At 36.8% G+C, this 135,214-nt stretch overlaps 1 protein-coding gene across 14 annotated transcripts; it reads left to right on the top strand.

Annotated features, from left to right (window-relative positions):
- Window positions 1-38,725: 38,725 nt before the first annotated feature.
- Window positions 38,726-130,994, top strand: MEF2A (myocyte enhancer factor 2A; the record flags this gene model as incomplete). Of its 14 annotated transcripts, none has more annotated exons than XM_079700076.1 (10): window positions 38,726-38,779; window positions 60,468-60,671; window positions 88,059-88,196; window positions 90,353-90,572; window positions 91,313-91,372; window positions 104,610-104,797; window positions 121,575-121,598; window positions 125,327-125,453; window positions 129,151-129,277; window positions 130,573-130,994. In XM_079700076.1, the coding sequence occupies 10 exons, from the start codon at window positions 38,726-38,728 to the stop codon at window positions 130,940-130,942; spliced, it is 1,512 nt and encodes a 503-aa protein (XP_079556202.1). In that variant the 3' UTR covers window positions 130,943-130,994. The 14 variants fall into 14 exon arrangements, with proteins under 14 accessions (XP_079556202.1, XP_079556200.1, XP_079556204.1 ...); XM_079700074.1 differs by having other exon boundaries at window positions 88,059-88,208; XM_079700078.1 differs by lacking the exon at window positions 88,059-88,196 and adding an exon at window positions 87,862-87,993.
- Window positions 130,995-135,214: the final 4,220 nt, after the last annotated feature.

Genomic DNA, 135,214 nt, shown 5'->3' with positions numbered 1-135,214 from the left:
GGAGGTGGATTTTGGGAGCAAGATATATTATTTTTTCCCCTTTTCCTCTTTTTGTGAGTGTGTATGTGTATGCTTCTGTGGGAGATTATGTCTGTATAGCTTTGCTTTCACCATTTGTCCTAGGGTTCTGTCCGTATGTTTTTTTTTTTTCTTTTACCTTAAAAATTTTTTTCCTTAATAATTATTTTTTATTTTTTATTTTAATAACTTTATTTTATTTTATCTTACTTTATTTTATTTTACCCTCTTTCTTTCTCCCTTCCTTCCTTCCTTCCTTCCTTCCTTTCCTTTCCTTTCCTTTCCTTTCTATCTTTTTCTTACTTACTTACTTATTTTTTCTCCCTTTTATTCTGAGCCATGTGGATGAAAGGCTCTTGGTGCTCCAGCCAGGTGTCAGGGCTGTGCCACTGAGGTGGGAGAGCTAACTTCAGGACACTGGTCCACAAGAGACCTCCCAGTTCCACGTAATATCAAAAGGTGAAAATCTACGAGAGATCTCCATCTCAACGCCAAGACCCAACTCCACTCAACGAGCAGCAAGCTACAGTGCAGGACACCCTGTGCCACACAGCTAGCAAGACAGGAACACAGCCCCATCCATTAGCAGAGTGGCTGCCTAAAATCATAATAAGGCCACAGACACCCCAAAACACACCATCAGACATGGACCTGGCCACCAGAAAGACAAGATCCAGCCTCATCCACCAGAACACAGGCACTAGTCTCCACCAGGAAGCCTACACAACCCACTGAAACAACCTTAGCCACTGGGGATAGACACCAAAAACAACGGGAACTACAAACCTGCAGCCTGCAAAAAGGAGACCCCAAACACAGTAAGATAAGCAAAATGAGAAGACAGAAAAACACACAGCGGGTGAAGGAGCAAGGTAAAAACCCACCAGACCTAACAAATGAAGAGGAAATGGGCAGTCTACCTGGTAAAGAATTCAGAATAATGATAGTAAAGATGATCCAAAATCTTGGAAATAGAATAGAGAAAATGCAAGAAACATTTAACAAGGACCAAGAAGAACTAAAGAGGAAACAAGCAACGATGAACAACAAAATAAATGAAATTAAAAATTTCTAAAATTTCTAGAATAGAGAAAATGCAAAAAACATTTAACAAGGACCAAGAAGAACTAAAGAGGAAACAAGCAACGATGAACAACAAAATAAATGAAATTAAAAATTTCTAGAAGGGATCAGTAGCAGAATAACTGAGGCACAAGAACAGATAAGTGACCTGGAAGATAAAATAGTGGAAATAACTACTGCAGAGCAGAATAAAGAAAAAAGAATGAAAAGAACTGAGGACAGTCTCAAGAGACCTCTGGGACAACATTAAACGCACCAACATTCAAATTATAGGGGTCCCAGGGCTTCCCTGGTGGCGCAGTGGTTGAGAGTCTGCCTGCCGATTCAGGGGACATGGGTTCGTGCCCAGGTCCGGGAAGATCCCACATGCTGTGGAGCGGCTGGGCCCGTGAGCCATGGCCGCTGAGCCTGTGCGTCCAGAGGCTGTGTTCCGCAACGGGAGAGGCCACAGCAGTGAGAGGCCCGCGTACCAAAAAAAAAATAATAATAAATAAAAACAAAGTATAGGGGTCCCAGAAGAAGAAGAGAAAAAGAAAAGGAGTGAGAAAATATTTGAAGAGATTATAGTTGAAAACTTCCCTTATATGGGAAAGGAAATAGTTAATCAAGTCCAGGAAGCACAGAGAGTCCCATACAGGATAAATCCAAGGAGAAACACGCCAAGACACATATTAATCAAACTATCAAAAATTAAATACAAAGAAAACATATTAAAAGCAGCAAGGGAAAAATAACACACAAGGGAATCCCCATAAGGTTAACAGCTGATCTTTCAGCTGATCTTTCAGAAGAAACTCTGCAAGCTACAAGGGAGTGGCAGGACATATTTAAAGTGATGAAGGAGAAGGACCTGCAACGAAGATTACTCTACCCAGCAAGGATCTCATTCAGATTTGATGGAGAAGTTAAAACCTTTACAGACAAGCAAAAGCTGAGAGAGTTCAGCACCACCAAACCAGCTTTACAACAAATGCTAAAGGAACTACTCTAGGCAAGAAACAAAAGAGAAGGAAAATACCTACAATAACAAACCCAAAACAATTAAGAAAATGGGAAAAGGAACATACATATTGATAATTACCATAATGTAAATGGATTATATGCTCCTACCAAAAGACACAGACTGGCTGAATGGATACAAAAACAAGACCCATATACATGCTGTCTACAAGAGACCCACTTCAGACCTAGGGACACATACAGACTGAAAGTGAGGGGATGGAAAAAGATATTCCATGCAAATGGAAATCAAAAGAAAGCTGGAGTAGCAATTCTCATATCAGACAAAAGAGACTTTAAAATAAAGACTATTAGAAGAGACAAAGAAGGACACTACATAATGATCAAGGGATCGATTCAAGAATAAGATATAACAGTTGTAAATATTTATGCGCCCAACATAGGAGCACCTCAATGCATAAGGCAAATACTAACAGCCATAAAAGGGGAGATCGACAGTAACACAATCATAATAGGGGACTTTAACACCGCATTTTCACCAATGGACAGATCATCCAAAATGAAAATAAATAAAGGAAACACAAGCTTTAAATGATACATTAAACAAGATGGACTTAACTGATATGTATAGGACATTCCGTCCAAAAACAGAATACACATTTTTCTCAAGTGCTCATGGAACATTCTCCAGGAGAGATCATATCTTGGGTCACAAATTTAGCCTTGGGTAAATTTAAGAAAATTGGAATCGTATGAAGCATCTTTTCCGACCACAACGCTATGAGACTACATATCAATTACAGGGAAAAATCTGTAGAAAATACACATGGAGGCTAAACAATACACTACTTAATAACGAAGTGATCACTGAATAAATCAAAGAGGAAATCAAAAAATACCTAGAAACAAATGACAGTGGAGACACGATGACCCAAGACGTATAGGATGCAGCAAGGGCAGTTCTAAGACGGAAGTTTATAGCAATACAATCCTACCTTAAGAAATAAGAAACATCTCAAATAAACAACCTGACCTTACACCTAAAGCAATTAGAGAAAGAAGAGCAAAATAGCCCCAAAGGTAGCAGAAGGAAAGAAATCATAAAGATCAGATCAGAAATAAATGAAAAAGAAATGAAGTATATGTTAGCAAAGATCAGTAAAACTAAAAGCTGGTTCTTTGAGAAGATAAACAAAATTGATAAACCATTAGCCAGACTCATCAAAAAAAAAAGAGAGAAGACTCAGTAGAATTAGAAATGGAAAAGGCGAAGTAACAACTCACACTGCAGAAATACAAAGGATCATGAGAGATTACTACAAGCATTCTATGCCAATAAAATGGACAACCTGGAAGAAATGGACAATTTCCTACAAATGCACAACCTGCCGAGACTGAACCAGGAAGAAATAGAAAATATGAACAGACCAATCACAAGCTCTGAAATTGAAACTGTGATTAAAAATCTTCCAACAAACAAAAGCCCAGGACCAGATGGCTTCACAGGCGAATTCTATCAAACATTTAGAGAAGAGCTAACACCTATCCTTCTCAAACTCTTCCAAAATATAGCAGAGGGAGGAACACTCCTAAACTCATTCTACGAGGCCACCATCACTGATACCAAAACCAGACAAAGATGTCACAAAGAAAGAAAACTACAGGCCAATATCACTGATGAACATTGATGCAAAAATCCTCAACAAAATACTAGCAAACAGAATCCAACAGTACATTTAAAGGATCACACACCATGATCAAGTGGGGTTTATTCCAGGAATGCAAGGATTCTTCAATATACGCAAATCAATCAACGTGATACACCATATTAACAAATTGAAGGAGAAAAACCATATGATCATCTCAATAGATGCAGAGAAAGCTTTCGACAAAATTCAACACCCATTTATGATAAAAACCCTCCAGAAAGTAGGCATGGAGGGAACTTTCCTCAACATAAAAAGGCCATATGTGACAAACCCACAGCCAACATCGTCCTCAGTGGTGAAAACTGAAACCATTTCCACTAAGATCAGGAACAAGACAAGGTTGCCCACTCTCTCCACTCTTATTCAACATAGTTATGGAAGTTTTAACCACAGCAGTCAGAGAAGAAAAAGAAATAAAAGGAATCCAAATCAGAAAGGAAGAAGTAAAGCTGTCACTGTTTGCAGATCACATGATACTATACATAGAGAATCCTAAAGATGCTACCAGAAAACTACTAGAGCTAATCAATGAATTTGGTAAAGTAGCAAGATACAAAAGTAATGCACAGGGGCTTCCCTGGTGGCACAGTGGTTGAGAGTCTGCCTGCCGATGCAGGGGACACGGGTTCGTGCCCCGGTCCGGGAAGATCCCACATGCCGCGGAGCGGCTGGGCCTGCGCGTCCGGAGCCTGTGCTCTGCAACGGGAGGGGCCACAACAGGGAGAGGCCCGCGTGCCGCAAAAAAAAAAAAGTAATGCACAGAAATCTCTGCCACTCTTATACCCTAATGATGAAAAATCTGAAAGTGAAATTAAGAAAACACTCCCATTTACCATCGCAACAAAAAGAATAAAATATCTAGGAATTAAACCGACCTAAGGAGACAAAAGACCTGTATGCAGAAAATTATAAGACATTGATGAAAGAAATTAAAGATGATACAAATAGGTGGAGAGATATACCATGTTCTTGGATTGGAAGAATCAACATTGTGAAAATGACTCTACTATCCAAAGCAATCTACAGATTCAATGCAATCCCTATCAAACTACCCCTGGCATTTTTCACAGAACTAGAACAAAAAATTTCACAATGTGTATGGAAACACAAAAGACCACGAATAGCCAAAGCAATCTTGAGAACGAAAAATGGAGCTGGAGGAATCAGGCTCCCTGACTTCAGACTATACTACAAAGCTACAGTAATAAAGACAGTATGGTACTGGCACAAAAACAGAAATATAGATCAATGGAACAGGATGGAAAACCCAGAGATAAACCCACGCACATATGGTCACCTTATCTTTGATAAAGGAGGCAAGAATATATAGTGGAGAAAAGACAGCCTCTTCAGTAAGTGGTGCTGGGAAAACTGGACAGGTACATGTAAAAGTATGAAATTAGAATACTCCCTAACACCATACACAAAAACTAACTCAAAATGGATTAAAGACCTAAATGTAAGGCCAGACACTGTCAAACTCTTATAGGAAAACATAGGCAGCACACCCTATGACATAAATCACAGCAAGATCCTTTTTGACCCACTTCCTAGAGGAATGGAAATAAAAATAAAAATAAACAAATGGGACCTAATGAAACTTCAAAGCTTTTGCACAGCAAAGGAAACCATAAACAAGACCAAAAGGCAACCCTCAGAATGGGAAAAAATATTTGCAAATGAAACTGACAAAGGATTAATCTCCAAAATTTACAAGCAGATCATGCAGCTCAATAACCAAAAAAACAAACAACCCAATCCAAAAATGGGCAGAAGACTTAAATAGGCATTTCTGCAAAGAAGATATACAGACTGCCAACAAACACATGAAAGAATGCTCAACATCATTAATCATTAGAAAAATTCAAATCAAAACTACAATGAGATATCATCTCACACCAGTCAGAATGGCCATCATCAAAAAATCTAGAAACAATACATGCTGGAGAGGGTGTGGAGAAAAGGGAACACTCTTGCACTGTTGGTGGGAATGTAAATTGATACAGCCACTATTGAGAACAGCATGGAGGTTCCTTAAAAAACTATAAATAGAGCTAGCATACGACCCAGCAATCCCAGTACTGGGTATATACCCTGAGAAAACCATAATTCAAAACAGTCATGTACCAAAATGTTCATTGCAGCTCTATTTACAATAGCCAGGACATGGAAGCAACCTAAGTTTCCATCAACAGATGAATGGATAAAGAAGATGTGTCGGGGCTTCCCTGGTGGCGCAGTGGTTGAGAGTCCGCCTGCCGATGCAGGGGACACGGGTTCGTGCCCCGGTCCGGGAGGATCCCACATGCCGCGGAGCGGCTGGGCCCGTGAGCCATGGCTGCTGGGCCTGCACGTCCGGAGTCTGTGCTCCGCAACGGGAGAGGCCACAAGAATGAGAGGCCCACGTACCACCAAAAAAAAAAAAAAAAAAAAAAAAAAAGAAGATGTGTCACATATATACAATGGAATTTACTCAGCCATAAAAAGAAATGAAATTGAGTTATTTGTAGTGAGGTGGATGGACCTAGAGTCTGTCATACAGAGTGAAGTAAGTCAGAAAGAGAAAAATAAATACCATATGCTAACACATATATATGGAATCTAAGGGAAAAAAATGTAATGAAGAACCTAGGGGTAAGACGGGAATAAAGACACAGACCTACTAGAGAATGGACTTGAGGATATGGGGAGGTGGAAGGGTAAGCTGTGACCAAGTGAGAGAGTGGCATGGACATATATACACTACCAAACTTAAAATAGATAGCTAGTGGGAAGTAGCCACATAGCACAGGTAGATAAGCTAGGTGGTTTGTGACCACCTAGAGGGGTGGGATAGGGAGGGTGGGAGGGAGGGACACACAAGAGGGAAGAGGTATGGGAACATATATATATATATAACTGATTCACTTTGTTATAAAGCAGAAAGTAACACACCATTGTAAAGCAATTATACTCCAATAAAGATGTTAAATAGAAAAAAGTTTCTTTTTAAAACCAGAAATACAAGTGAATGTTGTATAAGTAAATGATTCAAGCTCTGTGCTCCCAGAATTCTGTGGGAATGGGGCTTTGAATAGGATAACTGAGCATTCCCTGTTACTATTTAATTTTCACAAATTCCTTAGCATTGGCAGTCATTTACATGTTCATTTCATCTTTTTGCGCTTAGTAAAGAGCTGTTTAGCTTTCATGTCGTACTTTTAGAAGTAATAATAATAAAAAAAAAAAAAAAACGAGAGACGTACCATGTGCTCTGAAAGTGTGTTCCAGCATAGTTTGGAACATTTCTCGGAGGAAATAATGGTAATACTGAGACATAAAGGATGTGTACGACTCTTCGTAAGAGAAGTTGTTTGGGATGAGACCTAGCAAGAGATAGCAAGCTGGTAGTATGTATAAAGGCCCTGTAGCGGAAAGGAGTTAGCTTTCTAAGCATGGAAAGGCCTGTGCTCAGAAGTTTACTGGGCAAGAGAAAGAGTGGCAGGGAGGAGGGTGGTGGGTAGAGTCAGAGCGAAGATTAGATAGGGCTTTCTAGGCCATGTTATGGGCTTAGACTTTAAGAACAGTGGCAGGTGACATTGCTGCATTTTAAAATCGATCCAATGAAAATGGGGAAATTGGATTGGAGAGAAATAAGAATGCCTGCTGAGACCTGGTAGTGGGCTATTGCACGAACTAGGCTAGAGTGGTTAGTGGCTGTTCCTGGAAATGGAGTACTGTGCTGTGACTTGAGACATGAGTTGGAACCAGATCTTGTAATGGCTTTAATCTTGTAGGCAGTGTGGAGTCAGTGGAGATTTTATAAATGGGAATGATTTGGCTAGATAAGATGTTTAAAAAACATTACAGATAGCAGTGTAACCATTGGATTGGAGCACAGCAGGAAAGAGGTGAATACAGAAAAGAAATAGACTTGATGTGTTTGGTTTTAAATAACGTTGGATTTCAAGATACCTGTAGGACACCCAGGTTGAGTAGTTGAGAATGTGGTTGGGAATAGAGGACCCATAGGACAGCCATGTGGTTGTGGTGTTCAGGTGGTGGTTTAGGCCTTTGTAGTAGGTTGATAATCTGAGTTCCTGGTATTTGTCTTTTATGCATATTTCACAACAGTTTGAATGCATTTGTTATGATTTTCTTAACATTTGTAAACTTGTTTGTGCTGCATACTAAGGTATTATATATTATATATATTATTATATATATTATAATATATATACAATATATATTATATAATATATAATATATATTATAATATATAATATATATATTATAATAACATATTATATATATAAAATATATATTATATATATATAAACATATATGTTATCTCTTAATTCTTACACGTGTATGAGCATTATTATTATTCTGATATTTTTAAGATGTGGCACTTGAAGCTTAGAGAAGTTGAATAACTTCCTCGAGGTTACACATGTAGTAAGTGGTGGAGCTGAGGTTTGAATCCAGGTGGGCTCACTGCGGAACCTGTCCTCTTAACCAGTACCATAAGCTACTCCTCTTTGATTTTTGAACCAAACGAATAAACAGAACTGAGAATGACTGAATGAGAAAGCATTTATTGAACTTTTATGGAAGACCTGTGTATATGATACATTGATTGTGCTATAGATGCTTTAATATACTTCCTCATTTACGTTAACATTCACATGCTCTGTGAAGTATTTGGTATCTGCTCCATTTTAAAAATGAACAAACTGTGGCCCAGAGAGATTAAGTGACTTTCTCAAGATCATTAGTTAATGGCAGGGCCAGGGTTTAAAATTGGCTCTTTTGACTCCAAGGCTAGTATATTTGCTATTTTACTACTTAAAAATAAGAACTGTGTTGACTTAAAAAATGAGAATTTTTCCCTTGGGGAACATGATTGAATTTAATGGTTATGTATCAAACTACAGTCTTGTTCTTACAAATAAATTATAGATCTTCAATGTTTAAAATTATGTGTTGAACTTAGAGGATAAACAGCTGAGAAAATTAAAATACTTAAAAATAAATAATAACTTTTACTTGAAAGTGAAGTAAAGCCTTTTTCTTCATTAAAATTATTTTAGAAGAGATAGAATGGGAAAATACTATCTAGCAAATTCATGTCCATTTTATAATGTCTCTGAAGAAATCAGACAAAATTACAATACTGATATCTTGACTAGCTTTTCATAGTCAGTAGATAATTGTTAGCATTTGTAAAGGCCTACATCTTGATCTTAATTCAGTCATTTAATTTCATTCTTTTTGTTTTTCCCTTAGTTTTGAGAGGACAAATGAACATTGAGGTAATGAGGTGACACAGTATAAATGCATCTTAAATATTGGCTTCTCTTAACACCAGAGTTCAAGACTTTTATTTTACCAGTAGTTGTTACTGCCTACTAAAAATCAGTGAAAGGCAATTAAAATAAGTATTAACCGTTTCACTGCTTCTTCAGGATCTAGGTTTGGAATAAATATTCTTTTTCAGTAAGCCTTTTTCAAAAAAGCTTAGTCTGAGGCACATACATTCTAAAAAATAAAAAAAAAAATCACCTGTCAGCTGCCTCACTTTTATGCTGTCAGTTGATGATGTAGAATGTCTTTTGGGTACTGAATGCCAGTAAAATAATGCTATATTCATGTTTCTTTTGGTTCATGGATACTCTAATGAGAGCTGTAGCCATGGGGTTTCTTACTACAGTGAAGAACAAACCTATCTCACTATGCTGGCAGAACCGTTCTGAAACAGATACTGAATTTTGATTGGTTGGCTGGATGTGAGTGAATTTTGAAGCAGTCTTTTAAGGTACTTTTGAATTTTAGAAAGCAATGAGTAGCTAAATCAACAAGCTTACTGTTCCACTATCTCTATCTTTGTTACAGTCATTTATTAATCTGCCTTTAAATTTGCATATGATTATGATCTATGTATATTACAAGAGTTGATTGCTCATCTTTTTTTTTTAATAAATTAATTTTTTAAATTTATTTTTGGTTGCATTGGGTCTTCATTGCTGCGCACAGGCTTTCTCTAGTTGCGGCGAGTGGGAGCTACTCTTCGTTGCAGTGTGCGGCCTTCTCATTGTGGTGGCTTCTGTTGTTGCAGAGCACGGCTCTAGGTGCCTGGGCCTCAGTAGTTGCGGCACGCGGGCATAGCAGTTGTGGCTTGCGGGCTCTAGAGCGCAGGCTCAGTAGTTGTGGTGCACGGGCTTAGTTGCTCCGTGGCATGTAGGATCCTCCCAGACCAGGGCTCGAACCTGTGTCCCCTGCATTGTCAGGCGGATTCTTAACCACTGCGCCACCAGGAAGTCCCTGATTGCTCATCTTTGAATGCTGCCTCTGTCACCCAATACTACTGTTGTTTAGCAGTCTTTAATTGTGTGCGCAACTCACATCATTTCTTGTAAGGACTGCTATACTGGGTGCCTGTAGATACCAGAAACAGTGAACTTTCTTTAGACTGCATAGGAAAATCTTTCATTTTTTTAAGCTATATATGTGTTTTGTTGTATGGTCTATATTTGTTTACAAGGTATTTTTGTTTTCTGTTTTTAGCTTTCTGTATTATCTGGTATGTTGACTTAGAAGGTTTTGGCCTTACGAGCATTTGCACATCTTTTTTATGTCTAGAATAAAAATTATAAAATGAAGCAATAGATCGAAAGAATATTTATGATTTGATGTGAAAATAACCTAACTGAAATATTTTTAAGTGATCTATAATTTACTTGTCTTTTTGGGAGCAGATTATAATCAGCTCTTAAACTGTCAGCATTTATGCATCAGGTAGGATGCTTTCTGTTCCAAGTAACAGGCTAATCAAAACAGTAAGGATTTTATCATCTCATCTAACAAGAAGTTCAGAGTTAGGGTGGTTCCAGGATTGGTTAACCTAGGTCCCTCTTCTATCTTTTCTGTGCAGTTTTCATGTTCTACTGTTTCATTCTGAATTTCTTGATTTAGTTGTCCTTCCCTACTAGTATAGTCCCTAGGCAGTGTGTGGTTGACCTAGACTGTGTTTATTCCCATGGGGAGAAAAAATTGCTCTGGATTGCTTCTAAATATCCTAGTTTATTTTTGCTTTCATCTTTTATTTTCATCATTGAAACTAAAAGAATATGAATCTTCTTCTAAATACCTAATGATGTTTATTTATCAATTACATATATAATTAAGGAAAATGAACATCTAAAAAAAGCATAGAGAATAACAGGTGTTTCTCTGTAGTCAGAAGCCCCTCAGACAATAAAGAATGCTGTCAGTAAATCCAGTTTACTCATTGTGATGTCTGTGGTATAAAATTAAAATGCGTTAAAGAGAGTAAATGCTCATGATGAAAGTACAGTGTATGTACATCATGAACTTTCAATCCAGGTAAATTAAAAGATAATTCTTCCTTTCATAAAAGAGAATCACCGTTTTCTTCCAGATAATTACCTTTTCCTCTCATTGTAAGTTTTTTATAGGTTTACGATATCTGACGCATTTCTCTAAATAGTAAATTAGCAGAATTTAAAATTGATCTTTTGTTTGCTTATGTACTTCTGTTTTGGGGCTCCTTTGCCATTTAGATGTTCCCTAGGAGGCAGCCAAGCCTATGCTGCCCTCATTAATTTTATGATCAACAAATGGGTACTTGGAGTTGGAATATTGAATAATGACTATAAATTTTTAAGCACCTGATATTTGCCAAGTGCTAAACAGGTACTTTATCTTGATGAATCCTCACAAAACCCTATGTGAAATATATTATTCCCATTTTACAGATTTGCAAACGAAGGGTAAGAGAAATTTACTTGACTGTAGTCCAGAGTCATGTATCTAGTAGACAGCTCTGATATCTGGTAAGTAGACAGGAATTTGTATTTGGGTGTCACCAGGGGGGCCTCTCTCACATATTTTGTACTGTCCCCCAATCTTTCTTGTGGGCACATAGAAAAGAGCACTAACACCCCTTTGTTTGGGGTTTCCAGAGATTCTAAACTGTCACACTAGCCCACTTAGCCTTTAAGGAAACATTAAAATATCAGCTGATTTCTTTTTTATTGGCATATAGTTGCTTGTAGTAATCTCTCATGATCCTTTGTATTTCTGCAGTGTCAGCTGATTTCTTCCTTTTTTCTTTTTCAGCTCAACACCTGATTCATCAAGTGGTTTATTTAATTAATATTTACTAAATAGGTGCCAAGTCCCTAGGGTGTGTCAGACTCTGTTCTGGGAATACAGTGATGTCTAAAATCAGACATGGTCTCTGCCCTCCTGAAGATCACATTATAGTGGGTCAGGCGGGGGTAGGGGGCAGAGGTGATCAATATATATATATATTTTATGATCATTTAAAAAAATTTTATTGGCATATAATTGATATACAATATTGTGTTAGTTTCAGTTGTACAGCAAAGTGAATCAGTTACACATATACACACATCCACTCCCTTTTTTTTTTTAGATTCTTTTCCCATATAGGTCATCACAGAGTATTGGGTAGTGTTCCCTGTGCTATACAACAGGTTCTTATTAATTACTTATTTTATATATAAAGTAGATATATATTGTGTATATGTAATGGCCTATATGGGAAAAGAATATACAAAAAGAGAGGATGTATGTGTATGCACAACCGACCCACAAACCCCTATAGCCCTTTTTTTTTAAACATCTTTATTGGAGTATAATTGCTTTATAATAGTGTGTTAGTTTCTGCTTTATAACAAAGAGAATCAGTTATACATATACATATACATATGTTCCCATATCTCTTCCTTCCTGCGTCTCCCTCCCTCCCACCCTCCCTATCCCACCCCTCTAGGTGGTCACAAAGCACCGAGCTGATCTCCCTGTGCTATGCGGCTGCTTCCCACTAGCTATCTACTTTATGTTTGGTAGTGTATATATGTCCATGCCACTCTCTCACTTTGTCACAGCTTACCCTTCCCGCTCCCCATATCCTCAAGTCCATTCTCTAGTAGGTCTGTGTCTTTATTTCCGTCTTACCCCTAGGTTCTTCATGACCTTTTTTTTTTCTTAGATTCCATATATATGCGTTGGCATACAGTACTTGTTTTCCCTTTCTGACTTACTTCACTCCGTATGACAGACTCTAGGTCCATCCACCTCACTACAAATAACTCAATTTCGTTTCTTTTTATTGCTGAGTAATATTCCATTGTATATATGTGCCACATCTTCTTTATCCATTCATCCGATAATGGACACTTAGGTTGCTTCCATGTCCTGGCTATTGTAAATAGAGCTGCAGTGAACATTTTGGTACATGACTCTTTTTGAATTATGGTTTTCTCAGGGTATATGCCCAGTAGTGGGATTGCTGGGTCATATGGTAGTTCTATTTGTAGTTTTTTAAGGAACCTCCATACTGTTCTCAATAGTGGCTGTATCAGTTTACATTCCCACCAGCCGTGCAAGAGTGTTCCCTTACTCCACACCCTCTCCAGCATTTATTGTTTCTAGATTTTTTGATGATGGCCATTCTGACTGGTGTGAGATGATATCTCATTGTAGTTTTGATTTGAACTTCTCTAGTGATTAATGATGTTGAGCATTCTTTCATGTGTTTGTTGCAATCTGTATATCTTCTTTGGAGAAATGTCTATGTAGCTCTTCAGCCCATTTTTGGATTGAGTTGTTTGTTTTTTTGTTATTGAGCTGCATGAGCTGCTTGTAAAGTTTGGAGATTAATCCTTTGTCAGTTGCTTCATTTGCAAATATTTTTTCCCATTCTGAGGGTTGTCTTTTGGTCTTGTTTATGGTTTCCTTTGCTGTGCAAAAGATTTTAAGTTTCATTAGGTCCCATTTGTTTATTTTTGTTTTTATTTCCATTTCTCTAGGAGGTGGGTCAAAAAGGATCTTGCTGTGATTTATGTCATAGAGTGTGTTGCCTATGTTTTCCTCTAAGAGTTTGACAGTGTCTGGCCTTACATTTAGGTCTTTAATCCATTTTGAGCTTATTTTTGTGTATGGTGTTAGGGAGCGTTCTAATCTCATACTTTTACATGTCCCTGTCCAGTTTTCCCAGCACCACTTATTGAAGAGGCTGTCTTTTCTCCACTGTATATCCTTGCCTCCTTTATCAAAGATAAGGTGACCATATGTGCGTGGGTTTATCTCTGGGCATTCTATCCTGTTCCATTGATCTGTATTTCTGTTTTTGTGCCAGTACCATACTGTCTTGATTACTGTGTCTTTATAGTATAGTCTGAAGTCACGGAGTATGATTCCTCCAGCTCCATTTTTCGTTCTCAAGAATGCTTTGGCCATTTGGGGTCTTTTGTGTTTCCATACAGACTTTGAAATTTTTTGTTCTACTAGCTGTGAAAAATGCCAGTGGTAGTTTGATAGGGATTGCATTGAATCTGTAGATTGCTTTGGATAGTAGAGTCATTTTCACAATGTTGATTCTTCAAATCTAAGAACATGGTATATCTCTCCACCTATTTGAATCATCTTTAATTTCTTTCGTCAGTGTCTTATAGTTTTCTGCATACAGGTCCTTTGTCTCCTTAGGTAGGTTTATTCCTAAATATTTTATTCTTTTTGTTGCAGTGGTAAATGGGAGTGTTTTCTTAATTTCACTTTCAGATTCTTCATCATTAGTGTATAGAAATGGCAGAGATTTCTGTGCATTACTTTTGTATCCTGCTACTTTACCAAATTCATTGATTAGCTCTAGTAGTTTTCTGGTAGCATCTTTGGGATTCTCTATGTATAGTATCATGTCATCTGCAAACAGTGACAGCTTTACTTCTTTTCCGATTTGGATCCATTTAATTTCTTTTTCTTCTCTGATTGCTGAGGCTAAAACTTCCAAAACTATGTTGAATAAGAGTGGAGAGAGTGGGCAACCTTGTCTTGTTCCTGATCTTAGCGGAAATGGTTTCAGTTTTTCACCATTGAGGACGATATTGGCTGTGGGTTTGTCATATATGGCCTTTATTATGTTGAGGAAAGTTCCCCCTATGCCTACTTTCTGGAGGGTTTTTATCATAAATGGGTGTTGAATTTTGTCGAAAGCTTTCTCTGCATCTATTGAGATGACCATATGGTTTTTCTCCTTCAGTTTGTTAATATGGTGTATCACGTTGATTGATTTGCGTATATTGAAGAATCCTTGCATTCCTGGAATAAACCCCACTTGATCATGGTGTATGATCCTTTTAATGTGCTGTTGGATTCTGTTTGCTAGTATTTTGTTGTGGATTTTTGCATCTGTGTTCATCAGCGATATTGGTCTGTAGTTTCCTTTCTTTGTGACATCTTTGTCTGGTTTTGGTATCAGGGTGATGGTGGCCTCGTAGAATGAGTTTGGGAGTGTTCCTCCCTATGCTATATTTTGGAAGAGTTTGAGAAGGATAGGTGTTAGCTCTTCTCTAAATGTTTGATAGAATTCACCTGTGAAGCCATCTGGTCGTGGGCTTTTGTTTGTTGGATGATTTTTTATCACAGTTTCAATTTCAGTGCTTGTGATTGGTCTGTTCATATTTTCTGTTTCTTCCTGGTTCAGTCTCGGCAGGTTGTACGTTTCTAAGAATTTGTCCGTTTCTTCCAGGTTGTCCATTTTATTGGCATAGAGTTGCTTGTAGTAATCTCTCAAGATCTTTTGTATTTCTGCAGTGTCAGTTGTTACTTCTTCTTTTTCATTTCTAATTCTGTTGATTTGAGTCTTCTCCCTTTTTTCTTGATGAGTCTGGCTAATGCTTTATCAATTTTGTTAATCTTCTCAAAGAACCAGCTTTTAGTTTTATTGATCTTTGCTATTGTTTCCTTCATTTCTTTTTCATTTATTTCTGATCTGATCTTTATGATTTCTTTCCTTCTGCTAACTTTGGGGGTTTTTTGTTCTTCTTTTTCTAATCGCTTTAGGTGCAAGGTTAGGTTATTTATTCGAGATGTTTCCTGTTTCTTAAGGTAGGATTGTATTACTGTAAACTTCCCTCTTAGAACTGCTTTTGCTGCATCCCATAGGTTTTGGGTTGTCGTGTCTCCATTGTTATTTGTTTTTAGGTATTTTTTGATTTTCTCTTTGATTTCTTCAGTGATCACTTCGTTATTAAGTAGTGTATTGTTTAGCCTCCATGTGTTTGTATTTTTTGCAGATCTTTTCCTGTAATTGCTATCTAGTCTCATAGCGTTATGGTCGGAAAAGATACTTGATACGATTTCAATTTTCTTAAATTTACCAAGGCTTGATTTGTGACCCAAGATATGATCTATCCTGGAGAATGTTCCATGAGCACTTGAGAAAAATGTGTATTCTGTTGTTTATGGATGGAATGTCCTATACGTATCAATTAAGTCCATCTTGTTTAATGTATCATTTAAAGCTTGTGTTTCCTTATTTATTTTCATTTTGGATGATCCGTCCATTGGTGAAAGTGGGTTGTTAAAAGTCCCCTACTATGATTGTGTTACTGTCGATTTCCCCTTTTATAGCTGTTAGTATTTGCCTTATGCATTGACATGCTCCTATGTTGGGTGCATAAATATTTACAACTGTTATATCTTCTTCTTGATTGATCCCTTGATCATTATGTAGTGTCCTTCCTTGTCTCTTGTAATTTTCTTTACTTTAAAGTCTATTTTATCTGATATGAGTATTGCTACTCCTGCTTTCTTTTGATTTCCATTTGCATGGAATATCTTTTTCCATCCCCTCACTTTCAGTCTGTATGTGTCCCTAGGTCTGAAGTGGGTCTCTTGTAGACAGTATGTATATGGGTCTTGTTTTTGTATCCACTCAGCCAGTCTGTGTCTTTTGCTGGGAGCATTTAATCCATTTTCATTTAAGGTAATTATTGATATGTATGATCCTATTCCCTTTTTCTTAATTGTTTTGGGTTTGTTATTGTAGGTCTTTTCCTTCTGTTGTGTTTCTTGCCTGGAGAAGTTCCTTTAGCCTTTGTTGTAAAGCTGGGTTGGTGGTGCTGAACTCTCTCAGCTTTTGCTTGTCTGTAAAGGTTTTAATTTCTCCATCAAATCTGAATGAGATCCTTGCTGGGTAGAGTAATCTTGGTTGTAGGTTTTTCTCCTTCATCACTTTAAATATGTGCTGCCCCTCCCTTGGGGCTAGCAGAGTTTCTGCTGAAAGATCAGCTGTTAACCTTATGGGGATTCCCTTGTGTGTTATTTGTTATTTTTCCCTTGCTGCTTTTAATATGTTTTCTTTGTATTTAGTTTTTGATAGTTTGATTAATATGTGTATTGGCATGTTTCTCCTTGGATTTATCCTGTATGGGACTCTCTGTGCTTCCTAGACTTGATTAACTATTTCCTTTCCAATGTTAGGGAAGTTTTCAACTATAATCTCTTCAAATATTTTCTCAGTCCCTTTCTTTTTCTCTTCTTCTTCTGGGACCCCTGTAATTCTAATGTTGGTGCGTTTAATGTTGTCCCAGAGGTCTGTGAGACTGTCCTCCGGTCATTTCATTCTTTTTTCTTTATTCTGCTCTGCAGTAATTATTTCCACTATTTTATCTTCCAGGTCACTTATCTGTTCTTGTGCCTCAGTTACTCTGCTATTGATCCCTTCTAGAGTATTTTTAAGTTCATTTATTGTGTTGTTCATCGTTGCTCATTTTCTCTTTAGTTCTCTAGGTCCTTGTTGAATGTTTCTTGCATTTTCTCTATTCTATTTCCAAGATTTTGGATCATCTTTACTATCATTATTCTGAATTCTTTTTCAGGTCGACTGCTTGTTTCCTCTTCATTTGTTAGATCTGGTGGGTTTTTACCTTGCTCCTTCATCTGCTGTGTGTTTTTCTGTCTTCTCATTTTGCTTATCTTACTGTGTTTGTGGTCTCCTTTTTGCAGGCTGCAGGTTCATAGTTCCCATTGTTTTTGGTGTCTATCCCCAGTGGCTAAGGTTGTTTCAGTGGGTTGTGTAGGCTTCCTGGTCGAGGAGACTAGTGCCTGTGTTCTGGTGGATGCGGCTGGATCTTATCTTTCTGGTGGGCAGTTCCACATCTGGTGGTGTGTTTTGGGGTGTCTGTGGCCTTATTATGGTTATAGGCAGCCTCTGCTAACGGATGGGGATGTGTTCCTGTCTTGCTAGTTGTTTGGATAGGGTGTCCAGCACTGTAGCTTGCTGGTCGTTGAGTGATGCTGGGTCTTGGCGTTGAGATGGAGATGTCTGGTAGATTTTCGCTGTTTGATATTACGTAGAGCTGGGAGGTCTCTTGTGGACCAGTGTCCTGAAGTTGGCTCTCCCATGTGAGAGGCACAGCACTGACTACTGGCTGGAGCACCAAGAGCCTTTCATCCACATGGCTGAGAACAAAAGGGAGAAAAAATAGAGAGAGAGAGAGAGAGAGAGAGAGAGAGAGAGAGAGAGAGAGAGAGAGAATAAAATAAAATTAAGATAAAAAAGTATTATTATTAAAATAAAAAATAATTATTAAGAAAAAAATTTTTTTACAGACAAAATCTCACAGAGAAGCATACACATACTCACAAAAAGAGAAAAAGGGGAAAAAATAATATATCTTGCTCTCAAAGTCCACTTCCTCAATTTGGGATGATTCGTTGTCTATTCAGGTATTCTACAGATGCAGGGTACAGCAAGTTGATTGTGGAGATTTAATCCGCTGTTTCTGACCCTGCTGGGAGAAATTTCCCTTTCTCTTCTTTTTTCGCACAGCTCCTGGGGCTCAGCTTTGGATTTGGCCGCGCCTCTCCGTGTAGGTCGCCTGAGGGCATCTGTTCTTAGCTCAGACTGGACGGGGTTAAAGGAGCAGCTTATTCAGGGGCTCTGGCTCACTCACGCCCGCGGAGGGAGGGGTACGGGGCAAGCCTGCAGCAGCAGAGGCCGGCGTGATGTTGCACCAGCCTGAGGCGTACCGTGCGTTCTCCTGGGGAAGTTGTCCCTGGATCAAGGGACTCTGGCAGTGGTGGGCTGCACAGGCTTCCGGGAGGAGAGGTGTGGATAGTGACCTGTGCTCGCACACAGGCTTTTTGGTGGTGGCAGCAGCAGCCTTAGCGTCTCATTCCAGTCTCTGGGGTCCGCGCTCTTAGCCACGGCTATTGCCCGTCTCTGGAGCACCTTTAAGCAGTGCTTTTAATCCCCTCTCCTCGTGCACCAGGAAACAAAGAGGGAAGAAAAAGTCTCTTGCCTCTTCAGCTGGTCCAGACTTTTCCCTGGACTCCCTCCTGGCTAGCCGTGGTGCACTGACCCCTTCAGGCTGTGTTCCCACTGCCTGTCCTCTCCCTGCGATCCTACCAAAGCCTGAGCCTCAGCTCCCAGCCCCCGCCCGTCCTGGCGGGTGAGCAGACAAGCCTCTTGGGCTGGTGAGTCCCGGTCGACACTGATCCTCTGTGCGGGAATCTCTCCACTCTGCCCTCCGCACCCCTGTTGCTGCGCTCTCCTTCGTGGCTCTGAAGCTTCCCCCTCCTGCAGTCTCCGCCTGCGAAGGGGCTTCCTAGTGTGTGTTTCCTCCTTCACAGCTCCCTCCCACTGGTGCAGGTCCCATCCCTATTCTTTTTTCTCTGTTTTTTCTTTCTTGTTTTGCCCTACCCAAGTACATGGGAGTTTCTTGCCGTTTGGGAGGTCTGAGGTCTTCTGCCAGCGTTCCCACATCTTCTTTTTCCATTCGTCTGTTGATGGGCATTTAGGTTGCTTCCATGACCTGGTTGTTGTAAATAGTGCTGCAATGAACATTGGGGTGCATTGTCTTTTTTTTTTTTTAACATCTTTATTGGAGTATATTTGCTTTGCAGTGGTTCCTTAGTTTCTGCTTTGTAACAAAGTGAATCAGTCATACTTATACGTATATCCCCATATCTCTTCCCTCTTGCGTCTCCCTCCCTCCCACCCTCCCTATCCCACCCCTCTAGGTGGTCACAAAGCACCGAGCTGATGCATGTGTCTTTTTGAATTATGGTTTTCTCTGGGTATATGCCCAGTAGTGGGATTGCTGGGTCATATGGTAATTCTATTTTTAGTTCTTTAAGGAACCTCCATACTCTTTGCCATAGTGGCTATACCAATTTACATTCGCACCAGCAGTGCAAGAGGGTTCCCTTTTCTCCACACCGTCTCCAGCATTTCTTGTTTGTAGATTTTCTGATGATGCCCATTCTAACAGGTGTGAGGTGATACCTCAGTGTAGTTTTGATTTGGCATTTCTCTAATAATTAGTCATGCTGAGCAGCTTTTCATGTGCCTCTTGGCCATATGTATGTCTTCTTTGGAGAAATGTTTATTTAGGTCTTTCCCCCATTTTTGGATTGGGTTGTTTGTTTTTTTAATATTGAGCTGCATGAGCTGCTTGTAAAGTTTGGAGATTAATCCTTTGTCGGATGATTCATTTGCAAATATTTTCTCCCATTCTGAGGGTTGTCTTTTGGTCTTGTTTATGGTTTCCTTTGCTGTGCAAAAACTTTGAAGTTTCATTAGGTCCCATTTGTTTATTTTTCTTTTAATTTGCATTACTCTAGGAGGTGGATCAAAAAAAATCTTGCTGTGAATTATGTCAAAGAGTGTTCTTCCTATGTTTTTCTCTAAGGGTTTTATAGTGTCTGGTCTTACATTTAGGTCTCTAATACATTTTTTTTTTTTGGAGGTATGTGGGCCTCTCACTGTTGTGGCCTCTCCCATTGTGGAGCACAGGCTCCGGATGCGCAGGCCCAACGGCCATGGCTCACGGGCCCAGCCGCTCCGTGGCATGTGGGATCTTCCCGGACCGGGGCAAGAACCCATGTCCCCTGCATTGGCAGGCAGACTCTCAACCACTGCACCACCAGGGAAGCCCTCTAATACATTTTGAGTTTATTTTAGTGTTTGGTGTTAGGGAGTGTTCTAATTTCATTCTTTTACATGTAGCTGTCCAATGTTCCCTTATTGAAGAGACTGTCTTTTCTCCATTGTATATCCTTGCCTCCTTTGTCATAGATTAGTTGACCATACGTGCATGGGTTTATCTCTGGGCTTTCTGTTCCATAGATCTATATTTCTGTTTTTGTGCCAGTACCATATTGTCTTGATTTCTGTAGCTTTTATGTATAGTCTGAAGTCAGGGAGTCTGATTCCTCCAGCTCCATTTTTTCCGTCAAGACTGCTTTGGCTATTCGGGGTCTTTTGTGTCTCCATACAAATTTTAAGAGTTTTTGTTCTAGTTCTGTAAACATTGCTATTGGTAATTTGATAGGGGTGGCATTGAATCTGTAGATTGCTTTGGGTCATAAAGTGATTTTCACAATATTGATTCTTCCAATCCAAGAACATGGTATATCTTTCCATCTGTTAGTATCATCTTTAATTTCTTTCATCAGGGTCTTACAGTTTTCTGCATACAGGTCTTTGTCTCCCTAGGTAGGTTAATTCCTAGGTATTTTATTCTTTTTGTTGCAGTGGTAAGTGGGAGTTTTTCCTTAATTTCTCTTTCAGATTTTTCGTCATTAGTTATAGGAATGCCATAGATTTCTGTGCATTAATTTTGCATCCTGCAACTTTACCAAATTCATTGATTAGCTCTAGTAGTTTTCTGGTGGCATCTTTAGGATTCTTTATAGTATCAGGTCATCTGGAAACAGTGAAAGTTTTACTTCTTCTTTTCCAGTTTGTATTCCTTTTATTTCTTTTTCTTCCCTGATTCTCGTGGCTAGGACTTCCAAAAGTATGTTGAATAATAGTGGTGAGAGTGGACATCCTTGTCTTGTTCCTGATCTTAGAGGAAATGCTTTCAGTTTTTTACCATTGAGAATGATGTTTGCTGTGGGTTTGTCATATATGGCCTTTATTATGTTGAAGTAGGTTCCCTCTGTGCCCATTTCTGAAGAGTTTTTATCATAAATGTGTGTTGAATTTTGTCAGTAGCTTGTTCTGCATCTATTGAGATGATCATATGGTTTTTATTGTTCAATTTGTTCATATGGTGTATCACACTGATTAATTTGCATATACTGAAGAATCCTTGCATCCCTGGGATAAATCCCACTTGATCAGGGTGTATGATCCTTTTAATGTGTTGTTGGATTCTGTTTGCTAGTATTTTGTTGAGGATTTTTGCATCTATATTCATCAGTGATATTGGTTTGTAATTTTCCTTTTTTGTAGTATCTTTGTCTGGTTTTGGTATCAGGGTGATGGTGACCTCATCGAATTAGTTTGGGAGTGTTCCTTCCTCTGCCATTTTTTGGAAGAGTGAGAAAGATGGGTGTTAGCTTTTCTCTAAATGTTGATAGAATTCACCTGTGAAGCCATCTGGTCCTGGACTTCTGTTTGTTGGAAGATTTTTGTTGTTGTTGTTGTGGTACGCGGGCCTCTCACTGCTGTGGCCTCTCCCGTTGCGGAGCACAGGCTCCGGACACGCAGGCCCAGCGGCCATGGCTGATGGGCCCAGCTGCCCCGTGGCTCGCGGGATCCTCCCGGACCGGGGCATGAACCCATGTCACCCACGTCGGCAGGCGGACTCCCAACCATTGCGCCACCAGGGAAGCCCTGTTGGAAGATTTTTAATCACAGTTTCAATTTCATTACTTGTGATTTGTGTGTTCATATTTTCTATTGCTTCCTGGTTCAGTCTTGGAAGGTTATATATACATTTCTAAGAATTTGTCCATTTCTTCCAGATTTAATTGCTATTTATAGGACATTCCATCCAAAAACAGCAGATTAAACTTTCTTCTCAAATGCGCAAGGAACATTCTCCAGGATGGATCACATCTTGGGTCACAAATGAAGCCTCTGTAAACTTAAGGAAACTGCAATCATATCAAGCATCTTTTCTGACCACAATGCGGTGAGATTAGAAATCAATTACAGGGAAAAAACCATAAAAAACACAAACACATGGAGGCTAAACAATACATTACTAAATAACCAAGAGATCACTGAAGAAAATAAAGAGGAAATCAAAAAATACATAGAGACAAATGACAATGAAAATATGACGATCCAAAACGTATGGGATGCAGCAAAAGCAGTTCTAAGAGGGAGGTTTATAGCAATAGAAGCGTATCTCAAAAAATAAGAAATATCTCAAATAAACAGTCTAAACTTACACCTAAAGGGACTAGAGAAAGAAGAACCAGTAAAACCCAAAGTTAGCAGAAGAAAAGAAATCATAAAGATCAGAGCACAAACAAATGAAATAGAAACAAAGAAAGCAACAGCAAAGATGAATAAAACTAAAAGCTGGTTCTTTGAGAAGATACACAAAATTGATAAAACCATTAGCCAGACTCATCAAGAAAAAGAGGGAGAGACCCAAATCAATAAAATTAGAAATGAAAAAGAAGAAGTTACAACACACACCGCAGAAATACAAAGCATCCTAAGAGACTATGACAAGCAACTCTACGCCAATAAAATGGACAACCTGTCTTGTCTATTTTATCAATTAAAGCTTCTTTTTCCTTATTTATTTTCATTTTGGATGATCTGTCCATTTGTGTAAGTGAGGTGTTAAAGTCCTGCACTATTATTGTGTTACTGTCGATTTCCTCTTTTATAGCTGTTAGCAGTTGTCTTATGTATTGAGGTGTTCCTGTGTTGGATGCATATATGTTTATAATTGTTGTATCTTATTCTTGGATGGATCCCTTGATCATTATGTAGTGTCCTTCCTTGTCTCTTGTAATTTTCTTTATTTTAAAGTCTATTTTATCTGATATGAGTATTGCCACTCCTGCTTTCGTTTGATTTCCATTTGCATGGAATATCTTTTTCCATCCCCTCACTTTCAGTCTGTATGTGTCCCTAGGTCTGAAGTGGGTCTCTTGTAGACAGCATATATATGAATCTCGTTTTTGTATACGTTCAGCAAGCCTGTGTCTTTTGGTTGGGGCATTTAATCCATTCACGTTTAAGGTAATTATTGGTATGTATGTTCTATGACCATTTTCTTAATTGTTTTGGGGTTTTTTTTGTAGGTCCTTTTCTTCTCTTGTGTTTCCCACTTAGAGAAGTTCTTTTAGCCTGTGTTGTAGAGGTGGTTTTGTGGTGCTGAATTCTGTTAGCTTTTGCTTGTCTGTAAAGCTTTTGATTTCTCCATCGAATGTAAATGAGATCCTTGCCGGGTAATCTTGGTTGTAGTTTCTTCCCTTTCATCACTTTAAATATGTCATGCCACTCCCTTCTGGCTTGTAGAGTTTCTGCTGAGAAATCAGCTGTTAACCTTATGGGAGTTCCCTTGTATGTTATTTGTCATTTTTCTCTTACTGCTTTCAGTAAGTTTTCTTTGTACTTAATATTTGCCAATTTGATTACTATGTGTCTCAGCATGTTTCTTCTTGGGTTTATCCTGTATGGGACTCTCTGCGCTTCCTGGACTTGGGTGGCTATTTCCTTACCCATTTTAGGGACGTTTTCCACTATTATCTCTTCAAATATTTTCTCTGGTCCTTTCTGTCTCTCTTGTCCTTCTGGGACTCCTATAATATGAATGTTGTTGTGTTTGATGTTGTCCTGGAGTTTTCTTAGGCTGTCTTCATTTCTTTTCATTCTTTTTTCTTTATTCTGTTCCACAGCAGTGAATTCCACCATTCTGTCTTCCAGGTCACTTATCCATTCTTTTGCCTCAGTTATTCTGCTATTGAGTCCTTCTAGTGTAGTTTTCATTTCAGTTATTGTATTGTTCATCTCTGTTCTTTAATTCTTCTACATCTTTGTTAAACATTTCTTGCATCGTTTCGATCTTTGCCTCCATTCTTTTTCCTAGGTCCTGGATCATCTTCACTGTCATTATTCTGCATTCTTTTTCTGGAAGGTTGCCTATCTCCACTTAATTTAGTTGTTTTTCTGTGGCTTTTTCTTGTTCTTTCATCTGGTACATAGCCCTCTGCCTTTTCATCTTGTCTATCTTTCTGTGAATGTGGTTTTTGTTCCACAGGCTGCAGGACTGTAGTTCTTCTTGCTTTTGCTGTCTGCCCTCTGGTGGATGAGGCTATCTGAGAGGCTTGTGCACGTTTCCTGATGGACTGGTGGTGGGTAGAGCTGGCTGTTGCTCTGGTGGGCAGAGCTCAATAAAACTTTAATCCACTTCTCTGCTGATGAGTGTGGTTGGGTTCCCTTCCTGTTGGTTGTTTGGACTGAGGAGACCCAACACTGTAGCCCACCTGGGCTCTTTGGTGGGGCTAATGGCGGACTCTGGGAGGGCTCACGCCAAGGAGTATTTCCCAGAACTTCTGCTGCAAGTGTCCTTGTCCTCACGGTGAGAAACAGCCACCCCCTGCCTCTGCAGAAGACCCTCCCACACTAGCAGGTCGGTCTGGTTCAGTCTCCTGTGGGGTCACTGCTTCTTCCTCTGGGTCGCAGTGCACACGCTACTTTGTGTGTGCCCTCCAATAGTGGAGTCTCTGTTTTCCCCAGTCCTGTCGAAGTCCTGCAGTCAAATCCTGCTAGCCTTCAAAGTCTGATTCTCTAGGAATTCCTCCTCCTGTTGCCGGGCCCCCAGGTTGTGAAGCCTGACGTGGGGCTTAGAACCTTCACTCCAGTGGGTGGACTCCTGTGGTATAAGTGTTCTCCAGTTTGTGAGTCACCCACCCAGCAGTTATGGGATTTGATTTTATTGTGATTGCTCCCCTCCTACTGTCTCATTGTGGCTTCTTCTTTGTCTTTGAATGTGGGGCATCTTTTTTGGTGAGTTCCAGTGTCTTCCTGTTGATGATTGTTCAGCAGTTAGTTGTGATTCCAGTACTTTCGCAAGAAGGAGTGAAAGTACGTCCTTCTACTCCGCCATCTTGAACCAATCTTGGGAGCACGGAGTGTTAATTGCTGGACCACCAGAGAAGCCCCTTAATTTGCTTTTTTATAAGGTATAATCTTAGATACCAATTTGACATTCAGTTATTGAAAATTAGCTACAAGATAATGTTTTTCATTTAATTCTCTTCTCTTGATTTCTATTGTATATGCAGAAAAGGTATAAATACATTTTAAGGGAATAAATATGTGAAATAGTGGACACAGTAAATAAAGTACTCATTTTCTAATCATAAATAGTAATGTAACACATTATACCATGCTTAAAAATATATTTGTTAGTATTAATAATCACTTTTCCTCAAATATTTGCGTATGTACAGTATTTTTTTCTAGCCTTGTGTAGTATTTATAGCATGTATAATTTCAATTTTCCTGTTATAAAAAGTCACTTTTCCTTAGAAACTGTCGTGTACCAAAGGTTGTGCAGCTACTTTAGTGACATTGTCTGGAGCTAGGACCCACATTTTCTCACTTTACTTGTTATAGACCTTCTCAGTCAAATAATGCTTTGAAATTGCAAGGAAGATATGAAGAAAAAGTAATCGGAAGTTGCACAAAATGCTAAAGTAGAAGGAACGTTTCAGTAATGTTTAAAGTTCATGCTTTCTATCTTTCAGGATTTAAATTTTCTGACTAATTTTAAAAGTGTCCATTAGTTTTTTGTTGTGTGTAATAACTTTTTTCCTTATCACAATGATGTTTATTTTGGAAAAAATAAAATGAAAATAATTTTTAAAAACTGTCCACAGTTTATTAATTTCGGTAACATGAATATACAGTGCCATCTTGTATCTGTGCACACCATACCTACAAAATTTTAAAAATAATACTAGAATTATATATTTTCTTCCCACAATATTATATTGTGAACATTGTTATAAAATGTTCATTTTTAATGGCTGTGGTATTTTATTATATAGACAGGTCATGCCTATATGCTTATAGTCTTTTCCCTGTACGTTTTCACTCTTTTGGGTGCATTGGGATGAACATCCATAAATGTATATTTTTTTTGTCATTGTCTTATTATTTCCTTAGAATAAATTCTTGAAAGTAGAATGGTTTTTTCAAGGGAGGCTGAAAGATTTCTGTTTGAAAAATTTTTTTAATGTTGGCCAAGTTGTTTAAAGCCTTATGTCTTAAGGATAGTTTGGGGCTTTTCATCTGCAACAATAATAATAAATGTTCCTTGGGGCTTTCGCTCTCCCTCTTCATTTTACATTTTATTCCTAGGTGAGCACATTGTTTTTCACAAGATTCCCCAAAGTGTATTTTTTTGCTCTAAGGTCTACGTGTTATATCTAGCTTCCTTTTTGACATGTCCAGCATATGATCCCTGACCGTCTCAAGTTTATTATATCCAAAATTGAATTCTTAAGTTCTCCTCTTTTATTTATTTATTTTAAAATATTTTATTATTTACTTATTTATTTAATTTTTGGCTGTGTTGGGTCTTAGTTGCGGCACGTGGGATCTTTGTTGTGGCACGTGGACTTCTCTCTAGTTGTGGTGTGCGGGTTTTCTCTGTCTAGTTGTGGTACGCGGGTTTTCTCTCTTTAGTTGTGGCGTGGGGGCTCCAGAGCATGTGGGCTCTGTAGTTGCGGCACGTGGGCTCAGTAGTTGTGGTGCGTGGGCTCAGTAGTTGTGGTTCGCGGGCTTAGTTGCCCTGTGGTGTGTGGGATCTTAGTTCCCCGACCGGGGATTGAACCTGAGTCCCCTGCGTTGGAAGGTGGATTCTTTACCACTGGACCACAGGGGAAGTCATGTCCCCCCCCCCACACCTTTTAAAGAGGTAATGAATCATTAAAGATTTTCTCTTGTTAGATACCTGTTTATCTATTAAAAAGGTTTGGTTGTTGATTGTACATAGTTACTTTTTTTTTTTTTTTTTTTTTGCGGTACGCGGGCCTCTCACTGTTGTGGCCTCTCCCGTTGCGGAGCACAGGCTCTGGACGTGCAGGCTCAGCAGCCATGGCTCACGGGCCCAGCCGCTCCACGGCATGTGGGGTCTTCCCAGAACGGGGCACGAACCCGTGTCCCCTGCATCGGCAGGCAGACTCTCAACCACTGTGCCACCAGGGAAGCCCCATAGTTACTTTTATTAGAAAGTTTATTTTAGTAACTTTTGAAAAAAATTAATAAATAATTGATCTACCAGCATCACCAAAATGGTGTGTTCTGATGAACTCAAAGATTGGTGTTAATAAGGACCAAGTTTAAAAAGTAAAGGTTCACCTTCTGTTTAAAGTCCGTGCTCTTAAAATATTTATTTACTTAAGCAACAGAGTTCTTTAAAACAGTAAATAAAATTGATTTTAATTGATTTTAAAAGACTGAACATCTGCAATCAGTGTTAGTGTGGTCTGAGTCTGAGTGCCAGATTCTATGATATCTCTTAAATTAAGACAGTAGAGCCCAAACTGGGAATTTTTCAAAATTTCTTTAAAAAATTTGTTATTGAGGTATAGTTGTTTTATAATATTATATAATTTTCAGGTGTGCAACATAGTGATTCACAGTTTTTAAGGTTACATTCCATTTATAGTTATTATATATAACTATATATAAGATATAAGATATATAAGATATAAGATATATAAGATATATATATATCTTTTTGAAAATCTAGTTCTTGCTTTTAATAAAATGACATACTAAAATTTTTTCACTTAACTGAAAGTTCAGTTTAAATTAAGTTTTTTTTTTTTACTGTATTAACATTGTTTGAATACAGATAGAGGCCTTGGGATTTAATTAGAGATTCCTTTTTCCCCCTCTAGGATATATATTACTTTCTCTGTTGAAAAAATACCCATCTGTGTTTGCTAAAGATAGGTTTTAGTTCTGAAGGTAGGTTTTAAATGTTGCCATTTCCGGCAAAACTCACTGTACAGAAAAATCAGTACTCATTTGACCTAAAGAGTTAGTGGTTAGGTTGAATTAATAAAATCTGAATACTGTAATGATTTCAAAGGTGTGCACATACTTTTGGGGCGAGTATTTGTATTCTTTTAAATTGTGGTAAAATATACGTAGCATAGTACTTACCATTTTAACCATTTTTAAGTATTCAGTCCAGTGGCATTAAAATAAATTCACATTGCTGAGCAGTGATCACCACAGGCCATCTCCAAAACATTTTCATCATTCCGTACTGAAACTCTCTACCCATTAAACACTAACTCCCCATTCGTTCTTCTACTCCCTATCCCTCCCTGTCTCCGGCAACTTGCATTTTACTTTCTGTCTCTGAATTTGACTACTCTAGGAATCTCATATAAGTGGAATTACATAGTATTTGCCTTTCTGCAACTGGCTTATTTTGCTTAGCATGATATTTTCAAAGTTCATACTTGTTGTAGTTTGTGATAGGATTTCCTTTTTTAAGGCTGAAAAATATTCCTTTGTATATATATATACCACATTTTGCTTCTTTGTTCATTTGCCAGTGGACATTTGGGTTGTTTCTATCTTTTGACTGTTGTGAATAATGCTTCTATGAACACTGGTGTACAAATATGTTATTCGAGTCCTTGCTCTCAGTTCTTTTGTGTGTATACCTAGAAGTAGAATTGCTGGATCAAGTAGTAATTCTATATTTAATTTTTTAAGTAACCACCATACTTTTTTCCACAGCAGGTATACCATTTTAGATTTCCCAAAACAATGCATAGGGGTTCCAGTTTTTCCACATGTACCTTAACACTAATTTTCTGTTTTTTATTTTTATTTGTTTCATAAAATAGCTATCCAAATGGGTGTGAAGTGGTATCTTGTGGTTTTGATACGCATTTGCCAAATGATTAGTCATGTTGAGCATATCTTCATGTGCTTATTGGCCATTTGTATATCTTTAGAGAAGTGTCTATTCAAGTCCTTTGCCTATTTTTAAAATTTGCTTGTTTATTTTTTGTTGTAGAGTTTTAAGTGTTCTTTATATTTTCTGGCTATTAATCTCTTATCAGATATGTAATTTATAATTATTTTCACCCATTCTGTGGGTTGCTGTTTTACTCTGTTGATAGTGTCCATTGACACTTTTTGACATTTGATCATGTATACATGGATTTATTTCTGGGCTCTCTGTTCTGTTCCATTGGTCTGTTATGTCTGTCTTTATGCCAGTACTATACTGTTTTGACTACTGTAGCTTTGTAGAAAAATTTGAGATTAGGGAGTGTGAGTTTTCTAATTTCTTCCTTTTCAGTATTGTTTTGGCTGTTGTTTCTTGATACTCCATATGAATTTTTGGATGGTTTTTCCTATTTCTGCAAAAAAAAAATTGGAATTTTGATAGGGATTGCATTGAATTTGTATTGACAGGTTAACAAAATTGTCTTTTAGTCTATAAACGTGAGATGTCTATTTATTGTGTCTGCTTTAATTTCTTTATCCATCTTTTTTAGTTTTCAATGTGCAAGTCTTTCACTTCCATGACTAAACTTTACTCGTGAGTATTTTATTCTTTTTGATGCTATTGTAAATGGAATTATTTTACTATTTCAGACCGTTAGTGAATAGAAATGCAACTGATTTTTGTGTGTTGATTTGTATCCTAGTTTTTTGATGAATTTATTTATTCTAACAATTTTTTTTGTGGAATCTTTAGGGGATTCTACATATATGATCATGTCATCTTCAGACAGATAATTATACTTCTTCCTTTCCAGTTTGGATGCTTTTTGTTTGTTCTAGAAGTGGTGAAATCAGTCATCCTTGTCTTGTTCCTGCTCTTAGAGGAAAAGCTTTCAGTCTTACACCGTTGAGTATGGTGTAAGCTGTGGGGTTTTTCTATTATATATTTTTATTAAGTTGAGGTAGTTTCTTTTCCTAGTTGGATGTTTTTATCATAAAAGGGTAGTGTGTTTTGTCAAATCCTTTTTCTGTATCAATTGAGATGGTTATGTGGTTTTTCTCCTTCATTCTCTTAAGGTGGCATATCACATTGATTAATTTTAGTATGTTGAACTATTCTTGCACTCCAGCAATAAATCCCACTTGGTCATGGTGTACAGTCCTTTTGCTATGCCACTGAATTTAGTTTGCTGGTATTTTGTTCAGGATTTTTGCATCATCGTTCATAGGGATATTGATCTGTACTTTTCTTGTACTGTCTTTGGTTTGTTATCTGGACAAAGCTGACCTTAGGAATCGTTTCTTCCTCTTCAGGTTTTGGGAAGAGTTTGAGAAGGATTGGTGTTAGTTCTTCTTTAAATCTTTGGTAGAACCCACCAGTGAAGGCATCAGGTCGAGTATTTTCCTTTTTCGGGAGATTTTTGATTACTTATTCAATCTTACTAATTGTAGATCTATTCAGCTTTTCCTCTCTCCCTCCCTCCCAGTATTGGTAGGTTTTGTGTTTCTAGGAATTTGTCCATTTTATCTAGGTTATTCCATTTGTTGGCATACTATTGTTACAGTACTCTGCTACTATCATATTTATTTCTGGTAAGTAATGTCCCCACTTTCAATTCTGATGTAAGTTATTTCAGTCTTCTCTCTTTCTTAATCCATCTAGCTAAAGGTTTGTCAATTTTTTAAACCTTTTTCAAAACCAACTCTGGTTTTATTGATTTTTTTACTCTGTTTGTCTATTCTCTCTCTCTGTTCTGCTGTTTATTATTTCTTTCCTTCTGTTAGCTTTGAGTTTTCCCTTGGGGCACACCATCTTAATTACTATAGCTTTACATTAAGTCTGGTAAATGATGGTATGTGAGTCTTTAAGCTTTACCCTTCAAGGTAGCCTTCACTATTCTTATACCTTTGTATTTCCAAGTGGGTTTTAGAGTAATATTGTCAGTTTCTGCATATAGTAAAAGAAAACCTGCTGGTATTTTGATTAGGATTGTATTGAATCTCTAGATTAATTTGGGGAGAATTGACATCTTTACAAAATTGAAACTCTGAGAATCTGCAAATGTGACTTTGTTATTTAGTATATTTTAAATTTCTCTCAGGATCAAGATTTTTTGTTTGTTTTCTGTGTTTTGTTTTAGGTAAGCGAAATAATAGCATCTTTTTTTTTTTTTTTTTTTTTTTGTGCCACTGGGAACTCTTCAGTATGGAAGAAAAAATTGACATTGAAGGAAAGAAAAGAAGAATTGTTGGAGTCAAGATCTTAAAAGGAAGGAAGGCAGAGTATATGAGATAGATGCTGGTGGGTTGATAGTTGTGATGGCAGGAATTTGAGGAGCTTCTCTTCTGATTGCTTTTTTTTCCCTGTCAGTAGAATAGGTAGCAAAGTTATCAGCTGAAAGTGAGGATTAAGGATGGGTATTGCAGATGTGGGATGATAGAATATGGTATTAAATAATCAACTAGGAAATTGGGAAATGGAAGATTACTGGGCAGTATGAAGGGAATATTTAAGGTCTGAGGTTCATGACCTTCATGAATTTTGTCCGATTAATTAGCCTAGTTAGCATGGTTGTTTATTTTTCAGCCATATTCAGCTACATAGGAGCAGGCCCTCCTCAGGGGTGAGTTTTCTCCCAGGAAATGTGGTGGGAGGAGGGAGAGTGGGAGCCAAGGGACTAAGGATATATGAAAATTAAACTGGATAAGGAGGCATGTAAGAAACAGAGTGGGTGAGGGACAGTGAAAACATGGTAGGCTTAATAAATTGTGGGACCTAGTGGGATCAAAAGATTGTTGGAATTAGGTTATTAGAGTCTGTAAGCTGGAAATACAGGACGTGGTGGTTAGAGTCCTACATGCCAATTTAATTTCATGCCAGTAAATAATTTACTGTACTGTCAGATTTTTGTTGGTTATTGTATTGATATTAATCTTTGTGTGATAAATATATGTATAGGACAGTCCAGATTCCTTTATCTAAGACCTTTGGGGCCAGATATGTTTTGGATTGCTTCCTTTTTTCCTCCATTACTCTTTTCAGGAGTTCATCAATTTTTATTTTTCAAAAAACTAACTTTTGGGCTTCCCTGGTGGCACAGTGGTTGAGAGTCCGCCTGCCGATGCAGGGGACACGGGTTCATGCCCCGGTCCTGGAAGATCCGACATGCCGCGGAGCGGCTGGGCCAGTGAGCCTGCGCGTCCGGAGCCTGTGCACCACAGCGGGAGAGGCCACAACAGTGAGAGGCCCGCGTACCGCAAATAAACAAAACAAAACAAAACTAACTTTTGGCTTTGTTGATCTCTGTTGTATGTTTGTTTTCTATTTCATTACTTTTTGCTCTTACCTTTATTTCATCATTTGTACTGTTTTGGGGTTTAGTTTGTTCTTTTTGTTACTCTTTCAGATGGTTGCTTAGAACATTGGTTTTTGGCCTTTCAAGTGTATATGTATTTTAAAGCTAAAATTTTTCCTCTTAAGAATAGTTTCAGCTGCATCCTATGTATTTTAATAGGAAGTGTTTTAATAGCGTTCCATTAAAAATTTTTTCTAATTTTCACTGTGATTTCTTCTTTGACCCATGGGCTATTTAGAAGTTTATTGCTTAATTTTCACATATATAAGGATTTTCTGGTTATATTGTTATTAATTCATAGCTCAATTTGAGCTCAGAGAAACATGTCTGTCCTTTGAAATTTGTTAACACTTAGTTTTGGTCCAGCATGTGGTCATTTTTGGTAAATGTTTTTTACAAAGAATGTATTTTATGCATTTGTTAGGTATATTGTTCTGTATGTCAGTTAGGTTGTTAATTGTAAAGTTCAAATCTGTTCCTGTTTCTTCTAGTCTGCTTGTTCCTTGTTTTCGTGTGCTTGTTCCTTTCTCCTTTACTGAGAAAGCTGTGTTAAAATCAACTTGCTAGAATTGTGGACTTCATGTAGTTCTTTTCATGTTGGCTTTATATACCATACTCTAGTTTCTTAGTTTAAGTTTATTTAGAACAAGTATTTTTTAATCTGTAAAATTCAGTACAATATTTTAGCAAACTGGTCTATGGGGGAAAGTCACAAATTACCTTCCAAATGTAATTTGTTGAACATTAGAAGCACGTGTAGACATTTTGAAACATTTGCTTAGTGTCAACAAAGGGAATATGCATCTCTGATGTTTCTGGCAATAAGAAAGATATTCCAGTATTGTAAGCTTTTGAGCTATTATCTGCCATGTGTGTTTGTTTTGAATAAATTTCTAATTGCCTTTCATATTTGGTCCTTGATTTTGCTTAAATTTGTAGAATGCCCCAAACATGTTGAGAAAATGTTAAATTGTGGAGAAGGAAAACAAAGCCAGGGAGAAAGTTATTGCATACGAAGTCATATAGTGTGCATTTTACATCCTAACCATGATAATTTACTATGATAAATGGACATTTTCTATGTTTAGTTAAATTTTAAAAGAGAAGTGATTGGGGGTTATCAGCTGATATGTAACATAATTTTTCCTATTTAAAATATTGGAAAACAAGTTCCTGGTTAGGGTTTTGCACAGAATATCTGCTTTTCAGGAAAGGATACCTGACTTAGGTGTTACCAGGTGCATTCAAATTGAGAATTGCTGTGCCTTCCTGGTGAATTGAACTTTTATTGTAATGAAGTATCCCACTATATTCTTATCCATATCTATATATATATCTATCTCATGCATCAAAGTTTTCTATGGTAAAGTATAGCCACACAAGCTTTTGGTTTGTGTTTTATAAAAGATATCTTTCTCCATGCTTTTATGCTTATTCTTTCTATATCCCCATATGTCAGATATATCCTCTATAATCATCTTATAATTAGGTTTTATTTTTTTAAATCTAATTTGGATTATTTATTAATCCATTTTCCCCCTCTGTTAGCTTGTTAGCTGTACAGGTGGCTCTTCATGTCTGAGGGTTTTGTACCCGTGGATTCATCCAACTGTAGATTGAAAATATCCAGGAAAAAAAAATTCCAGAAAATTCCCAAAAGCAAAGCTTGAATTTACTGCATGCCAGCAACTCTTTACATAGCATTTATATTTTATTATGTATTATAAGTAATCTAAGGATGATTTAAAATATATGAGAGGATTTGTGTGGGTTATATGCAAATGCTATGCCATTTTATATAAGGGACTTGCACATCCTCAGATTTTGGTATCCTCTCAGGGTCCTGGACCAATCCCCTACAGATACCAAGGAACGACTATATATACTCTTACTGTCTTTCTAGTGGTTATCTCAGAAATGACCACATGCATCTTTCATGTTTAGAAGTCTAAAGTAAATGAGAACTTTTTCCATTTCCTAATCAATGAAAGTGTTTTAGAACACTTTAACTTCATTTACTACCCTTCCCAATTATGTATTGTTGTGCATTATAATATTTTAAATTCCACAAAATACTGTCATTATTTTATTTAGTCAGTATTCATTTAGAGTTACATGTTTAACCCGTTCATTATATTTCATGTTTTTGGTGCATATCCAAGCTGTATCTGGAATCCCTCTTTTCCTTCTACTTGAAGAAGTCTCTTCAATGTTCCCTGGTGACAAATTTTCTGATTCTGTTTGGCTAAAAATGTCTCTATTTTGCCTTCATTTCTGAAGGGTATTTTTTTTTTTTTTGCCAGATACAGAGTTCTATTTTGGCATTTCCTCTGTTCCGAGCACTCTGAGGATATCATTTTGTTGTCTTTTGGCTTCCATTATTTATTTAAAGAAGCCAGCTATATCTTACTGTTACTCTTAAAGTTAATATATTTTTAAATTTTTCTGGCTGCTTTTAAGGCCTGTTTGTGGCTGTTTCTGTCTCTTTGTTTCTGTCCCTCCAACCTCCCCCTTTACTTTGATTTGCCTAAGTGTGGTTTTCTTTGTATTTGTTTTGGTTGGGAGTTTGTAGATCTTCTTGAATCTGTGGCTTGATGTCATTGATCAGTTTTTTAAAGTTTTAAACTATTAGGTCTTTAAATATCTTTTCTTTCTCATATGTTCTCGCCTTCCTTTCTGGGACTCCAGTTACATGAATTTTGGATCTTCATGTTTCATAATATTTTCACACTCTTTGCTGTATTTCCCATTCTTGTGTCTTTTTGGGCTTCAGTGTATTTTCTTCTTTCCTATCTTCTGGGTCATTGCTTCTTTCGTCAGCTGTATCTAACCTATTGTTAAACTCATCCATCAATTTCTCAATTTCTGTTTTTAAAATTGTGTTTTTCAGTTCTCTGTTTTCCATGTTTTTAGTGTTGTTTGCTAAAATTCTTCATTTAAAAAAATCCTTTTAACACATTAACTTATTTTAAAACTGTTTTCTGGGATTTCCTGGTTTTGCAGTGGTTAAGAATCTGCCTGCCAATGCAGGGGACACAGGTTCGAGCCCTGGTCTGGAAAGATCCACATGCTGCGGAGCAACTAAGCCCGTGCACCACAACTACTGAGCCTGAGCTCTAGAGCCCGCGAGCCACAACTACTGAGCCCGTGCGCCTAGAGCCTGTGCTCTACAACAAGAGAAGCCACCACAAGGAGAAGCTCACGCACCACAAAGAGTAGGCCCCGCTTGCCACAACTAGAGAAAACCCATATGCAGCAACAAAGACCCAGCACAGCCAATAAATAAATAAATAAATAAAGTTATTAAATCTGATCAAAAGTATGGATCATTAAAAAAAAACAAAACTTTTCTGCTAACACCATTATCTGAATTTATTATGGGTCTATTTCTGGTGCCATTTTAAAGTCTTAGTTTTCAGTCAGATCTTGATGGGTTGTTTTATTTTAGACATTACATATGAAAAATGATAGGATAATTTGAATTTTGGAGTCTTCTTGCTGATAAGATTTACTTTTGCTAAAACCTTTTGGGAAGATTTTACTGGCATGCAGCTAGGCTAATGATACTAGGTAGCCCAGATTACCTCAATATAGTCAGATTGAGAAGATTTGAAGCCATATTTCTTTCCTTTTGTGGCCTGGTCTATTTCTGATTTACCTTTTACCTAGGGTATAGTCCTTTAGATTCCCTCCAGCTTCCCAGTGTGTTTACTGGAGCTGTTCCTCCTAGCCAGGCTCTGAAATGAATATTCATGTCCCCACCCAAAGAAGTGTGGAAAGCTCTGCTTAGCTTCTCAGCCTCTCAGCTAGTGTTTTAAGAATCTATGAATGATTCTAGGGGAAAAGGAGTCTGAAGTCTGGCCCCACCTGTTTCTTCTAGGTCCCAGCCCTGCAAATTCTCACTGTCTTAAAAGTTCTTCAGTTGTTTTAAACAGATTACTTTTTGTTTTGCTTTTCTAGTGGTTCTCAGGGAAAGATGGGTTTGAAGCAACCTACTCCACCATTGTCAAAAGCAAAATGCTCAGATATGTTCAGAATTTTTCAGATTATACAAGTGCATATACCTTATAGGAGTTAACATATTATCTCTGTGGTGAAATGTGTGAATATTTACGTTGCCTGCTACAGTGCAAGTTTTCATAATGGGAATTGGATGTGCTGTGATCTATTAGAGAACATGATTTGGAGTAAGCCAACTTCTGTTGTTTATATTGCAGTCTTTTGAGAAAACAGAAACACTCTACAGCACAGCTGCTTGTTTAATTGATTCCTACCAGTGACTAGCCATCTTTCAGTTCCTCTCATGTTTCCTGCTCGTTCTTGTCACAGGGTTTTTGCACATGCTATTCTGTCTGCCTAGTAAGTATATCTGCATACTCAGGTTTGAGTATGGAGCAGTTCTCAGTGAAGCCTGCCCTGACCATGAATTTAGGTCAGATAAATGAACTTTTGTACAAACTCATTTATATGATGGTTTGACTAATGTCTGTTTTCCCCTACTAGACTCTGGACTGTGAGATCAGAAATTATGCCTTTTTTCCTTGACCATTTTATCATATGTACCTAGTTCAGTGTTTGGAAGTACCTGTTTTGCAAGTAGGTGATCACTGAATAGGTTATCAGTTGTTAATAGATGATCAATTAATATCTGTATAATTAAAGAAATAACAGAATGAGTAAGGGAGGATATGTAAGCTGTGCTGATGATAATGATGGTTGTGATAAGAATTGGAAACTCACTGCTTTTGAGCAAAAGCCAGATTTATTTAAACACTGGATTTGCATAGTACAGTTGAAGTTTTATAGAGTTACATGTACAATATTAAAAATACTTCAAAAAATTCCCTTGAGAAATTGTTATTGTGTTATAACATTTGTCTCCCATCCCCCCTCCCTCTGTAAATATTTTATTATGTAAATTTTGAAAGCACTGGGTTTTTGACACAACTATCATTCAGAGCATAACAAGTTATATCATTACCAGTCATTCTACTGTAGAGATAAATGGAATAAAAAATCGTTGTTTTTGAAAGATTCACAGTCTCAAAGGGAAATGATCTTGGAATTTATACACATGTACCCACAAAATAAGGTGCTATGATTTATTCTACCAAGGGGAATTGGTCTTGGCTTCATCAGGGTGGTGACATTCATCCTGAATCTTGGCTGATAAGGAGGAGATAATTAAATGGCTAAAGGAATAGTGTTTCATTTAGGTGCATATTATTATGAAAGTATATAATGTCTTTGTGGATTGACAAATAGTAATTTTGCTAGTGGCTAGGGCAGTTTGCAAGAAGAATTTGTAAAGGCAGATTGGGGCTACCCAGATCACTAGTTCATCCTTAGACATGGAGGCTATCAAAAGCTTTTAAGGATATTCCATAATGTTTGAGAGTAGAAATTCTAGAGACTCCCTGAGTTCATATTCCAAGCTCTGCCTCTTACTAGCTGTGTGACCTTGGACACATTACTTAACAGCTCTCTGCCTTAATATCCCTATTTATAAAATGGAGATGATAATTATAACTCAGAAGATTGAAGTTATGATTGAAAGAGTTAAGGCATATTAAGTACTTAGAAAAGTGCCTGGCACATAGAAAAATCTCAGTAAGTGTTGCTCTTGTTTTGCTGTTATTATATTCATTGAGGAAAAACTCAAAGGTTATATATAATTGCACTCTTTTAGCCAGAACTAGAGGCATGAAAAGTTTCAGGAGATATTTTAAGGGTAAAATTAACAAGGCTTCAACTTGTTTACTAATTTTATGTAATGAAAAATTTCAACTAATAATGCAGTCTGTGTGCACTATAAAGGCAGGTTTGAAATTTGTATAACATTTTCACGAGTTGCAAACTTATAGAACTTAAATTTTCTAATTTGTGTTTTCTTTTAGATCTTATAGAAAATTTCAGCTGTAGCCCTTGAACTAGAAGCTGAAATAATAGAAGCTGTGTACCATGCATTAGGGTATTGAAGAAAATTAATTTTTGAATTAAATATTTGGAATATAAGGAAGGAAAGGTGACTGAAAATGGGGCGGAAGAAAATACAAATCACACGCATAATGGATGAAAGGAACCGACAGGTAAATGAAAATTTTAATTTATCTATTTAATTGGTGTAAATTTTTTTAAAAAGGAGTGTAGGATAGAATGGTTGATTTTTTTAAAATTAATTTGAAGTCTAAATATTTTTATTTCCAGACTACATTAAAACATTTAGCAATCCATAGCTTCTGACTTTTCATCATGTGCTTTAAAGAAACTTTTTTTCTTATTATAGAAATCGTTTTTGTTAATTATAGAAAACATAAATAATCAGAATAGGAAAAGTAAAATCACTGCAATTCCACTACTACCATTCATTGTGTAGGTTTATCATAATATATTTAATCTTCTGTACACTTGATTATGTTGGTTAGTTTTCCATATATTAATGATTATTTTAAATTACCACCTCTATTGTCATAGTTAGGTAATACCCAAGTTAACTGTGGTTATCAGTGAATGTGTTCTGGTCAGTTAGATTTTCTGATTCACCAACAAATAATGAGAATTTTTTTTACAACTCTTATTATCACAAATATTTCTAAGTCATTTATGTATATATCTCAGCTTTAATTGATAAAATATATTGAACTTAATTTTCACTACAATGTCAGTAAACCCTTACAAATTCAGGATAATTATAATGATACTGGTATATGAAGCCCAGAAGTTGTAAGAGTTTAAAGCAGGGGGTGGCAAACTATGTTCCATGGGCTGGCTGCCTAGTTATTTTTTTTTAATAAATAAAGTATTATTAGGACATTGCCACGCATATTTGTTTACATATTGTCTTTGGCTGCTTTCACACTAAAACAACAGAGTTGAGTAGTTGCCCCAGAGACTGACTGTATGGCCCATAGACCTAAAATCTTTACTCCCTGACCCTTTAAGAAAAAGTTTGCCAATCCCTTCATTTAAAGGAAAGAAGGAAAAATAATATCGTAGACTATTGTAAAGGAACTACTATTAAAAGCCAATGCAGAAGGGAGGGATGCTGTCTCCAGAAAGGTTGCATATCAGAAGTTTCAGGAACAGCTGGGTTTTGGAAGCTTACCAGGAATAGAACAGTACTGAAGATGTGTTTTGTAAAGCCTGAGTAGTAGTTCATCCATTTAATACAGATATAATTGGAGACAAAACTCAACTGAGCAGCTGGTAAAGAAGTTAGTGGAAGTGATTAGGGTTGCTGATAGACCGAATTGAAGAGGTCCCCTTGTTTCAGCTCATGAAGATTCCTTAGCTAAAGTGTTAAGGCTCACACAGTATGATTCGTTATGAAGGTTGATAAAATAGGGAAGACTGATAAAATAATCATACCATCATTCCAAAGGAATGATTCTAGCAAGATTGCAAGTAAATTTTCCTTCACAAGTCTGAGGATTGTGACATGTAGAGGGGGCATGGGGACCTGTTTCATGATCATGTGCAGCGTAAATGTAAAATAGGATTTATTGGGGAATAACGTACAAGCAGAAGATTAGCGAAGCACCTAAGATCCCTTCAGCTCTCGGTATCCCATACAGAGTCACGTTTAAATTGAGCATGGATAGACTAGAACTACTAGTGGAAAGGACTCCACATGTTTAGAGGGAAAGGACAACTAGGAATATGTAAGTGACTGTGTAATGGGAACTTTTTAAGTTAAGGAAATGACCTGGTTAAAAAAAATGGAGCCTGCCACTATATCTCAGCAACTAGAAATAGCCTATTCCTGTGTTGAATTTACCTGCTAAGTCAGCTTCTTGCCAAGCTGCCAAATGGGACAAGGGTGTCTGAATTTCTCCTCAGATGATTTTGGCAAAAAAAAAATGCAGAAAAGATATAAAAGAGGTAGTTGGGTAGTTTATTTTTAAGGTTAGATTAGGAACAATTTGTCATAAACTAAAAGGGTATCTTAATTTTACTGATTTTGGAATTTGTGGATTCTGAGTTAAAAGTTTCATTATTCTTGCATTAAAGAGGAAAAATCATTCCCATGCAAAAGAGATGTCATTTATTTCATCCAAATTTGAATACTTACTTTATCTGAGAGACTGCTAGGCACTGGGAACTCATTAAATACATTTAAGTGTATTGCAAATAGAAGTAAGCTTAGGTGATAGGAGTGTTTATGGAAGAAACCACCAACCTCTGATGGTGGGGTAGTTCAGGGAGCAGTTACTGAAGGAGGTAATAGCAAATAGAGTTTTGAATTACTAGAGTTTTTGAGCTAGTAAGATAAATAACACACTTAAAGTCATTGGAACATCACATGTTCTTTTGTGCAACATTATGTTTGTGAAATTCATCATTGTTGCATGGAGATGTATTTTATACATTTTCATTGATGTATAATATTCCATTGTATGACTAGAACACAATGTATATATTTATTCTCTTGTAAATAGGCTTTTGCATTTTAGATCTATTCATTTGGAATTTGTTTTTGTGTGTGGTTTGAGGTGTAGGGGTCAAAATTTGTTACCTTTCAGATGGATTTTCACTGACCCAGTGCGATTTATTGCAAAAACCATACCAACAAAGCAGAAAAGAACATATGCTCTTCATAAAAAACTCAACAACAGGCATAATTAATCTATGATGCTATAAGTTAGGTTAATGATCTTCCTTGGGACAAGGTGATAATGACTTGGAGACAGGACAAAAGAGTGTTTCTGGGGTGGTGCACCGGTGTATGCTAGATTTAAGGCCATATTCTTTTCTTTGAAAATTCACTGAGCCACACACTCAGGATTTGTGAGCTTTCCTTTATGTTATGCTTTAGTACGAAGTTTACATTTTAAAAAGAACTAGACCAAGAAGGACAAACACAGTTTCATCAGAAACTTCTAAGTGGAAGTGAAGTCTTTCATCCCTCTAAAGTTTTGGCATCTTGAGTCCTTTTTGCTTGAGCAGCTTTCTCATGTCTTAGAACAGGTATTTGGTGTATTTCACTCTTTTTGTAGTTGATCTCAGTGGGTTCTTTGGTCTTCCATCAGTCACTCCATTTTACTTAGAGACAGACATCCTCTTATACTTTAAATAAAAAATGAAATAGAGTTAAAAAAATTATTTTAAGGCAGAATACAGAGAACAAACAATACCTCAAACACTGTTACTTTTATTATCCAGAAGTAGTGTATGTCAATTCTGACATATTTGCTGCAGATATCTTTCCTTGTAAAAGAAAAAAATTAAAAATTTACTGTCCTCTATAATTTTTCCTAGTCTCATTCCTCTTTGCTTCCCCAAAGTAACCCCCATCATGGATTTAATTTGTATTCTCTTTATTACTTAAGCACATATTACTGAATATTGTTTCAACATGGTTTAAAAATTTTACATAATAGCATTATTATCTGCACATGCTTTTTCACTAAATGTAGTGTTTTGGAGAGTTGTCTGTGTAATTCATTTAGTACAACTAGTTCGTAGGAAAGAATATGCCTCAATTAATTTATCAGTACTTCTATCAAAGAACATTTAGGTTGTTTCCAGTTTTTTAGAAATTTTGCTGTGTATGTTACGTTAGAAATGATGCTCAAGCTACATCTGTGGACATGTCTCTGTGATAAATATCTAGAGGAGTTGCTGGGTTGAGTTTGTCTGTCATAGCTTTACCGTGTGGTTTTCAAGTTGCTCTCCAAAGTGGTTGTACCAGATACACTATAGTAATTTATGAAAATTTCTTTTCCAATACACTTTGCCTTTCTCCTTCCTTTCTTCCTTTCTCTCTCACTTTATTTTTTTATTTTTTTAAATATATTTTTTGGTCTAATGAAGGTGAAATGTTACCTGTTTTTGTGATTTGCCCATTTTTTGCTGGATTGTTGATATTTTTCTTAGAAGTTCTTTATATATTCTAGATATTAATTCTGTATGTATTTAATGTGTTTCAGATAGTATCTTTCAGTCTTTACCAAAACACTTTATAAACACTTTAATGATAGAACTTATTACAGTGTTTTATAGTAGTTTATATTGCCTTTACCAATAGATTGTGAACACTTTAAAATGTGCTAAGGCTTGCTTAATTTCCTAAATCATGATCAGTTTTTGGTAAATGTTCCAAGTGGACTTGAGATAAATGTGTATTCTTTTAATTGTTGGATGCAGGATTCTACATATGTCTATTCAGTCTCATTTTGTGTTCACATTATCTGTATTCTTTGTGTTTTTTTAATGTATTTGGTTTTGGCTCATTGAGACCTGTCAGTAATTGCACTTACCACAATGATGGATTTGTCAATTTCTCTCTATATTTTATTAGCTTAATACATATTGTTTTATATATTTGGGGAATATTTCATTAGGCTCATACATATTTAGAATTGTTATATCTTCTTAGTGAATTTTTAAATACATATTGACCTTTTCTGTCCTCAGGAATGCATATCTGTCTTAAATCTACTTAAATCTACTGTCTCACATTAATATAGCTACATCTTTCCTTTGGCTAGTATTTTCTTGATAGGTCTAGTTCTCTGCATTTACATTCAACCTATGTCTTTATGCTTTAGGTATATCTTTTGTAAATAGTATATGGCTGGATTTTGATTTTTATCTAGTCTGATAATATATCTTGACTCTCCATTTTACATGGATCTTATTCTTTGTCATCCTTTGTATATATATTTGGACTGGTTTATACCATCTTAGTTGATAATTTCAATTTACTGTGAGAACCTGATAGATAGAGGTCCTGGAGGTAAAACTCACAAAAGTGTAGGTATGCCTTCCCAAGACTGGGTCCCCCTAGAGTTCTTAACTTTTATACTTGTCCACAGTGATTCTCCAGCAACTCATCAATTACAGTTAAGATTTTCCTACCCCTGTACTGGTTCCTCTGGAGGTTCTGCTCATGGCTCTGGTAATTTATGATTTGTAGTATCTGCCTCTCTGTCTCCAGTTTGGGAGGTAGAAGTTGCCCTGGGACCTCAACTCTCTGAGGGATCTAAGAAGAGTTGTTGGTTTTTCAGTTTGTTCAGCTTTTTACTTGTTGTTAGAACAGAGTGGCGACTTCCATGAGTGTTAAGTGCTGGAGCAGAAACTCAAAGTCTCTCCTGGACTTTTAAATTCAACAATGAAATAAAGTATGTCTAAATATATATGATGTGAAAATCTTTACAGGTACTAGGGATTTAAAACATAGAAGGTCTTTTAGAGATGGTACAGTTCAACCTTCTTGAATTCAGAGAATTATATTAGTCCCAGATTTTACACAAAATCAGGAAAGCTGGTTAGGTTAAAACCAAATGTGTCTCAGTTTATAGAGGCACTGAATTTTGTAGTCTAGCCCTTTAGTCCTATTCTTTTTCTTTATAGTTATTACAGTACTGGAGTAAAACGACAATTTAAAAATAAAATTTATGGGACTTCCCTGGTGGTCCAGTGGTTAAGAATCCGCCTTCTGATGCCGGGCACGTGGGTTTAATCCCTGGTCGGGGAACTAAGATCCCACCTGCTGCGGGGCAACTAAGCCTGCATGCTCTAGAGCGTGCATGCTACAACTAGAGAGCCTGCATGCTGCAACTAAGACCCGATGCAGCGAAATAAATAAACATTAAAAAAAAATTTTTAAATAAAAATAAAATTTATGTTATTTTGTCTGATACTGAAATAGCTTTATTAATACTGATATTTTTTAAATTTCATAATATTTAAAATAAAATGAAATTAAATGTTTAATATGTTTCAAGTAAAAAAATTTTTAAGCCTGTTGCAAAACAAAGATTCAAATTTATAGGAATTCTTAGTAATTAAAGGAGTGATGGCTGCATTAATCCTGACTCTTCCAACATAATTTCTCCAAAAATAGATATAGAAAAACAAGAAGAACAAATAAAATTACATAAAACCTACAATCTTGGCACAACTAGAAGGCAAAGCATATCAAATTTTACATTACCTCCCAGTAGAAAATTATTACCAAGTCACAGTGTGCTGTTTCTTGAACTTCTACTATAAGTCTTTGAGGTGAGCAAGCATACATCAGGCAAAAAGTATGTGGAAAAGGAGAAGAGGAAACCTTGTAGCTGTCTTAAGATTGATTTGAAATCACTAACAAAAAGAAGAATTCTACCCTACGTCCAAAAATTCTGAAAAATACTATTTGTAGGTCAGAAGAGACCACAGGTAAAGAAAGGACTTAAATGTGTGTAGTGCTCAAGGAAGTATTATATATAGTCTTAAAAAGGTAACTATTTGAGGGAGAAGAGGGTAAAAAGGAAGGCAAAGGTACTCTTTGGAGAATGCTAGTTGAATGGAAATGAATATATGGATATATACAAATGGATATATGTATATATCCTTCAAGACAAAAGAATATGCAAATATATATATAACTATATATATATATTTATCAAAGGACACAAAGCTCTTCTCCCCATTGCCAGTACCCTCCCCAGAAGCCTTCCATTAAAGGGACCATACTTAACTCCTTTAGAAGGAGAGGTGCTCTTAAACTAAGAATATTTTAAACCACTCCCCACTGTTCTTTCCATAGAAATTCAGTGATGCAAGCAGTATTCTCCTATATATACTATTATAAAGAAGAAAACAAAATGATATTTACTACTATGTGGGTGATAAGATTGTTCCCCCAACAATGAAAAATTGGGAAAAAGCAGCTATATGACTTTCCAACCTGCAATAAATTTCCTTAAACAAATATTTAGGAATGTTACAGACAAAAAAATCATGATTCAGAATTTTGAAATACTAAGAATGGAAGTGAATTTTTTTTTAAAAGCATGGATGAAACAGAAAGTGATTGAACTCCAGAAAATAAAAAGATAAAGTCATATCAAATCAAAGACTAAATTACAAAGTGGCCAAGGAATAATAGATTCAAATGAAACCTTAATATTGATTGAAGGAAGGCAGGGAAACAACTAAATGAATGAAAATGAGATAAGTAATTTCAAAGGGTTTGAGAGGAGTGGTTGAAAAGGGAGATAGATAAAGAAGATCGAACTTATGTATAAAGAAGATCGAACTTATGTATAATTGCAATCCCTGAAGAAGAAAAACGAAACCATAGAACTAATATTTAAACTATAACTAAAGTTTTCATAAATAAGAGAGAAAGTAAGATGCCAAGGATTAGGTGGACCTGCAGAGATCAACTCTGATACATATCCTACTGAAACTATTGGATTTTAAGATTAAAAAAATCCTCAGGGTTTCTAGGTATAAAACAACAACAAATTTATAAGTGCAGAGAATTAGACTGGCATCGAATTTTGCAAAATCGAGATAATAAAGCACAAGGCAACAGTAGAGCAGCATTTTCAAAAAACGCAGGGAAAAAAGTCTGAAGCAAAGATTTCATTTGCAGTCAAGCTGTTCAAATACAAAGGTTATAAAAATAAGTTTTAAACGTACTAGAGCTCAGGGATTTCTGTACTTATGAGCTGTTAGTGTGCAATCTAGTAGAGGATAAGCTTCATACAACTGAGAGATGTCTGAGGAAATAAGCAAAAAAATACATGATCAACATTTAATATACTTAACTATAGATTTTAGCCTAAAGCAACAGTGGGGGCAAGGGTGGAAGAATAATGTGTTATATATTATTTATTATATGTTACTTTATTGTGATAAAATAGAAATAATGCAACTGAGACATGGTAAGAAAGAGGAAAGTAGAATAAGCACACTGGTTATTGTTTAGGCAATAGGTGGGAGTTAAAGAATATCATTAAGATTTGACACACCAAATAATGAAAGATTAAACATGAAAACAGGAGACCAAGGGCATTTTTAAAAGCTGTAACTACAAAGGTAACCACTAGGACAAAAATGCTAATCTTTGTTAAATTTTTTTTTAAATAAAGGAGCAAAGAAAACACCTCATTTAGAGAGAGGAAAAAAATAGGAAATATACATAATATGTATAAGCATTAAGTATTTATTAAAGTATTAAAATGACAATGAAATCTCTAAGCATTATCAGTCATATCAATAAATGTGAATGGGACTGACTCTTTATTAAAAGAAAAAACATTTCCAGTTTAGTTCACAAGCTCCAAATATAGGCAAAAAGAGACACACCTAAAATGGAATAATCAGAAAGACTAAAAATAAAGGTATGGGAAAAGGTATACCAGACAAATGAAAACAATGAGAAAACAGATTATAATCCTGATATTAGACGATGTAGGATTGTAGACAAAAAAGCATTAAATGGGGCAAAGAAAGATACTTTTCAGTGCTGAAAGCTGTAATTCACCTTGAAGATGTAAGAATTAGGAATAATGGTATACTAAATACTACCTTTATCAAACAGAAACTGAAAGAGATACAAAGAAACATAAATGGAAACAAACTAGTAATAAGATACTTAAATACAGTAGTCTTAGTATGAAATAGATCAAATGGACAAAAAATAATTGATGGTAAACCAGATCTAAACAGCATAATCAATAAAATTGACTTTAAGTGATATGTTGAACACTACACTTAGAAAATAGAGTATATAAGGGTACATAGAGCATTCATCAAAATTGATCATATATTACCTAACCAAAGAAACACCAGTAAATTCAATAAAGGAGAATATTATAAACATACGCCGATTACCATGTAGTAAAACTAGAAATTAATTTTGTTTGATGGTTTTTTTGAAAGCTAATTCTACATAAGGATTTCTTTTTTGAAAAGTTTGATGCCAGTCGAACAACTTCTGGGTAAAAAGGGAAATATGTAACTAAGATAACATAATTTCTAAAAAAAAGAAAATAGTACAAATCCATATTTATGGAATATATTTAATGTAGGAATCAGAAGAAAATTCATAGCCCTAAATACTGTTATTATTGAAAGTATAGTAAGGCTGTGAAGAAATAGGCAGTCCTGTGCAATGCAGATGGGAATACAGATTGGTATAGCCATTTGAAGGGACGGTATATGATGATATCTTACCAAAATTATGTATGCATTTATCTCTTGACCCAGTCCTTCAGAGTATCGATAAAAGAACTGTCTTTTGTTTCTACATGGTAGGTTTGTTTTTCATAGTGTGGGTTAGCAATTTTAAAACTACTTAAAGTGTAATCTAAGATTGAGCAAATAAGTAAGTGTATTGTGGATAATGGGAGCTGGGTTTCTTACTGTCAGAGAAGGGAGTTGGAGCTATGGAAAGGGAGAAGCCTGTGGTAAACCCTATGACATAGAATTAGAATTGGAAGTACCATGGATTTTAATATATTTTGATAAAAATAGAAACATATTGAATTGTGTTTGTGTGTGTATATGTGTGTACATATACATATTTCCTAGTTCTGTCTGTTGAGAGGGCCTAGAAACAGTGACACCCAAGTAACTTAGCCTCCGTATCTTAGTTTCTAAATACAGTTCTCTAACAAAGGGAATCAGAGCTTCCTGGTGAAATGGCTGATTCTAGGGCTGGGGCAGGGAAAAAACAGGAAGAGCCTGGAACATTTGACTGTGCCAGGAAGTTCAAAGAGTACTGGGAGCATGTCAAATGGACACAGGAAGCCGACATAGAGGATCTCTCACTGCTGAAATAAAAGACAATTTAAACATCAGAATGAGTAAAGATACGAATGAATTATAACCCATAGAATAAAATAAGAATCCATGAGTTGTTGCTGACATAAATGAATGAATGAATGAAAGGAAAGGAAAACTCTCACAGTAAAATGCCAGTTAGTAAATGTAGATAGAAAATGTAATGGAATTAGAAAATTCCCATTTGACAACCATCATGGTAATAATTTTTCAGGCAGTATTCATCAGTGGATGCAAAAATCAGTTTGTTAAAGTTTGATGAGAAAACAGAATATTTTCATAGAGATCTTCACAATATACTTACTAATTATAGGGGGAAAATAGTAGCTTTGCTGGGGGGAAAAACTGGCAGACACTACCTTAATCAAGCTAACAATACTATTTAAGGGGTAAATAGGTATGTGGATTTTCATGAGATGTATTGAGAACACATTGCTTCTAATCTATTCCTGTCCAAAATGTACAATCTGAGTATAATCAGAAAGAAACAACAGACAAAGCCAAATTGAGATACATACCACAATATAAATGACCTGTATTCTGCAAAAGTGCCAAGGCCCTGAAAAACAAAGACTGAGAAAGTGTTTCAAATTAAACAGGATGCAGTTAAATGCAGCATATGATCCTGGATTGGATTCTGTGCTAGAGGGAGAAAAAAAAGCAAAACTTTTTTTTCCCCTATGAAGGAAATTAGTGGGAAAATTGAGAAATTTGAATAAGGTTTATAGATTAGATAATAGTGCTGTATCTCCATGCTGGTTTTTAATTTTGATAATTATATTTGTCCTTGTTTTTAAGACAGTATTTAGGGGCAAAGGGACCTTACAACCTGCAGCTTAGTCCAGAGGGTTCAGAGAAAAAGTTATGTGTGTTTAGAGAATGCAAATGTGGTAAAATGTTAACAGGTAATTTGGTGGAAGGATACGTGAAAGTTTTGTACTACTTTTTTTTTTTAAAACACCTTTATTAGAGTTTGCTTTACCAATAGTGTGTTAGTTACTGCTTTATAACAAAGTGAATCAGCTATACATATACATGTATCCCCATATCTTCTCCCTTGTACTACTTTTTGAAACTTCTCTGTATGTTTGAAATTATTTCAAAATATAAAAGGATGACAAATTTATAAGAATACGAAGTTAATTTTATATTACTGTTGTCATAAATTGTTAGCAATAAACCGAAGTGTTTAAAAATAGACTTAAGCACTTACAGATAAAATAAAAAGATTTAATTTATAAAGCTTGAAAGTAAAATATTAAGATTGTAGTTTTCACTGTTATGTCTTTGGCTTCACTGTTGAAACGTAAGTGTATTTTGTGCAGATCTTTCTAGTTGCTGAAAAAACTCTTTTTGATCTTACTCTAGTTGGAGTAAGCTGGAGGAATGGAGGAGAGGAGGTTGTTATAAGCTAGGTCTCCTCCACTAACTCCATCCTTCATCTTCAACTCCTTCTAATAGATAACTTCAGAGAAATATTTTTTATAAGTATTTTTGGAAAGGACAACAGGGTTTGTCCTAATTTTACTGTTACTGAACTTAAGTTTTTGTTTTAGAGAATTTTCTTTAGGCATGCTTATTGGATATTCTGAAGCAGTATTGCCTGTCTCATGTCTTGTTCATATCTCACTTATTTTGAAAGTCTTTGACTAGAGTAGGAATTATTCTTGCAATAAATGCTTTCCTTTGCTGATTGTCATTTTCTTCAGTTACTAGGAGTAAGGTAAAACATTTTCTAACTGCACCTTTGCTGAATTCAAATTTTTAATGCAGCAGGTACATCTGGGTGCATCTCAAAATATAAATGATTTTGATTTCATTGTTTTAAAATAGTATGTTTTAATAGTGGTATTCTTATATTCACTATATTCTTACAGTGGTATAATAACTGCCAAGATTTTGAAGAACAGTAATACAGTCAGTTTATAAAAATTTAAAACTTTTAAATGACAGATGATATGTAAACAAAAGTAATATATAATTGAGAAATTTGGAAAAGTATAAAACATGGTTAATATACCTGTACAAGGAGCTCTCAGACAAGTAATAAACAATTTATAAAATGATCAAAAGATGAGCAGCTTAGAACAAGCAAATCTCAAATGACAACAAATATAAAAAAGAGATGTTTAATCACTACTAGTTAGGAAAATTCATATTACAAATGAGATTTTTATTTTGCACCTAGCAAAAGAGTAGTAACATTTATATGAAAAATTATGAAATTATTCAAAAGAGTACCTTAGAACTATACCATTTGACTTAGAGACATATCCAAGAGGTGTAGTTAAATGAGTAAAACAAAATAAAACTGACAAGAGTCCCAGTTTTGTAAAATGCTGACAAGATCTCTTGTATATGTATACATCTAAATGTGTATATGATTATATGGTCTTATATAAAAGTTTGGAATGGGGGTAAGATGGCGGAAGAGTAAGACGCGGATATCACCTTCCTCCCCACGGATACACCAGAAATACAGCTACACGCGGAACAACTCCTACAGAACACCTACTGAACGCTGGCAGAAGACCCCAGACCTCCCAAAAGGCAAGAAACTCCCCACATACCTGGGTAGGGCAAAGCGGAGAGATTCCCGCACAGAGGATCGGTGCCGAGCGGCACTCACCAGCCCGAGAGGCTTGTCTGCTCGCCCGCCGGGGCGGGTGGCGCTGGAAGCTGAGGCTCAGGCTTCGGTCAGAGCGCAGGGAGAGGACTGGGGCTGGCGGCGAGAACTCAGCCTGAAGGGGGCTAATGTGCCACAGCTAGCCAGGAGGGAGTCCGGGAAAACTCTGGAGCTGCCGAAGAGGCAAGAGACTTTTTCTTCCCTCTTGGTTTCCTGGTGCGCGAGGAGAGGGGATTAAGAGCGCTGCTTAAAGGAGCTCCACAGACGGGCGCGAGGCGCGGCTGAAAGCGTGGAGCCCAGTGACGGGCGTGGGACGCTGGGGCTGCTGCTGCCGCTGCCAAGAAGCCTGTGTGCGAGCGCAGGTCACTGTCCACACCGCCCTTCCGGGAGCCTGTGCAGCCCGCCACTGCCGGGGTCCCGGGATCCAGGGGCGGCTTCCCTGGGAGAACGCACGGCACGCCTCGGGCTGGTGCAACGTCACGCCGGCCTCTGCTGCTGCAGGCTCGCCCCGCACTCCGTGCCCCTCCCTCCCGCCCAGCCTGAGTGAGCCAGAGTCCCCGAAGAGGCTGCTCCTTTAACCCTGTCCTGTCTGAGCGAAGAACAGATGCCCTCTGGTGACCTATACGCAGAGGCGGGGCCAAATCCAAAGCTGAGTCCTAGGAGCTGTGAGAACAAAGAAGAGAAAGGGAAACCTCTCCCAGCAGCCTCAGAAACAGCGGATTAAAGCTCCACAATTAACTTGATGTACCCTGCATCTGTGGAATACATGAATAGACAACAAATCATCCCAAATTGAGGAGCCAGGAGTCAGTGCTGTGCCTCTGAGGTGGGAGAGCCAACTTCAGGACACTGGTCCACAAGAGACCTCCCAGCTCCACATAATATCAAACGGCGAAAATCTTCCAGAGATCTCCATCTCAACACCAGCACCCAGCTTCACTCAACGACCAGCAAGCTACAGTGCTGGACACCCTATGCCAAACAACTAGCAAGACAGGAACACAACGCCACCCATTAGCAGAGAGGTGGCCTAAAATCATAAAAAGTCCGCAGACACCCCAAAACACACCACCAGACGTGGACCTGCCCACCAGAAAGACAAGATCCAGCCTCATCCACCAGAACACAGGCACTAGTCCGCTCCACCAGGAAGCCTACAAAACCCACTAAACCAACCTTAGCCACTGGGGACAGACACCAAAAACAACGGGAACTACGAACCTGCAGCCTGCAAAAAGGAGACCCCAAACACAGTAAGATAAGCAAAATGAGAAGACAGAAAAACACACAGCAGGAGAAGGAGCAAGATAAAAACCCACCAGACCTAACAAATGAAGAGGTAATAGGCAGTCTACCTGAAAAAGAATTCAGAATAATGATGGTAAAGATGATCCAAGATTCTATTTCCCAGATCCAAAATCTTGGAAATAAAATAGACAAAATGCAAGAAACAGTTAACAAGGACCTAGAAGAACTAAACATGAATCAAGCATCGATTAAAAACACAATAAATGAAATAAAAAATACTCTAGATGGGATCAGTAGCAGAATAACTGAGGCAGAAGAACGGATAAGTGAGGTGGAAGATAAAATAGTGGAAATCACTGCTGCAGAGCAAAATAAAGAAAAAAGAATGAAAAGAACAGAGGACAGTCTCAGAGACCTCTGGGACAACATTAAACGCACCAACATTCGAATTATAGGGGATCCAGAAGAAGAAGAGAAAAAGAAAGGGACTGAGAAAATATTTGAAGAGATTATAGTTGAGAACTTCCCTAATATGGGAAAGGAAATAGTTAATCAAGTCCAGGAGGCACAGAGAGTCCCATACAGAATAAATCCAAGGAGAAATACGCCAAGACACATATTAATCAAACTGTCAAAAATTAAACACAAAGAAATCATATTAAAAGCAGCAAGGCAAAAACAACAAATAACACACAAGGGAATCCCCATCAGGATAACAACTGATCTCTCAGCAGAAACCCTCCAAGCCAGAAGGGAGTGGCAGGACATAATTAAAGTGATGAAGGAGAAAAACCTGCAACCAAGATTACTCTACCCAGCAAGGATCTCATTCAGATTTGATGGAGAAATTAAAACGTTTACAGACAAGCAAAAGCTGAGAGAGTTCAGCACCACCATACCAGCTTTACAACAAATGCTAAAGGAACTTCTCTAGGCAAGAAACACAACAGAAGGAAAAGACCTACAATAACGAACCCAAAACAATTAAGAAAATGGGAATAGGAACATACATATCGATAATTACCTTAAATGTAAATGGACTAAATGCTCCCACCAAAAGACACAGATTGGCTGAATGGATACAAAAACAAGACCCATATATATGCTGTCTACAAGAGACCCACTTCAGACCTAGAGACACATACAGACTGAAAGTGAGGGGATGGAAAAAGATATTCCATGCAAATGGAAACCAAAAGAAAGCTGGAGTAGCAATTCTCATATCAGACAAAATAGACTTTAAAATAAAGACCACTAGAAGAGACAAAGAAGGACACTACATAATGATCAAGGGATCGATCCAAGAAGAAGATATAACAATTGTAAATATTTATGCACCCAACATAGGAGCACCTCAATACGTAAGGCAAATACTAACAGCCATAAAAGGAGAAATCGACAGTAACACAATCATAGTAGGGGACTTTAACACCCCACTTTCACCAATGGACAGATCATCCAAAATGAAAATAAATAAGGAAACACAAGCTTTAAATGATACATTAAACAAGATGGACTTAATTGATATTTATAGGACATTCCATCCAAAAACAACAGAATACACATTCTTCTCAAGTGCTCATGGAACATTCTCCAGGATAGATCATATCTTGGGTCACAAATCAAGCCTTGGTAAATTTAAGAAAATTGAAATTGTATCAAGTATCTTTTTCGACCACAATGCTATGAGACTAGATATCAATTTCAGGAAAAGAGCTGTAAAAATACAAACACATGGAGGCTAAACAATACACTACTTTCTAACGAAGTGATCACTGAAGAAATCAAAGAGGAAATAATACCTAGAAACAAATGACAATGGAGACATGACAACCCAAAACCTATGGGATGCAGCAAAAGCAGTTCTAAGAGGGAAATTTGTAACAATACAATCCCACCTTAAGAAACAGGAAACATCTCGAATAAACAACCTAACCTTGCACCTAAAGCAATTAGAGAAAGAAGAACAAAAACATCCCAAAGTTAGCCGAAGGAAAGAAATCATAAAAATCAGATCAGAAATAAATGAAAAAGAAATGAAGGAAACGATAGCAAAGATCAATAAAACTAAAAGCTGGTTCTTTGAGAAGATTAACAAAATTGATAAACCATTAGCCAGACTCATCAAGAAAAAAAGGGAGAAGACTCAAATCAATAGAATTAGAAATGAAAAAGGAGAAGTAACAACTGACACTGCAGAAATACAAAAGATCATGAGAGATTACTACAAGCAACTCTATGCCAATAAAATGGACAACCTGGAAGAAATGGACAAATTCTTAAAAATGCACAACCTGCCAAGACTGAATCAGGAAGAAATAGAAAATATGAACAGACCAATCACAAGCACTGAAATTGAAACTGTGATAAAAAATCTTGCAACAAACAAAAGCCCAGGACCAGATGGCTTCACAGGCGAATTCTATCAAGCATTTAGAGAAGAGCTAACACCTATCCTTCTCAAACTCTTCCAAAATATAGCAGAGGGAGGAACACTCCCAAACTCATTCTACGAGGCCACCATCACCTTGATACCAAAACCAGGCAAGGATGTCACAAAGAAAGAAAACTACAGGCCAATATCACTGATGAACATAGATGCAAAAATCCTCAACAAAATACTAGCAAACAGAATCCAACAGCACATTAAAAGGATCATACACCATGATCAAGTGGGGTTTATTCCAGGAATGCAAGGATTCTTCAATATATGCAAATCAATCAACGTGATACACCATATTAACAAACTGAAGGAGAAAAACCATATGATCATCTCAATAGATGCAGAGAAAGCTTTCGACAAAATTCAACACCCATTTATGATAAAAACCCTGTAGAAAGTAGGCATAGAGGGAACTTTTCTCAACATAATAAAGGCCATATATGACAAACCCACAGCCAGCATCGTCCTCAATGGTGTAAAACTGAAACCATTTCCACTAAGATCAGGAACAAGACAAGGTTGCCCACTCTCTCCACTCTTATTCAACATAGTTTTGGAAGTTTTAGCCACAGCAGTCAGAGAAGAAAAGGAAATAAAAGGAATCCAAATCGGAAAAGAAGAAGTAAAGCTGTCACTGTTTGCAGATGACATGATACTATACATAGAGAATCCTAAAGATGCTACCAGAAAACTACTAGAGCTAATCAATGAACTTGGTAAAGTTGCAGGATACAAAATTAATGCACAGAAATCTCTGGCATTCCTATACATTAATGATGAAAAATCTGAAAGTGAAATCAAGGAAACACTCCCATTTACCATTGCAACAAAAAGAATAAAATATCTAGGAATAAACCTACCTAAGGAGACAAAAGACCTGTATGCAGAAAATTATAAGACACTGAGGAAAGAAATTAAAGATGATACAAATAGATGGAGAGATGTGCCATGTTCTTGGATTGGAAGAATCAACATTGTGAAAATGACTCTACTACCCAAAGCAATCTACAGATTCAATGCAATCCCTATCAAACTACCACTGGCATTTTTCACAGAACTAGAGCAAAAAATTTCACAATTTGTATGGAAACACAAAAGACCCCGAATAGCCAAAGCAATCTTGAGAACGAAAAATGGAGCTGGAGGAATCAGGCTCCCTGACTTCAGACTATACTACAAAGCTACAGTAATCAAGACAGTATGGTACTGGCACAAAAACAGAAAGATAGATCAATTGAACAGGATAGAGAGCCCAGAGATAAACCCACGGACATATGGTCACCTTATCTTTGATAAAGGAGGCAGGAATGTACAGTGGAGAAAGGACAGTCTCTTCAATAAGTGGTGCTGGGAAAACTGGATAGGGACATGTAAAAGTATGAGATTAGATCACTCCCTAACACCATACACAAAAATAAACTCAAAATGGATTAAAGACCTAAATGTAAGGCCAGACACTATCAGACTCTTAGAGGAAAACATAGGCAGAACACTCTATGACATAAATCACAGCAAGATCCTTTCTGACCCACCTCCTAGAGAAATGGAAATAAAGACAAAAATAAACACATGGGACCTAATGAAACTTAAAAGCTTTTGCACAGCAAAGGAAACCATAAACAAGACCAAAAGACAACCCTCAGAATGGGAGAAAATATTTGCAAATGAAGCAACTGACAAAGGATTAATCTCCAAAATTTATAAGCAGCTCATGCAGCTCAATAACAAAAAACAAACAACCCAATCCAAAAATGGGCAGAAGACCTAAATAGACATTTCTCCACAGAAGATATACAGACTGCCAACAAACACATGAAAGGATGCTCAACATCTTTACTCATTAGAGAAATGCAAATCAAAACTACAATGAGATATCATCTCACACCAGTCAGAATGGCCATCATCAAAAAATCTAGAAACAATAAATGCTGGAGAGGGTGTGGAGAAAAGGGAACACTCTTGCACTGCTGGTGGGAATGTGAATTGGTACAGCCACTATGGAGAACAGTATGGAGGTTCCTTAAAAAACTAAAAATAGAACTACCATATGACCCAGCAATCCCACTACTGGGCATATACCCTGAGAAAACCATAATTCAAAAAGAGACATGTACCAAAATGTTCATAGCAGCCCTATTTACAATAGCCCGGAGATGGAAACAACCTTAGTGTCCATCATCGGATGAATGGGTAAAGAAGATGTGGCACATATATACAATGGAATATTACTCAGCCATAAAAAGAAATGAAAGTGAGCTACTTGTAATGAGGTGGATGGACCTAGAGCTTGTCATACAGAGTGAAGTAAGTCAGAAAGAGAAAGACAAATACTGTATGCTGACACATATATATGGAGTTTAAGAGAAAAAAATGTCATGAAGAACATAGGGGTAAGACAGGAATAAAGACACAGACCTACGAGAGAATGGACTTGAGGATATGGGGAGGGGGAAGGGTAAACTGTGACAAAGTGAAAGAGCGGCATGGACATATATACACTACCAAACGTAAGGTAGATAGCTAGTGGGAAGCAGCCGCATAGCACAGGGAGATCAGCTAGGTGCTTTTTGACCGCCTGGAGGGGTGGGATAGGGAGGGTGGGAGGGAGACGCAAAAGGGAGGGGATTTGGGAACATATGTATATGTATAACTGATTAAATTTGTTATAAAGCAAAAAAAAAAAAAGTGTGGAATGAAAAATATTAAGTTGAAAATGTGGGTTAAGACGTTTATGTTGGTTCTAGGGAAAATAGGGAGGCAAGCAAAACACATTATATTCCATATATGCATTCATATAAAGTCATATATTTGTGTATTTATATTGTAAGGACTTCTTTAAAAGATTAAATAAAGATGAGAGATTTATTTTTAAACAGAGAGGGAAGGAACCATTAGAAAGATGTGGTGTGAAAGTGTTCCACAGAGAGGGAAGATAGCAAAGTTTCTAAGGTGGAAAGTAGCTTGTGGTTAAGGAAAACACATGCACATGTATACACATGCACACGCCAGTGCAGCATAATGGGTGTAAGAGAGAGTGATGAAAAATAAGGTCACACAGTTTGAGGCCAGATATTTATTCTGTTTCCTTAATGAGTTTGGTTATTACTTTCAGTGCAGTGAAAAACTCTAAACTCCTACTTACACATTTTGATTTATGTTTCAAATATATCACTCTGTCAGGTATGTGGCAAATATACTGTGGGGTACAGTAGGTAAAGCAGGAAATCTAATAAGAAGCAGCCGCATAGCACAGGGAGATCAGCTCGGTGCTTTGTGACCACCTGGATGGGTGTGATAGGGAGGGTGGGAGGGAGGGAGATGCAAGAGGGAGGAGATATGGGAACATATGTATATGTATAACTGATTCACTTTGTTATAAAGCAGAAACTAACACACCATTGTAAAGCAATTATACTCCAATAAAGATGTAAAAAAAATAAGGTGATTATATAAATAATACACATGAGAGATTATGTAACTTAACCTAGGGCGATATAGTGGTGTAGATAGAAGTGGATAGGTTTGGGATATGTTTTAGAGGTGGAGCTAAAATAATTTGCTGAAGGATTGGTAGGGTAGATTATTGTGATAAGAGGGATCAAGTATAACTCTTAGATATTATTTGGTTTTGTTTGAATGAATGACGATGCCATTTGCTGAAATGGAGAAGACTGTGGAAAGAGCATATTTGTTGCTTTTAAAATCATGAGGCTGGCTGCAATTACCTAGCAAGGACTGTGGGGGTAAAGAGGAGAAGGGAGCCCAAGTCTGAAGCGCGCAGGCACTTCAGTGGATAGAGGCTGAGCAGAGGAAGAGGATATAGCTCTAAAGGCTGAGAGGAAGCAGTCACTGAAGTAGGAGGAACACCAGGACAGTGTTGTGCCATAAACAACTGGAAAAGAAAATGTTTGAAGAGTGAGAATATGGTCAACTTTGTCAAACGAGATGTATAGTAAGGTAAGAAAAAAAATGACCATTGACTTTAATCACATAAATTGAAGGTCACTGTAATGATATTGACAAGTCTTAGTGGAATCTGGAGACTGGATGTCTGATTGCAGTAAGGTTGAGGAGATAATAGGTGATGAGAAGTTAGAGGCAACAACTATAGACGTTTCTTTCAAACATTTTTACTTTCTGAAGTAGAGCAGAAAGAGGGGTGAAGAGAAGGAGTGGTAACTGAAGGGGCAGCGTGGAGTCAAAGGAGATGCTAGAGCATGTTTCTAAGCTTGTGGTCTTTGATCTGATAGGAAGGAAACCATGATGAGGGAAGAGAGTGTAGCATATGGAAAGGAATAGGAACAGAGATGTCAATAATGACAGCAGAGAAGGGAGAGTGTGGAAAAGTACAGATGAAACAATTGAATTGATAGATTTGGTGATGGGAAGTGAGATAGTTGCTGCTGATTTCTGTTTTCTCAGTGGTTTGAGGCAAGGTTATCAGTGGAGAGTTGATTTGAGGGAGAGAAGGTAGGAAGTAGCTGACCTGGAGAATGGGATAATGGGACAAATAAGCCAAGTTATAATGTCAGGCAATGTTAAGTGTTAGTTGAGATTTATAGTCATCAGTTTAGAAACACAAGGGGGATATGGGTGTGAGTGTGCATGCACACTTAATGTTCCCAGTAATTGTCAGCTACTTGCATAAAGATAAAGGGATAATTGGGTAAATGTATGGGGGGTCAGTACTTGGTTGGGGCTGTGCTAAGCGAGTATGTTAATGAGAGAAGAGTAGAGGAGCAAAGGAGTGAAAAATAGTGATGGACCATGGAATCTAAAGAGAGAAGAAAGGGCGTGAGAATATGTAGATAGTAACAAAGTGGTGAGGTAAATGGATTGGAGGACTTGATGAAGGTTAAAGAATTTCTGGAGAGAGAATACAAAATAGGAGAGTTGCATAGAAGGCAAAGTGGAATGCGTGAAATTGAGATTTTGGAGGTGATGTGATTATTGTTTATGTCAGAGTTAAGGTATGGCAGTAGGAGTGCTTGACATGTGGTGGTGGTTGATCATTTTGGAGGTTGGGAGATAAAGGAACTGAGAGGCTAAGGTATTTGCACTGATTTTTTACACAGATGCTGAAGCCATCAGAGATAAGAGCAGGATTAGAATGAGAAGTAGTTATGTGATACTTATCAGTGCATGAGGGAGAGGGAGAGTGACCAGGGCTCACCACAAGGAGAGTTTTTGGGTGGTATAAATTTCATGGCTTGAGCTTCAAAATATCTGGGGTTTTTAGAGAAGAAGAAAGGAAAATTGAGGAGGAATGGGGAGCAAAAAGGACATATCTTCCAGACCCTTGAGTACAGGAGATGTAGTATTTAAAAACAAACTAATTAGTCTCTATTTGAGAGGGCTTCAGGTGACATGTTTCAGTTAGAGAAAGAAATATTCAAAGAAGAATTTGAGGACACTGTGGAATTTGCTGATCTAGACTGAATTTCAGTGGGTGCAGTAGAAGAGCTTGGGAAGGAGGAGAAGTATAAATTAGATTAGTGGATGTACTTTGCTGTTTAGGGATTAAAGTCTGAGTAATGAATGGATTACTTGAGGTGGGACTTGGTTTTCTAATGCCATTTTAAGCTGGATGATAAGGGGCCACTGATCAACTGTTTCCTTCTCTGGTTCTTTGCCCACTTCAGCAGAGTGGCAACCAAGGATAAAGGAAGCCTCCTCAGGAGACTGCTCTATTAGAGCCCTTGGAGGTACAGGATATATGTAGGATTGTAGGCCTTTGGCAAATTGGGAAGACTCATGTGGAGTATGAAGCTAGGAACCTTTTTCAGCTTTGAAATCAGACTCAGTGTTAAAAGAGAACTCATCTTCAGGTAGCCTGTATTCAAGTACAACTAATAACTTTTAATAAAAATATACTTTTTTTTTTTGGATTGTCTAGGTCACTTTTACAAAGAGAAAGTTTGGATTAATGAAGAAAGCCTATGAACTTAGTGTGCTCTGTGACTGTGAAATAGCACTCATCATTTTCAACAGCTCTAACAAACTGTTTCAGTATGCCAGCACTGATATGGACAAAGTTCTTCTCAAGTATACAGAATATAATGAACCTCACGAAAGCAGAACCAACTCGGATATTGTTGAGGTAACATATATCTAGTAATGCCTGAATTGTAGATAATAATTAAATCTTGGTTTAATAACTTTAACTGTCAGGTTGCTTTTTATATTCAAAATATAAATCGGTTATAGATATAGCTTTTCTCTGAATTGTTTCTTAGAAGGGTCTAATTATTGCTATATGATGACCCATTTATGTTATAAGCATATCCTAATCATTGAGGAAAAATAAACTAGGCTGTTGTACTATATACATCAGTATAATCTAACATTTCATCTGTGATTACTTATTTTGTATGACTTTTTAAATTAATATTATAAGAAACTATAGCACTTTGGACAGTATGAAGTTATAGTTTTAACATGTCTTAATTATTTCATTACCTCAGTGACTACCCACAACTTTAAAACACTAATGAAATGGAAGGAAATGATGTAAATATTATTTCTATTTTGTTAATAGTGCTTTGGTTGTAGGGGGAGGATTGCCTCATTATTTTTTTTAATCTGTTGCCCTTTGGTATCTCTCATAGTTCTACCAACCTAATTAAGTGAAAATAAAGAAAAGGAGTTTTTTAGAATGATTTCAGTCTATTCAGAAAGTGTTTTAAGACAAAACCTTCAAAAAGGAGAACAAATATACTTTCCCCTTCAACTATTTTCTCTTGCAAAAATCTTATAAAAGATAACTTTCTATGTATATTTCTAATAACATTTTAAATTAGCATTCTTATTTTATCTTTTTTGTTTATACTTTGAGGTTTTGTTTTATTTTTGTTCGAAATGGATTTTTTTTCGCTGCTTGAAAAGACATATATGTTTACTTAGTTTTGTAATATTAGAAAACTGTTTCAATAAATTAGAGATTTCCTTGGTTAAAGTACTGAAATCATGGGAAATGATGCAGAACTAGCCATAAAAGAAGAAATGAAGTCCAAATTTAGATTTTATTTGAGAAATTGAAATTAAGATAGAGAAATATACTTTATTTTATTGTGTAGGAATCTGATTTATTTGCCTCCACAGATTATGTTATAGTTCTGAAAATGCATTTTAAATTTCCCCTATATTTTTCTGCCTTAACCATTCCTTTTTGGATAGTAATTGATTGATTGTTACTGCAAAAAAAAAAAATCCTGCTACTTTTATTAGAAAAATACTTATTTTTTAGCAATTAATTATTTGAAATGAAAAGTAAAAGTGTAGTATAATTAGAGCTACGATTCCTCTGTTGCTTGATTTTCCCACCATTTTATTTGAGTGGCTCACTCCAGTGAGAAATGAAGCTTTTGATCTTGCTTTTGTTGATCACTTCAGTTAAACTACATGGTTACATCTTTAGCCAAACTCCTTAGCACAGCTGTGTTTTAATCAATTGTAAGTTATTTTATATCATTTAGCTTTTATGGTATATCTTATCACTTATGTGCCATATAAACTGCTTAGTAGACTCTTCCCCGGTTATGTATCATAATGCATTTTGAATCCTAATTTTGTAAATTAGGGGATCTTGGTTTGGGTAAGCTTCATAAAGAGACTTTGTAACGGGCTTTCCTTGAAATAGAAGGTATCCCTGGTGTTTAGTTTAAAATGACATCTTATTTTAAAAACCTCTGTGTCTTATCAAAAGCTCCACTGCCTTAAGTCAAACAAAAAAATAGAGTTGACTTTAATAGTGTCAACAAATAGATATTGAAGCTAGTTTCATTATAGAAGGCAATCACCTCCTTAACCCTAACTACTCTGCTCTTTCATTGCAGCAGTTGTTGTTCTTGGCCCCCGGAAGTTGAGGGTACTTCGCACAGCCTAAAGTTTACTTCCTTAGAGAATATGAAGAATATAGTGTGATTTAATCCTCACAGAATTTTCAGACTACCTCAGTCTTCATCTCTGTTGTGGTCAGCAGTCAAAGTGTAAGAGAGTAAATCCCAAACACTTTTTAGCACTCTCCTATATTATAGTTTGCTTTAGTATGAAGCAAATTGCCATCAATTGCCATTTTGATGTTTTATTTTTTTAATTGAATTTCTTAGATATAAATGAACATGAACCTTACCAGTAGCTCTTTTTGAAGTTCTGAATTATATAAATACAAGACACATTATGTAAATACAAGACAGAAAACATTGGATTATAAGGGATTTAATTTGTTGTGGTAGGATAAAATTATAAGGCTTAATTCACCTTTCTTGTATGTTAATGTCTTACTGAGTTAATCTTCATTATAAGACAGTAGTGGTTACCCTTGTAAGATGGTCTTTATTCCACATGTAAAGGTGATGCAACTACATCCTCACTAGTAGTGCATACATACCTGAGTTCTTTTTATCAGTTGTGGTGATGGCTTTATGCTAATGCAGCTACCAAGATTGTTGTGAACCAAACTAAATTAACAGGATAAGACTAATGACAAATACTTGCATAAAGCTTCCTGTGGGCCACTTTCTAAGTGCTTTACAAATATCTTATTTAAGGATATTTTTAGAATATCATTTTAAGTATTTTTTCCTTTTACATATAGTTTCCTTCAAACAGTTGTTGTAATTGGAAGCAAACTTGTTGACGTGCATTTGTTCATTTGACAAAAATATTTGAGAGACTTCTGCGTGCCAGGGACTCTGCAAAGTGATATTATTTAGAGATTTCTAATTCAAGCCACGAGACTTTTATTTTTCTCCTACCTACAGTTTTGTAAAACATTGAGATACACTTTTACCAATGGAAGATTTTATATTAAACCTCTAACAAATTGGTTCTGGACTCTTGGGCCATCTCATGATGTACTTATTCGCTGAGTACATCAGCAGTAAATGGAGGCATGAACAACTATAAGTGATCTACTTTAGAGTGTTTCCTTATGCAATATGACCAACAGTGAAACTAACTGAAAATTTCGTGAACAGCTTTCATAAGGCCTCTAACCTGAATTCACCCATTTCCTGTTGCATATATGTTAGTCTTTAAAATTAGCAGGATTTTGCTTTACCCCAGAACTAAAATATTCTTTGACATAACCTTAAATATATTAAAATGGAGTCTTCTGTAGATGTATCAATATTTCTATTCTGCTGGATCCTACACACAGGCCCTTTTGGGATGTACTGTGGAGAGATGAGGGATGGGTGCCCTGTATTGTTAACCACATCTGCATAGTCCATGGCATAAGGATGCACATGTTTCTGCCTGTGGAATTAGATCTAATATGTTTTCTGGGAGCACTATAGAATAAATATAATATAGTAAAAGTAGTTGGTATTTGAATATTGTGACGATAAACAGAGGAATACATGATGCTCACATTGATCTACAGGTATTTTTAACCACAGGTATTAGAAACACATCTACAGAGTGGTGTTTTCTATCTTTGCTTTTCCTTGTTTCATATTTATATTTTAAAACTAGTCTCTTAAAATTTTAATCAGTTTTAACATTTTAATCATAGTTGATAAGAATTTTTTCTGTACAGCTTTGTTTTTTTTTAATCAACAGCATTTACATATTTTAAATTGCAATTAGGTATTTTAAATTAAGGTCTGCAATGTCTTGGATGTATATATCTCCTGTGTTGAGAGAGCTAAATACATGAAAATGGAAATTTACACATTGGTAAATTAGGAGATTGTCATTGGGGTAAACTTTGTACGAGACTTCATAACTGGATTTCTTTGAAAGGGGAGTATCACTGCTGCAGTAAAAATGACATTTTATTTGAAAATGTTTGTGTACTGCTTTTCAGGAATATATTCCTTTCAAAAAATGAGTTTTACTACTTTATTCCCTGTAGTTCATTAGGAAACATCAAAGATATACATTGTATCTTTTTATATTGGTAAGCATTGACACAAAGAAAGGTGGCAGATTTTTGTTTGGTCCTACAAAAGGTAGTAAGTTAATTGAAATGTACAAAGAAAATGTTATAACCCCCAAATCTTCTTTTCAGTAAATTGATTTAAAAACTTGTGAACTGTATTATGCAATTTTATAAGAACATTAGTATGTCCTAGAGTATTAGAAACTAGAAATGAAAATCACCAATCTAATTAGTTGCCATTATTCATTCACTTTGAATTTATACTGAATAAAAGCCTAGAACCAATACAAGGGTTCTGCATCAAAATAAAAATTATGCTAAAGGCATGAAGTGAGGATGTTAGCAGCCGCTACACAATAAATGCCTGAGATTACTTTTGTATCTACTTTTCTTTCACTTTGCAATAATATTTGAAATAGTAAATATATCTGCTCATAATATATTTAAAATAGCATTATATATTTAAAATAGTGACTTGGTGGCATTGGACATTCAGTAAATAGCTTGTGTGGTGATTCAGATCATTGTGCTGTCATTTAAGGATGTAAATACAGGGACCATGGCCAGTTATCTCTCTTATTAATATCTTGTGAACTGTTCCCAGATAGAGGTATTTTCTTCACCACAGGAATACTACAGTACTTAAATTATTTTTTTTTTCACTTGCATTATCTCATTTGATCTTCATATCCAAGGTAAGCTTTTTCAGAAGCAGAAATTGAGACTAGGGTTAAATGACTTGCCCAGAGTCATGTAGCAATTTAGTGGGAAAACTGGGATTAGAACCTAGGTCTTTAACATTACCCCCTCCCTTTGTTCCCCAGTTTACCGAATCCATTGGAGCTCTGGGACATTTCACCATAAATAGATAAGATTTTATACATATACCAGTAATGTATAATATAGCAAACATGAATAAGTTTTCCTCAATAATGAACAGAAAATTAGCGAAGTAATTGCAACGAGAATTATATACAACATTTATCAAGTACTTATTATGACCTGGTACTCTTCCCAGGGCTTTTATTTATATTATCTTATTATATTATTGAATCCCTCTAATTATCCCCATTTTGTAGTTGAGGAAGTTGAGGCACAGTGATAAATGAAGCAAGATGATGATAATTTGCGTTCTAAAGGAAGAGAAAATCTGCTTTTTTGAGTCTTAATAGTTCTTCCCTGCTTTCAAATTACAAAGGAATTTGGAAATAATATCTCAAAGGAAGATAGGGAATCAATATAAGATGCATCTATCAATTACTAAATAAAAGCAGCTGGTAGTAAAGGTGATCATGCCAGGAGTACATTATTTAAAATCGGTAGTTCTCAAAGTGTGGTGCCTTGACCAGCAGCATCAGGATCACCAGAGAACTTGTTAGAAATCTAAGTTCTTGGGCCCCACCTCAGACCTACTGAATCAGAAACTTTTGAGATGAGGTCTAAGCAATCTTGTATTAACTTGAAGTAACTTGTCCCAAGTGCAGTGAGACTAAAAGCTTCAAGTTAACATGCAATGTCTTGGCAGTGGTTATCCAGCTTTTAAAATATTTTTATCCCTAAGACTATCCTCTGAAATAATTTCAAGCAGTGAGCAAGCATACATTGTAACTTTTAAGACCTTCTAAAGAGCAATTCAAAGTAGTATGCTGATTTGGTGTGAATTGCAAACTAGGGAACACATTTTTAATGGGTGACCTTTCGATTCAATTCTTTATGGTTATATGTGCTTCTTTGAGTGTATTTAGGGGGTCTGGAGGGGATGGGTGGGGAGATGGACTCCAGTTCCTCAGCTGAGCGAAAAAGAAAGATAAATGACTTTTGTCTTCTGAGATCATCTAGTTACAGAATTTGGAGGCATGATTATGTTTAGGTTTTCTGACAGTATTATTATGTCCTCAGAGAGCCTTTTTGAGCCAATCAGTTTTTTTCTCCCCATGTTACAGATGAGGAATGGAACAGACAGGGAGTGTTTAAGAGGCTTGCCTAATGTTTTACAGGGCTGCAGTGGAGCGGCAGGGAAAGGGAAAAAATAATGAAACATCTGAAGACAAGACAAAGCTTTCCTCCACCTCCAGCCCCCTGCCCTGCTCTTTTATTCCTAACAGAGCCTGAAGCAGCAGGATGGTGATTCACAGGGTGAGGCATGCAATCCTCATGGCCCTCCTCCTCTTCCCACATGTCCTGCACCATCACCTCACACAGCAATCACCATAGCTCTTACAATTTCAGTTTTACTCTTTTCATTTTGCTATGTATTTGAATATTATTATTTATCATACAATTATTGGTTTTCATTTATGTGCTTTATATAAGGAACTATGCATCTCTGCGTGTGATTTTTATTTCCTTGAGGTCAGGTTTTTCTCCATCAGAGGTTGATGTTGCTGATATATAAACAGGAGTTCATGGGTGAAAAGGGTGAGATATATATATATATATATATATATATATATATATATATATATATATATATATATATATATGTGATATATATATATCACTTCATAATATGGCTCACATTTTTGTAATGCATTTCTTGTAATTATTAATGAATACTTTTGTATCCTTTTTATGTCCCTATGTGTCATGGATTGAATGTTTTAGTACTTACGATGAGATAAATTGTTCTTTTTTTCCTCAGGAAGTTCTTTGATACATTGACCAAATTTTTGACCAGTGAGAAAAGGAGGGTACAGAGGATTGGGAGAGTGGTCAGAGAAAACTTCCTCTAGAGGTGACACCATCACCTGAGTCCTTTAAAAGATAAGGTTGGAGAGAGAAAAGGGGTTAGAAGAAAGGTGTTGTAGGTCAGGGGGGACAGCTTATGTGGAAAGTAGGAAATGATGTATAGCATACTTATTTTATGGAATTAAAATCAGCTGTGAATAGCTGTAGTGTAATGTGGAGAGTGGAAATAGCTAAAACCTGAGAAGTAAACCAGATTCCGAAGAGTATAATGCCCTTGACTTTCTCCTGAAGGTTTGGGTGCCTATTGAAAGAGCCTAATAGAATAGCTGCCTGCGGTTTTACTGACTCTCTTGCACTTCCCAAGCTGTAAATTCTATTAGAATTGCATTGTGATTTTTTTGAAAGGGGCTGAAGAGAAGTGAAGAGAAAAGGGTAAAAGTATTGAATGTAATGCATTATTTCTTCATTTTTAATTTATTGAACTGATATTTATCATATATATGAGGCATTGTACTGGACATTGGGAATATGGTGGTAACTGGCCATATTTCTTATGTTTTTCTAACAGGATTATATGTGGCTATTTTATTATCTTACTTCAGAAGTCCCTTTGTTGGATACACTTCAGTATGGATTCAAAGCACTTAGAATCCGAAGATTTTGATGTTTACCACCAAATATTAACCATTCAGCATATAAATATTATATTAGTGTTAGAGCTAGAAGCTCATTTAGAGCAAAAGCTGTAGAGTACTTGCCGTATTTAACAGTGTTATGGGTATGCCTGAAAAGTGAGATATATCTATAGTCTAAGTTGTATTTCAGTTCTCTTATATAAAGGTAGCTAAGGCAGACATGCAGTATACATGCAGTATGCATATACGTGCAGTATACATATAGAAAAAAATAAATCAATATTCACATCATACACAAAGTTTCTGTGGAATAGAGTTTGCATAGGGGAGTAATAAAGATAAGGAAGAAACAGATTGGGTATAGTTGATGGAATGCCTTGAATACCAGGCTGTAACATTTGATATTTGTCTTATGGGCATTGGACAGCCGTTAGAAGTGTTTAAAAGTTTAGGCAGTCGAATAGTTGTTGTAAGAATACTCATCTGGCAGCAGATAACTAACATTTTAAAAGAAGTTTATAGTTTTAAAAATAGACTGTTACCTCACCTCTTAATTATGGTAGCTTTTTAGTAATGTTGAGATTTGTATGATGAAGAATGCTATTCCAGTTGGTTTGAATGGGGAAGAGGGATTAAAGTGGGGATTTAGACTGTGTTCTAAAGTGTGTAATGTATTCACACATGACACTTTTTCTTAATTGAGCTATAAAAATTTTGAGTACATCATTTGTAGAAAAGGAAATGTTTAGAATTTGGCCATAATGTGAATATAGTCAAATATTATTTTATAAATAATCTGTACAATGTGATCTCCTTTAATACAGCAATTTAAAGTATTTTTACTTAAAATCACTTCATTATTATTATGCAAAAATGACAGAATGACCAAAATTATTGTGAAAAGGAGTTTGTGTTATGAAGAGGTTTGGAAACCTTGATCTAGTTCTGTACTTTAATTGATAAGGAAGCTGGGGTCCAAACAAAGTAAAGAACTTGTCCAAGATCATACCAGTGCATAATGACAAAACCAAGACTTAAATAATGTTCTCTTGAAAGTCTTGGGTCTATCTCAGTGGTCCCCAACCTTTTTGGCACCAGGGACCAGTTTTGTGGAAGACAGTTTTTCCACGGGGGCGGGTGTGGGGGATGGTTCAGGCGGTAATGCGAGCAGTAGGGAGCAGCAGATGAAGCTTCACTCGCTCACCTGCCGCTTACCTCCTGCTGTGCAGCCTGGTTCCTAACAGGCCGTGGACTGGGTTGCGTAACGCTGGATCTCTGAAAGACTGTAGATCCTTTAAGGCAAAGACTTTGAGAAAGAGCATTAGTATTCTTCCTCGTGGATTCCCACAGATCCAGCACATGGCTTAATAGTGACCTATAAAACTGAGCTAAAAGCAGTGTTGCTCACTTCAGTGTTAATTCATTTATGATACTCTTAAAAATCCATCAAATGTTACCCAAAGCTAATAAGGACAAAAACATAAAGTATCTTTAAGTGGAAATAAAGCTCAAGAATGAACAGGATGTGATTTTCTTCGCTCTGTAACACTGGAAATGATGCCTTTATTTCAGTATCTCCCCATCTTCCACATCTCCTCCCAGTATATATAACTTCCAACTTTTAGACAAGTAAACAGACTTTAAAAGAAAAAAGTACAAGTGCTTCCGGTGTAGTGCAGTTTATGCATTCCTGAAAAATTTTACAGACTGCAAAACCTATGCAACTTTGTGTTCTGAGCACCAGCATAAACTAATTAGTAATTGAGAAGATAGTTTGAACTGCTCAGTGAGGCACCTTAGTGAAGCTAGTGACGACAAGAGTTGGTATGATAAATTCACCAAATTAATTACTTGAATAGAAATGCTGGCAGCACTTTAATTAGGATGGAGATAGTGGGTTTTAGGACAGTACAGATGGCAATGTAGCAATGAGCCATGGGGGAAGGGGGCGGTTAGCATTAAAGTGGGCATGGGAACCTGCAACAAGGCTGGGAGTACTCCTCTGAAGCCCTCGTTTAAAATTTTCTTATAATACAGATAAATGTTCCTGCTGTCAGGAGGACATTCTCCTTTCCTCCTGAAGGTTGTGATGCTGTTCCCTCTTTCCTGGCTCCCCTTTCCTAGGAAAAATCACTAATGAACCAATGTGACTTCTTTATTATACTGACATCATTCTCTGTTTATCAGTTTCATATGAGCTAATTTGCATTCCAAAACATGTTTTATAGTAGAGCAGACTACTGTTTAATCATAGAAGGGTTTTTTCTTCCCTCCCTCCCTTCTGAGATAGTGTTCATCAGCTTATGTTCATCTGAATAAATGGCTGCTATGTAAAAGAAAATTATTGAGAGATGGGAAGTTGTATTATCTTTCTACTTTCCTTTGCAATATAAAGAAGGTTTTCATAGATTCTATTGGCTTTTGTTTCATATAGTTCGGTTCATTGTAATCTTTTTTTTTAAACATCTTTATTGGAGTATAATTGCTTTACAATGTTGTGTTAGTTTCTGCTGTATAACAAGGTGAATCAGCTATATGCATACATATATCCCCTCCCTCTTGCGTCTCCCTTCTACCCTCCTTATCCCACCCCTCTAAGTGGTCCCAAAGCACCGAGCTGATCTCCCTGTGCTATGCAGCTGCTTCCCGCTAGCTATCTATTTTACATTTGGTAGTGTATATATATCAATGTTACTCTCTCACTTTGTCCCAGCTTACCCTTCCCCCTCTCCGTGTCTTCAAGTCCATTCTCTACGTCTGTGTCTTTATTCCTCTCCTGCCCCTAGATTCATCAGAACCATTTTTTTTTTAGATTCCATATGTCTGTGTTAGCATACAGTATTTGTTTTTCTCTTTCTGACTTACTCTATATGACAGATTCTAGGTCCATCCACCTCACTACAAATAACTCAATTTCGTTTCTTTTTATGGCTGAGTAATATTCCATTGTATAGATGTGCCATATCTTCTTTAGCCATTCATCTGTCGATGGACAGTTAGGTTGCTTCCATGTCCTGGCTGTTGTAAATAGTGCTGCAGTGCACGTTGTGGTACATAACTCTTTTTGAATTACAGATTTCTCAGGGTATATGCCCAGTTGGTAATCTTAATATACCTGGATATAGGACTCAATAGGTACAAATTCCAATGTGATGATTATTCATAATGATAGTAATAAACATTTCCAAAGTTTTTAGTAAGCTGCATGAAGTATTTTCACACTACTTGGTATTTTTATAAATCATTGCCTTAGGTATCTTTCATTATGTGAAATTGAATGCTCAGTGAGGCAACTTTATGTTGCTAGTGGCTACCACAGTGGGTATTATAGACATACCTGAGATTAACATTAACATTTTTTGTTCTTTTTATTGAGATATAATTCACAGACCATAAAATTCACCATTTTAAATTATACAGTTAGTGATTTTTAGAACATTCACAAGTTTGTGCAACCATGAACGCTAATTCCAGAATATTTTCATCAATCCAAAAAGAAACTTGGTATCCATTAGCATTCATTTCCCAGTTCCCCTTCCCCCCACTCCCCCATGGTGGCAGCCACTAATCTGCTTTTTGTATCTATGGATTTACCTGTTCTGGATATTTTGTATAAATAGAATTATATAATATGTGGCCTTTTGTAACTGGTTTCTTTGATTTAGCATAATGTTTTCAAGGTTCATCCATATTGTGGCATGTATTAGTACTTCATTCCATGGTTAAATAATATTTCATTATATAGATACACCACATTTTGCTTATCCATTCATCAGTTAGGAATATTGGGTTGTCTCACTTCTTGACTGTTGTGCAAATGTTACTGTGAAACTTGTGTACAAGTTTTTGTATGGACATATTTTCATTTCTCTTGGGTATCTCACCACAAGTGGAATTTGCTGGTAGCTCTTTGTTTCTTTTGGGGGAAGTTGATGGTGGAACTCTGGAAAATGTGGAATTCTTTTCAACATTTAACTTTAAAGAAACCAAAAAAAAATCATCAGAAAACAACTTTACGGATGTCATTAAAAAATACTTGGCTCATCTTTTCCTAAAAATGTTGACTTTTTAAATTTCAGTAACGTTGGGCCAGGTTATCTGGACCAATTCTTCAACTGAAGACAACTAAAAACGCTTGATGAGTTGTACAAAAACTTTGTTTTAGCATCAAAGAACTGTTAAGGAATATGCCAGGCCAAAATCTAAGAAAATGTTAGAACCTAAAAGATAAAGAAGTGTTTAAAGCTCTGGCTACCCTGAATTATTTGCCCATCTGGATAAAACAGTTAAAAAACTAAGCTTCAGGTTTCGGTGGATTCAGAGGCAAGAGGACAGTTATTACTTCTAGGTTTCTGAGTCTTATAGATTGCTTCCCACATCAGGCTGGGACCTCAGGAAGAGGGAAGCTCACTGCCTTTTCCCTACTTGCAAAGGACTGCCAGGAGAATTCTTTTGTGCTGACCAGATAGGGCAAAGAGGAGAAAAAGAAAAGAAAGAAAGAGAACCTATCTCTGAGAGGTTGTAAAATAAGTTACCAGCATTGTGCAGAATCACAAGTCAAAAAAATATAACACAAGAAGTCTGAGAAAAGTAGTGCCCCAGTTACCTCGATAAAGCAAATATATATCCTTTTTGAATAAATGCACCTTATTATAGGCATCAAAAATCTTCAAATAACTTTTCAAGGCCATTGAGCATCTGTCATACAGAGATGACCAAGCATAAAAGAAAACAAGGCACAATAAGCAAAATGCAGCAAGAAATAGCAGAAACTGATACCTAAATATTTCAGATATTGCTATTATTATACATAGATTATAAGCAATTTCACTTACTATATTTTAATTTTTTAAAAGCTTGCAAATGTCTTTATGAAACAAGAAATTATAAAACAAGTGATATAGCAGACTTAAAAAGAATGAAATACTTCTGGAAATGAAAAAAATATAATGGCCAAAATTAAAATCTTAGTAGACATATTGCAAGTATATTTGACATCGCTGAACAGGAAATTTGTGAACTGAAGAAATTATCTATAATGCAACACAAAGAGATGAAAAGGTGGAAAATACCAAGAGGTTGAGAGAAAAGGAGGATTGATTAGAAATTCTAGCCTAAATTTAACTGGCATTCCTGGAGGGAAGAGAATGGGGCAGAGGCAATATTTGAAAACATAATGACAGAATTTTCCAGGATTAATGAGAGTCTATAGTCCTCATATTTAAGAAGCCCAACAAATCCCAGGCAGAGTTAAAAATGCTTTTAATCTCTACATAGACATATTACAATGAAACTGCAGAAAACAAATGACAGAGAAAAATTTAAACACATTATCTTCAAAGGAGTGCTGACTGATTCTAAACAACAGCAAATGAAATCTGTAGTCAGTGATATGATATCCTAAATGTGCTGGGGAAAAAGGAGTTGGAATCTAAGTTAGAATTCTATATCCAGAGAAAATACCTTCAAAAATGAGGGCAGGGGCTTCCTGGTGGCGCAGTGGTTGAGAGTCCGCCTGCCGATGCGGGGGACACGGGTTCGTGCCCCGGTCCGGGAAGATCCCACATGCCGCGGAGCAGCTGGGCCTGTGAACCACAACTGCTGAGTCTGCGCGTCTGGAGCCTGTGCTCCACAACGGGAGAGGCCACAACAGTGAGAGGCCCACGTACCGAAAAAAAAAAAAAAAAAATGAGGGCAACTAAACCACCTCAGAGTTTTGAAGAAAGGGTCAAAACCAAGTCAAGTCAGACTGCTGTGGTAAGAAAGCAGTCTTCATGTGAAGATCATATGACCTCTACAAGCTTCACGAGGACAGTGACCCAATGTCTGTTTTTTTTTTTTTTAACCTCTTTATTGGAGTATAATTGCTTTACAATGCTGTGGTAGTTTTTGCTGTATAACAAAGTGAATCAGCTATATGTATGCATATATCTCCATATCCCCTCCCTCTTGTGCCTCCTTCCTACTCTCCCTATCCTACCCCTCTAGGTGGTCACAAAGCACGGAGCTGACATGCCTGTGCCATGCAGCTGCTTCCCATAGCTATCTCTTTTACATTTGGTAGTGTATATATGTCAGTGCTACTCTCTCACGTCATCCCAGCTTACCCTTACCCCTCCACGTGTCCTCAAGTCCATTCACTACATCTGCATCTTTATTCCTCTCCTGCCCCTAGATTCATCAGAACCATTTTTTTTTTAGATTCCATATATATGTGTTAGCATATGGTATTTGTTTTTCTCTTTCTGACTTCACTCTGTATAAGAGAGTCTGGGTCCATTCATTTCACTACAAATAACTCAATTTCGTTTCTTTTTATGGCTGAGTAATATTCCATTGTATAGATGTGCCACATCTTCTTTATCCATTCATCTGTCGTTGGACACTTAGGTTGGTTCCATGTCCTGGCTATTGTAAATAGTGCTACAGTGAACACTTTGGTACATGTCTCTTTTTGAATTATGGTTTTCTCAGGATATATGCCCAGTAGTGGTATTGCTGGGTAATATAGTAGTTCTATTTTTAGTTTTCTAAGGACCCTCCATACTGTTGTCCATAGTGGCTGTATCAACTTACAGTCACACCATCAGTACAAGAGGGTTCCCTTTTCTCCACACCCTCTCCAGGCTTTATTGTTCATAGATTTTTTGATGATGGCCATTCTGACCGGTGTGAGGTGATACCTCATTGTGGTTTTGATTTTCATTTCTCTAATGATTAGTGATGTTGACCATCCTTTTCATGTGTTTGGCAATCTGTATATCTTATTTGGAGAAATGTCTGTTTAGGTCTTCTGCCCATTTTTGGACTGGGTTGGTTTTTTTTGATACTGAGCTGCATGAGCTGCTTGTATATTTTGGAGATTAATCCTTTGTCAGTTGCTTCGTTTGTAAATATTTGCTCCCATTCTGAGGTTGTCATTTCATCTTCTTTATGGTTTCCTTTGCTGTGCAAAAGCTTTTAAGTTTCATTAGGTCCCATTTGTTTGTTTTTATTTCCATTTCTCTAGGAGGTGGGTCAAAAAGGATCTTGCTGTGATTTATGTCATAGAGTGTTCTGCCTATGTTTTCCTCTAATAAGAGTTTTATAGTGTCTGGCCTTACATTAGGTCTTTAATCCATTTTGAGTTTGTTTTTGTGTATGGTATTAGGAAGTGTTCTAATTTCATTCTTTTACATGTAGCTATCCAGTTTTCCCAGCACCACTTACTGAAGAGGCTGTCTTTTCTCCATTGCATATTCTTGCCTCCTTTATCAAAGATAAGATGACCATATGTGCATGGGTTTATCTCTGGGCTTTGTATCCTGTTCCATTGATCTACACTTCTGTTTTGGTGCCAGTACCATATTGTCTTGATTACTGTAGCTTTGTAGTATAGTTTGAAGTCTGGGAGCCTGATTCCTCCAGCTCCATTTTTCTTTCTGAAGATTACTTTGGCTATTCAGGATCTTTTGTGTTTCCGTACACATTGTGAAATTTTTTGTTCTAGTTCCGTGAAAAATGCCATTGGTGGTTTGATAGGGATTGCACTGAATCTCTAGATTGCTTTGGGTAGTATAGTCATTTTCACACTGTTGATTCTTCCAATCCAAGAACATGGTATCTCTCTCCATCTGTTTGTATCATCATTAATTTCTTTCATCAGTGTCTTACAGTTTTCTGCATACAAGCCTTTTGTCTCCTTAGGTAGGTTTATTCCTAGGTATTTTATTCTTTTTGTTGCAATGGTAAATGGGAGTGTTTCCTCAGTTTCTCTTTCAGATTTTTCATCATTAGTGTATAGGGATGCCAGAGATTTCTGTGCATTAATTTTGTATCCTGCTACTTTACCAAATTCATTGATTAGCTCTAGTAGTTTTCTGGTAGTATCTTTAGGATTCTCTATGTATAGTATCGTGTCATCTGCAGACAGTGACAGTTCTACTTTTCTGAGTTGGATTTCTTTTATTTCTTTTTCTTCTCTGATTGCTGTGGCGAAAACTTCCAAAACTTTGTTGAGTAATAGCAGTGAGAGTGGGCAACCTTGTCTTATTCCTGATCTTAGAAGAAATGGTTTCAGTTTTTCAGCATTGAGAACAATGTTGTCTGTGGGTTTGTCATATATGGCCTTTATTATGTTGAGGTAGTTTCCTTCTTTGCCTACTTTCTGGAGAGTTTTTTTCATAAATGGATGTTGAATTTTGTGGAAAGCTTTCCCTGCATCTGTTGAGATTATCATGTGGTTTTTTCCTTCAATTTGTTAATATTGTGTATCACACTGATTTGCGTATATCAAAGAATCCTTGCATTCCTGGGATAAACCCAACTTGATCATGGTGTATGGTCCTTTTAATGTGCTGTTGGATTCTGTTTGCTAGTATTTTGTTGCAGATTATTGCATGTATGTTCATCAGTGATATTGGCCTGTATAGTTTTCTTTTTTTGTGACATCTTTGTTTTTGGTATCAGGGTGATGGTGCCTCGTAGAATGAGTTCGGGAGTGTTCCTCCCTCTGTCCTATATTGGAAGAGTTTGAGAAGGATAGGTGTTAGCTCTTCTCTAAATGTTTGATAGAATTCACCTGTGAAGCCATCTGGTCCTGGCCTTTTCTTTGTTGGAAGATTTTTAATCACATTTTCAATTTCAGTGCTTTTGATTGGTCTGTTCATATTTTCTGTTTCAGTCTTGGAAGGTTGTACTTTTCTAAGAATTTGTCCATTTCTTCCAGGTTCTCCATTTTATTGGTGTATAGAGTTGCTCGTAGTAATCTCTCATGATCCTTTGTATTTCTACAGTATCAGTTGTTACTTCTCCGTTTTCATATCTATTTCTATTGATTTGAGTCTTCTCCCTTTTTTTCTTGATGAGTCTGGCTAATGGTTTGTCAATTTTGTTTTTCTTCTCAAATAACCAGCTTTTAGTTTTATTGATCTTTGCTATCATTTCCTTCATTTCTTTTTCATTTATTTCTGATCTGATCTTTAGGATTTCTTTCCTTCTCTAACTTTGGGGTTTTTTTTTTGTTGTTGTTCTTTCTCTAATTGCTTTAGGTGTAAGGTTAGGTTGTTTATTTGAGATTTTTCTTGTTTCTTGAGGTAGCATTGTATTGCTGTAAACTTCCCTCTTAGAACCGCTTTCGCTGCACCCCATAGGTTTTGGTTCATCGTGTTTTCATTGTCATTTGTTTGTAGGTATTTTTTGATTTCCTCTTTGATTTCTTCAGTGATCTCTTCGTTTTTTAGTAGCATATTGTTTAGCTTTCATGTGTTTTTATTTTTTACAGTTCTTTCCTGTAATTGATATCTAGTCTCATAGCGTTGTGGTCGGAAAAGATGCTTGATACGATTTCAATTTTCTTAAATTTACCGAGGCTTGATTTGTGACCCAAGATATGATCTATGCTGGAGAATATTCCATGAGTACTTGTGAAGAAATTGTATTCTGTTGTTTTTGGATAGAATGCCCTATAAATATCAATTAAGTCCATCTTGTCTAATGTGTCATTTAAAGCTTGTGTTTCCTTATTTATTTTCTGTTTGGTTGATCTGTCCATTGGTGAAAGTCGGGTGTTAAAGTCCCCTACTCTTAATGTGTTACTGTCGATTTTCACTTTTATGGCTATCAGCATTTGCCTTCTGTATTGAGGTGCTCCTATGTTGGGTCCATAAATATTTACAATTGTTATATCTTCTTCTTGGATCGATCCCTTGATCATTATGTAGTGTCCTTCTTTGTCTCTTGTAATAGTCTTTATTTTAAAGTCTATCTTGTCTGATATGAGAATTGCTATTCCAGCTTTCTTTTGATTTCCATTTGCATGGAATATCTTTTTCCATCCCCTCACTTTCAGTCTGTATGTGTCCCTAGGTCTGAAGTGGGTCTCTTGTAGACAGCATGTATATGGGTCTTGTTTTTGTATCCATTCAGCCAGTCTATGTCTTTTGGTTGGAGCATTTAATCCATTTACATTTAAGGTAATTATCGACATATATGTTCCTATTACCATTTTCTTAATTGTTTTGGGTTTGTTATCGTAGATCTTTTCCTTGCGTTTCCTGCCTAGAGAAGTTCCTCTAGCATTTGTTGTAAGGCTGGTTTTGTGGTGCTGAATTCTCTTAACTTTTTGCTCATCTGTAAAGGTTTTAATTTCTCCATCGAATCTGAAAGAGATGCTTGTTAGGTAGAGTAATCTTGGTTTTAGGTTTTTCCCTTTCATCACTTTAAGTATATCATGCCACTGCCTTCTGGCTTGCAGAGTTTCTGCTAAAGATCAGCTGTTAACCTTATGGGAATTCCCTTGTATGTTATTTGTTGCTTTTCCCTTGCTGGTTTTAATATATTTTCTTTGTATTTAATTTTTGATAGTTTGATTAATATGTGTCTTGGCGTGTTTTTCCTTGGATTTATCCTGATGGGATTCTCTGTGCTTCCTGGACTTGATTTACTATTTCCTTTCCCATGTTAGGGAAGTTTTCAACTATAATCTTTTTAAATATTTTCTCAGACCCTTTCTTTTTCTCTTTTTCTTCTGGGACCCCTATAATTCGAATGTTGGTGCATTTAATGTGGTCCCAGAGGTCTCAGACTGTCCTCAATTGTTTTCATTCTTTTTTCTTTATTCTGCCGTGCAGCAGTTATTTCCATTATTTTCTCTTCCAGGTTACTTATCCGTTCTGCCTCAGGTATTCTGCTGTTGATTCCTTCTAGAGAATTTTTAATTTCATTTTTTGTGTTGTTCAGCATTGTGTGCTCTTTAGTTCTTCTAGGTCCTTGTTAAACGTTTCTTGTATTTCCTTCATTCTTTTTCCAAGAGATTGGATCATGTTTACTATCATTATTCTGAATTCTTTTTCATGTAGACTGCCTGTTTCCTCTTCATTTGTTTGGTCTGGTGGGTTTTTACCTTGCTCCTTCATGTGCTGCATATTTCTCTGTCTTCTCTCTTTGTTTAACTTACTGTGTTTGGGGTCTCCTTTTCACAGGCTGCAGGTTCGTAGTTCCCATTGTTTTTGGTGTCTGCCTCCAGTAGTGAGGTTGGTTCAGTGACTTGTGAAGGCTTCCTGGTGGTGGGGACTGGTGCCTGTGTTCTGGTTGGTGGGGCTGGATCTTGTCTTTCTGGTGGACAGGGCTGCATCCGGTGGTGTGTTTCAGGGTGTCTGTGAACTTGGTATGATTTTAGGCAGCTTCTCTGCTAATGGGTAGGGTTGTGTTCCTGTCTTGCTAGTTGTTTGGCATGGGGCATCCAGTACTGGATCTTGCTCGCCATTGGGTGGAGTTGTGTCTTAGTGTTGAGATGGAGATCTCTGGGAGAGCTCTCAGCGATTGATATTATGTGGGGCTGGGAGGTGTCTGGTGGTTCAGTGTCCTGGATTTGGCTCTGCCACCTTGGAGGTTCAGGCCTGACACTCAGCCGGAGCACTAGGACCCTGTTAGCTACACGGCTCAGAAGAAAAGGAAGAAGAAAAAGGAAGAAAAAAGTAAAATTTAAAAAAATATAGAAAAAATAAAAATAATAATAAAAATTTTAAAAATAAATTTTAAAACACTAAAAAAGGAAGAGAGCAACTAAACCAATAAACGAATCCACCAGTGATAACAAGCACTAAAAACTAAACTACGATAAACATAAAAATCAGAAACAAATCAGCCTCAGACCGAAAACCTGAAGTCTACAGTTTCTCCCAAGTCCACCGCCTCAATTTTGGGAACATTCGTTGTCTATTCAGGTATTCCACAGATGTAGGCTCATCAAGTTGATTGTGGGGATTTAATCTGCTGCTCCTGAGGCTGCTCGGAGAAATTTCCCTTTCTCTTCTTTGTTTTCACAGCTCCTGGGGTTCAGCTTTGGTTTTGGCCCTGCAGTCTGCATGTAGGTTGCCCTCAGGCATCTGTTCCCTGCCCAGACAGGAGGGGTTAAAACAGCGGCTGATTAGGCTTCTCTTGCTCTTTCAGGCTGGGGAGAGGGAGGGATACAGGTTATAATTGGAATGCGGGGCAGTCCTGCGGCGGTAGAAGCCAACATGCCATTGCAACAGCCCGAGGCGCGCCATGTATTCTCCGAGGAAAGTTGTCCCTGGATCTCGGGACCCTGGCAGTGGCGGGCTGCGCAGGCTTGCAGAGGGTGGGGGTGGGGGTGGGTAATGACCTGTACTTGCACACTGGATTCTTGGTGGCAACGGCAGCAGCGTTAGCATTCCATGCCCGTCTCTGTGGTCCGAGCTGATAGCCGCAGCTCGTGTCCGTCTCTGGAGGTCACTTAGGCGGTGCTCTGTCTTTTCTGGGCACACGGGGAAGGAATCTTCTCGCGCATCCTGAAACAATGGTCTCTTGCCTCTTCAGCAGGTCCAGACTTTTTCCCTGACTCCCTCCTGGCTAGTTGTGGTGCACTAGCCCCCTTCTGGCTGTCTTCACACAACCAACCCCAGTCCACTCCCTGGGGTCTGACCTCCGAAGCCCGAGCCTCAGCTCCCAGCCCCCACCCACCCCAGCAGGTGAGCAGACAGGCTGGTGAGTGCTGGTCGGCACAGATCCTTTGTGCAGGAATCTCTCCACTTTGCCTTCTGTACCCCTGTTGCTGCGCTCTCCTCCGTGGCTCCTAAGCTTCCCCCCTGCCCACCCGCTGTCTTCACCAGTGAAGGGGCTTCCTAGTGTGTGGAAACATTTCCTCCTTCACAGCTCCCTCCCAGAGGTGCAGGTCTTGTCCCTATTCTTTTGTCTCTGCTTTTTCTTTTTTCTTTTGCTCTACCCAGGTACGTGGGGATTTTTTTGCCCTTTGGGAAGTCTGAGGTCTTCTGCCAGTGTTCTGGCAATAGGTGTTCTGTAGGAGTTGTTCCACATGTAGATGCATTTTTAATGTATTTGTGGGGAGGAAGGTATCTCCACATCTTACTGCTCTTCCATCTTGAAGGTCCTGTGTCTTTTGATTCCCATGTCTGTTTTATCAGTGAATATCAGAACCTAGTAGAATGCTGTCAGTAATTTTTGTTGGATTAAAGGGGAAAAAAAAGGATAAAGGCAAATGAAGTCATTTGTAGAGTTTAAGTACACACACACACACACACACATGGATAGTGAAGAACCAAGAGGCAGGGCTTTGAAGATATACTTTCCTGACTTCACAGTACTCCAAGAGCCAACTCTGTCAAAGTGTTCATTTATATGTGGAGTTCTGCAACAGAGTTACATTATCCCTGTGGGTAAAATGAGACTGCTGGGCTGCCTAGTATCTAGCTCCCGGAAGACAAGGGCCCCAAAACTGTTTGTTCTGGGTGGTGTTGGGGAGAAGTATCATTACCATTTGCTGACACCTTTGCCATCGAACTTCGGTATATACTGGGTAAGACCTTAAAATTCAAAGAAACCATAGCCTGAACATCACACACTTCTAACTGAGATAGATATGGATAAGGTCATAGAAGAACTGGGGAAGGAGTCTGAAAGCATTGCCTACAACCACATGCACAAGAAGTGTGCTCTCTTTCCAGTGGTTGAAGTGGTTCCTGATCACAGTCCTCTATGTAGTCTCCCTTTTGTTTGTTGACTGATTAATTCAGTCTGAACTAATACAGTGTAGTGGAAAGAGCACTAGACTGGACATCAGAAGACTTTTATTCTGGTCCCAGTACTGCCACTTAATAGCTGTGTGATGTGGTGAGGTTGCGGGGTAAGAACTTGGGTCTCTCCTAAATTTAATCTCCTCTATAAAGGTAGGAGGTGAACTAGATGATCACAAAGGTAACATTTAGTTTTCTATTCAACAGCTATTTTAATATAATTTTTTGAGCACATATAATCTCAAGATTCCATTGTGCCTCAAAATTTTGACTCAGTGGACAAATTTCGAGAAAAATATAGTTTAACAAAATGGAATCAGGAAAGATATAGAAAATCTGAGTAGTCTTATTGTCAAGTTTACCACAGAGAAACTCCAAATCCAGATGGCTTTGTTAAGAAGTACTAGCAGAATTTTAAAGAAGAAATAACACCAATATTTCACAAACTCTTCCAGAGAATAAAAAAAGAGGGAACTCTCTTTATATGAAGCTAGTCTAATCTTGATAGCAAAACAGCAGGAGAGTTCTAAAAAGAATCAGAAGTCAGTCTCACTGAATCTAAGTACAAAACTCCTAAACATAATATTAGTTGACTTTTTTGAGTTCACAAATTTTTTTATCAGAGACATTTTTATTTTCACATTGAGTCATTTTCTCCATTGCCTGGGCACACATCTAGACTATCAGCCTGCCTTGCATTGGAGTGGTCTTGTGACTGAGTTGGCCAATGGAACGTTAATAGAAGTGATTCATGCTACTTCCAGGCCTGATCTGTAAAATACCTTCCACATGATCATCATACTCTCTCTTCTCTGCAGAGAATCCAGATGGGAACTCTTGAGCCTCATGTGGAACCAAAAGATAAATGACTGGGCTCTGAATAGTTTCACCTAAGGCTCTCTGAGATAAGAAACATCCTCATTAGCCTTTGTGTGAATAAGAAACTTTCATGGTGTTAGGCCACAGAGACTTGTGTTTGTTAAAGCATCTAACATCACTTATGCTAACTAATACAGAAATTAAATTCAGCAATATATAAAAGTCATACACATTATGACTAAGTTGGATTTATCCCAGGAATGCAGGGTTGACTTAACAGAGTATCCTGATATCATGGACTGGAAGTCTCAATATTGTATATGTCAGTGCTACATGAAAAAAAGTAAAGAGCTAGGCTGTTAGGTGACTTGCAGTTAGGCTAAGGAATTTTGATTTTGTACTCTACATCTGTTATTTCAGGAGGGATGTAAGATGTATAAAACCACTAGGGTTCAGGGAGAAAATGGAAATTATATTTCATCCTAAGATATGGCATGTTAATATTTGAAAAGATTGACATTCATGCATATAATTTTTTCATTGTATGCATATATTGGGGGCTGTGTGTGAAATACGTTTACAGATGGGGTGGATAATCTAGAAAGTTTAGAGGCTACTGCTTTTAGATCACAGAGAGCCATCAAAGATGTAAAACAAGGGTGACAAGTACAAAGTGGTATTGAGGAGAACTGAATCTGTAACAATTTAAGGGACAAATTAGAAGAGAGAGAAAAGCGAAGGAGGATATATAGTCAGTGGAAATGGAAATAATAATTACAAAATTTGGAATTTCATGTTAATGTGGGGAGAGAACAAAGAGTGAACAGCGAGATTGCTTGCTGTGTTGACTAGAATAGCTAAGTCCAAAAAGGGGATCTATTTAATAAAAGATAATGAAATGAGTTCCATCTTGGTTAAATTGAAATAGAGATATTAGCCAAATATCCAGATGGAAATGTACAGTAGTCAGTTGGGACTGTAGGTCTTCAAAGTTGCAGATTAGATTTGGAAGAAGGTATAAAATCATTACTGTCATTCAACTATAAAGTAAACGTGTCAAATATTTTAATTAATTAACTAATGAGTGAACCAGTAAGATGTCACAGCCAGTTCAAAGAAGAACTCAGAATACCACACATCAGTAAAGAATGCTGAATTGAATTTTTTGGGTTGGCCAAAAAGTTCGTTCCGGTTTTTCTGTAAGATGTGATGGAAAAACCCGAACGAACTTTTTGGCCAACCCGATACATGGGGAAGCAAAAATCGGTCAGTATCCACAATGTGATCATCAGTGACATTCCCCAGAAAACAATTTCTATGAACAGGAATTATTTGTAGTTACTGTGAGTTTTCTGATAGTTTTAAACTGATATCCATCTCTACAGAATTGTAAAATAACCTAGTCAAAGAATAAAGATGGATGTAACCTAGATGGAAGTTCTAGCCAGGATACCCACTAAGTTTCAGTTTTTTAATGTTTTTCCTTAAGTTGGTATGGAAATCTTAAATTTAAGAGCCTTTCTACGTATGAGGTCTTTAATCAGTAGGTAGAAGTCTTTGAGTTACTCTTCATTTGGGTAAAACTGATTTAATTAATACCAAAACCAAAAAGAAAACATCCTCTTACTTGTAAGTTTAATTTGGGCGTATCCAGCTCAGAAAGTTTAGATGTCATGTAGGGATCCCTTCTCCCTGGAAATGCTTACAGGCAAAACACTACCTACTCTTTTCCCCAACAGCTTGAATTTTACTTCGGAACTCGTTAGCTTCAGATGGAGAGGAACCCTGTTTCAAGAGATTGTGGGGTTTGCAGTTTTAGATGGTTATACTCTTAATACTGTGATATGAATAATATTTCATTTATGAATTGTCACAAAAATTAAGGATTATTGTCCTTAACTTCTTGAAGAGACTTGAAAGGTCATAATCCTTCTCTGATCATATTTCCTTAATTTTTGATACCATAGTAAATTAGTACAGATTATTAATCAGACAATTAAATATTTTCAAAAATTTTAAATAACAAACAGCACATTGCTTTTTTCTTTTAAAAACCGGTACGCAATCCAATACTAAGTTCTAACAAGAGCAGACTCTTTTCCTCTGAGTTTGGATCTGCTATGAATCACGAGTCAAGGGTGGTTTCACTCTTAGAACTGTTAAAACAATTTTTTTTCAGAGAAGGTAAAATCATGATTCTTAGGCAGCTATAAAATGAACATGAGTCAAAACTTTTAACTCATTAATTACTCAGGGAACAAGAAAAAAATGTTGCAACTGGTTAAAGGTAAATCCAAAGATTAGAAAAATGCATAAGCCCATCAAGAAGGCAAAATGAATTTTCTTCATAGGTGCAAAATTGACATCTTCCACAGTGAGGAAAGAGGTCAGTTGAAACCTCCTTCAGACAGAATCTATTTACGTGTCTATAAGCACTAATTATTTGCATTACTATCAACTTTCTATAAATAAACTTCTATCTACAGAGTTGTAAAACAGCTTGAAGACAGGCACAAACCACAAAGAATCAGATAACCTGGGAGGATGTGTCCTAACAGATGCATTGTTTTAGATTAAAGACACTTAGCAATTATTTTTTGATCCATTTAAAATTTTTTCACCATTTGTCTCTATATAACTAATGTTGAAGGTAAATGTTAGCTAAGGGCATTCATTATTTAAAACCTACATAAAATTTCCCAAAATTACAAAAAGAAAGTCTATTAAAATCATAATAGAGTTTAACTCTGTTGTGACAAGTAGAATTGTTTGTGTTTTTAAAGGTGTTTAACTGACCCTCCAAAAATAAAATTTCTGTTTTCTATAGAAATGGACTAGTGAAAATTGTAGGTATACTGATTTTATCATTTCATGTAAGTAATCTTGCTAGTTAGAATCTTTAAACATGTTTGGAACACTGATATGAAGGACACAGAACAGGTTGTATCAAGTCAGCTTAAACTGATTAATAATTTAATAGTTCATCACCACTGGTCCCTTTAGCAATTCATAATCTGTGTTTCAGAATACAGTTATTTAAGAAAAGCAACTGGGATACATCAACTTAAATGGTATACGCCCCTGAAATATGAAATTATTTTGGCACAATGGAGTTTCCCCCTTAAGTTTGCCATAATGGCACTGAAAAACTGTCAATCACATGTACAAGAATAAAGTACTTTTAAAGTCCTGTTTACCTAAGAGTGGAACATTATAATCATCAGTAATAGCTATAGAGAGTGCACAGTGCTAGTACTCTTGAATATTTTCCCACTTAAAAGCAGATTCCTCCGTAGTGGTGACCTTTCAGACTGTTTTCTTCATTGAGCAAATGTTTTTATTGTGGCTAACTTGAAGCACATAAGAAAACTGAAGCTAGCCTGTTTCTTATGTGCCTCGCCTGGCCTTGTTAATAGATACAGCATTCCACTTGTTAGTACCAGTGACACAGGAGAAACTTTTACTATTATGCTATGTGGTAAGATAAAGAAGACAGAAAAAGTCTTTTTATGGTAGTTGGGTCCTCAAAACAACTCTTCATATTCTAGTGATAAGTAGACACAAGTTGGATATCCAGCAGAGGTACATTAGCTTGTTATCTGCAGAGCTGATACAGCCTCTTAAATTCTCTCACAATGACAGGAACCCCCTCTAAAGTGAAGACTTGCAGAGCTGGAGATACCAGAGCGCTATTCTTCCTCTTGGGTACAAGTAGAGTTAACCCTACTGTTGTAGGATAAAAATTTTGTGTAATTACTAAACAAAGGCCATATTCTTTTTCTTCTGTAATTTAAAAATGTTCAGAGACCATACTTGGTGATTGCTATTAGTGGAAGAGCAAGGCTGTGAATTACTTAGTCTTAAGATATATGAATATGAGGGGAAAATATCCAGAGATTTCAGGCTAGAATAAATCAACTTCATGATAAAATCTGTGTGTAGGCGACTACTATATTTGTTCTGTTTCTAGAGCTGTGTTGGTTATAAGAGTTCACCGTGTTCCAGTATTCTGAGTGTTAACATCTTCATTGCTGATAGCAAGTTGCAGAGCTTTGGCAAGCAGAACTTGCTACTACGAATGGGGGAGGATACATGTCCACCTTTTAGTTCTAAACAACAGGACCTTTTATGGCTAAGTACACATAAAAGTTCATGTGATTACTTAGACCCACAGAACTTAGAGCCATGGGGCTGATACTGGGGAAATAGGTGTAGTGTTTGCTATATGCTCATGTTTAGTGATTGTGTTGTGGTGGGAGTTTCAGGCATTGTGTATGGGATTCCTAGTGCATGCCAAGCAATTTGAGAAGCTAACACAGCTATACCACTGATTTCTTATGATCCTTTAAGCATACAAAAAAAAAAAAAATCGAGTAAAGTGAAATTTTAAAATAGATTTCAGAGAAATAAAGAAAAAATTCTCAAATCTTAATGTATTGTGTGTTTATGTTCTTTCAAGAAAAAGAGTAAAATAGCATTCATAATTATTGTAAATCATGTATTAAAGGATACTAAGATCTATTATTATGAATTAATTTAAAATATACCTTAAATCTAATATAAATAATCATTTATAAATGCACTCATCTAGTACTAATCTGTTGTTCGAATATTTCTTAACCTAAGTAGGTAGGCTTACTTGGAGAATTTTAACTTCCTAAAACTCCTCTGTGGTTGGCTGGAAAATCAGCAAGTCTCAAAGCTATCTAAGTTGTTGAACCCCAAAATTCTACTTTAAAATAAGACCCATCAGGATTTTTAAAAATTTAGACAGCCTGTAAGTGAATTAATATTCTATAGATTATCATGCCCTTGGTTTTAAGTGTATTCTTTTAAATACTAAACAAGTCATTTTGTGATGATTTTAATTAAAAAGATTAAAACTCAGAAAACCAACTGTTCGTTATATTTGTACCCCAAAGTAAGAAGAAAGGAAAAGAGTCAATATGGTCCAGGGGATACTTTGATAACACTCAAGAAAATTCTCCAGAAAGTCAATTCAGTGGACTAAATCAATCCATGAAGGCACTCTGTAGAAAGAGCTAGCAAAGTGTGGAAAAGATCATGCTGAATTAGTTTTTTTTACAAAATTTAAAGATATGTGAAGTCACTAACGATACGTACATTCTACGTAGGAAAGAGTCATTACTGTCATATGTAAATAAGTATTTGAGTATTTATACTTCAGAGTTATGTAGCAAAATCACAGTATTTAAGAACGAATTAGGAATGAAATTATTGGGATATTGAGCCTATTCTTTCTGATGAATGGGATAAACTCTCAGGCAGAAAGGAATGTCAGTAGATGAAGTTGCTGAACTGTTCATTTTATAAAGCTAACTTTATATATATATATATCATCTTGATATATTTGTATTTCGGGGTCTCACACTCATTGATCCTATCAGATATGTTGATCAGGCTGTAATCAGATTTGGATTGTAACTGTCAGAGCAGTGAGTAACTTAGTATTCTCTAGGAAGTTTGGAAAGGAAGAATCCAAATATATAAATATTCCTTTTCTCTTAATGTATAATGGGAACATAATTTTGCTTATGTCTAAGGTTTACTTTATTTGAAGACTTAGAGTGCATTGTGATCATTTAAAACCATTTCAGCGGCTCTTGTATTACCCAGTTCGTTCAGTCTGTGCTCTCATAGTAGATTTTACAAAAAAAACTCACGGCAAGTTAGTATCATTTGTGTGTGAATTTTCCAATTGTATTTCAGACTTTAAGAAAGAAAGGCCTTAATGGTTGTGAGAGCCCTGATGCTGACGATTACTTTGAGCACAGTCCACTCTCGGAGGACAGATTCAGCAAACTAAATGAAGATAGTGATTTTATTTTCAAACGAGGCCCTGTAAGTACTTTTACTTTACCTCTACTTTTTATTTGTTGATCCTTTTTGTTAACTTCATTATTTAGGCTCTGAACAAGAAGGAACACAGAGGGTGCGACAGCCCAGACCCTGATACTTCCTATGTGCTAACTCCACATACAGAAGAAAAATATAAAAAAATTAATGAGGAATTTGATAATATGATGCGGAATCATAAAATCGCAGTGAGTACTAAAGTATGGTTTGTGCTCTTATCTTGTGCATGAAGAGATTGACAACACATCTTGTTTATTTTCATAGCGGGTGATGACAGCAGTAAGTAGAAGGGGGAAAAAGTATTTTATTAATTTCTTTTGGTTTTATAGAACTTCAAAATAAAATTGCATAAATCTTACAATGGTACATCTTCAATCTTCAGTGTCTTAAACAGAGAAGTGAAGAGAAAACATCCTAATCCAGGCTCTGCTCCTTACTATCCCCATGTCTTTGGATAGGGCACCTAAACATACTGGATTCCAATTTCCTCATCTGTAATGTGAGTGAGTTGGCTCACATAGTTTTTTAAGGTCCCTTCCAGGTTTAAATTTCCATGATTTTAAATATAGGGTGCATATGAGACTTCCTCTCCCTCCGATGACTTTTAAAATATTACATGTACTTAAGTAGATCTTGAGACTATAAAATATAAAATGGCTGGATTTATTATAAAATGTGGTGTTTCAAAATTATTTTTAATTATTTTATACAGTTGCTGTAATAGTAGCTTACTATTTGGCTCTTTGTTAATGTCCCAAAACAATTGGGTGACAGTACCTCCAAATTCCTATTCTTTTCTTAACGCTGTAGGTATTGAGGAAGAGAGCCTTGGCTCGATTTTAATTTAAGGAAGCAGTGTTCTTAAACTGGTTACAAAACAAATAGTTGGTTTAAAATTTTTCCATGCTAACACATTTAACCGTAGTGAAACAGTACTTCTTTGAGTTCATACTCCTTTGATAGTTCTTCAGAGAGTTCTCATTGAAGCACCATTGGCAAGAGCTGCTTAAGACAGTTATTCTGGATACATATCCAGAATACTACAAATGTGTTGTAGGCTTTGTGGAACAAATTGGTTCCAATGCTGATATTTCTTTCATTACCAGAGTTAATTCTCTTAAAACTGTGCCCTAAAGTATGCATCATGGATTATTTCTTCAAAGTAGTCCTATGCTATAAAAAGAAGCCCATGGAAAACAGATTTAAGGAGGTATTTTTTGTGCTAATACCATTCTTAAGAAACAAAACAACAGAAAAAAAAATCCCTTTTGAACTCATGGATGTTGGTGACCTTGCAGTTAATGTTAAGCTGCAAAAACATTGTTTAAGTAAAATTGCTTTACCTTTGAAAACATTTTATCATGTATCCATTGTTTTATACTTTCTAATGAGTTATTTTCTACCTGAAATAAACTATTGAATAAAGTACATAATTATTTACATTCTTTCAACTTTGAATTAGCAGTGTTACCTTACTTTGCAAATCACTGTTTTAAGATGTAGGGAGAGGAAAGTTTTCTATTTTCTCTCACTTTAAATTATAAAGAGGATTGTTATTTATCATGATTAACAAGTATAAGTGGTCTATGGAGGAAATGCAAGAGGAAAATAGAAAATATTATTTTTAAGGGACTATGGAATATTTTGGAGGAAAATAAAATAACAATATTTGTAATTTAATCTTTATACAGTTTAAAGATAACTTGTCAGTAGTTAATTTTGTTTAGGGTTTTGTTTTTTTTGCATTTTTATTACACTCATTGCATTGTGTTATATGTGTAACGTGGGGTTTTTTGTGTTTTTTTGGGTTTTTTTAGTTTTGTCCATTAAGAATGTTAGTGAATTAAATCAGACCAGGGCAAACTTGATGTATGAAGTTTATAATATATGTACATACGTTTCCCCTTTTGTTATATTTGGAATCTCCCAATAGAAATGTAATGTTACTAAGCTGATTTACATTTAAGTGCTAATTTATGCTTTCTTGGTAACAATGATGTATTTTATAATGTGTAAACTTGACAACACAACTTTAATATCAGGTTCTGACCTCTCATTTTCATCTCTGAATATTTGAAATACATAATATATACATTATACTAGTACATATGTATTAATATATAAAAAATGGAAATTGGAAATGTTCATGTTAAACATTCTCATGTCCAAATATAATTGTAAAGAAAATAGCTTAAACCTGCAAATTGATTTAGTAAGAACCTATCCCCATCCTCTGCTTTTAGTAACTAGTGTTACCTTATCAAATTAAAGTTCGTAAGTTATTAAATTTAATATAGATGAAAATGAAACTAATAGTTTTCTCTTCCTTTTTCTTGATTTACAGCCCGGTTTGCCACCTCAAAACTTCTCAATGTCTGTCACAGTCCCTGTGACCAGCCCTAGTGCTTTGTCCTACACTAACCCAGGGAGTTCACTTGTGTCCCCGTCTTTGGCAGCCAGCTCAACATTAGGAGATTCAAACATGCTCTCTCCACCTCAAGCCACATTACATAGAAATGTATCCCCTGGAGCCCCTCAGAGACCACCAAGTACTGGCAGTGCAGGTATGTCCTGATATTTATTCTTCCCGATTCTTTAAAAGAAAGAAAAAACTAATTGCTAACATAAACAGTTTCTTATTCTGCTACTCTTAATTTTATTGCTTTGATGAGCAAGAGTCACTATTACATAATTGCCTCCATTTTAAAGTATTATTTTGAAAATCTGTGGCTCTAGCCTTGTACTAGGCTTTGTGGAACAAATAAAGCTTTCCTTATTCTGGGAAAGCTTTCCTTATCATGGGAAAGCCATACTAGACAGGTGGAAAATTTATTTAAGATATCATAGGCAAAGATTTAAAATTGAGTATGAGCCATTCATGTTAAAAATGTGGAGAGATGACTCACCTGATTGGAGTTAGAGCGTTTTCTCCATCTCCCCCTGTCTGATTTGTTCATTAATTCAGCAGAAATTTTCGGTGTATTTACTGCATCACTGCGTGTAATGCAGTGTCTCCTCTCCCATTATTCCTAGATTTTATAGCACTCCATTAGCACTCTCCCCATTCTTATTAATATGCACCATTTGGTATTGATGCACAAGAAGGCAGACATGTCCAGAACTTGATAGGCGAGTGACTGTATATTTGACTACATCATATTACACGTTAACACCAAATTCAAACTGGGCTAGTTTTTATTTTTGTGTTTTTTAGGAATGGAGTGAGAGTTACCTCTGTTCAATTCCTTGTTATTCAGATAAGGAGAGCCAATTCACATTCCCTCTCTCCTCTCTCTAATGTTAGGTGGGATGTTGAGCACTTCAGACCTCACAGTGCCAAATGGAGCTGGAAGCAGCCCAGTGGGTGAGTGAATTCCTACTGTTTTACTTTGTAGGCATCTGTCCTATCTGAGATAAAAGGAATATTTTCTCTCAAACAAGGCCTTCTACCAAATGAAGAGGAAAATATGGGGATATATGACTAGAGTAGACATGTCCCTTTGCGCTTTGTTTAATTAGTGCTTTCACTAATTAATACTTAACATTTTTTCATATCCCCATGTTATTCCTCATACCTTGGCCCTACGTTCAGTTACTCATTCATTCAATAAACATTTATTGAGTGCCTCCTTCATAGCAGACATTGTTCTTTTCTAAAGACTAAATTGCCTTAATACAATTTTTACATCAAGACAGTTTCTTAAGGAGAAGCTTTCTGTATCATCTGTCCTTACCAGAGTTAGACTGTTAGCAGACTGCTATATCTTACAATTGTGTGAAATGTTTTCAGAGAAATTGCAGTAGGAAGAAACGGTGGGCCTACTTCTAGAGACACAAAGAGAATTGAGAAGTTTGTCTCTGAAGGATCTGTTTTGGTAGTCACATGTAGAGCATTCACATTTTGTCGTGGTTGCTGCCAGATTGGCTCTTTTGCTTTGGGACCCCTGCCAAGATGACTAGCAGTTTAAACATGTCATAAATGTGTCTGTCTGCCTAGCCCTGAAGTGCTGGTAAAGATAGATTGTGATCTTAACATTACAAAAACATGGCATGTATGTCAAAGAGTCACAAGAATAACTGTATCCCTTTGGATTACCATCACATTTAGTCGTCTTGGTCTCTTCATCTGTGATAATCACAGTTATCATCATTTTTATCTGAAAACAAGGGCAGGAATTCTCTCCCTGCTTCTAGCTATTGTGTGTTCAAAGAGACATCTGAAAACAGATCACTTATAGGAAAAATTCCCTATTACATATATTCAACCCATTTATTCCAAAAATATGAGGAGCTTCTGCCTTAAGAAAATTTTAGAGATGATTGAATAATTTAAGATGATGAGAAAGAAAGAAATGGACATTATTGAGTGAGACAAGTTACAAAACATTTAGTGACCTAAAGTAGGAATAAATACCTAATTGTATCTGCCACTGTATTAATTGCTGTTTTAATGGAATTAAACAGATAAGACCTGTTATGGGATATTTTATTAACAGATAATTAAATGTGGAAAAATTCATAAAGGTCTTACCAATTATACATTAGGACTGCTATCCTTGTATGTGTATTTACTAATATTTATAGTTTATTTCTTTTCAGCTCTATTTTAGTTGTTTATGTGCCCATATACTCTTTTTATATTGCATTTTCCCATATGCTTTTTTAAAATATTTTGTTTTGGCTGCACTGGGTCTTCGTTGCTGCGCGTGGGCTTTCTCTAGTTGCAGTGAGTGGGGGCCACTCTTCGTTGCAGTGCGCAGGCTTCTCATTGCAGTGGCTTCTCTTGTTGCGGAGCATGGGCTCTAGGGGCACGGGCTTCAGTAGTTGCAGCACACGGCCTTAGTAGTTGCGGCACGCGCGCCCTAGAGTGCATGGGCTTCAGTAGTTGTGGCGTGTTGGCTCAGTTGTTGTGGCTCTAGGGCACGTGGACTTCAGTAGTTGTGGCTCATGGGTTCTAGAGCACAGGCTCAGTAGTTGTGGTGCACGGGCTTAGTTGCTCCGCACCCTGTGGGATCTTCCCAGACCAAGGATCGAACCTGTGTCCCCTGCATTGGCAGGCAGATTCTTAACCACTGCGCCACCAGGAAAGTCCCTTCCCGTATGCTTTTATTCTTCCAGCACTATGCATCTTGCTCTCCCTTCTACTTTGCAGCCTGGTTATGGCTAGAATTAATAATTTCTATTTTATTTAATGTTAATTTTGACTAGCTCTTGGTGTTACTTCCAAAGTTATTTTTATTTAATGGGGTTTAACTATTTGAAGATTTCTAATGTGTTTTCCCTTTGCCTTTATTATTTTTTTTCATACCTCTGGCTTGATACACATGGCTCTTCCTCCTATCAAACAAGTGTTTCAGTTCTCTTTTTGTTCTTTTTTGGTTTTTGTACTCTCCACACTTCCCTAAAGCTTTTATACTATTCTTTCTTATCTGCCGTGCAACTATAAATCTAGACTTTGTCTTTGCTCAATTTTCTGTGTTCCCTTTGGTAATTTCAGACTCAGACTTTGTCATCATCCTAATTTGACCTTCTACATATAATCTAATCCTGTTGCTTTTATTTCTTTTTTTAAATTCATCTTTCTTCATTTGTAAGCTTCCTTCCCCCCTTTCTAGACCCTCAGGTCTGGAAGGTCACATTAGTCACACTCCTCAGATCATGGCACATATTCAATGGTTTGCACAAAACATCTCTCAGAATGTTACTCACTTTTCCCTTTATACCTCTATTCCACTCCCATTCCCTTCCTCTCCCCACACCCTCCATTCCCCAGTCATAGACAACTATTTTAATATGTTTAGTGCTAATAGTGTTAATAATCACATTAATGATCATGATTAGTGAACATGAATTTTTATAAAAATTTAAGATTCAAGTAAGTATTAAAATATTTAAGTGCTTAGTGAGTTACTTAAAAGTCTATTTCTATTACTGCATACATACAGAGATAAATCTATTTCTTTTTTTTTAACATCTTTATTGGAGTATAATTGCTTTCCAATAGTGTGTTACTTTCTGCTTTATAACAAAGTGAATCAATTACACATAATACATATGTTCCCATATCTCTTCCCTCTTGTGCCTCCCTCCCTATCCCACCCCTCTAGGTGGTCACAAACCACCTAGCTGATCTCCCTGTGCTATGCGGCTGCTTCCCACTAGCTATCTATTTTATGTTTGGTAGTGTATATATGTCCATGCCACTCTCTCACTTTGTCACAGCTTACCCTTCCCGCTCCCCATATCCTCAAGTCCATTCTCTAGTAGGTCTGTGTCTTTATTCCCGTCTTACCCCTAGGTTCTTCGTGACCTTTTTTTTTTTTCTTAGATTCCATATATATGTGTTAGCATACGGTATTTGTTTTTCTCTTTCTGACTTACTTCACTCTGTATGACAGACTCTAGGTCCATCCACCTCACTACAAATAACTCAATTTCGTTTCTTTTTATGGCTGAGTAATATTCCATTGTATGTATGTGCCACATCTTCTTTATCCATTCATCTGTTGATGGACACTTAGGTTGCTTCCATGTCCTGGCTATTGTAAATAGAGCTGCAATGAACGTTTTGGTACATGACTCTTTTTGAATTATGGTTTTCTCAGGGTATATGCCCAGTAGTAGGATTGCTGGGTCATATGGTAGTTCTGTGATAAATCTATTTCTCGTAACAATCTTATAACACAATATAACCTCAGACTTATATCAAGATTGAATGTCTTGATTCTTCACTGATTCATACTCTTATATACCTATTTAACCTGTGCTAGATGTAATTCTACTTGTTTGGATTATATCCTAGATGACATTTTTGTTATAACTACTTTAACATGTGCCACCTCAGAATTCAGTTTCAACTAACTAGACATCGTGTATCACTTAATTCAGATACCAAGTGGAAGTAATTATTTTTGTGTAGTACTTATAGCATGCATGGGTTTAAAGTTTTTCTTGCTGTAAATTTTCCTCCCGGCTCCAAAATAAATGGTCTGTCATAGGTATTTTAGAAGTGGGTTTTTTTGTTTGTTTGTTTGTTTGTTTTGGCTGCATTGGGGCTTCATGCTGCGCGCGGGCTTTCTCTAGTTGCGGCGAACGGGGGCCACTCTTGGATGCGGTGCATGGGCCTCTCATTGCAGTGGCCTCTCCTGTTGCGGAGCATGGGCTCCAGGCGTGCCGGACTCAGTAGTTGTGGCACATGGCCTAGTTGCTCCGTGGCATATGGGATCCTCCCGGACCAGTGTTATTTTTTTGCGAAGAAGGTCAAATAATGTATTTTAGCCCATTTTCAACAATGGTGCCATTTTGGTTTAGTAGTTTGGAAAAATAGTTTAAACTCAATTTTATGCCTAAAATCTTTATGAATGAAAAGATTAAACATTTTTAAATTCCCAGAGAAATTTAGAAGAAAATATATTAAGAGCTGTGGATATGATTTCTTATCTACATTTTTCAAAGTATGTTTCCTGGAACCATATGAAAAGAAGGACTTACCTATGTGTTTGGCAAACCTTGTGCTAAATAAAACTAAACCAGTTTCTTTACTGGAGGACTTACCAGAGCCTTTAAAATGCTAACCTGTTTTGTGAATCTTTAAACATATGGTTACTCAAAGCTATTTCCCAGTAGAACCCTTCATTTTTATTTTCCTCATGAAAAAGCATCTTTCAGAATTAGTGTCATATAAAACATATTTTGGGAAAGACAGGTCATTTGGGCAGACTTGGTCATTTGGACCAACTCTTTTTCTGAGGACAACTAGAAATCCTAGGCAGAGTATTTTTTAAAATCTGCTTGAAAGCATTTCAGAGCTAATAAGACAATGAGGAATTACTGGCTCAAGATCCAGGGAATGACAAAGACAGAGACTCAAAGAGGTGAACCCAGCATTTATGGCTGCTTTTCCTAGGTGGTAGTGGCCACTTCCACAGTGGATTGCTTAAAGAAGCTGAGTATAATAGCCTCAGAGACATAGGGAGACAGAGGGATCAAAGTTCAGGGCCCACAGAGAATTGGGAGGGCCTAGTATATTCTTCTCACTTTGGATTGAGTCCCCAAAAGGCTGGACCCTAGAAGTAGCATGAATCAGAGGTTATCAGTCCCTCATAGTAGATACATCTCCTATTTGCATCATCCCACTTCTTGAAGTTAGATTGTGGTGATATATTGTTAGGGTCCCCAGGATGCCTGGGAAGGCAAATACTCTTTAGAAAAATAATATAAGGGTAAAACACCATCCCAGGCCTTATTATTTGTACTTGACATACCAGCAGATTACTAACTAGGCACAGTCAGGAGCAGTACAACATAAATGAAAGCCTGCAGAAAAAAATGGACAGTAGAACCTGCCTCCTGGGAACTCCAGAACTTGGAGTTATTAGGCACAGACTTTGGCTTTAACATAACAATATTTACTGTACCAGGAAGATACAAAAATAGATTAAGAATTTTGGCAGAGAACTGGAAACCTTAAAAATTGACATTTTAGACTAAAAAAAGTAATAGTATTAAGAACTGACTGGATGGGTTTAATAAATTAGACAAAGCAAAAGTGAGAATTGGTGAACTAAAAGATAGGAACAATATTCAGAATTTTTGAGACATAAAAGAATGGGTAATTCAAAAGAAGAGTAAGACCTAGAGGATACAGCAAGAAGGTCTAACATGCTTAAAATTGGAGTCCCAGAGGCAAAAAGAGAGAAAATTGGCCAGAAGTGGTATTTGAAGAGATAATCACAGAATTTTCCAAACCTGACAAAACACATCAAGCCATAGATTCAAGAAGCCCTTTAGAACCCATGTGGGATACAGGTGAAGCTGTGCTTTAAGAGAAATTTAAGTCTTAATGTGCATGAGAACACAGACATTTCACAAAAGACGCTATCCAGGTGTCTAATAAATGTGTGAAAAGATGATTGATTCAGTAATCAAGGAAATGCAAAATTAAAACCACAGACAGCATTAGGTACCCACCAGAATGGCTAAAGCAAAATAGATAATACCAGGTGTTAACAAGGGTATGGAAAAGCCCAAACTCTCATACACTGATGATGGCAGTACAAATTGGTGCAGTCATTTTGACATTATCTACTAAAGTTGTAAATACGTGTATTCCATGACCCAGCATTTTCTCTCATACTTATATGCTAGAGAAATGCATATATGCACCATGAGCACCAAGAGATATGTAAAAGAATGTGCGTGGCATTATTTGTTACAGCCAGCATGTAGAAATAATTCAGATTTCTGTCAGTAGTAGAGTGGATGAATATGTGATAGTACCTTTATGTGAAGTAATACTGTACTGCAATGAAAATGAAGGAACTATAGCAGTAATCAACAACATGGATGAATTTCACCAAACTAATACAAATGAAAGAAGATAGATGCAAATACTAAATGATTCTATCTACATAAAGTTTGAAAAGCAGATGAGCAAAGCTATAGTTTTAAGGATGTCTGTGTAGGTAGATGGTAAAACTATAAAAAACACGAAGTTACTGTAAAAGTCATGATATATGCCACTTTGGTAGGTGGAACAATAGGAGTATTTTGGGGGCCCAATTATAGAAACTAGCAATATTCTTTGGGGTTCTATGGTTACATGGTTCATATGATAAATCCTTGACCTTTTAAGTTTTTGTTTCGTACACCTTTCTGTATATGTATTATATTAAAAGTTTTTAAAATAAATATAATACTTTGATACAAAAAAGTAATTGTAATCACAAATGTGGAGGCACTTTTAAAACTATGAGAATGTAATGTACATTGTAGTTATACTATTAATCCTGAAATCTAGAGAGAAAAAAGTTCACACACACATACATTCACACTCACAAAGATTTGGCAGCCTTTTGAATCTTTGAACATTATTGTCTGCATTGGCAGCTAGATATGCAGCTTCATCTTGAGATCATGAAGCGAGTCAGTATAAAAGGACAGGCCAACAAGCTGAGGATGGCAAAGTGGAAAGCTGGAAAGACTGTGGGTCCTCTGTGTTGAGCTGTTGAAGGCACTGAGCCTGCAACCACTTTTCCCCAAGTTTTATGTGAGATAATAGATTTTTCTCATTCTTAAGAGAAAAAGTGAAATAAAATACAGGCCACATCTAGGGGAATATTTGATAAATGAATAGGCATTTAATGTACTTAAATGTACAATCCAAAAAAGAAACCCAACTAGTATTTTAAAAATTGAAAAGCATGTTCATCGTTGATAGTAATCATGAGATTCAAATAAAAATGCAAAAAAAAACCCAACCCCACCTAGTAATTGCCAACTATTACCACTTTTTATTGTGACATGGAAAGCTGATGAAGGTGGGTGAAACTGATGATCTGGTTATGTGTTTATGGCATTGGAAATTAGTAACAGTCGTTCTGGAAAGTTTTTGACAAGATGTTTCAGTAGTCATAAAAACCTGTTTTCCTCTAAGCCTAGTAATCCCATTTTTAGGAATCTCTCCTAAAGAAATCAATCAGACTATGTAAAGGTTCACTGCAACTTTATTTATAGTAGGGAATAATAGGAAAATATCAACATATTCAACAGTATAAAAATTAAGTAAATTAAAAATTTCAACTGAATTCCAATTTTTAGTTGATTTAAAACTATGCAAAAAATATACACATGGAAGATAAAAGGAGAAGAAATCCAAAATGATTATAATAGTTATGTTAGAATAGTGCAAGTATGTGTTTTCCCTCCTGTTTTCTAGTTTCTGAACTTTCTGTGATGCTATATTGATATGGTACATCTATAGTCATAAAATTATTATAGCAAATTAGAGCATTCATTTGTTCTTTTCCTTGTAAAGTGATTTTTTGTATTTTATCTATGTTATTGTCCAAATAAAACCTGCTAGTTTTGTATGTATTGTAAATTGTATATATCTTTCATGGAGGCAATCTGCTTATTGCTTATGGTTTACTAGGTAAATTTCTCTACTGAGAATTTACATTTAATACTCAGGTAATACTGTAATTCAGATGACTTTGGGAACTCTTTTTAACTTTGGGCCTCTTTTCAAAGATCAAGCATAATGTAAAATTGCCCAAATCCAGCAGTTTCACTTTTTTAAAAACATGTTGAGAAAGAGAAAAAAATACAATGGACTAGAAAGAGCTCAACAAGCTCTTGGAGTTGATATGGGTTGAGTGAAGGTAATAAGGATTTGTGTTATAGCAGAGGCAGTGGCAGTTAAAAAGAAGAGATGGGTAAGGAGAAAGGCATTATAAAGAAAGAATAGCAAAGCTTGATAGCTCTGTGAAAGTGGGGATGGAAGTGATGGAGGATGACAGTAGTACAGGTGTTTAAAACAGGTTGAGTTTGAAATGACAGCAGCATATCTGGGGAACAGTGCCCACCAGATAGTTGCATGTGGACTGGAAATTAGGAGACACAAAGCAGAACTACAGATTTAAGAGTCATACTGAGGCAGTGGTTGAAGCCATGGGGATACATGAAGTCTCTGAAAGAGGAGGAGACCCGTAGCCTCTTTGGGGCTGTGTACGTAGGAAAGATTGAGAGGGAATACAGAAGAACCAGGATCTCATGATTGTTTTAGATCATAAGTTTCTAATGGACAGAATCCATGTTGTTCATCATATAGGAATTTCCACTGAGTCAAGTAAATATGTCATCAGTGATTTTAAAACCCATGGTCTTTTTAAATTTTAGAAACCTCATTCACTTCTTTGTACAAATGACATAATTTTATAAACTTTTAAAGTATATTTTTATTTATTTACCTATTTATTGAATAATCAGCTGAAAGTTTGTCAGATTTTATGAAAAAATTGTCAAATATGATAAAATTAATTCTTGAACCTTGCTTTGGGTGAATTTTTCAGAATCTTTTGAGATTTTCAAAATCCTTTGTATGTCAGTTCAACTTCTCAAATAGATTCATAGTAACAGCCCTAAAAGAGTAGTATTAAGAACATGGGAGTGCTTTCCAGCCGCTTCAGTGCAGTATTTCAGATGATACGATATTCTGAAATAGAAGCCAGATTGATATAATTGAATGACTTGCCTTAGAGCTGTAGGACCATAATTAAGATCAGCTTTATCAAGTTTCTGGAAGCATTAGTATGCAGTTTGCTCGAAAGCATTTTTGTCACATTTGTGTCAGGGCATAAGTTATCATAAAGCTTGAAAACACATGTTAACAAAAGTCACATTAAATTGGGTTTATTCATTTAGATTCAGTACTTTATTCCTAAATTTGTACTCTGTGACAAGATGAGTTATATCCTTAAAGTATATACCTCAAAAGTCTATCCCAACAATATCTTCATTTTTGTCATAAAAAATGAACAGGAGGTAAGAAGGCACACATTAGGCAGTATATCACTACACTCCACAAAATAACAAATGGTGCATATAAGATTATCTTGTTTCAATCTGGCAAGTTACCAAACTCTTACATCATCCTGTAATCGTCTGCTGCAGACTCTGACTTTATACTCAGAAATATCGTGCATTTAGGTCCCCTTTCATTCTTGTAATTTGATTCTCATGGGTTACTATGGTACCACGTCTAGCTGAAAAGCATCATAGATTCCACATGGGAAAAGCACATTAGTGCTTCTTGATAATGCGTTTTTCTAAATTACACCTTTGCATCATCTTATAATGTATTTGAGAGGAAATACTGCTTTATCCTTCAGATTTGGGTGCAAATCAAGTAAATAAGAACCTTCTATATATTATCAGAGAAATTAAGAACACACATTCATGCCATTATTTAAGAGAAGCACTTTTAATTTGTACTTACATTCTACTGGTTTCTGTTAAACCTTCAGGTTTTTGTATAAAATTATTTGATGAGCATTTTATATCCAGATGACTTGCTTAGCAGCTACCTCTGCCCAATTCATGGATGAGCTCTGCTCCACAGGGGATGGCCTAGTGCAGAGCTTGTTTTTTTAACAGCACTGCTTTCTGAAGCTTAACAGAGTGCAGGAAATTGCTTTCTGGAGTGTGGAAAAGAGATTCAGCCCAGATTTAATACATACCCCTTCAAGATAATGGAAGCAGAATGCAGGAAATAACCTCATAAGGTTAACTGAAGTATCAGTCCCCACAACAAAATTAAATCACATAATGAATTAAAAATGGTAGGTCACTTGGTAAAAGTTTTGGAGAAAGCAAGAGGAATTGGGTGAGAGTAACTTGGAGGGGGAAAGAAGCACTGATCATCTGGAATCCCAACATTTTGAATGACAAGTGCTGAAGAGATACAGGCCAGTACGCACCTCACTTTTCTGTTTTCTTTGTCCCTTGAAAATGTTCTGGTTAGGATCCAACAAAGTTGATTATATCACATTAGCAAAACATTAATTTTTAGTTTCTCATATAAGTAATTCACCTAAATAACATATCTTTTCAAACTCTAATATAAGCAAATATACTGAAGCATTCATTTCCTTCAGCAGAACTTCAAGTACTTAATCTCTTTCTAGTTATATTTTTTAATTTTAGAATTTACGTATCTATTCATCAATTGAGTCTATTCGTTACATATTCTGTTCCTGAGAATGTTATAAACTGCCAAACACTACGTGGATTTTAGTGGGTTTAAATATTTCTCTTCCATTCAAGAAACTTTCATAGAATTAAAATGATCTGATAGCCCAGTACAGAAGCTCTTAAACTGAAAAATATGTGCAGTACATAATTGGTTTTTGTCATGAACTCATTGCAGTACTCATTGTACTACATTTCACTTCTTAGAATAGTCTTCTCAGGGTGAGATTTTAGGAAGGTTTTAGGCCAGTGTTAAGCACACAGCAGATATTCAGTTTTGGTTAGTCCCTGCATGTATTTAACACAGACATGTATATATATTTGTAATATCTGGTGTCTGTTTATTTTTGGAGGATTCTTTTTTTTTATATTTATTTATTTTTGGCTGCATTGGGTCTTCATTGCTGCACGTGGGCTTTCTCTAGTTGCGGTGAGCAGGGGCTACTCTTCGTTGCGGTGCATGAGCTTCTCCTTGCAGTGGCTTCTCTTGTTGCAGAGCACAGGCTCTAGGCACACGGGCTTCAGTAGTTGTGGCACATGGGCTCACTAGTTGTGGCTCATGGGCTGTAGAGCACAGGCTCAGTAGTTGTGGCGCTTGGGCTTAGTTGCTCCGCGGCATGTGGGATCTTCCTGGACCAGGGCTCGAACCCATGTCCCCTGCATTGGCAGGCAGATTCCTAACTGCTGCGCCACCAGGGAAGTCCTTTTTGGAGGATTCTAAAGTTGTCTTTTTTGCTTTATACTGGAAGGAAAAGAACAGAATAAATACAAGTGCCCTTTCCTTGTGACAGTTGCTGAAGCCATGGACTCTGTGCTTATCTGCCCCACCATTCCTTAGTCACACTTTGTTCATTCATGCTTTAGTGTATTTTTCTCACATTTATTCATAATGCCTGCCTTCTATTATCTTTTGCCCTTTCAGTCTGCTTAAATAGTTGATCCCACAAAGTCTTCCCTAATTAAAAGCCCACATGCCTGTATCAGTGCTTTGCTTTCTATTTCCTTGTAAATTTTTTGTGGTTACTTTTCATTGTGTTGCCCATATCTTAAGTATAATTTTGACATCTTCATGTCTCTGTGGTGTATGCCTGTTCTTGCTAACTAGGTGAAAAGCTGCTTGAAGACCATGTAGGTTTTTTTTCTTAATGCCTTCCTATAACCTCCTCACTGCATAGTGCTCTACACCTAATAGACATTTAAAAGTTTAATTCTAAATTAGGTAGTTTTGTGTTGTAAAGGTAGTTTTGTGTTGTCTGATTTTAGATGGTTGCTACTATTGATGTGTGAATGCTGAGTCACACCCAGAGAATTCAAGAGGCCTCTTCAGCCCTCCAGGAACTTGTAGTTCACTATTGTGAATATTTTGTTTTTGGTCAGCTTGTAATAAACACTAGGAGTGGAATTCTTAAGCCAACAAAGTTTTCTTTTATTCGGTGCCCTTAAATTAACATCTATATACTGTAATAGAGTAGAGTTAGATACTAAGCACTATTCAAAATAGAATAATAGTAAAGCATTCATGGAATTAAGTCTCTGTTGCTAAAAGTATACCATATACATGGTAAACTTAATTTTTTATGTTTTGGTTATTATAAAGCTGATGATTATTTTTAAAATATGGAATAGTAGAGTGACCTATGCTGTGTTTTTTATGGGCAGTTAACACTACATCTTAAATTTAGTAATTAAATTTTCACAAAATATTTTTAAAATATATCATTTAGTTAACGTTTTCTGTTCTCACCTGCTTTATTTAAGATTTACTTAGAAATCAAAATAGTATATGTAGCCTCTATTTTATAAACGAACATTTATGTTCCCGTATATTGTTACTTTACTTTGTTTTTGATTTATGACATTATCTCCACCATTGAACTGTAAGCTGATGAATAGTAATAGGATACTATCAGTTGCAACTGACAGAAAACTACCTTAATTAGGCTTAAACAGTATAGGGTATTTACTAACTTATATGTAACTGAAAAGAGCCAGAAGTGGTATAGACGATAAGCATGGTAGGGCTTTTACTTCATTTATTTTCAGTTCTCCTTTCTCTGTCAGCTTTTTTCTCATTCTGACTTTCTTCTGAGTCTCAAAATGGCTTGAGAATAAAATGCCTCCCCAGTCACATTTTGAGGAATGCAGCAAGGAGCCTTTCTCACTACCATATAGCAACTGCTTTACCTAGGTTCTGATCACTGTAGTGAGGGAGAATGCCGTATACTCATTGGCTTGGGCCTAAGTCAAATGCCCATCAACAAGCCAGTCTGCGGCAAGGGGGATTGAAGTGGAGTCAGCCCCACCCAAACCACATGGCTACACATGAGGAGGACTAGAAAGACTGCAGTATCCATGAAAATAGGGATGATCCCTTACATTAATTTTCTATCTCAACTGGTGCCCAAAAGTACCGTGTATATACAATAGAACCTATACCACACTGTATCTTTTTCCTTATTTCCTCTCTAAGAAAGATAGACAATTCTTTAGGGAAAGTTAAAAAGTAGGAATTAGTTGATTGAAGTCAGATAAATAACAAATACTTAAAGAAGACCTTAATGGTAGCTAAAGAACAGAACAGGTACAGGTAGAGCTATAAGGAAGAAGTACTTGGTGAAAATAAGGCATTAGAGCTGAGTGCTAAATAAGCTTCAGTTAAGGAGATGCCCTCATACCTAGTTCTGTGCCCAGAACTTAGTAGGAGTGCCTTTGTTGTCATGAGAATGAATGAATAGGCTGGTCTCACGCATCTTCTTATATATCCCCATTATCTTGGTCCCCAGTAGGAGATGCCCCATTAGAAACATATTTTGTGTTTTAAGTTTCTGTCAGCAGGTCCAAGCAGTAAGACTGGAAACAAGTGGCATTAGTCTTAAACTTTATATGTATTTCAGACTTGCTTCACTCTCTTTGCTTATTTTTAAAATATTCAAAGATGACATGGTTAGATATTCATGAGTTTTATTATAAAATTCACTTGAAACTGGGACTGGGGAAAACTTGCATCATATTTGTACCAGAGTATTTTAATGACTTGTTTCATGTTAATGAATGGTATTTCTTTTTTCCAGGGAATGGATTTGTAAATTCAAGAGCTTCTCCAAATTTGATTGGAACTACTGGTGCAAATAGTTTAGGCAAAGTTATGCCTACAAAGTCTCCCCCTCCTCCAGGTGGTGGCAGTCTTGGAATGAACAGTCGAAAACCAGATCTTCGAGTTGTCATCCCCCCTTCAAGCAAGGGCATGATGCCTCCACTGGTATGTTAAAGCTTTCTTCAATTTCATTCTTTAAAACATGTATTTTATACATAGTGTATATTCTCCTTTGCAATTTACTGTACTTCCATAGACTCTAGACCTTTTCCTAATGAGTATTTCTATTTGAAATTAGCATTTGAAGAGACAAGTCTATTTTAAATACACAGAAATCAGATTATGAAAAATCAGGAAATAAATCTACCTAATGGTTATTTAAAATTATAGCTAAATGTGGAGAAGTTATTATGTTAATTTTAATTTACCAAACTGGAATCTTTGCTTAGAGATCTCATCCTCAATTTGATAAATTAAACCTGACTTAAGTACTTCTTCTCTGTGCTCTGCATACTTTCAGTAATTTTTTCACATACTTTTCTGTAAGAGAAATACTAAGTTATTTGTTAGAAAATTCTACATACCAAAGAGAACTATTGTAGAATAGGAAAGAATGCATAAAAACTTGGATGAGTTGTTCTCATAATTTTTGTTTATTCCTTCTCAAATAACCTTCCCATTTAATTCTTATAAGAATACAGGTCTGCCCACCCCAACCCTTAACAATGTTCCAGCCTCATTTGCTTTTGAATCCTGTGTTTATAAGAAGAGAAAAATATGTCTATCCCACTTAGCTTTCTATAGAAAAAAGTTAGAATATATATGCAAGTTTTAAAACCAGTCTGATTTTAGCAACTGTTTGACTACTAACAATCAATGTGATGTGTCAGGTGGTCCTCCTACTATGCAGCTGCTAAACTGGCCATATGATTGTTAGCTAAGTGAAAGTAATGCTATCAGGCTCTAGATAATAATTCTACATTGTATAATGATTTATAGATTCCCAAACATCTTTATATGCATTGTATCATTTGATTCTCAAACAGTGATCTTGGCAGGTAAGATAAGGAAACCAAGGGAAGGTTAGTACTGGTCCAAGGTAGCACAAAAGAGAGCCAGAACCAAAACCCTTTAAGTCAAAAAACAAAGTGCTTTTTCATTCGGAGATACAGAAAACTGGAAACTTGCTCCCAGCCTTACACTGAAAAATTGTTGGACAAACAATTTCATAGTTTTCCTTGAACACATTGTAGTGCTGAGATTTCAGGGCAACCAACTGGCCCAGACTCTAGGGAGAGACATATACTGCAGGGAGAGGACATTGGAGCACTGACTTTATCTGGGCAAGGCACAGATAATAAGAGTTAAGCTAGGGTGATTGGTGAATTGCTGGAGGCAAAGTGTTCACTGGCAGGACTCTGTAAAACCCCTGGGACTGCTATGTAGGGAGAGTCTTAAGCCCTCTTGCAGGCTTTTTCTCCATGAACCCCACTGGGTGCTCACAGAAAAAATTGGGAATATCCTGAAAAAGTCTCCTCTGTGGTGTGCAACGGGAAGAGAGGGGAAGAGCAGCCACTGCAGTAGGGGCAAAAAGTTTTGCCTGGGACCTTTTCCCCTTTCACTCCTATGGAACAGAAGTCTTAATCTGTGAGGAGATGAATGACATAAATGGTCATCCTTAGGTATTGGTGAATTCCCATTGTATCTGGGGAAATGGAAAAGGAAATCTCAGTCCATGGTGGAGGAGCAGGAACAATGTCATGAACATAACAGAATTTCTGAGAAGGCTGCAGCCTGAGGCATAGCACAAAGGGGAAGGCTTAAAACTGAAAATGAGCAGTCTTTGGGGAAAAAAACAAATAAACAAAAAACCTCTAGCCAACCAATCTTCCATTCCCACCAGAGGGATTTGAGGCCTGTGGTGGATACACGGAGGGTAACCATAGCAACAGTGAAGCTCAAACCCAGCCCAGTTCTTAATTAAATTAACTCAAACTCTGCACTAAAGGCCTAGCAGGAGGAAAGACCTGCTACAGGTCTTCATGTCAGTAGGAATTACCCAAACTGAAATATAAAGAGAAGAGTCAAAACAAAAAAAAAACAGAACAAAGCCTCTAATATTTATGGGGCTTTTTCAGATGATTTAACATGTTTATAACTAGAATTCCAAAAAGAGAAGAGAGAGAGAACAGAGCAGAAGAAATGTGTTTGAAGAAATAATAACCAACACCAAACACACACACACTCAGACTGCTAAAAGCAGAAGACAAAGAGGAAAATCGTAAAGGCAACCAGGGAAAAGAGACATAAATATACAGAGGAATGAAGATAAGAATTTATACCATACTTCTTTTCAGAAACTATGCAAGCTACAAAACAGTGGAGTAATCTAAAGTGCTGAAATTAAAACAAAACCCAAAAAACTTTCAACCTAGAATTCTGTACCCAGCAAAAATATCTTTCAAGAAATGAAAGAGAAATAAAGACATTCTCAAAAATAAATAGTGGGAATTTATTGCCAGCAGACATACTCTACAAGAAATGTTAAAGGATTTCCTTTGGAAGAAGGAATATGCTACCAGCAAACTCTTGGGTCTATACAAAGAAATAAAGAACAATGGAAATGGAATAAATGAAGATAAAATAAAATTCATTTTGTCCTTCATTTGATAAACTTTAATTTTAGAATAGTTATAAATTTATACAAAGATTGCAAAGGTAGTACAGAAAGTTCCCATATGCTGCACACCCAATTTTTCCTGCTATTAACATCTTTCATTAGTATGGTACATTTGTTACAACTGATGAATCCATATTGATACATTATTATTAACTAAAGTCTACACTTTATTAGAATACCCTTAGTTGTTAACCCCATGTCTTTTTCTGTTCTGGAATCCAATCCAGGAATACAACATTGCATTTAGTAGTCATGTCTCTTCAGGCTCTTCTTGGCTGTGATAGTTTCTCTAAGACTTTACTTTAATGACCTTGACAGTTCTGAGTATTGGTCAGATATGTTGAAGAATGTTCCTAAATTGTGTTTTTTCTGATGTTTTTCTCATGATTAGACCGGTGTTATGTGTTTGGGGGAGGAAGGCTGTGGAACTAAAGTGCCGTTTTCATCACATTATAACAAGGGTACATACTATCAACATGACTGTTGGTCACTTTGGTCATCTTGCTGGTGTAGTATTTCACTGGCTACTCTTTTCCCCCTTCCCATACTGTCCTCTGTGGAAGGAAGTCACTGTGCAAGGCCCACACCTAAGGAGGAGTGGGGGTTATTCTCCTACCTCCTTGAGGGCAGACTATCTACATACATTATTTGTAGTTCTTCTGCACAGGTGACTTATCTGTTCTCTCTCATTTATTTAATCACTTATTTATAGCGAATATTAATATGGACTCGTGGACATTTATTTTATACTTTGGGTTATAATAATACTAAATTCTGTTAATATATGATTCTATCAATACCAATATTGGTTTATTCTGTTGCTCAAATTGTTCCAGCTTTAGCTGTTGAGGACTGTTCAAATGGTTCCTGTGCCCCTTTTATGTACCCTCATCTTTGTGGGGTTCTTTTGGCAGGGAGGAAAGTGGGGGTTACTATTTTATTTTCTGGTTACTACAGAATGCTCCAGGCTCATCTTGTGTATTTCATGCCCCAGTCCTGGAATCAGGCATTTCTCTGAGGAACCTTGGTTCCTTTTATTGGAGAATGATATTAGAAACCAAGATCTGGGTGTTTTCCCTCTTCTTACTTGCCCCAAAAGATAATTGGCTTTCTAAAGCAAAAATAGTGGCAATGACTTTTGTGTTTATAGCATATGTAAAAATAAAATGACGGCAGAGGGATTAGAAATACACTGTTGTAGGTCTTTACACATGATGAGGTGTATATTTGAAGGTGAACTCCAATTAACTGAAGATGTATATTGTAAACCCTAGTACAGCTATAGGAAATAAAAAGAGGTATAAATAAGTCAATAGAGGAGATAAAACAGAAACATAAAATATGCTCCAGTAGCCCAAGAAATGGGAGAAAAAGAGAATAATAAAGAACAGATGGAACAAATGAAATATAGCTAGCAAGATTGTAGAGTTTTAATCCAACTATACAAGTAAACGTGGTCATAAACATCAGTTAAAAGACAAAATGTCAGATTGGTTAAAAAAGGAAGATCATACAGTACACTGTCTATAAGAACCCCACTTTAAATATAAAGACATAGGTAAAAGGATGGAAAAAAATACACCATGCAAACATTAACCAAAAGAAAGCTAGTGTAGCCATATTAATTTCAGGCAATGTAGACTTCACAATAAGGAATATTATCAAGGATAAAGAAGGATATTACATAGTCCATATTCCAAGAAATAAGTATCTTTAATGTGTATGCACCTAACAGCACACCTTCAAAATACATAAAGCAAAAATTGATACAACCAAAAGGTGGAAGAGAAAAATCCACAATTGTAGTTGGAACCTTCAACACTCTTCTCTCAGTAATTGATAGAACAAGTAGGCAGAAATATCAGTTAGGGGTTTAGGTGACCTGAGCAATATTCAACCAACCTGACGTAAGAGACAGTTATAGAACACTTCACTTCACATAGCAGAACACACATTCTTCTTAAGGGCACTTGGTACATTCAGCAATTTAGACCATGTCCTGTGCCATAAAACAAACCTTAGCAAATTTCAATCATACAAATTACAGTCTCTGAGCATAATAAAATCAATAACAGGAAGACAACAGGAAAATCTCCACATATAGAAATTAAATAACATACTTTTAAATAACTCATGGGTGTAAGAGGAAATCTCAAGGGAAAATTTGAAATATATATATATATAGCATATCAGAATTTTAGGGACCACCTAGGGTAGCATTGAGAGGGGAAATTCATAGCATTAAACATTTATATTAGAAAAGACGAAGTTCCTAAATCAGTAAGCTTTTACTTTAAGAAACTAGGGAAAGAAGAGCAAACTTAACCCAAAGGAACCAGAAGAAAAGAAAAAAATGAGGAGCAGAAATTAACAAAACTTAAAACATAAAGACTGTAGAGAAAAGGAATCAAACCAAAGGCTGTTTTTTAAGATCAATAAAACTGCTAAATTTCTAGCCAAGGTTACCGAAGAAAAAGAGAAGAACACAAGTTATCAATATTAAGAATGAAAGAGGTTACATAACCCAAAAGACACTAAAAGATACTGCAAACGATTATTGTACAGAAGATAAGCTACAGAATAATACTACAAACAATTATTGTATAACAGCTAATCTAAAAACAAAACAACACTACAACTTAAAAAGGGGGCAAGGGGAATACTACAAACAACTCTATTCTAATAGATTTGATAGTTTAGATGATATGGGTAAATTCTTTGAAAAATACAAATTACCAAAGAATTTTCAGACTCACTAAAGAAGAAATAGTTAACCTAAATAGTAAATATCTATTAAAGAAATTGAATTCCTAGTTTTAAAACCTTCCCCCAAAAAACTCCAGATGCAGAGAGCTTTACTGCCAAATTTTACCAAACATTTAAGAAGAAATGATATCAGTTCTACATAATTTCTTTCAGAATAGAGGCAAGGAGGGAACACCTTTTCTTTTCTTTTTTTTTAAGATTTAATTTTATTTATTTATTTTTTTTTGGCTGCATTGGGTTGCTGCACGTAGGCTTTCTCTAGTTTTGGCAAGGGGGGGGCTACTCTTCATTGCGGTGCACGGGCTTCTCCTTGCGGTGGCTTCTCTTGTTGTGGAGCACGGTCTCTAGACCAGCAGGCTCAGTAGTTGTGGCTCACGGGCTCTAGAGCACAGGCTCAGTAGTTGTGGCGCACAGGCTTAGTTGCTTCACGGCATGTGGGATCTTCCCAGACCAGGGATCGAATCCATGTCCCCTGCATTGGCAGGCAGATTCTTATCCACTGCACCACGAGGGAAGTCTCAGGAGGGAACACCTTTCAACTCATTGTATTAGACCAGCATTACTCTAATACAAATCAGAATAAGACATTACAAAAAAAAGTATAAGCCAGTATCCCTCATGAACTCTAGACATAAAGTCCTCAACAAATATTAGTTTATTAGTAAATAAATTCATCAGTATACTAGAAAGGATAATATATTAAGACCAAGTGGGTTTCATTTCAGGAATACAAGGCTGATTCTAAATTTGAAAATTCATCAATATAATTTACCATGTTAACAGAATTCAACTTTTATTCATAATAAAAGTAACTTTCATCAAACTAGGAGAAGAAAGGAAGTTTTTAACCTAATAAAGAGTATTTCCAGAAATTCTACAACTAGTATACCTAATAAGGGGGAAACAGTCTTTTGGTAAAATAATATTAGGAACTAGACAGTGTTGTTTATTCTCACCACTCATATCCAACACTGTACTGGAAGTCCTAGATGAAACAGTAAGGCAGTAAAAATAAATACAATGTATACACACTGGGAAGAAAGAAGTTAAAGTGCCTCTGTTCACAGAAGATAGTATTTATGTAGAAAAGCATAAAAGAACCTACAAAAAAACTTCCAGTGAACAATTGGAATATGAAATTTTAAAATACCATTTAAATATTACTCAAAAAATGCCTACAAATCTCACCAAACATTTGCATGATTTTCATGCTAAAATTACAAAACATTGTTGAAAGAAATCAAAGAGCCAAATGAATAGAGAGAGATATCATATTAATGGGTTTGAAGACTCAATATTGTCAAGATGTCACTTCTTCCTAAATTGGTCAACAGATTAAACACAGCAAGTTTTTTTGTAGATATCAACAAGCCAATTCTAAAATATGTATGGAAAGGCAAAGGAACTACATTGGCCAAAACAATTTTGAAAGAGAACAAAATAGGAAGACTAAGACTAACTGGTTTCAATACCTACAATAAAGCTACAATAATAATGTGTGATACTGGCAAAAAGATGAGCACATAGGTCAAAGAACAAAACAGAGAGCCCAGAAAATAGACCCACACAAATATATTCAGTTGGTTCTTTACAAAGGTAGTAAGGCAATTCAGTGGAGTAAGGATAGTCAGTACAACTAATGGGGCTGCAGCAATTTAGCATCCATATACAAAAACAGAACCTCGATGTATAATTCATAGCTTATACAAAAATTAACTCAAAATGTATTATAGATCCAAATGTAAAACACAAAACTCTGAAACTTCTAGAAGAAAACATTGGAGAATTACAACATCAAAAGCATGATCCATAAAGAAAAAATTGATATATTGGTATTTAACAAAATTTAAGTTTCACTCCATGAAAAGGCCCTGTTCAGAGAATAAAAAGACAATCTACAGATAAGGTGAGAATATTTGCAAAATCACCTATCTAGTAAAAGATTTTTATCCAGAATGATACAACTACACATCTGTTAGAATGACTAAAATTACAAAACCAAAACCAAAAAACTAAAAATGCCAAGTTCTGGTGAGGATGCAGAGCAACAAGAATTCTCATGTATTCCTGCTTGGAATTCAAAATGGTACAGCTACTTTGGAAAACAGTTTGGCAACTTCTTATAAAGTTAAATATATACTTGTCATACAACCCAACGATTCTGCTCCTAGAGTATTTACTCAAGTGAATTGAAAACCATGCTTATATAAAAAACTTATATTTTTCATAATCTCCCCAAAGTGAGAACAACCCAGATGTCCTTCCAGCAGATAAATGGGTATACACACTCTGGTACATCCATACAAAAGAATATTGCTCAGTAATACAAAAGGGATGAAGTATTTATTCACAACAATATAAATGAATCTTAAATGAATTTTGCTAATTGAAAGAAGCCAGATCCCAAAGACTACATAGTATATATATGATTACATTTATATTTCATAATGGAAAATGCAAAACAGATAAGTGGTTGCCAGGGGTGGGGAGAGGAGTTGAATACAAAAGGGGTAGTATAAGGGAATTTTTGAGGGGATGGAACTATCTGTGATACTGTACTGTTAGATACATGAATCTATGCTTTTGTTAAAACCTACAAAACTGTAAAATACAAAGAGTGATTTTTTTTACTATATTCCATTAAAAATAGTCAACCAGGATTCCAGGGGAACCCAAGATGAAATACAGACCATGATACATGAATATAACATTATTACAAATGAGTGATATGATGATACTGAAGGGGATGAGGAAGAAAGAGCTGCTCTAAATAACTTTGGAAACTGTTCTGACTGGATACCATAAGTATGGAGACCAAAAAAATTTGCATGAAATCACGGTGCTCAAGATGGTAAATTTGTTACACACATACACACCCTTAAACAAGCAACTACTATACATTGTAGATAAAGAAAGCCAGGTTTCTTGAGAAAAAAACTTACAATTAAGCAATGTGGGTGGGGAAGGCTATAAAGAACCCTGTTTTTCAGGGTTGTAGTTGGAGGTTTCAGTATGAACTTTTTTTTTTTTAACATATATACAGATAGATAGATAGACAGATAGATAGATAGATACAGAGATAGATGTTGTATACACATGAATTCGTATACATCATATATTTCCTAGCTGTAACTGCTGAGAGGGTCTTAAAACAATGACACCTGGTAACTGAGCACACCTCGCACTCAGATCGTAGCTTCTAAACACCATTCTCCAATAAAAAGAATCAAGACTCCTTGGAGAAGTGATTGATTGTAGAGCTAGGGTCAGGAAAATACACAGTGAGCCAAAGGTGCCAGAGTATAAGGAAATGTATGTCAAAAGTCAGAGGAACCCAACCTTTCAGAGGAGCTCCCAGTGGCCAGATCTAGAACAATTTAAGCAACAAAATAAATAACAATATTATTGGATTATAACACAAGAAGAATAAAAGAATTAAAAATACTGAGACTGTTACTAAGTAATTGATTGAATAAATGGAGAAGGGACAACTCTTCCTTAGAGAAGAATTCTAATTAATACAGGTAGAAAGAATGAGAGAAATGGCAAATCATCATTATTAACACCACAGTGCAGACCTTGAAGGCAAAGTCAATGGATGAATGCTAAAATTAGCAAAAATTTAAGGAGAAATGGGGTATTTAATAAATCTCAGAATGTCTCTCCCCAAATAATCATTGATTACAAAAAGAAAAATAGTGATTTTATAGTGGAGAATCCTGGAAGACACTACCTTAACCAGAAGATCAAGGTTAACATCACTGGTAATGGGATGACATGCGTCTTTTGATACCATGTGCTAAGAGAATCACGTCACCCCTGTGGTGGTCTACCAAAAGTCCATGCTGTCTGTCTAACTGAGAAAATATCAGACAGACCCAAACTGAAGGATGATCTCCAAGGTACCGGACCAGTATTCTTCCAAAGTTGTCAAAGTCAGTTATGAAAAACAAGGAAAGACTGAGGGAACTGTGGAGACCAGAGGAGACTAAGGATACTTGACAGCTAAAGGCATGTGAGATGCAGGATCTGATCCAGGACCAGAAAAAAGACATTCATGAAAAGACTGAAACCCAAGGAAAGTCTATAGCTTTGGTTACTACTACATGCAATTTTGACAACTGCATCCTGTTTCTTCATGGTGTTAACTTTGGGGGAAACTGGATGAGGTGTGTGGTGATGTGCTCTCTTTGCAGCTGCTCTCTAAGCCTAAAACTATTTCAGAATACAAAGTTAAAAATACATACATAGAAGCACAGTTGATTATGGAAGATTCTCACAAGAATAACATTTCAGAGACAGCACCTAAATCTGCTTCAACAGTTCAGGGAGCTCATATTTCTCATATTTGTCAACAGCTGTGTGGCTGACAGGGTCTTGGCGCACTGGCCTGGTGTCAGGCCTGAGCCTCTGAGGTGGGAGAGCCGAGTTCAGGACATTGGACCATCAGAGACCTCCTGGCCCCATGTAATATCAATCAGCGAGCGCTCTCCCAGAGATTTCCGTCTCAACACTAAGACCCAGCTCCACCCAACAGCCAGCAAGCTCCAGTGCTGGACGCCTCATGCCAAACAACTAGCAAGACAGAAACACAACACCACCCATTAGCAGAGAGGCTGCCTAAAATCATACTAATTTCACAGACACCCCAAAACACACCACTGGACGCGGCCCTGCCCACCAGAAAGACAAGATCCAGCCCCACCCACTAGAACACAGGCACTAGTCCCCTCCACCAGGAAGCCTACACAAGCCACTGAAGCAACCTCACCCACTGGGGACAGACACCAAAAACAATGGGAACTACGAACCTGCAGCCTGCAAAAAGGAAACCCCAAACACAGTACGTTAAACAAAAAGAGAAGACAGAGAAATACGCAGCACATGAAGGAGCAAGGTAAAAACCCACCAGACCAAACAAATGAAGAGAAAATAGACAGTATTCCTGAAAAAGAATTCAGAATGACGATAGTAAAGATGATCCAGTCTCTTGGATACAAGAGAAAATACAAGAAACGTTTAATAAGGACCTAGAGGAACTAAAGAGCCCACAAACAACGATGAACAACACAAGAAATGAAATTTAAAATTCTCTAGAAGGAATCAATAGCAGAATAACTGAGGCAGAAGAACAGATAAGTGACCTGAAAGATAAAATAGTGGAAATAACTACCACAGAGCAGAATAAAGAAAAAAGAATGAAAAGAATTGAGGACAGTCTAAGAGACCTCTGGGACCATATTAAATGCACCAACATTTGAATTATAGGGGTCCCAGAAGTAGAAGAGAAAAAGAAAGGGTCTGAGAAAATATGTGAAGAGATTATAGTTGAAAACTTCCCTAACATGGGAAAGGCAATAGTCAATCAAGTCCAGGAAGTGCAGAGTCCCATACAGGATAAATCCAAGGAGAAACACGCCAAGACACATTAATCAAAGTATCAAAATTTAAATACAAAGAAAAATATTAAAAGCAGCAAGGGAAAAGCAACAAATAACATACAAAGGAATCCCCATAAGGTTAACAGCTCTTTCAACAGAAACTCTGCAAGCCAGAAAGGAGTGGCAGAATGTAATTAAAGTGATGAAAGGAAAAAACCTACAACCAAGATTACTCTACCCAGCAAAGATCTTATTCAGATTTGACAGAGAAATTAAAACCTTTACAGACAAGTAAAAGTTAAGAGAATTCAGCACCACCAAACCAGCTTTACAATAAATGCTGAAGGAACTTCTCTAGGCAGGAAACACGAATGAAGGAAAAAAACCTCCAAAAACAAACCCAAAACAATTAAGAAAATGGTAATAGGAACATACATATCGATAATTACTTTAAATGTAAATGGATTAAATGCTCCAACCAAAAGACATAGACTGGCTGAATGGATACAAAAACAAGACCCATATATATGCTGTCTACAAGAGACCCACTTCAGACCAAGGGACACATACAGACTGAAAGTGAGGGATGGAAAAAGAAATTCCATGCAAATGGAAATCAAAAGAAAGCTGGAGTAGCAATTCTCATATCAGACAAAACAGACTTTAAAATAAAGACTATTAAAAGAGACAGAGAAGGACACTACATACTGATCAAGGGATCAATCCAAGAAGAAGATATAACAATTGTAAATATTTATGGACCCAACATAGGAGCACCTCAATACAGAAGGCAAATACTAACAGCCATAAAAGGGGAAATCGACAGTAGCACAATCATAGCAGGGGACTTTACACCCCACTTTCACCAATGGACAGATGATCCAAACAGAAAATAAATAAGGAAACACAAGCTTTAAATGTCACATAGATAAGATAGCCTTAAGTGATATTTATAGGACATTCCATCCAAAAACAACAGAATACACTTTCTTCTCAAGTGCTCATGGAACATTCTCCAGGCTAGATCATATCTTGGGTCACAAATCAAGCCTCGGTAAATTTAAGAAAATTGAAATCATAACAAGTATCTTTTCTGACCACAATGCTATGAGACTAGATATCAATTACAGGAAAAAAACTAAAAAATACAAACACATGGAGGCTAAACAGTACTCTACTAAATAACCAAGAGATCACTGAAGAAAACAAAGAGAAATAAAAAAATACCTAGAAACAAATGATGATGAAAACAGAACCCAAAACCTATGGGATGCAGCAAAAGCAGTTCTAAGAGGGAAGTTTATAGCAATTTAATCCTACTTCAAGATACAAGAAAAATCTTAAATAAACAACCTAACCTTACACCTAAAGCAATTAGAGAAAGAAGAACAAAAAACCCCAAAGTTAGCAGAAGGAAAGAAATCATAAAGATCAGATCAGAAATCAATGAAAAAGAAATAAGGAAACAATAACAAAGATCAACAAAACTAAAAGCTGGTTCTTTGAGAAGATAAACAAAATTGATAAACCATTAGCCAGACTCATCAAGAAAAAGGAGAAGACTTAAATCAACAGAATTAGAAATGAAAAAGAAGTAACAACTGACACTGTAGAAATACAAAGGATCATGAGGGATTACTATAAGCAACTATATGCCAATAAAATGGACAACCTGAAGAAATGCACAAATTCTTACAAAAGCACAACCTTCCAAGGCTGAACCAGGAAGAAATAGAAAATATAAACAGACCAATCATAAGCAGTGAAATTGAAACTGTGATTAAAAGTCTGCCAACAAACCAAACCACAGGACCAGATGGGTTCACAGGTGAATTCTATCAAACATTCAAAGAAGAGCAAACACCTGTCCTTCTCAAACTCTTGGAAAATATAGCAGAGGGAGGAACACTCCCAAACTCATTCTATGAGGCCACTATCACCCTGATACTAAAAGCAGACAAAGATATCACAAAAAAAGAAAACTACAGGCCAATATATGATGAACATAGATGCAAAACTCCTCAACAAAACACTAGCAAACAGAACCCAACAGCACATTAAATGGATCATATACCACGATCAACTTGGGTCTATCCCAGGAATGCAAGGATTCTTCAATATATGCAAATCAATCAATGTGATACACCATATTAACAAATTGAAGGCTAAAAACCATATGATCATCTCAGTAGATGCAGAAAAAGCTTTTAACAAAATTCAACACCCATTTATGATCAAAACTCTCTAGAAAGTAGGCATAGAGGGAACCTACCTCAACATAATAAAGGCCATATATGACAGACCCACAGCCAACATCGTTCTCAATGGTGAAAAACAGAAACCATTTCCTCTAAGACAAGGTTGAACCCTCTCACCACTGTTATTCAACATAGTTTTGGAAGTTTTAGCCACAGCAGTCCGAGGAGAAAAAGAAATAAAAGGAATCCAAATCGGAAAAGAAGTAAAACTGTCAGTGTTTGCAGATGACATGATACTATACATAGAGAATCCTAAAGATGCTACCAGAAAACTACTAGAGCTAATCAACGAATTTGGTAAAGTAGCAGGATACAAAATTAATGCACAGAAGTCTCCTGCATTTCTATACACTCACGATGAAAAATCTGAAAGAGAAATTAAGGAAACACTCCCATTTACCACTGCAACAAAAAGAATAAATTACCTAGGAATAAACCTACCTAAGGAGACAAAAGACTTGTATGCGGAAAACTATAAGATACTGATGAAAAATTAAAGACGATACAAACAGATGGAGAGATATATCATGTTCTTGGATTGGAAGAATCAACATTGTGAAAATGACTATACTACCCAAAGCAATCTACAGATTCAGTGCAATCCCTGTCAAACTACCAATGGCATTTTTCACGGAACTAGACAAAAAATTTCACAATTTGTATGGAAACACAAAAGACCCTAAATAGCCAAAGCAATCTTGAGGAAAAAAAACGGAGCTGGAGGAATCAGGCTCCCGGACTTCAGACTATACTACAAAGCTACAGTAATCAAGACAGATGGTACTGGCACAAAAATAGAAATACAGATAAATGGAACAGCATAGAAAGTCCAGAGATTAAACCCACACACGTATGGTCACCTTATTTTGATAAAGGAGGCAAGAATATACAGTGGAGAAAAGACAGTCTCTTCAATAAGTGGTGCTGGGAAAACTGGACAGCTACGTGTAAAAGAATGAAATTAGAACACTCCCTAACACTGTATACAAAAATAAACTCAAAATGGATTAAAGACCTAAATGTAAGGCCAGACACTATCAAACTCTTAGAGGAAAACACAGGTAGAAAACTCTATGACATAAATCACAGAAAGATCCTTTTTGACCCACCTCCTAGAGAAATGGAAATAAAAACAAGCAAATGGGACCTAATGAAATTTAAATGCTTTTGCACAGCAAAGAAAACCATAAACAAGATGAAAAGACCACCCTCAGAATGGGAGCAATATTTGCAAATGAAGCAACAAAGGATTAATCTCCAAAATGTACAGCAACTCATGCAGCTCAATATCAAAAAAACAACCCAATCCAAAAATGGGCAGAAGACCTAAAATAGACATTTCTCCAAAGAAGATATATAGATTGTCAACAAACACATGAAAGGATGCTCAACATCACTAATCATCAGAGAAATGCAATTCAAAACCACAATGAGGTATCACCTCACACCAGTCAGAATAGCCATCATCAAAAAATCTACGGACAGGGCTTCCCTGGTGGTGCAGTGGTTGAGAGTCCGCCTGCCGATGCAGGGGACACGGGTTCGTGCCCCGGTTTGGGAAGATCCCACATGCCGCAGAGCGGCTAGGCCCGTGAGCCATGGCCACTGAGCCTGTGCTCCGCAAGGGGAGAGGCCCACCTACCGCAAAAAAAAAAAAAAAAAAAAAAAAAAAAAAATCTACAGACAATAAATGCTGGAGAGGGTGTGGAGAAAAGGGAACCCTCTGTGCTGTTGGTGGGAATGTAACTGATATAGCCACTATGGAGAACAGTATGGAGGTTCCTTAAAAAAAGAAAAATAGAACTACCACATGACCCAGCAATCCCACTACTGGGCATATACCCTGAGAAAAACATAATTCAAAAAGACACATGCACCCCAATGTTCATTGCAGCACTATTTACAATAGCCAGGACATGGAAGCAACCTAAGTGTCCATCGACAGATGAATGGATAAAGAAGATGTGGCACATATATACAATCGAATATTACTCAGCCATAAAAAGAAATGAAATTGAGTTATTTGTAGTGAGGTGGATGGACCTAGAGTCGTCATACAGAGTGAAGTAAGTCAGAAATAGAAAAAGAAATACCGTATGCTAACACGTATGGAATCTAAAAAAAAGGTTCTGACGAACCTAGGCAGGACAGGAATAAAAACACAGACGTATAGAATGGACTTGAGGACACCGGGAGGGTTAAGGGTAAGCTGGGACGAAGTGAGAGATTAGCACTGACATATATACACTACCAGCTGTAAAACAGATAGCTGGTGGGAAGCCGCTGCATCGCAAGCACAGGGAGATCAGCTCAGTGCTTTGTGACCACCTAGAGGGGTGGGATAGGGAGGGTGGGAGGGAGATGCAAGAGGGAGGGGATATGGGGGGGATATATATATACATATAGCTGATTCACTGTTATACAGCAAAAACTAACACAACATTGTAAAGCAATTATACTCCAATAAAGATGTTAAAAAAAATACATACCTATATAAACAGAGAAGTATATCCCCAAGAAAAGGAGCTGAGAAAAAATGACATTTAGGATAGTCATTTGGCTCACCTTTTATGAACTGGATGTGGAATACCTGCCACTATCCTTCAGAAATAAAAACTATAGGAAGTTTCATTTAAGGCATAGAAATATATTTATAAGAATTACTAATAAACTGCAAAATTTAAGGACAAACTACAAGTTCGACATTTAGCAACTTGTCAGTTATCTTGATCTTTTTTTTTAAGAGATCATGAAGCATCTCCATGGAATTCTTAAAATTTGCCACAGAAACTATTTACACCCTTATCCCTGTAAGTTATAGTGAAAACTGTACATACACACACCCATATTATTTTGATGTGTCTTACGGTTGGAGATGTGTGAAGACATCTATAACAAAACAGTTGAAGAGCATTTTGCGCACATTTGAAATAGAAGTTTATAGGCCAGGTAGTTGCTTTTCAGAGTAAATAATGAGCCTTCTTCCTATTTTACACCATTGTCTGCTTTCAGATTGGGGCTTCATGTATCAGTGATGCTTATAAAGACACCTTTCGCAGATTGACAAAGAAGCTTGACTTATTCAAGTAAAATAATAAAAAACTAGATAGTAGCTTATTTCTAGCATATTAATACTTTCTAGATGTGTAGGGAAAAAAGGAGCAATGTTTCATTCATCTTTTCTGTATGTGATTTATCAGTTCATTTTTCCTCCAGTCTCATTTTCTTCATATATGTGTTTTTTCTCCATTGAAATTATTATATTCATTTGAAAACTGTATTTGCAAATGATAAACATATAAATTTGTATTATTTAAAACTATACTTACTAAATGTTTGAGTTCTTGTTGTTTCATAACAGTGTGCTTAGTTACTGTGGGAAATAAGAAAACAAGATAATTTCTGCCCACCAAGGAGCACAGAATCTAGTATGAGATAAATGGACATGTGTGACCAGGTAGGGTAGGGATGGGAGGATTTAGATGTAAGTATAGAGTTAATATTCTCCAGATTCCAAATAGAAACTAGTTTCACGATTAGGAAACCTTTTATATATTGTCACAGTAGCATGGCCATGTGTAGGCGAGGCCAGCATAAGAGCAGACCAAGTTGGGGTAGGAATGTCTTTAAATCCTGGCCCTAGAGGATTTAAAAGAATCTTTCCAGTCTTTTGAAGTCAACTACAGGTACAGAAACAATAAATAATTTATGTTTGTACTCACTGCATATATAATCATCTCTTTAGACTTCCAAACAACCGCTAGTGTTCAGATAACATGTTTTTCTAAAGAAATATTTTATATTCGAGTACCAACAGTCTTAGTAACTCTCTTATCCCTCTTATGTGCTGAGTGCAGTCGGAGGAAGAGGAATTGGAGTTGGTGAGTGTGGGTTTCTGATTGAAGGGAGTTGAAAAAGATGTAGAAAGTACTAATTCTCTTCAGTGTTTTTATCTAATATTCCCTTTGTTACACAGATTTTTTTTCTTGCTATTAAATACTGTCCAAACATTTTGAATAACTAAACCAACCTACTGATACTGCAGAGTCTGGTTTTTCTACTTATAATTGTATATCTTGACCCATTTTATTTGTTACAACTTTTTAAGGAACTTTGGGATAGAACTTTTATAAACAATAGCTGTCCATGATGAGAAGACACATTAAAGAATTTTTTTAAGATACAAAATACCTTTTATAGTTCCCCAAATTATTAATATATTTTTAGAAAATGACTTCACCCTCACAGTTCCTCAGATTGTAACACACTGTCTTGTGTTTCTCTTTCTTTCAAAAAGATTACATCATTTTTGGTGAGGTCACCTTTTTTCAGAGTTAGAATTATTTCATCCTGCATGAGATGATCTGAACCACAAGGGGGTTCCCTGTTTATTAAAATGAATGTCTTTAATTTAACATACACAAACTTACTTTTTTTTGTATCAGAAGATATTCTGTTCGTAAAAGTAGCTATTACCTTTTTTCCAAAACAAATGATTTCTATTGGCTTTTTTTCTAGAAATTAAATTTGACTAAAAATAACTTCCAGTTGATATATTTCTTTGGGAACTAAAACTCAAACCTCACAGAACTGATCTTCTGATTTCACAGTCAGCTGCTAATTAGGTGACTTTAAGGGGAATAAAAACTTGAAAATGTTTAGTTTTTAGCATGGACAGAGGTTTAGATTGCATGAAAGCATGGGGGAAAGGCATCTGTTCATTTTGTTTACATTTTATTATTATATATATATGCATGCTGGTATGTTTTGCACAGTTGGTTTCTTTTCAGATAAGGTTGTCTGTGCCCTGTCCTTAAGATGAGAGATTGTTCATTAACTTTGTGTTCACTCTCACAGTTTTGGATGTGGTTTCATATTGGTTAACTAAAATATACTAGCCAGCTTTCATTGTGATGTTGGATTATATCATGTGCAGATTTTAACTATCTTTTGGGGAAATACTTTACTTAATGATACAGTAATGACTAGCAAATGGATGTTTATAGTTCAAGATAAAATAATTCATCTTAGATTAAACCTCACTATTTATACCCTTAAGAAGTTATCATGAATGCTTCCTTGTGAACTTATGAATTATCTAGCAATATGTTGCCCTCTAGTGGTTGTGGAAATCAGTGCCATTGAGCTTTAATGGGTAGAACCGATATATTGGAGTGTTACTGTTTTACACACACACACACACACACACACACACACACACACACACACACACACACACACACACACACACACACACACCCCATCCCCCCACCCCCCATCTTGAGGTCACATCAGTAGATTTCCATGGAGGTGAAGCTATGGCATGGATAAAGCTAGACCAACCATGTTGTACTGTATTTTTCACCTACTATTTGACTCTTGAAGTTTCAGTGACCAAATCTGTGAGAACAAATTAAATCCAAAATAGATCCCTGTCTCAAAAATTCATTAAAATTTTTAACTTGATGCTGAGACAAAAATGTATTCCTTTCCACATTCCTTAAAGTATACCCTCAATTACAGAATCTCAAAGGTAAATTTCTAAGTATTTGAAGACTATAAAATCTAGCAATCATAAAAATACTTATAATTAAGAAACAAATATATAAACAAAAACTGTAAACAGTCATTCGCATTTCTAAAACTTAAGCTAATTCAGACTCTAAAACTTAATCAATTTAAAATGCAGAGCTTTATGTGTCAGACCAAAATATAATCAGAAACACAATCTATTAGAATTTGGAAAGTTGTATAAAATTGGCTTGAGCTCTAAAATATAATCATGAATGGCTCTGACCTTAAGTGAAATAAAGACAAGTGCCCTGGAGCCTACACTAAAGACTCCTTTAGAACCAGGCTATAGAGATTCCTTTAGAAGCCTTGCAATTCTAGAACAACTCTACTTCATGACAGCTCCAGGGGAATAGCTATGGATCAGAAGGAATAAATATATTTACCTTTTTTTTTATACGAGTTATGTAGAAATCTTGGGCCAGAGGGTTTCTTAGAGCAATAATTTAAGGGTACTATCTTACCTTCCTGTAGTACTTCAGTTGTCTCAAAGCATTTCCCATCTATTACCTTACTAGATTCTCAGAGTAGTACTACAAGGCAGGCAGCACAGTGATCGCTATCTTCCCCACTTTACAACTGAAGAGGTTTGGAGAGGTTAAATGATTTTCCCAGTGCTTAGGAATTAGTGAATCTGGGACAAGATCCAGGGCAGTATAACCTGAATGGTCTTTCCAACATCCTCTAACTTAAGATTGGATAGAAAATACAAACTAAAAAGAAATAAAATGAGATCTGGATCCTTATCAAATGAGATCTGGATCCTTATCAAATGATCAAAAGTTCAAATATCTAGATCTAACCAAAGGCCTTTATCTGATTACCCTTTGAAATGGTGATAGAGAAAACTGAATCACATCCTGACTCTTTATAACCTCAAGGGCACTGAATTATACTTTTATTCATATGGCTTAGTACCCCAAATGTCAGTTATCAGGCTGTAATTTCTTCAGTTAGAAAAAAATAACCCTGGAGTTATGCGTTAGCCTTCTTGTGTTCTAACCACATGGAACTTGGAGTCTGTCCTGTTCCTCTGATCCTCAGTTTTAGAAAGTGTTCGCTTAAGGCAGTGTCATGAGAAACTGCCCTGTCATACCCCTACACATAGAGAATGGTGACTATCTTAAACTGACTTGATTATTCAATAGTTGATTTCTTTTTTCATTCCCACTGTAGACAGGATACTATGTAGATGCTGTCAGTTGGCAAGCATTTACCATTTCTCATACAGCCCTGTCAAAAGTACTTTATTCAAGAGCTCTCCACTCAAAGCTTCTCCTAAGAGTCAGGAGACTGTGTCTGAATCTGCCGTTAAAAAACAGTCAGTGTTGGATGATGTGGATGATGGGAGAGGCTCTGCATGTATGGGGGCAGGGAGTATATGGTAAATCTCTACCTTTCCTTCAGTTTTGCCGTGAACCTAAAACTGCTCTTTTAAAAGTCTTAAAAAATCTGTATCTAAATATATACATACATATACGTGTGTGTGTGTCAACTGCAGGATCACAGGGAAGGAAATGTGAATACAAGCTGCACTTTAGTAAACCATGACTTAAAACCTTGTTAATATGTAAATGCTGCAAAAAGTAGTTTTGATCCCTATATGCTCATGGACTTATAATCTCTATATATACAAATGACCTTGCTATCCTCGGGTATTTAAAATCTACACATATTTTGTTTAGGGTAGTTTGGCTATCTTTATAGTGGCATCAGGTCCTCATTTATGCTAACACATAAGTGTTATCAGTCCTAATGCAGTTTTCTATTTTAAGGGTATATCTGACATCAATAAACTCTATGAAAAAGACTCTAGGGGAAACTGAATAATTAATGTAAAATACGTCCTTTAAAATTAAATATTTAGTTATTCTCATTAGTATTTTTAAGGTTTTCACATGATCACTGCTTCAGGGAATAATGACATTCACATCATAAAACTGTGAAAAATGTCACTTTTAAATTGAATGTTATTTTTAAAATATTAAGTTTGAATATAAATACTCACAGAATAACACTTTTTTCTTCTCTCTCACAGAATACCCAGAGGATAAGCAGTTCTCAAGCCACTCAGCCCCTAGCTACCCCTGTGGTGTCTGTGACAACCCCTAGCCTGCCTCCGCAGGGCTTGGTGTACTCAGCAATGCCGACCGCCTACAACACTGGTAAGCCTACTCTGTTGCCTTTTATGGGTTTTATTTTTTTGTTTTGTGCTCAACATGTGCTTTTATGGTTTTTAAAAAGTATATTTATTGAAATAAGTTATTTCCAGTTTCTTAGATTCACATTTGGATTTGTTAAAGAACACATGCTAGTCTTGAAAAAAATTAGAAAATACACATTGATCGTAGAAAGATTTCCCTGCATAAACTTTTACTTACCCCTGATGAAGAAACAACTAGCTGTTATCAAAATTATGGTATGCAGCAAGCGGAGCAAAAGTCTCGGCATTTTCTATATAGTTCTTGTTAAACAGCATCTCACTATTCCAGGCTTTTGAAATAAGGTGTTTTTCTGTATGCTGTGTCAACCTACCTTGGGAAAGACTGAGTCCCTTTGGACCTTAGGGCTCGGGGAGGCGGCGCTGGGTGGCTGTGCCGGCAGGTCATGTTTTCCTCCGTGTGACAGCCCATTTGGCTTCTGCTGTTTGTGCCTGAGGGGCAAGACCAGGAGTTTTCTTGTTTCTCCTCAGAGTCTGTCACTCGTCACCTCTGAGGGGAGCTTTTCACTCATTCATGTTTATTTAGACATTTCATTCCCAAATACCCTATTTGGAGGGTATATCAGGCAAATTTAAGAATGCTGCAGTGACTGAAGGGGTGCTTTCAGCCACACAGGCTGTGTGGAGAACCCCACGTGCACAGGTTTCTCTAGATGTGCCATTATAGGGAGTGGCAGAGGACACATGGGGCTTCACTTTCTCACCAGCTGAGCCAAGCACCTGATGCTTCAAAAGAAGGAAAGAGGGAAATAGTTAAAAATACCTTGCCAGTTTTTCAGAGACTACAGTGCAGAGAATTTATTCTTTTGTGATTCTAATAAGGAGACTAATAAAAATCATCTAATTTTAGACTTCAGGGTAAATGCTGTAGCACGGTGCTTTCACCCTGCTCTCTGGAGCTCCCAGAGGGGTGCAGAGCCATCAGTACATCTGATTGCTACTTTAATTCCAAGTAGTTCTTTTAAAACAAATAACTTTAAAAGGTTTTGTTGAAAAAGAAAGCCTCTTAGAAAATGTCTACTACCTTTTCCAACAATCAATATGAAAAAAAATGTCCAAATCCATCAGCTAAATCTAGAGTAAAGCCAGGGATTATGCATTCATAGAAATTCTGTTTCATTGTCCTGATTACCAGCTATATGAGCAACACTATTCTAGGGACATAAATTTTCTCCCAAGTTTATTCTGGGAAAGGAGACAGGACATATCTAAGTTGGTAACTATGGCGGGGAAGTCCTGAGTTGTTGAGGTTACCAGTTGATACTCTGATCTCAAGAAGGTGAGGAAAGAAGGAAATCTGTGAACTAGAATGTTCAGAGGAGTGTTGGCTGAGGAGATGGGGCTTGAGCTGGGTGTCAACATTAGATTACAGTGTACTGAGCATTTCATGACAGGTTTTTCCAATATTCAACTTAGATATCCTCCTGTATTTGTTTTTAGAAATGCCATTGGATTTAAAGAATCTTTTTTTTTTAAGTCCAGAAGGAATTACCAAAACATAAAAATGGAGTCACGTTCTGTCGAAACTGTCCATCACTTAGCATCAGTCTCACTCCTTAACTACATAGTCTTTGCTGTCTCTCAGAGCACCTATTCTGTTTAACGTTACCACGTTATCTTTAACGTATTTATCTATTTGCCTTTTTAAAACATGCGTCCATGTTTTGTCTTTCGTTAGTATATCAGCTACGTTGTATGTGTGGCATGTGTCAAACACATGCCAGTCAGTCAGTACAGGGATGAATAAATGAGCAACATTTCAAAGAGTACAATAGTTCTGTGTGGAGGAATCATATAAACGCTTCCTCATGCCCATCCATAAGATCACTCCCAGCTTCTCCACTTATTCATGGATCCATTCAGCACATATTTATTGAACACGTACTGTGTGACAAGCACCGTGCCAAGCACTGGAAATACAAGAGTGCATGGTTAACAGTGGAATGTAGGGTCTATCAGAGGAAAAGACAAAAGACAAACAGCTCTAGGAATAATTTATTACTGTCGTGTTAAGGGCTGCACTGAAGCTTCAACCTGAAGGAGCACACGTGACTCAGCCAGGCAGAGTAGGGAGAGTGTTCCAGGAAGAGGGAGTACTGTGTACAAAGGCTGGGAGGCAGCAGAAGCGTGGCTGGAGGGATGGGACAGCTGTAGAGTTGAAACTACAGAGGTAAGTAGGGATGCATAGGCCCTGCATAGGATGCATAGGCATAGGCCTTGTTGAGGACTTTGGACATGAGAAGCATTGAGAGCATTGGGAAGCCATAGAAAGGTTTTAAGCAGAGAGGTATCATGACCATATTTGTTTTTTGAGATCACCTGGCTACAGTGTGCATGGGGCAAAAGTGAATTCAAGGACACCACACAAGAGGCTACTATGATGGTCCAAGTAATGGATACTGATGGCGTGAACTAGGGTGGTGGCATTAGAGATGGTGAAACTTGGGCAGGCTTGAGAGACAGTAGCTAGAGTCAACCAGACATGATGGTTGGTGGTGGAAGTAAGTACCAAGGATAACGCCCACAGGTTTCTGGCACGAACAGTCATGTGAAAGTTGGTTCCATTTGCTAAAGAGAAGCAGGTTTGGAGGAAATGATGAGTCCAGTTGGGGTCATTCAGATTTGAGGTGTCTGGAGAGACATCCAAGTAGACATGTCAAGTAAGTAGTTGGAAGGACTTGGAGGCACTGTGGAAGGCACAGTGTGATGGACCCCCACCCCAGCTTCTGTGGGAAGGGACGAGGCAATCTTAGAGAACACTGAATGAGAAAATATCCTAAGCAGAGCTATGCTGTTTCAACTCAGTTTTTTTTTTTAAATGCTAATTAACTAGGAAGACCAATTTCTTTAAACACCTGTCTTGAGACATGAAAAAGAAGTTAGAAGAGTTTTTGCCTCCTCTCTTTAGAACTAACTGGAATAGACAAGTGTAATGATGAACTGAAATAACTCTACGTGTGAATGATAACTAACATCCCAAGTCTTGGTCACAATGATTATGACTGAAGCATTCATGTATATTATGTCTTGTAACAGTTTTTTGATGAACTTTCATTTTGCATGCAGTCAGGGATCTTTGACAGTTCCTGTACTTCGAACAAATGCAGTTATTTAATTGTGTGATAATGTAAATACTGTCTATGTCACTAAGCTTGGCACCCCATGAGAAGGGGTCCTGAGTCTTTCCTGCTCCCCCTGTACTTCAAGAATATGAGACATGCTGATTTAGATGGAGTCAGGGTGAGCTGGAGCGTTTCTCTTCGTTCAGGAGGGTAGCAGTGGGCATATTTACTTAAAATAACAATTGTATAGGAACATCCTTTAGTGATGGCATTTTTATTATTTCTATTTACAAGTCCGGAAGAAGTATCTCAACTTCTTGTAAAATAATAAACTATAAATATTCAGTACAAAATTGAAACCTTTTTTATTGAAATAATCCCAGACAACTGAATACGGCTAGGTCCTATAAACCTCCCAAAAGAAAAATTTTTGTGTGTTTTAGACCCGTAAGTGTGTTGATGTTATGAAGTACCTGGCTTCTCTCAACATAAGAAAACTTTTGAAGCAACTATTTGAAAAACAGATTTTGCATGGTCCTTTTATTACACACACAAGCAACATTTCCTTCTTTATTTTAGATTACTCACTGACTAGTGCAGACCTGTCGGCCCTGCAGGGCTTCAACTCCCCAGGAATGCTGTCTCTGGGACAGGTGTCAGCATGGCAGCAGCACCATTTAGGACAAGCAGCCCTCAGCTCTCTCGTGTGAGTAACTAGAAATTTTCCCCAAATCTGTACCCCTATTTCCCAACCTCTGTCTCATTCCACTGTTTGAAGAAAGGCAGCCTGAAGGTATTCTGGCCTGCCTACCACCCTTCTCTTTTTTTGCCTTGGTTAACATCAACAGACAAAGAGATTAGAAAATGAGCTGTGCCCTTTGCTTTCTCCCTGGATCGTAGGGGAGGAGTGGTAGGGCTTGGGTATCTTATGTATGAATCAAGCTACATGGGATTCATGTGGTTGATCCCAGCCCACTGCATACACTGTATACCTCACCAAGAAGGGCTTACAAAAGAGAATGTTCCTTATGGACAGCGTGTGGGGATATAAGTGAAAAGGGTTTACAGTGGTGCCCAGGTAGGACCAGGCATCACCAGCAGAAGGAATGGTGCTTAGGTAGAACCAGAATAGTCAGCCCACAGAGCAGCTAGAGGAGAACATCCTAGACGAGGGGACAGCATAGCAGGCCCACGTGGCCTCCACGAGGGTTGGCTGCCTCGCCCCTGCTCAGGACACTCGGGACACCCAGCCTCCTAGCCTCCTGCCCTGGAAATCCCCAGAGAGCTTCCCTGCATCCTGAAATAGCTCCACAATGCATACTGTTATCAGTCGTCTTGGGAATTATGTCATGGAGAAAGGCGCACAGTATCTGAGGGAAATTTCTTTGCCTACACAGGTGTTTGGCCCTCGGGCCTTTGCAGAGCATCCTAAATGAACACACTAAAAATAGCCATGCAAAGGCAAGTGGAAAAGGCTTGGTGCTCAGACTGGGGGGAAAGCCTGTATACACTCTACTGTGTCCTACTCTGAGCAAGTCACTTAGCCTTTCTGAGACACTTTCCTCATCTGGAAAATAGGGTGACATGACTGACTTCTGAGAGCTGCTGTGAGAATAGGTGACACGTTGTGCCTGTCACAGAAGCAGCAGAAAGGAAGAGAGGGAGCAGAATTCAAGTTGCCATATTGTTCCTCTTCCATTTTGGTCCATGTACAGCATTAGTCACTGACACTGTTTTGGATACTTCAGCTACAGAAGTACCAAGACTGTGGGTAACAGGACCAGTCACTAAAAATCTCAACTGTACTTGTTTTTTTTCTACCAGGGATATATAATTTTTTTCTGTGCCAAGCACTGCAGGAAACACCAAAACTGGTCTTGGGGAATTCTGACAGTATTTCAGACCCTGGACTTTTTTCAGTCAGGTGGTGTCTGTAATATTCCATTTATGCAGATGCACTCACAAACCATCTACCATATCTTTTTTTTTTTTTTCCTTCAGTGCTGGAGGGCAGTTATCTCAGGGTTCGAATTTATCCATTAATACCAACCAAAACATCAACATTAAGTCAGAACCAATTTCACCTCCCCGGGATCGAATGACCCCATCAGGCTTCCAGCAGCAGCCGCAGCCACCGCCGCAGTCACAACCCCCCCAGCAGCAGCCGCAGCCACAGCCGCAGCCGCGGCAGGAAATGGGCCGCTCCCCTGTAGACAGTCTGAGCAGCTCGAGCAGCTCCTATGATGGCAGTGACCGGGAGGACCCACGGAGCGACTTCCATTCTCCAATTGTGCTTGGCCGACCCCCAAACACTGAGGACAGAGAGAGCCCTTCCGTAAAGCGAATGAGGATGGACGCGTGGGTGACCTAAGGCTTCCAGGCTGGTGTTTGTACTTTCTGTTACTGCAGTGAACTGCTCTACATATCTAAGTTGGTAAATAAGGACATGAGTTAAATATATTTATATGTACATACATACATATATATCCCTTTACATATATATGTATGTGGGTGTGAGTGTGTGTATGTGTGGGTGTGTGTTGCATACACGGAATCAGGCACTGACCTGCAAACTCTTAGAGATCTGCAGGTGTGCGTCCCATGGCAAACAGAGCACCCTGTAGGCAGAGTCTAGTCCGGCACTTCCTTGGACTACTTGTTTCATAAGATAACCAGTTTTTGCAGAGAAACGTGTACCCATATATATAATTCTCCCACACTAGCTTGCAGAAACCTAGAGGGCCCCTACTTGTTTTATTTAACTGTGCGGTGACTGTAGTTACTTAAGAAAAATGCTTTGTAGAACAGAGCAGTAGAAAAGCAGGAACCAAGAAAGCAATACTGTACATAAAATGACATTTATATTAATTACCCACCTGGCATGGGTCTCTGTTGCAAAGAGGTGCATGGGAAAGGGCTGTTGATATTAAAAACAAAAAACAAAACAAAAAAGCCCCACACATAACTGTTTTGCACGTGCAAAAATATATTGGGTCAAAGAAGTGATCTTTAGCTAATAAAAAAAGAGAGAGAATAGAAAACACGCATGAAATATTCAGAAAATATTAGCCTAGAAATATAGAGCATTAACAGTAAATTAATATATTAAGTTATAATTGGAATATGTCAGAAGTTTCTTTTTACATTCATATCATAAAAATTAAAGAAACTGATTTTAGCTCATGTATATTTTATATGAAAGAAAACACCCTTATGAATTGATGACTATATATAAAATTATATTCACTACTTTTGAACACATTCTGCTATGAATTATTTATATAAGCCAAAGCTGTATGTTGTAACTTTTTTTTTAGAGAATAGCTTTATCTTGTTTTAACTTTCTAGTTTTATTTTAAGAGGGGGAAAAAAAACAAACAAAAATATCTTGCAAGCAGAACCTTGGAAAAAAAAAGCCATGAACACTTATTACTCTATATGTAAATTAAAAGTTGAGCCAAACTTTTTGTGTATATAGAATCTTAAATATATTATCACCTTTGATGTAAGTACCTATGTATTGTATGGTCACCAGATTAAAAAGTATATTTTTGTGGATTGCCGCCAATTTAGGGGGAAAAGGCGAGATCCTTATTAAGTAGAGTATTCACTGTTTAATATTTACTATTTTGTTAAATATACTGTAATTTGGATTTTAATTATTGGCCCAGTCTTTTCAGAGGATTGTATAAAGGGGTTTCTCCCCTCACTGGTGGTGAATGTGTGATGTTACATTGTAATCTTTGTGCTGTATGGGTTGAGCATCATTATATATTTTATATGTGTATATAAATAGCAAAGTGGCAAAAAAAATTGGTGTTAAGTTCATCCTGCATAAATGTAAAATGTGTTGTGACAGATTTTATAAGGCATTATTTAAAACTTGCCTTTTGTGAGGAAAAAAATATAGTAGAAAAGCTGACCTAATTTAATTAATATTAGAGAAAATGGCAAAATAGTTGATGAGCACAAAGGTTTTATAAGTGGTAAATGATTAGGGAAAAATATTCGTGGGGAAAGGGGTCTTTTTTCCTTGACCCCCTAAAATAGCATGATGCAGCTGGTTACAGAATACTACCACGCCGGACACTCTGTGCATCGAATGACACTGCAGTGTGGGGAGCAGTCCTCTCGTGGTGCCGATTCTTGGCACAACTCTTGCCATCCTAATGCCCTCAACTGAGATGCTGACCAAGGCCTTACTCTCACAGAAGACAGCTAAGTGGTAACAGCAAGTTTGGCAGGTCCCTGGGCTTGTGCCATGAACAAAATTCAAAGTCCTGTATGTCTTTCATCATCGATTTTTAAATACTCCCTTTCCTGAGAAACTCAAAGTAAGGGTTTAAAATTACTGCTATTTTCTATTTTAAACTTAATATTAAGCAGCTACCTACAATTTTTACTTATGTTTTGGTTTTTCCCCCTAAATTGCATTCCTTGTGACGTTTTCCTCCTATGCTCTTTCTGACAAATCATCAGCCAGACTTCCTGGCTGACACATAGGTAGTAGGTACAGGATAAACTTGTGGCATTCCCAGCTGCAAAATGGAATTCTGTTTTTAATGACATTTTCGGTAGTAAATTTTGATAGAGGCCAAAAAAAGGGAGGGCAATATGCTTTCTCCTCTTGTCAGTTTAGACATTTGGCTCTTATTCAGAAAGGATTGGTTTTTCTTTAAAATATACTTATTTTACTGAACTACTTACAGGCACATTTCTTCATGAGGTCACACCTAATTGAAAGAAGACAGTTTCCCAACACTGAATTTCCAGGATAATCCTTACCACTTTGTAAACCATTTATAGCTTTGGAAGTGTTCAGTGCTGCTTTGGTTGTTATTTATGCATGTTCATGAACTTCTGCTGTACATGGGATAGGAGTTAACACATTCACATTTACTGTCTATTTTCTTGTGTGCCTTATGAGATGGCTTTTCTGACTGTATCTCAATAGTCTTTCTTTCTATGCAGGTTTATAATCAGTACAACTACTGTTTTCTAAAACAATATTACGCAAGGCTCGGAGTTTGTATTTCAATTACACTGACCAAGTAACAATGTATTCCGTTTTCAGGAACTGAGTATTTGACTGTTAACCCTTTTCCCATACACCCAGTGTGACTTAGAGCATATGGACTTGACAGAGACACCCTCACCCAGACCCCATGTACGAACACATAAAACATACATGTCTCCTGGTGGAAACCAGCTCAGAGTGGGGAAGACACTAACCGTGTCACTTTAGAACCTACTTTTCTACCCTTTTAGACTCATGTGTTTTGTATGACACCATAAGAAATTTTATCCCTGCAGATGAAGTATTTTATTACTAAAAGACAAAAACAAAAAAAGCTTAAATTGCACTGGTTAAAGTACAGTTTCCAGCAGCTGTACTTCCTTCAGCAGTCTACCTGGTACTACATTGAGAGTGAAAGTCACCATTGTACATCTACAGATGGTCCCAATCAAAAATCAATCTTTTGAGCCCTAGTTATGTCCATTGTGTTAGAGAGTAAATCAGGGGTTTGTTCTAAAAGAACAGTATATGTTTTACCATTTCCTTTTACTGTAAGGACAACTAATAAAGCATTAACATATTTTCTGTATTAACCATCATGCGCACAAGAAATACATAGTAAATAAGGAACCAGAAAACTCCTGGCATTGGATCATAAGAAGCTAGATGATTAGAATGTGAAAAAGATTTTACAAATGTAAAACTTCTTTTATTTCTCTGTAGAAACTTTCTTCACTTTGCTGTGCAAGAAGACACTGCTTTGCTATATTTAAAATGGCTTTTTTAAAAGAGATTTATGTATTTGGTAAATGTTTGTAGTCAACAGTTCACACAAGAAGCTGTACACGGTTTGATCATGTAAAACCGTTTGGCGGCACAAGCTGGACTTTGTTGCCATCCTTGAGATGAACCTTTTAAGAAAAATAAGTTAATCTCAATTTTTCCCTGAATGTGTTTTTTTTCTTCATTATACAATAAATATTATAGTGAACTTTTTATCAAATGGTTAAGAAAATGTTAGAGGTTGTTGTAAACTCTTTGTATCCTGCACTCACTACAGTAAAGATGGACTGGCTTTTCCTGTGTACTCCAGACTCTGTCATGTTTGCCACCGGTCGTCCTCTTTTCCCTTCCCCTTCCTCTCTCCCTCCCCTCCCTTTCCCTTTCCCTCCTCCTTCCCCTCCCCTCCCCTTTTCCGCCTGCAGGTCCCTTTCACTTGCTTTGAGATGTGGTCAGGGAAACTGTTGGCGGCACCCCGCCAGCCTCCCCTGTATTGGCTGCCGAGGCCTCTCCTCCTGGGGCGGCCCTGGACGCTTTAGGAAGCAGCCAGGGATCCAGTCCCAGCATCAGCCAGCCTGGCCGTTCTGTGCATGCTGGTGTGGATACATTAAACCCATTCAGTCTCTGATCGCGGCTTCCTGCAGGATATGCTACCAAAGTGTGGGGGTGGGGCATTGCCGGCACTTACTATCATCTGAGTCTATTTCTCCCTCAAGTTTAGGTGGTGAAATAATTTATTTTACTCAACATGCATATATAATACTGAGCTGGGGTGGCAGAAGACAGATTTACTGAAAAAACTTTTATTTTCAAATGTGATAGATGTGAAAAATTATCTTAAACTTG

This window comes from Hyperoodon ampullatus (genome assembly GCF_949752795.1).
Source record: "Hyperoodon ampullatus genome assembly, chromosome: 3".
Lineage (NCBI taxonomy): Eukaryota > Metazoa > Chordata > Mammalia > Artiodactyla > Ziphiidae > Hyperoodon > Hyperoodon ampullatus.
This window is presented reverse-complemented; position numbering and strand designations above follow the sequence as displayed.